At 38.7% G+C, this 144,179-nt stretch overlaps 2 protein-coding genes across 2 annotated transcripts; one reads left to right on the top strand and one right to left on the bottom strand.

Moving 5' to 3' along the window:
- The first annotated feature begins 41,995 nt into the window (after positions 1–41,995).
- Positions 41,996–54,742, top strand: LOC149198416 (DEAD-box ATP-dependent RNA helicase 20-like). The gene is made up of 12 exons (XM_089403693.1): positions 41,996–42,050; positions 42,151–42,224; positions 46,372–46,549; positions 46,731–46,873; positions 47,914–48,006; positions 48,168–48,253; positions 48,373–48,563; positions 52,079–52,103; positions 52,218–52,242; positions 52,611–52,682; positions 52,888–52,962; positions 54,710–54,742. Exons 1-12 carry the CDS (start codon positions 41,996–41,998, stop codon positions 54,740–54,742), a joined length of 1,050 nt encoding a protein of 349 aa, XP_089259819.1.
- Positions 54,743–76,516: 21,774 nt separating this feature from the next.
- Positions 76,517–77,877, bottom strand: LOC149198417 (cysteine-rich receptor-like protein kinase 10). Its single transcript, XM_089403694.1, has 6 exons — positions 77,679–77,877; positions 77,410–77,577; positions 77,187–77,326; positions 76,883–77,093; positions 76,637–76,806; positions 76,517–76,540 (listed from the first exon to the last, which is right to left on the bottom strand). Exons 1-6 carry the CDS (start codon positions 77,875–77,877, stop codon positions 76,517–76,519), a joined length of 912 nt encoding a protein of 303 aa, XP_089259820.1.
- Positions 77,878–144,179: the final 66,302 nt, after the last annotated feature.

The following is a 144,179-nucleotide window of genomic DNA, read 5'->3' on the forward strand; positions in this document are numbered from 1 at the left end:
TTGACAATGTATGGACCCTTCCATAATGTCTCAAGCTTTCCTAGCCCTAAAGCTTCTTGGTCAACATTGTAGCTGAGGACCAATTGCCCCTTGGTAAATGAATGTGGGGTGACATTGTTGTCGAAAGAGGCTTTACTCCTCTTTTTTTGTGCTTCGTTATGCTGGAGAGACTCTCCCTAACTTTCATCAACATGTTCTAGCTGCACCAACCATTTCTCTAAACGTGTGGTGTCAGTGAGAAGTTCAATGGCTGAGTGTAAGGTAGCAATCTTGCACTCGATGGGGAGAATAGCTTCAAACACATATACTAATTGAAAGGGTATGAATCCCTTAAATTCTTTTACCATTGTGCAATATACCCATAAGGCTAAAAGCACCAAGTGGTGCCAATTGGTTTTGTCGTTATTCACCATATGCTACAACATTGTTTTGAGAACTTTATTGACAACTTCTACCTAATCGTTGGACCAAGGGTAGTATGGGGAAGCAAACTCTTGAGAGAAACCAAGGTGTTGGGATAGCTCCTAAAACATTTTGTTCTCAAAATGTTTCCCACAATTGGAGACCAACTCCTTGTGAACACCAAAACATGTTATGACATGGTTAAAGAAAAAATGTGTAGCGGTTTTTGTGGTGTTATTATATATGGGCATGGCCTCTGCGACCATAATGTACTTATTGTTGACGGTGACCATAATTTACTTATGTTTGATGATGACCATAATGTACTTATGGTTTCCTAAAGATGCGGGATTGCAGGTCATGAAGTCAATGCCCCAATTACCTTTTCTTCCTGTGGCTTCCAACTTATTTCTTATGTCCTTCTGCACATGTACATATATGGGGCATCCAAAGATATGAATATGGACAACATCAGGATTGACACTTGTGAACACTTTTTTGGGGGTCCTTTTGTCCAATGCTTGATGAGGTACCCTGCTTTGAACATATACGACAACATTTATTGCTTCTCCCTAAAGGAACTTCAACAATTTTTTATCATGGAGCATAGCATGACTGGCTTCTACAATAGACTTATTCTTTCTTTCAGCTACTCCATTTTGTTCAGGTGTATAGAGCAGAAGCATTTCTTTCTTGTACGATGGATTCACTATGGGAGTAATACCATACCACGTGCATTCATAATGGGGGATATATATTGAGGGAAAGATGGCATAATATATTGAGCATGTAATAGGGGGTTGATCCATAAACTACCATGGATATTCCACTGAACAATTTGTCACAACAGATCTGACAATATTATATTAAAAATAGGAGACTCTACACTATTACAGTTTTATTTAATTTATAGATCTGTAAAATTAATTGTAATTAGTGCATGCATGTAAAAGTAAATCTAGAAAAAAAATAGAGAACAAAAAATTAAGCTCACACACACATAATATACAAGATATGCCCTCTAGGAAACTATTTCGAGAGAAATCTCAGCTGGAAGGTGAGGTCGCTTCACTCTCTTTCTTTGTATGGAAATATGGATGTAGATGCAAAGATGTAATGTATGTGGCCCGTGGGCTGCTATAGCGCATAGATCCTCTATGTGTGCTCTACCTCCTATCTCTCTTGGCTATATTTACTCAACTATGGATAAAATGCTCTCAAAAGAATGGAATGCCTCTACCTCCTAGTGGTCGGGTTATAACACAGTCTGATAGCCTACTAGTGGTTAATTTTGACTACATAAACTCTTAAATAGAGTTACAAAATACTCTTCTAGAGTTTTTTGCATCACAAACATGTGGCTAGACCATTTTCCATGAATAATGGGGCTAACATGGCATCCTCCTAAACTATAGGTGTGAAAACAAGAAGGTCAACTTATGAGTGGCATAACTTTTGCATATGGACTCTAGTTGACACAATTCTTGCGTCGTTGGAAATATCTCTACATGTATAATAGCATGAAAAGGTGCTACGCTTCAAAGACAAATTCTTAGCCCCACAAATGTCGTTTGATGCCTCAAAACACTCCCGGAAGGTTTAAGACTTCGTTTTGCCAAACTGGGTCTCGCCAGTAAAAACAATCCTGTGAACTGATTCCTCCACTTTTCCCACTCCAAAAGTATCAAGATGGATGAAACATAACATATTTATCCAATTTAGATTAGGGGTAAATGGTTTTTATATGTTGTGTATAAAAAATAGAGCTCAGAGTTAATGAAAAATACAAAAGGCTATAAAAATATTGATGAAAAAATGGATATCTACAATATCAAGTAAAAGTAAGAGTTTTTTAAATTGGGAAGGTGTATTGGATTCATATTAGTAGGGGGTTAAATGAAGTGATTATTAGATGTATTTTCCAATATGTGGTCAAATTAAGGGTATTTTTTAGTATGCCATGAATGCATGTGCTATGTTAGAGGCTCAATGAGTGAAGCTCCCATGCTTTCATGATACCTTCCTTCTTGTAAAAATCAATGAACTCATTCGAAATGTACTCTCCACCATTGTTAGATATGAATATCTTGATTTTCTTCCATGTTTGATTTTCAACCAAACTTTGAACTCTTTGAACATTTTGAAGGACTCATCCTTGTGCTTCAAATAATATATCCATGTCCTTATTGAGAAGTCAACAATGAAAGTGATGTGGTAGAGATGGTAACCAGTAGAATGTATGGGCATCGAACCACATAAGTCGAAATGAATGAGATGAAGGATCTCATTTGTCTTGTTCTCACTAGAGGGGAATGATCCCCTTGTCTTCTTTCCACTAGCACAACCTGGACATACTCCACCATGTTGAGCTTGAACATCACGAATACCAAAGACCAATTTCTTCAATTTCAGAAGAGCATCATAATGAATATGGGTCAATCTTCGGTGACATAACTCGCTTAGATAATTAGTATGATATACCAATGCTAGAAGAGGTCTTCTAGTAACTCCGTTGGGCCCTTCAAATCTCAATCCCAATTAAAATATATTTTTCAGATTTGATCCAACATGCCAAGTAAGAACATTTCCCTTGGTGAAGGAAACCCTCATCCCTTTGTCTTCCAAAGCATATATTGATAGCAAATTCTTCTTCAATCCTCGTGCATACATCACATCATGGAGAAAAATAGATTTCCTCAAAATCTAAATGAAATTTGACAGACACAAATCCTTTCACAGGATGAGGGGAGTTGTCTTCAAGAATAATTTTCAAATTTGACTCCCTCTCTACCAAATTAGAGAGAACTTCTTTATACCTAGAAGTTCCCCCACTATCAACCAACCAACTATCCCATGGATTCGAAGGAGAGGAGCTATTAAGGGAAAAAGTAAGAATATATTTAGAAGTAAGAATATATTTAGATTGGTTTTCAGCATTACTTTCATACTTTGAGTATCTTGACTTCTTTTGAGGATAATGATATTTTCCATGATCACTTGGAGCATCTCTTCTTCATCCTTGGTTTTCATCCTCTATTTTTAGTTTGTCTCCTTAGTTTTTTTCCCTTTCTAGTTTTTAATGATTATTACTATTTTCTTACTTATTTATTTGTTTTAATACTAAAAACTTTCAATTTCTTTCTTTTTCTATTTATTCCCTCATTTTTTTTATTATCTTTGGTTAATTTTACCCTGATAATTTTTCTATTAATTTATTTCTATTATATTTTATTTATAACATTATTTTTACTAATATTTATTACTAGCCCTGTATTTATATTTAACTTCAATATTAAAGGCTAATAATATCATTTTTATTTATTTTTTACGTCTTATTTGTGTAACAACTTTTTTATTAATAACATTTTATAGTGCTAGTATAATTAGACTTTTATATAAATATATAAATAATATTAATTATAATAATTATATTTTAATGTATAATAAATTATTATTTATTTAGTCCTAATTTTATTTTACCTCTTATTTCCTTATATTTATTAAAATTGAATTATTACAATTTTATATATTATATATTATTATTGAATTTTTTATTATATTTATTTAGTCATAGTTTTATTTGATCTCTAATTTTTATATTTAATAATATTGAATCATTATAATTATTTTAATTACTATTATTATTAAATTTGTTATTAAGTTTATTTTGATTTTATTAGCTAATTTTATTTTTTTTATTTATGTATTTTTAAGTTATGGATTTCTTCTTTTTTAATACTCTTATTGGATTATATTTTCTTCATCTAAACCGTAGTTATGATGTACTACCTTGGTTGGTTCAAAACTACTCGACAATTTATACATTTATGTGATGGATCCTGGAAAATACCTAAATATTCCTACTCAATTAAGTCTCCATTTAGATACAAATAATATTTTTAAATTACAAATATATTTTTGAAATATTTAATTTATTATAGTATTATTAAAAATTTTAATATATTTAGGATTTCAAGACTAAATTAATAATTTTCCTCAACTAATTTTTGCTCATGAAAAGAACATCCATACTCTTCAGATTTTCGGGGATTCCTAACTTACTATGAATTGGATTAATGGTTGATATAAATGTCATAAGCTAAGGATTCAACCACTAGTAAATGATATAATTCGCCTAAAATATTCTTTAATCTCTTTCTCTACCTTTTATATTTATAGGGTGTTGGAAGATGTAATTCATCCCTGTCTTAGCTGTGACTTCCTATGTAAAGGAGTATGTTCCTATTCTATAGGAGTGGCTATATATATATATATATATATATATGTCTCTAGTTTGGTGTGTGGCTGAGATATTTTCTCAACCAACTAATTATGTGTCCAAGATAATTTCCCTATCTTGAGACACCACTTCTTATATATATGTGATATCATAATTGACCAATAGATATAATTTACATTATCAAATTTTATCTTAGTATTTGGGCCTAGGCTTTGGGCCCTAATGGACCGAGGGAAATAAGAGATTATATTTTATTGTTTTAGTGTCCATCAAATATTTGTCTATGACAATCCATCCCTTTGCCATAAAGGACCTGCATTCAAAGTAGGAAGGTTTGTTGGTGGAGATATCGTCGGTCGTTGTGATTGCAGTGACAATTAGAAATTGTAAAGAGGTAGTGGTAAATGTCAGACTGGAGATTATTTCCTGTCAAAGTGATGAGGGCTTGTTGAACAACCCATATTTGAAGGTGTGGCATGGAGAGAGGTGGATTTTGCACGAATCCAATACCTGAAACCCGTGCTCCTGCAGTTGAGTTGCGGATCCTGGTAGATTGTTGGCAGATCGCTGCAGTGTTTAGTTGGCGGATCTTGGTAGACTATTCCAGTGGTGAGTTGGTGGATCATGAGCAAGCGAGCTGGATCACTGATGTCTGAGTGGAACATTGTTATCACTTGAAGCCATTGGTATGGTTGTAGAGCCTGAAGGCCAAGATCGTTGGTGTGTGGATCTACGTAGTGAAGCGTGGATCTGATCTCTCAAGTAGAATGCTTTCTGGTTTGAAGGTAGAAGAGCAGAAAACATTGTGGTATTTTGAGGCTGAGATCACTCTGTTGGTTTTACTGTGAAATCCAGGCCTGATGGGAAGAGGTGTTGGAATTTCTGATCATTCCAAACAAAACTGAAAAACAAAACAATACTCTGTTTTTACACAGCGGAAATAAAAATCGTTTGCGAAATGCGGTGTTTCAGCAACACAGTTTTGTTAGTTGCTTTTTGCAGTGTTTCAGCATCGATGTTTTAGCAATGTTGAAACTGGTGTTTCAGCAACGCTGAAACTGGTGTTTTAGCAACGCTAAAACTGGTGTTTCAGCAACACTCTGTTTTGACGCCGAGAAACTATTTTCTGCTTACGGTGTATCAGCAACACAAAAAAAAAAACTTGTATTCATTAACAATAAACCAACTGTTACAAAAATGTCTTCCTCACATAGAGGGATTTTCACAAGAGATTATGCTGAAGAGCATCTTCCTCTTGACAGAGGGATTACAACAGGAATGCTTCAGTTCCACAAACCAATTTTTCACTATCTCAGAAAATTCCAGTTTCAGCACTGCTATGCGTTACAGAAAAGACTCTCTATCATTCTTCTAGCATCTGAAATAACTGTTGTTCATTACATTTATATGTTAAAACATATTTGACTTTAAACAATAAGATAATAAAAATATCTTCTAAAGCTTATCTGTGTATTGAATGCAGCAAGCGGTGATGCCTTTTGAAGAAATGAAGTCGGCTATTGCAGGGGAATTTAATGCTGAAAATTTAATGCACATTAATGTGGAAAATATCAAGCACGACTTTGAGGCATCCAACAGTCTGGAATATCTATAGCAAATCAGATTTCTGTCCAGTTGTTTATGTTGCAGTTGGAATTAAATTCCAACAGTCCCCCTTAATTTCAACTGCTGGGTTTTTCTGCATACCCAGGCATTTCCTGAAATGATCAAAACTTTTCTTTCCCAATGGTTTTGTCCAGATGTCAACTAACTGATCCTCTGTTCTGTAGTGCTGCAAAACAATCTCACTATTGTTAACCAATTCACGTATGAAGTGAAATTTTGTGTCTATGTTCTTTGTCCTTTTATGAAAAACAGAGTTTTTAGACAATGCTATTGCTGAGCTATTGTCACAGTAAATGGTTGTGCCCTTTTCTTGTTCATGACACAAATCTCTGAGAACTCTTCTCAGCCACATTGCTTGGCATGTTGCTGTTGTTGCTGCCACATACTCTGCCTCTGCTGTTGACAAAGACACAACTGGTTGCTTCTTGGAAGCCCATGAGATGGCTCCCGATCCCATATGAAACACATATCCCGATGTGCTTTTCCTATCATCAACACTTCTAGCCCAATCACTATCAGTGTAACCTGTCAACATGAAACTTTTAGAAGAGGAGTATAAAATACCAAACCCCTTCGTTCCATTCACATACCTTAGAATCCTCTTGGCTGCCTGCCAATGAGTCTCTTTTGGTCTTTCCATAAATATGGAGATTAAACTCACAACGTGAATAATGTCTGCCCTAGTTACAGTCAAGTACATAAGGCTGCCAACTATGCTCTTGTACAATTTTGGATCAAAATCCTTGTTGTTGTCTTCTTTTGTCAATTTCAACCCCATTATAGTTGGAGTCACAGTTGCCTTGTTGTTCTGCATGTTAAATCTCTTCAACACTGCTTCTACATATTTAACTTGAGAAATGAAAACACCATTTTCACTTTGGTCTACTTCAATTCCAAGAAAATATCTTAAGAAGCCCAAGTCAGCCATTTCAAATTCACTTTTCATGACTGCTTTAAAATCAGCAATGAGAGAAGCATCATTGCTAGTAAAAATCAAAAATCTAGATATAAAAAAACAATAAGAATCTTACCGTCATTCTCCTTTATGTAGAGTGTGGGTTCACCATCACACTTATCAAACCCATTCTCAATCAGATAAGCATCTATTCTGCTGTACCATGCTCTTGGAGCTTGCTTGAGCCCATAAAGAGCCTTCTTTAGTTTGCAGACTTTATGCTCTTGGCCTTCAACTTCATAGCCTGGAGGTTGTTCAACATAAACCTCTTCTTTTAACACTCCATTTAGGAATGCAGATTTAACATCCATTTGATAAATCTTCCATTTGTGTTGTGCCATAATAGACAACACTGTTCTGACTGTTTCCATCCTTGCTACTGGTGCAAAGGTTTCATCATAGTCTTTGCCTTGTTGCTGCTTGTAGCCTTTCACAACAAGTCTTGCTTTGTGCCTGTCAATCTTGCCTTCAACATTGCTTTTGGTCTTATAGACCCACTTAACTCCAATGACATCTTTGCCTTCAGGGAGGTCCACTAACTCCCATGTTTTACTCTTCTCAATTGCACCAATTTCTTCATTCATTGCTTCAATCCATTTATCTTCATTTACAGCATCTTCAAAATGAACTGGGTCATCAACATGACAATACAAAGCGAATAATGAATTCAGACTGATATTGTTACTTACCTCTCCTTGTTCATAAATCTCATTCAAATTTTTGAATCTTGGTCTTCTTGGTGTGCTTGGAGTTCCATCCAAACTTGACGGTATTTCTGATCCCTGTGGTGTGCTTGGAGAAGCACTTCCTTGACTTCTCAAGGCTGTTCGAATTCCAGCTTGTGGTGTGGTTTTTTGTACTTGTTGTGGTGGAGGAGGAGCCACCAAGGAAGGATTGTTTTCTGCTGTCCCTTCTTGTTCTTCTTCGTGAGACATAATTGTCTTCACATTCACTGCCCTTCTCTAAGCTTCCATCCCAAGCTTCATCTTCAATGAACTGCACATCTCTACTTACTATTAATTTCTTGGTGGATGGATTATAGAGTTTGTATGCTTTTGACTCATCACAATAGCCAATAAAGACACACTTCTCCCCCTTACTGTCAAGCTTCTTCCTTAGCTGATCCGGTACATGTGCATATGCTACACAACCGAATACTCTCATGTGAGTGACAGTTTGCTTTTGACCACTCCATGCTTCTTCTGGTATTTTGTTCATGACAACTTTAGTTGGGCATCTATTCAAGATGTAAACTGCGCAAGTAACAGCTTCTGCCCAATACTCATGCGGTAAGTGTTTTGCCTTCAGCATACTTCTGACCATGTCAAGAATGGTCTTATTCTTCTTTTCGGCAACACCGTTTTGCTGAGGTGTATACCTCGCGGTGAACTGCTTTTGTATGCCATTATCTCTGCAAAAATGCAGAAAGTCTTTGGAGATGTACTGTCCTCCTCTATCTGTTCTGAGCACTTTGATATAATTCCCACACTGCTTCTCAACAAGAGTTTTGAAGTGGCGGAATTTCTCAAACACTTCACTCTTATGTTTCAGCATATACACCCATGTCTTTCTGGTGTAATCATCGATGAAAGTTAAAACATATTTATTTCCAGCAAATGATGGTATTTGCATCAGTCCACATACATCAGAGTGAACAATTTCCAAGGGTGTTTTTTCCCTTATACTCTTTCCTGCTGGAAAGCTTTCTTTGTGTTGATTGCCCAAGATGCAGCCTTCACAAAGGCTGTCCGGTTTCTCGATCAATGGCAATCCCTTTACCATTCCCTTTCTGTGCAACAGATTCAAGCCTCCAAAATTGAGATGTCCAAATCTCAAGTGCCACAACCAATTCTCATCTTTCACTTGTTCCTGAAAGACTTCTTGTGTTACAGCTACAATAGTTCTTCCTTCCTTCAAATCTGCCCTGAGTTTGAGAGGAAACATTCTATTGCTAGTCATCTGCACCTGTGCAATGATCTTCTTACTTGGAGGTATGTCTCTGATTGTACACATATCATCTTTGAAGAACACATTGTAACCTTTGTTAATGAGCTGTCCAATGCTCAAAAGATTACATTTCAGACCAAGTACATAGTATACCTCTGGCACAATCATCTGTTCTCCATTTCTTGCTTGGATACTGACTCTGCCCTTAGTCTTGATAGATATCTTACTATCAGTTCCTGTTGTTACCTCAGATTTCACATTTTCATCCAGATTGGCAAACATTGCAATATTTTCAGTCATGTGATTACTACAACCTGAGTCTAAGAACCAAAAATCTTCTTGTTTGTCTTGTGCAATGTTACATGTTAACAACACAATCTTTGGATTCTTATCTTCTTCATTTGCAAAATTAGCATTCTGCCTACTATTCATGTCATTTTGTTTTTTCCTACATTCATTGGCGTAGTGCCCATATTTCTTACAATAATGACATTGGACTTGGGATTTGTCATACCTTTGTCCATGAGCTTGCTGTTTGCTTGAACCTTCATCTTGGTTCTGATTGCAGCTCCTTCCACTTGTGCTTGCAAGATTATTTCTGCCTTTGTTTTGGCTTCTTCCACGACCTCTATTATTTTCTCTACCTCGACCTTTTCCTTGGCCAAAAGACATCTGAGTCTTGAATGCTTGCTCAAAAGAGGAATATGTTCCTCTACTCAGTCTGCGTTCATGAGACATAAGAGAAGTACTCAGTTCATCTACTATGAACTGTGAGAGATCCTTTGTTTCTTCGATTGCTACCACAATAGATTCAAACCTTGAGGGTAAAATTCTCAAGATCTTCTCTACAATCCTTCTTTCTTCAAGAATCTCACCATAAGATCTTATCTGGGTTATCAACCCAATAACCTGAGTGAAGAATGAATCTATTGTATCAGATTCCTTCATGCTGAGTGTTTCAAAGTCTCTCCTCAACATCTGCAACTTTGCAGTCTTCACCTTCTCCATGCCTTGATAGGAAGTTTTGAGAATATCCCATGCCTCCTTGGATTTTGTTGTTGTTGCAATCCGTGGAAAAGCACTTTCATGTACTAATTGGAAAAGAAAAAAGAGGGCTTTGGCATCCTTCTTCCTGTCACTCTTCAACTAGTCTCTTTCTGCTACTGTCAAAGCAGCCAATGCTGTTGCATCTGCAGGTTCAGCATAGCCAGTTTCAACCAGCTCCCATATTCCTTGAGAAGCAAACAATGCTTTCATTGTTATGGACCAATAACTGTGATTTTTCCCATTAAACTGTGGTAGTTGGGAATTTGTCAAACCTGTTCCAGCATCTGCCATCTTAACCTGTATAAATAAAGAAGAGATATTGACTGTATAAATAAAAACAAGCAAAAAATTTCTCTACTAGAGAAAATATGCTCAATGAGCTTCTTACAGCTCCTACAGTGAAAAAACAAACTCAGTTTTTGACTCACTGAGTGCCTAGACTAGCTCTGATACCATGTTGGAATTTCTGATCATTTCAAACAAAACTGAAAAACAAAACAATACTCTGTTTTTACACAGCGGAAATAAAAATCGTTTACGGAATACGGTGTTTCAGCAACGCGGTTTCATCAGTTGTTGTTTGCAGTGTTTCAGCATCGGTGTTTCAGCAACACTCTGTTTTGACGCCAAGAAACTATTTTCTGCTTACAGTGTATCAGCAACACACAAAAAAAACTTGTATTCATTAACAATAAACCAACTGTTAGAAAAATGTCTTCCTCACATAGAGGGATTTTCACAAGAGATTATGCTGAAGGGCATCTTCCTCTTGACAGAGGGATTACAACAAGAACGCTTCAATTCCACAAACCAATTTTTCACTATCCCAGAAAATTACAGTTTCAGCACTGTTGTGCGTTACAGAAAAGACTCTCTATCATTCTTCTAACATCTGAAAGAACTGTTGTTCATTACATTTATATGTTAAAACATATTTGACTTTAAACAATAAGATAATGAAAATATCTTCTAAAGCTTATCTACGTATTGAATGCAACAAGCGGTGATGCCTTTTGAAGAAATGAAGTCGGCTGTTGCAGGGGAATTTAATGCTGAAAATTTAATGCACATTAATGTGGAAAATATCAAGCACGACTGTGAGGCATCCAATAGTCTGGAATATCTATAGCAAATCAGATTTTTGTCCAGCTATTTATGTTGCAGTTAGAATTAAATTCCAACAAGAGGCATACATGGATACCTCCGATGCTAAGCTTATCGCCGATCAGGAAGTCTGGGCTACCTCTAATGTTAGGTTTCAGTTCGGGAAGAATGATGGATATGCCATAACATTTGAAGAGATTATAAATACTCAAGGGAAGCGATGGGAAACTCAGTTAAGAGATCGATCTGTGGGATGAGGCAAAGCCCATTTACAGAAGCTTGTGAAGAGTGAGATTTCATTTTCAAGGAGCCTTTTTTTTTCCCAAATTGGAGGAGAACTAGAGAAACATGGTGTTTGTGGTATAGCAGTTTTTTTTTCGGTTTACAATTGTACAGGTTCATATTGTGTATCATCCCCGATGATAATGTCCTCGAATTGTTTGAATCCATGAGGATTAAGGTGCCATGACTGCAAGAGCGTGGCAGATTTCTTGCAGGAAGTCACTTAGGAAAAAAAGATTAGCAAGAATATTGAGCTGTTGTGTAGAGGTGTTGTAGAGCCACAGATTCAAGAGTGTGAAAGAGTGCAGTTTGGAGTTGTGAGCTTCGAAGTTCCATTTTTTTCTCTGCCAATTGAGTCGATTTCTATTGTTCTATTGACCTACATTGCATCCATGTGGATGTGTTAAGATTACTAGTGCAACGAGAGTGGATTGGTGTAGCATTTTTATTTTTGCAACCTGCATATTGGAATCGTTTGACAACGATTGCTGAGGAGTAATTTGCAGTGATTGTGTAAAGTTTTGAAGCTTGTGCTGAAAGCCGAATCCTAGATCTTAGTGGTTGTAGATGCCACACGAGAGGCCAGGAGAGCTCTAATTTGGGTTCTTGCGAATGCTTTGCTTAAACTTGATAGGATAATTTTGTTACATGTTGCGCCACTACCTCCATATTCTTTGAAAGAGAAGGAACAAATTTTTTTTTTGAAAGCGATTTGCGCACATAGAAGACTCGATATGAAGATATACAGAAGTCCACTAAGAAGGAACACAGAGTCCACATTGGTCAAGATAAAAAAAACCAACTTTTTCCACAATGTCACATACTAGTGTATGTGTTCCTGAATTTTTTTTGTTTTCGAAAGTGAAACATGTTGAGCTTCATCAATTCAACATGTAAATGCAATTGGTTAGAATTGATCACTCTAGCAATGGCTAATTGAAGATAAAAATATTCAAGATGAAAGCACTAAGTAAGATTCTAGAAAATGTTGGTTGATGCAATAATAAATGGACAAACAAAGTAAAGGATTTTATGTTGAGATAAACAAGACTCAATACTAAGTTATATTATGAGTCACACATCTTAAGTGTAAGCAAGTTTAGGATGTTTTCTAGTGGTATTTGTAAAGTATGTACCTGCTAACTCCAAGAATTGGAGTATGTAATGTAAGCCTCGTAAGGCATGTGTACCCCCATAAAGTTCGTGGTAATCTTAAAACCACTTTGTATTTGTAGTGTTGGTTTTAACCATGTGCGAGAGTGAAGTGGATAGGGATTCATGTAGGCATGGCTTAGGGTCAAACGACAAAACCCTTGGCATGGTTGAGGATGAGCCGAGAAGACCATAGGCCTGGTTAAGTTGGGTCTGTGGTGTGCCTTGGTGGAAGAGTTAAACCTTCGTGGCTATGTTGAGCTTTCGTAGTTGAATTAAGTGCCTTGGTGGCAGAGTTGAGTCTTCATGGCTAAGTTGAGCCTTGGTGACTGTGTTGAGCCTTGATGGTTGATAACCCTTTTTAGCATGGTTAAGTGTAATCTGATAAAACCCAGAGCATGGTTATGGGTAATCCAATAAAACCCATGATGATTATCGAGGGGGATTCGCAAGTACAGGTACATGTATGCAGTTATAATGGTTCACAGAACCATGTATGCGAAGGGTATCATAGTAAACTGGCGGTTGCAACAGTTGGCACCCATGCATTTTGGTGGATGGTTGCTCCTTTATATGGACTTCAACATATTCTTTTGTTATCTTTGTCCACAACTAGACTTTGTAGATTGAGGTCAAGGGGAGTTTTGGAAAATGTAATTCCTACTTGTCTTAGTTGTGGCTTTTCATGTAGAGGAGTATGTTCCTATTCTATAGGATTGGTTATATCTATATGTCTCTAGTTTGGTGTGTGGTTGAGATATTCTCTCAACCAACTCATTGTGTGTCCAAGATAGTTTCCCTATCTTGAGACACCACTTCTTGTATATATGTCATATCATAATTGATCAATGGATATAATTTGCATTATCAAACTTTATCTTAGGGAGAATAACGACACAACAAACACCCTCTTTAAAAAGGGTATCCCTATGACTCATGGAACGTGGTTTATCATTTAATTTCAAAATAGCCAAACGTATGAGTTTTCTCATTGCCCTTTCATTGAAGAAGACAACTCATCGTATCCTTTTCTTTTTTGGATTTCCATCATAAGCTTATCTACATTGAACTGTTCACACAATTTTTCTTTTTTGGCTTTCTATCATGAGCTCATCTATATTGAACTTTTCACACAATTTTCTATTTACAATCCTTTTGACAGTTCTGAGAATGTGGTCCAATGGTTAGATGGCGACGTTTGGTCCCCACAGGTCTTTCGGTCCAATCTTAGGCTTGGACTAGGAACTAAGAGATTGTTCAATTGAAAAAAGAAAAAGCCTCTTAACAATTCTTCTCTTAGCAAACACATTTTATGATATTTTTATATAATAGGCCATTATATGGCAACACTTATCAATAAATTTCTTCATCCTCTGAATACATGTTTTACATGTATAAACAAAATGTAATTTTATTTCTTCTCATAACAAATTAAATCTTTTTATAAAGAATTTTTTTTCTAAATATTTTGTTTAAAAATCTACATTTCTAAGAATTATAATAAAGTATGTTGACATAATCCTACTATTTGAATTTTAAATATTAACTATTTTATATTTTTAAATTTACATTTTTTTTTTTCACATTTATCTAATACAATTATAAACTTACTATATAAATAGTTAAATAACAAATAACATCATGTAAAAAATAATATAAACTAGCCTATATTAAATACATATTTTAATATAATTGTGTAATCTTTACAAATTAATTAAAAACATATTAATCCATGATAATTTATTTGCAAATTGATGGTTATCTAAATAAAAATAATAATTTAAAATTTTAAGAGTATTTACTTAGTAATATAAAAAATAAATTATAACAACACTATGCAAAGTAATAATTCAATACTTTCGTAATACCAAATGATAGGACAAGGGGTATTGGAATCAGTTGTATTTGAACTCATTGGTGTTCTGCCAACTCTGAATTCAAATCTACATTTAGCCGTAGAATTATGTGCCAAAAGCCATGATTCAGTTCAAGTTTGCATTATTTTGAAGTTTAAAATTAACTGTCAGAACAACAAAGTAAATATCCCTTTGTCTCTGAGGGCACTTAATGTCACAACATTGAAATAGCTCCACAATATTTCGTCGTGTGTGTAATCTCCACGCCTGCATAACCATAACGGATTGTCATTTTGATATTTGATATGTTGCTTATTCGTGTCATCCACGTTAAAAGTAATTTAATTACATTTATTTAATGGTAAATTTGAGAAATATTTCTAAATTTGATAATTAATTTTTCAAATTTTTTATAAATTATAAATTTTCAAAAAAATTCCTAAAAGAAAGAATTTCAAAATAAACTATTATCTAAATAAATTATTATTCATTCATAACAAATACTACCCATTTCTATCCATCAAGAACATGGAAATCAAGAGATAAGAAAATCATAACAAAATATATAGCAATATTGAAACCTCTAAATTAAGAAAATTGATAATTCATATCAACCTCTAAAGCCTTAAACTCATACTTTGTTGAAAGGTTATAGGCAAACTAAATAAAATGAGAAAAGTATAAGAATATTTCATCCATATTTGCTCACTCGAAAATAAAATGAGAAAAGTATGAGAATATTTCATCCATATAGCAGCAACTCCATTTCAATAGATAATTAAGCCAATAGGTTTTGGTCTATATTGGAATACCTCGTGGGTATTTGTTTTTATTAAACCATGTTGAAGAGCGATGAAAAGATATATATTCAGTGTAAGAAAAGTAGATGGATAATTAAGCCTATAGGTTTTGGTCTATATTAGAATAGCTCGTGGATATTTGTTTTTATTAAGCTATGTTGAATAGCGATGAAAAGAAATATATTCAGTGTAAAAAAAGTGGAACGGAAAATTTGAATGGTGTTTTTGTTACGTTTTTAAACCTTTTTAATTATTATAATAAAAACTATATTATTTTTATTTGATAATTTATAATAAAATTACTTTTGATGAACTCGGCTCTGATATGTAAGTTGTCAAGATTCAAGTTAAATTTGTTAGCTTTTTAAAAATTTGATAAAATTTAATAAAAACTAGACGGCATAGAAATTGAATCTAAAATGTGATTGATATGTGCTTGCTTGTTTATATGAACCACTGGTTGTGTTAATATGGATTTCTTCATTTTGAAATAAAATGTGAATAGTATAAGAGTATCTTGCTGGAAAGGCAGATGAGACAAAACATGAATTTATTCAAAACACGAGTTGCTGCTCTTATATTGATCACACAAAACATGATTCTTACAATGAACCCGGTGAAGGGTATTTAAACTTTTCCAACTAGCGACTTGTCTAAAATATTTTGACATGCAACTATGCACTAAAAGTCATCTATCACTTAACTCGACTTGACTCAACACTCAAACACTCAATCACTCAGTTAACCAACTCTCTATTTTTAACTAACTCCACATGCGGGAGTAATTACAATTTCTAACACTCCCCCTTAATTACGACCATATGATTCAACATAGCTCAAACATGACTCAACTATGCCAGCTAGGCTTACAATATAAATTGACTCAATTATCACTCAAACGTGCATGTTGGTCTTTGTCTCAGTGAGGCTTACAATGACTCAAGACTTTCACAATTTTGCATTTTCTTTTTCTCTTCTTCCAAATTTTAAATCCTCGAAATTGCTTCATTCTCTGTTGAACTTTCTTGTTGTAGGCTTTATTCACTTGTTGTTGCTGCAAATTTTCTTTGACTTGTTTTGAATTTGTGCTTAAACACAATTTGATCTTGTCTACTACATCTACCTCTTCAAATATCCGTTCAACCATGGACTGTTGTCATAACATTGAATCTTCAAAAATGGTTTCACTACATTCTTCTTTGTCTTTCATATCATTCTTTTCACTTTCATCATCAGGCACTACTGTTTTTTTTCCTGTAATCTACATACTCAAGATCAATATTCACCATTTCATTCAATTCTTTTATTCCAGCTATTGCTTTAAGACTCACATCAATTTGTTTCTGAATTCATTCTTCAATGAGCGTCAAATCTGCATCAAATTTATTAACAATCTTGCTTTCAACTTCTTTTCCCATGCTATTCTTAGCACCTGCATATTCAAAAACAATGTTAAAAACATCTTTAATATGACTTTCTTCAGTGAGAGATTTTTTCTCTACATCTGTCTTCTTTTCAACTGCATGGAGTTTGTCTTTCACTATTATTTTGTTAGTGGATATTTTCATCAAAAACTCTTCAATCACTTTATTTTGTTCTTGATCATCAACTACTGCTAGATGACATACTGCTTCATGAGCAGTTCCAACTGCTTCATATCTTGCTGCTACAGTGGCAGCTTCAACCTTCAATGTTTCATCAAACATTGTGCTTACCATATTTCCACAATCAATCTCTGTTTCAAAAAAGAAACCACACATATCATCAACATAATGTTCATCTACACTATGGTGGGATATCTGAGCATGCATGTGCTCATTGTCAATTTCATTGACAATTTCAACTTCACCAAATCCATCAGCTGTGATTGGATTCACCAATTCACATCTCACTTTGCAGTCATCATCCACATGTGTCTCATCACAGTGGGATTCACCATCATCTGCATCATCCACATTACAGTGGAGTCCTTGAGCATTTATATGCTCTTTCTCTACTTCACATATAGAGGCTATTGCTTCTCTCTCTGCAATCTTTGTTGCATCTTCTTCATCCATATGCATGCTTGCATAATGGATTTCAATTTTATGGTTTTGACAACCATCATCCACTTTTGAGTGGGGTTCTCCAAACTCTGTTTTCCTCTCAGATTTTGCTCATATACTCTCAAATCTGCGGCTGACTTCTTTGCTTGTGACATAACCTATTGTCGTATGTCACTCCCCTTTACGCCAAATTCTTCTTCCAAGAACTTTCATGCTTCCTTGGAAGTTGTAGTCTTTGCTACCTTGCATAAACACTTCTCATCCAATGCTTGTTTTATAAAATTCAATGCCAAAACATCGCATACTTCATCATATGGGTTATTAGAATCATACTCAACTCTTTAGCTCGAAGAAAAGTTAACATCTTGATAACCCAACGATCAAAATATTTCCCTGTAAACAACAGAGGTGGTAGCAGATCAAATCTACACCAATCACCCTCGATTTCTTCTTTGTCTTCTACTAGGCTTCTCAATTCCTCGATTGCGGCCTGAACCTCTCTAACCATGGCAATGATTTTTTCCTCTTCATTTTGATTGTGACCCATGACTGTTGTCATCCCTTTTCTTATAGTTGTTATGCTGATTGCATGAGGTTGTCTTCCATATTGTCCCAAAAAAAATATAATTTTAAATATGCACCTCCGTAAAACACAAACTTCACCGAAAACATGATCATACTTAATAAAAACCAAATAATTCACAACTACTTTTGCAAATACTTTTTTTTCACTAAAACCACCTTCCCTTTTTATAAAAAACTTATTTCAAAACCTCACTCTCCAAAACACCTTTTTCCTTTTTTGAATTATAATAATACTTTAAAACTCTTCAAATGTTTTAGCATAACCTTTTGAATGGATTTATTTTTTCAAACCAAAATTATCTACTAAAAACCTTTGGATCCACACGTTGAGCTTTTAAAATAAACTTTCGAATATCATGTCAAACTTTTATGAAAAAATACTTTCATAAAGCTTCCTTTTAAATATTACCTTTTTAAAAACCTTCTCGAATATCTCTTTAATACCGTGTACATTTGATGTTTAAAACCTTTACAAACCATTTTAAAACGTTCTTTTGACTTGGTAACGCTGCCTACTTTCCACGGTAATGGAGAGCCCTGGTTAGACTTCTTACTAGCGGAATGCCTTGACTATGCAAGTTCTTGACTCTTTTTGGGCCCACACGCCTTTCGACAGGGAGTTCAGCTTATTCCCTGGCGGCTAAAAAGAGTTACAACCGACACGGTATGCTGGTTTTCACTCACAGTTGTATTAAGAACGAGCTACAGCTCGACTGCGAAACTTTCTCCGGGTGGATTTGCAGGCTACTCACAGACCGTAACTTTCTCTCACAGATGTCTTAAAAACGAGCTTCAGCTCCGAGAGGATTTGCAGGGTACTCACAGACCGCAAATCCAGCGGTTGCTCACGGCCGTGGCTATGACGCCTAAAATCTTTTGACACTCTTCACAGGGTGGGACTCTGCAGACTGCGGCTACAGTGGATGCTCTTTCTTGATCATATTGCAACTCAATTTGTCACTCTGATATATTCTTGATCATATTGCAACTCAATTGGTCGCTCTGATATCAATTTCTTGCAACTCAATTGGTCATTCAGATATCAATTTCTTGAAAAAGCCGAGGAGACAAAGCATGAATTTACACAAAACATGAACTGCGGCTCTATGACACAAAACATGATTCTTACAATGAACCTAGTGAAGGGTATTTAAACTTTTCCAATTAACGATTTGCCTTATGCAACCACATGCAACCACACACTAAAAATCATCTATCACTTAACTCGACTTGACTTGACTCAACACTTAACCACTCAATTAACTAACTCTCTATTTTTAACTAACTCCACACACCAGACTAATTACAATTTTTAATATATCTCACCCAAGCTAGAAACAACTGCTTTTCCAGTGATAGATTAAAATTAGCATTCTTTCTTCCTGTAATAAGTTCCGATTAAAATTGGCATTCTTTCTTCCTGTAATAATTTCTGGAAGGAGAACGCCAAAGCTATAAACATCAACTTTTACCCGATAATTGACCATGCATAGCATACTCTCGGGCCATATACCCACTACATATCGAAACTACAATGTCAAAGATTAAATAGTGGTGGTAAAATTTTAAGAATGAAGTAAGCATAAAGTCAAAGCTATTTGCAACGAAAATATTGTATTTTGTAGTCTGGAAAATTAGAACATAACGAAGAAGTAAATCTGCACAAGCAAAATTTTCATAATGTAAAATTTGCAGTACTTTCAATCCTCTTGAAGTGGACAAGACAAAATTAAAACATGTACATCCAATAGCTTTTGAGAGTGTAAGAATGATAACTTTGTTGAAATCTCACTGAGTTCCAGCGACTTTTGTGCTGACGTGAGTCAGATTTTCAAGAAAGAGTCTTGCTAAAAATGAATAAACTCGAATGAATGAGTCTCTAGCTAAGTAAATGCGTGTAGAAGAGTTGGTTGATGGAGTCAATTACGACTATCGTGGGAAGGAGACAGAGAGAGATCACTGTGTGATTCGGATTTAAACAGGAACGCAACAAATTACAGAGATAACCATAAATACAGATATGTAGCGGAAATAATACTTCATTTCATTATTGTAAAATACTGAAATATGCTTACAAGCAGAAATGTAAATAAATTAGCTAAGACGGTGGTACGTTATCTATGAGAAGAAATGTGGTGGCTACATGCCTCTGAACTGTGTTACAATGAGGCTTGAAGGCCTATTTATTATTGAAAAACAATGGAAAACACTAAACATCCAAAAACCTAACCCTAGATGATGTAATGCCAAACTGTGGGCCCTGTTTGGGTAAATTCACTACTACACCAAGGACACTTTTGAGACATTTTTTTAGACAAAAGAAATCTTTTGTCTCAAAAACTCATTTTTCATTTTAGTTATTTTACATTAAAAATGAATATGAATTGATTTGTCTTAAATATAAACTTTAAGACAAAAATAGGTTGAGACAAAAATATTTTAAGACAAAACTTTATATTTAAGACAAAAATAATTTAAGACAAAAATATTTTAAGACAAAAGTAGTTTGAGACAAAAATATTTTAAGACAAAACTTTATATTTAAGACAAAAATATTTTAAGACAAAACTTTATATTTAAGACAAAAATAATTTAACACGAAAATATTTTGAGACAAAACTTTCTATTTAAGACAAAAGTAGTTTGAGACAAAAATTTAAAGACAAAATTTTATATTTAAGACAAAAATAGTTTAAGACAAAATTATTTTAAGACAAAAACAATTTCAGACAAATTTATTTTAAGACAAAACTTTATATTTAATACAATGACCACTTTAGATCAAACCTATGTTTAATACGATATTTCACTTCGAATGAAAATGGAGGGCAGCGTTGAGTTTCAGGGTGATCTGCGCGCGCGTTCTGAACTGGAGCTCCCACGCCCCTGCTTCCTCGGCCCCTGCGGCCCTCCGCAGGCCCCCTGCCTGGCAGCCCCTGCTACTGGGCTCTCAATCCTTCCCGGCATCCCTGTAATCGGGCTCTGCCTCCCTCCTCCGGCCAGTGCTGCTACTGGCATAGCGTCCGCATCTGGGTTTTTTGATCACAGAGGAGCGTAGCCACCGCCATGAGTGCACCTGGGGGTGGGGAGCCTTCTCCCACCCCACCAATCTCTTCAGAAGAAGCATTCAGAAGATTTCTCTTGCAGAAAGGGAAGAAATGTTTGATTCCAGAAGTCCCGAAATTCATCAAAAAACTAGAGGAAATTCCTGAGATCGTCCTGCCAGAAGACCAACCGATAAAAATCGCTCTAGCCCTGGCTGACAAAGGGTTGGTAGGACAATTTATGGGATGCCGGCCCTCTACAAAAACAACATATGACTGGATCCAATGCAACTGGAGGCCCCAGCTAGAAAACAATGTGATCTGCTATGCTGTCGGAAGAGGGTATTTCATTTTCCAGTTCACCTCCAAAGAAGATCGAGATTTGATTTTCAGAAATGGCCCGTATTTTATGGGAAATCAGGGTCTGTATCTTAATAAGTGGACCCCCGACTTCAATCCCTCAATCGATACCCCTAAAGAGGTCCTAATCTGGGTCCGGCTTCCCAATCTTCCGATCCATTGCTGGAGCTATCACACCTTATAGAAGAATGGAAATGGCTTAGGCCATTTCATTGACAAAGCAGATAACAAGGGCCAATATACCTGCATAAGAATCTCTGTGGAAGTCGATCTGGAAGTTGGACTGCTCGAAGCGGTAAAACGTACAGTCGGAGAATGGCATCACTATTAAAAATTGGATTATGAGCAACTGCCTTTCAAATGCAGAACCTGTCACAAACATGGACACTTCCAATGAAATTGCCCAAAAGCTCCAATCGGGGACAAAGTGGACGAAGAAGGATGGAAAGAAATCAGAAAGGGCAAGGCAGTCCCAAAACCAACTGAGAAGAAAAATTCAGGGCCATTGGTGAAGCCCTAGCCTAAACCAAAAGCCAAAGAAGTTCCAAAAGAGGGTTCTTCTTCTGGAATAAAGACAGATGCCATTGGAACCCAAGAGGAACCAGAAGACTCATCGAAGAAAGTGAAAGAAGGAGAGGCAAAGTCAACTCTTCCTCCATCAGAGGATGAACAAGGGGAAAAGAATAAAATGAGGAGCGCATCAGTCTGGGCTCCGATTTTGAGGGAGATTCAGAAGATGGAGTCTCAGATTCAGACAGCTTGCAAGTCACTCCTATCAAGTCGGCGAGGGGTCGAAAGTCCAAGAGGAAATAGAGAGAGGAACAAACTTATCTGGATGTTTTCCAAGGCTCTCAGAAAACTCTCAAAGGAATGATGAATACCAAATCTAGGCGCAAGCATGGTCAGGCTCGAAAAGGAGCCACAACCTTCCAAGCCAGTAAATAATGAAATACGTCTCCTGGAATTGCAAAGGGTTAGGCAGCAGGTTGAAAGAAGAAGCTCTGAAAGACATTGTAAGGATGTACTTGCCTGAAATCCTTCTCATCCAGGAGACAAAACTGAAGGACCTTCTACTCCTCCAAGCAAGCAAAGCATTCTGGCATAAAGGCCAAGGGAGGGCAGTCAGCGCCAGAGGCGCCTCTGGAGGGATTGAATCCTTTTGGGATAGCTCCAAATATGATCTGATTCACGAAGAATGTTGCCCCCATTGGCTACTCACTAAGCTCCTCCATAAAGAATCTAGCCACCAAGTATGTTCAATTTTTATGCTCTGGTCTTACCATCTGAGAAAAAAAAATTTTGGGACTCGCTCTAGTCCTATCTTTTCTTGCACAACCCAGAAAATATTATTATTGCAGGTGATCTGAATGTTATGCTCGCTGCAGAAGAGAAAAAGGGGGGTTCGTTGGTCAGGGACCCAGCTAGAGAATGGGTTGAAGACCTCATTTTAGATTGGGAATTGGAGGATATCAAGCCCACATCTGGGAAATTCACCTGGTCAAACAAAAGGATAGATCCCGGCCACATTGCTGCTCGTCTGGATAGATTTCTAGTCCAATCCTCCTTTACTTGTGGTCTAATGGCCACCTCTAAAATTCTGCTGAACTACACCTCTGACCATAAACCCATTCTACTTGAGCTATCCTTGGATGGAAATCTTGGCCTCATTCCCTTTAGATTCAATTCTCTATGGATTCATCAAGAAGGATTCCAGGAGGTGGTCTCTGAGGCATGGAACCAGCAAGTTCAATGATCCCCTTTCTTTATGTGGGAAGAAAAAATGAGGAGACTTAAAAGGGAGCTCAAGGAGTGGGATGAAAGCTTGAAGACACCCACCGCCAAAATAAAGGAGATGCATGACAGTTTAGCAGGCCATCAATTAGCAATGGAGAATTCTAATGTAACTCAAATCCTTCTTCAAAAAGAAGTAGAGCTGCAAAAAAATCTCCATAGATCAAGTAGGGATGAAGAAGAGTTTTGGAGACAGAAGTCCAGAAATCTTTGGTTACAGGCCAGAGACAAAAATACAAGCTACTTCCATAAGCAAGCTGAAGCATGCAAGCACCTCAAAACAGGAAATGAAATTCACTATCAAAACACTGTGGTTAAAGATTCTGAAGGCATCTCACACCCTTCTTTAGTCAGGTTGGGCCTTCCCAGCCATACCCAATGGCCTTAACGCAAGTCTTCCTGCCCTTCAATCCCATTTGCATAGTATAGCCCCTGGCAAAAAGAATTATCTTGATGGGTTCCGTTGGGACCCATCTGGATCCTCTTACACCATCCAAGCTGCTCAACATTACATTTACAACATCAGCGACCCCATGCCAAGTTGGACTCACTAGAAATTGGTTCGGAAATCCGAGGCAATTCCAAAAATTAAGTTTTTTCTCTGGACCCTCCTCAAAGGTAAAGTCCTTACGGCAGAAAATTTGCAAAAGAAGGGAATAAATGGTCCCTCTCGCTGTCCTAACTGCTTAGCTGCTGAAGAATCAATGCATCATCTCTTTATTGAATGCCCTTTTGCCATCAACTGTTGGAGGAACTTATCTCATAACAATCAAATCCCATGGAACACCCAAAACACCATAGGAGAAATTCTTTACAAATGGAAAAAAAACTACCCCTAGAAGCACAGGAAAAATAACACAGTGAAGAGAGTCTGGGATATTCTTCCCCACAATATGCTATGGAATATTTGGCTGGCACGAAATAGGAAGGTTTTTAAGGACAAGGATTCGACTATTAGAATTCTTTGCACCAAGGCAAGGAGTCTTTCCCTCGAGATTATCTCAGTTAAGAATCTGAGAAATAAAAATGTCAGGGAACTCAGCATAGAAGAACACATTTTCATTGGACACCTGTTAGACAAAAACACCAGCAATCAGATGGGCAACACTGCTAGCAACAAAAACAACAATGTTTCCCCTAACTGGAAGATCAGGCTAAAAGAGGAAGAATTTGCAGTTTGGCTTAAAAACAGCAATAGGCATTATCTCTATTTCGATGGGCCCTCAAAGTCGAATCCCGGGGTAGCAGGGGTGGGAGGAGTTATATTTAATGCTAATGGGGATAACATCCTGTCTTACGAGTGGGGTCTTGTCCACACTTCCAATAACAGAGCAGAAGCCCTAACCCTTTACCAAGGCCTTATCTAACTTGGGAAGCTTGGTATAGACATAGTCACGATATTGGGAGACTCGGCGATAGTCGTCAGTGCATTGGTTCAGAACAGGGATCTTCTCAATGCTCTCCTTCAGCAGATTATCAGACGGTGCCAAATCTTAGGATGCACCATAAAAGACATGCGCTATTATCATATTTTGCACTCGCTCAATAAAATTGCTGACAGTCAAGCCAACAAAGCTTGTGCCAGGCCATTGGGCTGCCTTGTCTGCAATGGCGTGGAATCATTCCAGTATTTACCATGATGAAGAGACCTCCTGGATCCGATCAATACCTCAACACATCCGATATGATAGTTTGGTCAAAAATCGTCCTCATTCCGCCTGTGACTAAGATCTGCATAGGGATCTGGCAGTTTATTGGAATCATCATTCCCTCACCTCTCGTCAGTGGACCGACCGTCCTTCTACCTCCTGGCCATCCCCCCTCTGTGCTTCCGAATTGCTCCCCTGATTCTCCTTATCCCTTTTCGGTTCTCCCCCATGCTCAGCAATCTCCCTCTCGAATTCTATTTATGCCCCTTTTCTCATCCCTATCCGCATCCTTTCAGTTCCCTGCTCTGCTCTTCCAATTTCACGTACCGCTTGCTTTCCTGTGAGCTCTCTGCAACCCCTCCTTCCTTTGTTTCAGGCATCTTGCCTCTGTCCAGCCTGGGATCAGATAACAATCCTGCCACCCATCATCATAGTCCTCAAATCAGAAATCCCTGACACTTGGAACTGGTTCAAGATCCTCAGGATCCATGTCCAAGACTCTATCTACTCGATGATCCGCCTTCTTTCAGAAAATACATTCCCCTCTTTTGCAATCATGAAACCCATCGGCTTATCTCATTTCATGACTCTTGTTCCGCACTCGTTGTCACCCTCCTGTGACTCCTCCTCCCTATTTAATCCTCTGCACCTCCCATCTTATTTATTTGCACTCCTCTCTTCCCCCACTCATTCTGTTCTCAGGTCTTCCAAAGCTTTCCTCCCATTGGTGTTTTCTTCTACCAATATAAAGGAACAACAGAAAAAGAACAACAAAAAAAAACAGAACAGTAGAAAAGGAACAACAGAAAATACAGCAGAAAAGGAACAGTAGAAAAAATGGAACAACAAAAAAGAAAAACGCAACTCCAACAAGGTCGTCAAGCTTGAAGCAAGTCGACGCCGACGACAAACTTGAAGAGTCCACTGCTCGGCACATCAGCCACAGTACTATAGATTGATGATATGTAAATTTTGTTATTTATTACTGCAGTTTGTTAGGATTTACCTTTGGTCTTTGATTTTTAGAAGCCCAAAAAGCAGGATTAAGGAGGAATTTTGTTTAGGCTGTAAGTCATTCTTCCCTAGCTCTTCTTGGCACCTCAGCATGTATTTTAGGAGCTCAATCTCCCTCTTTTTTTCACATTTATAATAGCAACTAGATTTGTCAAAAAAAAAAATATTATGAAGGCATAAAGGAGCAGCGCACTCCTTCTTCAAAGATCTTTACTCTGCCCCGAAAGACCCTCCTATCGATTCTCAAGCCTATCCGATTGATCTTATTCCTCACTGTGTTCAAGATTCTGACAATATTATGCTGACTGCTCCAATCAGTATGAATGAGATTAAAGAAGCTTTGGATTGCATGGATCTGGATAAAGCCCCGGGCCCTGATGGGTTCACTGCAAGGTTCTACCTGACTTGCTGGCCTACAATTAAAAAAGACCTTCTGAGAATGATCCGTAAATCTCAGACCTGCACCAAGATTGGAGGCAGTACCAACTTGACCTTCCTTGCCTTGATTCCAAAAGACAAAGGCGCCATCGATTTCAACAGATTCAGGCCATTCTCTTTGTGTAATACAAGTTATAAGCTGATTACAAAAATAATAGCCAACCGTATTAAGAAAATTATGCCAGTCATCATCCCTGAAAACCAAGGAGGATTAATAAAAGGGAGAAAGATTCTTGACAATATTGTGCTGGTTCAAGAAGAAATTCATTCAAGCTGTAATCGAAAAGAGAAAGGCATGGTGATTAAGCTAGATTTGACAAATGCCTTTGACAGGGTGAGACATGATTTCCTGTTTTCTGTGATGGAGAAATTTGGCTTCTCAAAAGTTCTCATAACTTGGGTGAAAGCCTGCATTGCCTCCCCTTGGATAGCGCCTCTGGTTAATGGTCGTTCAACGGAATTTTTCCAGGCCTCGAGGGGGCTAAGACAAGGTTTCCCTTTGTCCCCGCTTCTTTATGCCATTCAAGCTTCGGTGCTCAGCTTCCAGCTAGACTACTGTCAACAGATCCAAACTCTGCCAAGCCTGAGAATGGCTCACAATGTTAAAGACATAAATCATGCCCAGTTTGTTGATGATACATTATTTCTTGGAGGAGCTAGCATAAATTCTGCTAGAACCTTCAAGAAGGAGCTGGACATTTATAGGGAGGTTTCGGGCAGCAAGATTAACTATCTAAAAAGCACGATCTATGGCTGGAATTGCTCGATCAAAGATTTGACAGACATAGCAAGGCTATTAGAAATGGAAAGAACCCTGACCTAGGAGTCATTTAAGTATCTTGGGATCCAAATCTTCAAATCAAATCCTGAGGTAGCTCACTGGATGCCCCTGCTAGACAAGCTAAAACTCAGAATACAAGCTTGGGGAGCCTCATGGTTGAATAACGTTGGTAAGGTAATCCTTATGAAATATGTTCTCATAAGTCTCCCAGTTTATCATAACTCCATTCTACTAGCCCCTAAAACCTTTATTAGTAAAGTGGATGGTCTCATGAGAATATTTCTATGGGAGGGAGGGAAAAATAATGAAAGAAGGCTCCATTTAGTTAATTGGGACACTATTAAGAAGCCATTCTTGGAAGGAGGTTTCCAAATGCAGGATCTGGTCGCGCAAAATCTTGCTCTGGGCTCCAAGCTCCCTTGGAACATTGTTTCTGGGAATCCTAGTTGGAGCAAGATAGTTTTGTGGAAAAAATATTTTGATGGGCAGCGTTTGAGGTGCTTAGACCAGCCTCCTAGAATTTCCAAAGCATCACTAGTTTTCAAGCTCTATCTCACATCTTTGAAACTTTTTAGTCATAATCTTTATTGGATCCCAGGTAATGGGAAAAAAATAAAAATTTGGGAAGATTCGATTCTTGGAGATCAGCCCTTAAATCAGATGGTAGAATTGGAAAATATCAGAGCTTGGCCTCAGGCCAACAATCTGGAAACCCTTTGGAACATCTCCAATTGGACAAATGATGCAGAAAGTCTATGGGATGGCTAGAATTTGGGGGAGGTCCCTGATTGGCTGGATGGTGAAGCCAATTTATTGTTGGATTTGCTCCAAGGAAAATCTCCCTTAAAGGCCTCTTCTAAGGACAAAATAGGGTGGGGTTCTCTTTCAGGCTCTTACTCAGTAGCAAAAGGTTACAAAAGTATGATGGCTATCCCTAAAATTGACTTCTTCTGCTGGACTCTGGCGCATAAAAGTATCCTCACTAGAGATAACCCAAGGAAGCATGGAATGGAAGGTCCCTCCAGGTGCTCTCTTTGTGCATCGGATGAAGAAACGGCTAACCACCTATTCTTATTGTGCCCCTTTGCTCAAGAAGTTTGGAAGGGTGTCCTGATGTTAGGACCTGACAAAATAGAGCTTCCAAGAAATATTCAGGACATGCTAAGAAACCGGGCCAAGTTATCCCCATTTTGTCTCTCCAAAAAAAGCCTTCTCAAGACTGGCTGGATGTGGATCCCCAAATTCACATGCTGGAAACTATGGTTGGAGAGGAACAACAGAATATTTAGGGAGGAGAGTTGTAACCCAGTCAGAATTATCACTAAGATCAAAGCTCTGTTGGGGGAGGCCTTAGAAACCAAACCCACCATAAGAAATGGCATGATTCTGGACAATGAGGAAGATCAATGGTTAAAAGAGCTTGTTCCAAATCATCAGAATAGATCCATTCCTCCTGCTAAAGCCCCTTCTCATTGGGAAATTCATCTGGAAGAACAGGAATTCATCAAATGGAGATCTGCTTTGGATGATCACTGCCTATTCTTCGATGGGGCTTCTAAAGGTAACCCAGGAAAGGTGGGTGGCCGGGGAGTTATCTTAAGCCTAGGTGGCTCAACTGAGCTGCTTGGGGTCTGGGGCATGAAACAAACAACAGAGCAGAGGCTCTTGCTCTGTGGCAGGGTCTAAATATGGCTATGAAGAGGAATCTCCTCTCCATCTCAGTCTATGGAGACTCCAAACTAATTATACAGGCTATGAACTCTCAAAAGATCCCTTCTCAGGTGCAGTTAGCCCCCATCCTCAAAAAAATCAGACTACTGTTTCCCAAGTTCCACAAAATCTCCTTCTATCATGTTCTGAGGAAGTTAAACTCACAAGCGGACTTGGCAGCCAACCTAGGCTCTCTCAGGAGCAGGAGATATCTGTTAGTAAATGATTTTGAGCTGGCTGCTGTTAGGAAATGTGGACTCATCCACAAGGGAAAATTCAAAACACAACCGTGGCATTTTCGATCTCTATTCGTCGTTGGAACTCACTGCTACGTCTGGGTAGGTGTTGGGGAGTTCACAAGGGCCTCTTCAAGGCCAATTTACCACTCTTGGCATTCTTGAACACTATATAACACTCCGCCAGACATTTCAAAAAGAAAACACAGTGATTCTTGGGATGATTCGGCACTCCGGCACGTTGGATCTCCTCTCTGCAAGCTAGGAAGTAGAGCTACATCATGGAAAGAAAAAGTAGTGGAATTTCAAGGCACCATTCTAAAACCAAATCAAGTTCTTTTTCAAGCCTCTATCTGCATTCACAATGTAACTCATTCAGCGGACTATTCAAAAGCAAAATCTTCTTTCCCCGCCAACTATAACAAGGAAATACAGGGTTTCAATGTTAAAGTCCTCGGCAGCTGATTTGTTGAATTTTAAATAAAAACTAACCGTTTATGTCAAAAAAAATGAAATGGAGAGCGGAGCGCTTAGGGCTTGACGTTGCTCTGCAACTGGCAGACCTTCACAGACTGCGTCGTTCTGCTATTAACCTTTAGCCATAAGGTAGTTATAACACAATAAGGAATAGCTATCGCGCAATGGAATACCCTCAAGGGGAGGACATGATGCCTCCCCCCGCTGATATGGAAAACGGCCTGTGACAGACTGAAAATGTCAGGATGGACCATCCAGAAGATATAGAAATAGAGAATGAAAATACGCCAATGAATAACAACACAAATGAAGAACCATGAGTGACGTCAAACACCTGCAAGCTGGTAGCAGCTTACAGACCCAAAATCGAGCTCCCAAGTCAGCACATCAACACTTAGATCTAGTTTATGAGGGATCATACTTTGATAGGAAAGTTCATAGGCCTTTGGCCAACAGAGAAAGCTTTGCACGGCTAGATCGCAGCCAAATGGAAGCCAAAAGGGTACATAACACTGCAGTTAGGGCCTAAGGGCTTCCTTACTGCCATTTTCAATTGTTTGGAGGACCGAAACAGGGTATTGGATGGAGGACCATATTTATTCAACGTAGCAGGGTTATACCTAAGAGGATGGATCGAGCGCTTTAACTTGGACAAAGAAGATCTGAGCTGGGCCTTGGTGTGGTTGTGCCTTTATTCTCTCCCTCTGGAGTATTGGGACGAAGACTCTTTGCGAGACATTGGGAATGGTTTAGGCGAATTCATCAAAGTGGCAGAGGAGACAAAGCTAAAGCGATACACCTCCTATGTGTGGATCTGTGTATACATGCACCTCAGGAAAGCTCTCCCGGACGTGGTAAGCCTCTACCATGATGATTATGAATGGTTACAAACAACAGATTACGAGCATGTACATTCCACTATCGAAAATGCCGCGCCCTGGGCCATTTATTCCGAGACTCTCCCTCCAATATGAAATCCACGACCACCCCTTCAATGGACAAATTCGACCCGGATGGGTTCACAAAAGTTCCCAATTGCAAAAAGACCCATAAAAATCCCTCTACCTCAGTCAAAAAACCTGTCACCAGCACCTCCTTCCCTTCAACAAGCAACAGCTTTGAAATCCTGCTCCAACCGAAGGTTCATATTTTAGATAATCAGAAAAAACCTAAAGCCATTCCTAAGACTTCTGCCCATTCTGCTCCATTAAGCTCAAAGAAATCCCTCACTTCTAAGCAACCCACAGACACCAAAACGCCCTCTCCTAGTAACATGTAGAAAAGGATTGCTCAGGGTATGGAGGTAGATAGCACTCAGATGCAGCTCACGATTGTAGATGATACAGAGGCAGAGCAGGAAATAGTACAGCACATGGAAGAGGAACCGAAGAGCTTTGACATCGGAGATCTAGATATACTGGGACTTGAACAGGCTTGTAAGAAAAAGGAATATGACAAAATTCCTGAGTGACAGCTAGAGAACTTAGAAGTAATTCTCTCAAGAGCACAGAAGCAAAGATCATTAGGCATCCAAACTGGTAGTCAGTGGGATGGAAGAAATATCTTCAAAGACAACAAGAAACGAAGACGGAAAATCGATCTTCAGAGAACCGTCCGCATAGGGGAGATGCTGGTGGAATCTGGAAGATACTCCAAGCTCACCAAATACTATAATCCCCTTCCCAATCATGAATCATGAAGCTCATCTCATGGAACATTAGAGGGCTCAACAACCCGAGGAAGGGACGATTAATAAATAACATGCTACAACAGGAAAAGCCTCAAATTCTCTTCTTGCAGGAGACCAAGTGTAATTCGACAACGTTGGATTGGATCAGATCTTTGCCAAACTGTGGCTAGGAAGCAAAGAAGTGGCGGTGGAAGCCATGGGAGCCTTAGGAGGGCTAGCCATCGTTTGGGATGATAGAGCTATAACACTTACCAACATACATGCCATTAAGCACTTTATTCAGGCCAAGTTTCATTTAACAGGGACAAATGTTCATGGACACTTAACTAATGTCTACTTCCCCCAGGAGGCAACAAACAAAGAAGACACACTGGACACCCTAACTCAGATCAACTCAGAAAGATCCCACCCACTTTGGATCACAGGAGGGGACTTCAACATGATTACAAGATTGGAGTAAAAAAGAGGAGGATGGATCAAGCTGGACTGTGAAAGCACGCACTTCAAAAACTACATTCGTAACAACAGGCTTATAGATATGGAATTCAACAATGGCGTTTATACTTGGAACAACAAGCGTGCAAATGCCCACCAAATTGCATCTCGATTAGACATATTCTTGATCTCTGATAATGTAATACATCTTGGCGTGGATCTTTTGGCCTCTATATTGCCATTCTCTGGCTCGGACCATTGGCCTATTAGGCTTCACTCGCAAAGACTGGGAGACAATGTTCACAGGCCCTTTTGCTTTGAAGCCTTTTGGCTGAATCACCCCGATTTTCATAACCTGATAACAGATACATGGAGAAATTTCACAGCACCAGAAGGTGCAAAAATGTACAAGCTCCAATGCCAACCTTTTGATCACGCGCGAGATTTTGAACCGGAGCTCCCGCGCCCCTGCAACCTCGCCTCCTACGGCCCTCCGCAGGCCTCCCGCCTGGCAGCCCCTGCTGTTGGGCCTCCAGTCTTCCTCCTTAGCAACCCCGCAGTCAAGCTCTACCCTCCTCCTTCGGCCAGTGCTGCGACTGGCTCCCTTCTGGCCTTTCCATGGCTGGGATCGACCCCTCCTAGATGCAAGACAATGAAGACTAGGCTGAGATCTTCGCCTCTCTCATTTCTGAAAATGCTACCATCCGAAACAAACCCACAGCTTCAAAGTTCGTCAAGAAACTGGCTAACATCCCATAAATCTCCCTTCCCCCTAGTCTCCCAAGGAAGGTAGCGAACTCTCTAGCAGAGAGAGGTCTGGTTGGACAATTTACTGACCTGTGGCCCTCTCCCAGAGCTGTACAAAAATGGGTGGAGCACAACTGGAACGCGAACATCCAAGGAAAAATCTCAATAATATTCTGTGGAAGGGGTTACTAGACATTCCTCTTTGAAACCAAAGAAGACCGGAATCTCATCTTTAGAAATGGTCCCTACTTCATGGATTCGAAAGGTCTCTATCTGAACAGATGGTCCCCTGACTTCGACCTAGAAATGGATATACCTAATGCAGTCCCGGTTTGGGTTCGCTTGCCCCATTTCCCTCTTCATTGCTGGGGATATGAATTGATCAAAGCCATTGGGAACGCTGTCGGAAAATACATCGACAGATGCGAAACAAAGGACAACATGCACGCATGTGCAAGGATTTGTGTTGAAGTCGACTTAGGAAAGGGCCTTCCGGAAGCAATCAAGATCAAAGTGGACCAATGGACCCATATTCAGCAGCTAGACTACAAACAAATCCCGTTCAAATATAAGGTATGCCATGAATATGGTCATTTTGCTAATAGGTGTAGTAAACTAAAAGAAAATGAAATGAAGACACATGGGAACAAGTCAAAAAAAGGAAAGAAAACCCCAAACAGTTTGGCCCAAAACCAAAGCCTCCCCCAGAAATCCAAGCTGCATCCTTCTCCTCCCCTCCCATCTTGACTCAGCCATTACCCTCTACATCAAACCCCTTTGAATCTTTGGAGGAAGAAGACCCCTCATCCCCCCACTCTCCTCTTGATCCCCAGGAGCCCCCTCTCCTTGAAAGCCAATGCCATGACACTATCGAATCCTCATTGCCTCTTACTATTTCCACTCAGCCTCTTCTTGGTCCTCCCCTCAACAGAATCACCAAAAGCTCATCTAAAGATCATGGGGGTTCTATTGAACCCTCCAAGAAACCTGGCCTTGGCAGGAAATCTACTAAGCAGCACAGGGATGAGAACGTGCAAAAGGACATAGCAATGGGAACGCAGACACCCATAGAAACTTATATCCTGGGGCGGCATGACAAAAAAGCAATCAACAAGGACCAAGGGGGGCAAGCACCTCCCCGCATACCACATATCCAATGATGAAAATATTATCTTGGATCATCAGGGGACTTGGGCACCCCTCTAAGGTAGCAGCCCTAAGGGATCTTATCATTTTTGAGAAGCCAGGAATTATTATGTTACAAGAAACAAAACAAAACCACAAGGAAATGAATAAAGTCATTGAGCAGCAAAGACAGTATAGAGGAAGCATTAGTGAGGCAAGAGGAGCCTCAGGATGAATAGCAACAATTTGGAATCAAGGCATATGGAACTGTATTTCGGAAACAATAAATCAACACTGGATCAAAACAACCCTAGAAAATAAAGCAAATTATCAAGCCATTATCATCTACAACATCTATGTGCCGAATCACTGCAGAAATAAGGATAGTTGTTGGCATGATCTAAAAGACAGTCTAGACGCAGAAGAGAACACTAACATTATTCTAGGAGGTGACTTTAATTTAATCCTCCACGCCAATGAGAAAAGGGGAGGCAGTTTTGTGCCTGATCCATATAGAATATAGTTGGAAAATATCATGCAGGAGCATGATCTTATGGATGTCCCTCCAAAAAACTGTAGATACACCTGGAACAACCACAGGATGGGTGTTGGTAACATCATGGAGCGGTTGGACAGAATTCTCATCAATATTACACTTCTCGCTTCTTTCTCCGTCGGATATGCTAGCATTCTAACATGCTATGCCTCCGACCACTTCCCAATAACTCTAACGCTGGAAAATCATAGGCCACTTGGGCCCATTCCATTCAGATATAGTTCTCTTTGGAATGATATACCAATAGTTGCAGGAATTGTTTACAGCTCTTGGATCCAACACGTGGAAGGCTCTCCTGGTTTCATTTGGGAAACAAAACTATGGAAAACAAAACAAGCCATCAAAGAATGGCTAAAACAAAGTATCAACAACCAGAGAAGGTAAAAAAAGAAATTAAGAACAATCTAGACAGTATCCAAAGAGCAATAGAGGATAATGGCCTTTCCCAACAGAACAAACAACAAGGAAATGAACTCTACTTATAGCTATAACGAGTTAACAGAGAAGAGGAAACAAAATGGAGGCTCAAGTTGAGACAATGATGGTTACAAGGGGGTGACAAGAACCAAGGAAAATTTTAAGGATGGAAAATTTTCTTGAAGTTTAAAAAATTGGCGAATCTCACTAATCCTTAATATGCAAATTATAAATGTTTATTGATATATTTGTAAAATTAATCAAATTTATAATTATTTTATATATAGTCTCTATATAATGTTGGCGATTTCTAAGGTAAAATAATTTTATATTCTAAAATTTGGGCGAATCGTCTTTTATAAAATTGGAAATTGGCGAATCTTTTTTGTGGAAAAATCATGGAAAATTAGCCCACTGGGCGAACATTAGCCCCTAAAATTTTCCATGACAAGAACTCAGTTTTTTTTCACAAGAAAATGACAGCCAGAAAGATAAGGAATACTGTTAGCTCCATCAGAACCACCATTTCAACGGAAAATGAGCTTCTTTAAGTTCCCGGCTAGGTGGTCTCCTTTATAATGTTGAGGCAGAGAATTTTGAGCCTTCAATAGGTACACAGACACAACTCACAACTATCGTGTGTACTCTCCATCTCTCAAGATGACAATGGTCACAAGAGATGTGAAGTTTGATGAGGAGAAGGAAATGAGGCATTCTCTTGAGAGGGAGCTTCAATTGCAGCCTGATCAGGAGCTTTTGGCTCCAAAGGAAGAACCTCAGGAAGTTGTGGAGTAGCCACAAGCAAAGGAGCAAAGAGTAGAGACATCCAGAGAAGGAAGGAAGCAGACCAGGGAAGCTAACAAATTATTGCAGGATTCTCGAGAGAATGTGGGAGCACCCACATCACAGTGCAATCAAAGGAGGTCATAGGATCAGTACACTCGGTACATGGCTTTGATGAGTGAGCTAGTTGAGACATAAACATATTCATTCGAGGAAGCAGTGCAATAACCAATATGGGTTGATGCTATGGTAAAGGAATATGATTCCATTGTCAGAAACTTTGTTTTGGAATTGGTCCAAAGACCAACAAACACATCAGTGGTTGGTTCGAGATGGATTTATAAGATAAAGCATGCAGAAGACAGGGGCATAGAGAAACACAAGGCCTGATTTGTGGCCAAGGGGTTCTCTCGGGTGGAGGGAATTGACTATGACGAGGCCTTTGCTCCAGTATCAAGGTACTCATCCATCAAGTCAATTCTAGCACTGTTAGCATAGATGAGGTGGAAGATCCACCAAATTGATGTGAAGATAACATTCCTCAATGGATTTATTGAGGAGGAGGTGTATATTGAGCAATCGAAGGGGTTTGAGACCTTCAACAAAGAGTCACATGTGTGTAGAATCAAGCGAGCGTTGTATGGACTCAAACAAGCACCCCGTGCTTGGTATACTATGATCGATAAATATCTCACTAGTTTGGGCTTCACCAAAACTGAAGCAGATGCAAACCTTTATCAAATTGTGGTAGAAGGTAAATTATTGATTATTGTGCTATATGTCAATGAATTGATCCTTATTGGTGATGAGCAGCTCATCAAATCTTGAAAGGAGGACCTTGCAAGAGAGTTCAAGATGAAGGACATGGGCCTCATGCAGTACTTCCTTGGGTTGGAAGTATGGAAAGGAGATGGGGAACTGTTTGTCTCTCAGGGCAAGTTGCTTTTCCTTAGATAAATCTCTGTGTATGTGTGTTGAATCTTGATGCGTGTTGATGATATGAGCTCTCAATCGTGAATTTACTTCTACAGATCAGTAGAGTAGCTTCTAGTCTTGTGATTTAGAAAATTTCACGAGCAGTTAGAATTTTCACATTAATTTCTACAATCCGCACTTTTAAAAATAGGTACAATAAAGCTTTGAGTCCAGGGTTTAGGGAAGTCTTGCTTGATTGTTAAATAAAAAAGGAAATGCAAAGCAATTTTCAAGATTTTTGTTTGGTAGCTTTTGATGTTCTTAAATTTTCCCTTTACAAGTTTTTTAACCTCAAACTGTATGTTTTCTAAAGAAAAAAAACTTATTTCTTTATAGAAAAGCTTTGAATATTCCTCAGATTAAGGGAAGTGAGAATTGAATTCTTTAGCAATGGGGGCCAAAAGAGATTTAAGGTACCAATCCATATAGACACAGTCTTAGAATTCAGGAGCTTTACATATGCTCCTCCTTCTATGTCATTCTTGAACATGATCAGATAGGCCAGTGGAAAAAGTTTGACGAAAAGAAGTGAAAATCTTGGTACTAGTGTCATAACAGAAAGGTAACTTGAAATAGGCTATAAAATCTTTGGCAAGAGTCGCAAAAGTGGAATGAGTGGATCTGGTTTGATCGACATACCACTTAGCAGTAGCTCCAGTAAGAGTGCAGTAGAAAAGGTGAAGACAAATGGAGTCTTATATGATATAATTGGATGAACACCACATATGGAATGAGTGAACATGATTTGTGGGATCTTCTCTAGGATTACTTTCAAAATTGGGGATGTCGGAAGGAATCTTGGTAGGCATAACTGGCCAATTTGGGTCATGAAGAAGGGGGTTGTTGATGAGCTGGCTGAATTAGGGAGACTCAAACTAGCCATAAAAGGAGGCAATGGAGTAGGAGTGCCCATATTAGTGAAGGTTATGCTCATGGGGTTACCCTAGTTAGTACTTGGTTTACCACCTTGGTTTCCCACACCCGCATTGGTGCTTGACATGGTGATGGTACAACATTGAGAAGATGTGGAATGAAAGGAAGAATTGGAAGAATCAGTAGAACGAGAGTCAAAATGAGGACTTAATAGAGGACTCAGAAGATGTACTTTAACTTGACGAGGAGGAGTAATATGTCCTAATAGAAACTGAGGGTGAAGGCCTCAAATTCTCTGTGACAAATTCCTAGGGGGCACAATGATGTCAAGAAAATGATGACCTTAAGGACTAAACAGTGATGATAGGAGAAAAAGAGCAAAAAATAGCAAGAAAACACCTAGTGCAGTGGTGCCAAGTGTAAACCAACTATATTAATGATGCTACTCTAGTACAAGCAAGCACGTCCTATCAAAGAAAAACACCTCTAGCCTATAGGTGGTCTAAATCGTCAAACAATCCTAAATTTATTGCTTCATATGGCCTTCCAAAGAACTTTTTACTTGATGGATTATGATACCCACAAGCAGAGCTGTCTAGAGAAAGGTAAGGTAGAGAACCAACTGGTTCCCACAACTAGTCCTATAGGGATTTTTCATAAGATTGGTCACTATGGGTACCTTCATCCCATAGAGGTGGTCGAGTCTTGAGCTTCTTGGTGATCATCCATCGCATGGGATTCCCTGCCAATGGTTGGGTATCCCTAAGGAGAATCGCTTACACAATGACCTAGCCTAACCCCCTTTGAATTGGTTTTTTGATGCACTTCGACTTTGGGCTGTGGGAATGTGAAGGATTTTAAGCTCCCTAATATTTCAATCTCAATGTAAGTAATCGATGGGTGTTATTGGAAGCCTATCCCACTGATCCTACACCTAAACTACATAGATTCTTTGGCCCTAGTGCCCAAGTGGGCTTAATATATGTATGTTAAATTATTAAGGTGTGGTGTTTCAAGTCTTGTCTTGGCAGTGTTAACCAATATCATGCTTGTTTAGCACCTGAGTGTGTGAAAATGATGTGTCAAGTGGATGAGTTAACTAAGAATGTTTTATGATGCCATGTGTTGTTAAAAATAAAGTGTTGAAAGACTGTAAATAATGATGAAAAGGACAGGAAAATAAACATCCAATCAAGTACACAAAACCCCACCCAAAAAGGCTGTCAAGAAGCTAAGGAAGAGAAGTAAAACAAGCTACTCAAAGACACATAAAATGCCTAAAAGACCTAATGTTAATGTTATCGAGATCTAGAGGCACTAATCTTTTGTAAATGGTGTAGACACACAAAACAAATCAGAGGTGACAAATGTTGCAAAGGATAGGTATGAAGCTCCAAAACCTAGGATGTTGAAGGGGATCTTAAGGGGGAAAGGAAAAACCCAAACTCTAAAGGGATAAAAGGTGAAATAAACCTATCCACAAGTCATGTAAAGTAATGGATTAGACTCTGAAAATTAGTGGTTGAAAATGATGAAACCATAGACTCCTCATGTAGCCAATATATTCCTAAAATGGTGGAGGTGTACTCCCCTAGGGGGATTTTTCCTTCCTCAAAGAGAAAAACTAAGGGAATCTAGGCCTACAGGATACTGAAATAGAGATAAGAAACCTTCCCAGTACACACACAACACTCTCAACAAGTCTGAAAAAATTTTGAAAAATTCCTGGAAAAAATCCAAAAGGCACATACTAACCTGGAAATAATGGAAAACATAGATAATGGGCCAAAAAGTGTGCTCTGGAATGTAGATATCGGGCTGAAAAGTGTGTTTTTCTCCTGGGAGTCTCGGTCAATAGATCTTGCATTGATTTTGTTGTCTTCTACTCGGATGGTACCTATGACATATGGAAAGAAGCAGAAAATCATCAGAATTTGAAAATTTGACAAAAAAAGAAAGAAAACTATAACTAGAAATTGAGAGGCTATAAATAGTTGTAGAAAACCTTGAAATTTACTCAAACTTCAGTCATGTAGGAACTAAATTATTAGACCAACAGAGTTTCCATTTTTTAGTATGAAATTTCTTAGAAGGTGTACCAAAAACATATCACTTAAGCCACCAGTGGTAAGTGACCCTAAAAAACATTTTTGGTTTCTTATGTTTCATACCAACAATAATAAAACAAGAGAAACGTACAATAGTAGTAATTCAAAAATATTTATACTAGCCAAATCTTCAATAGGTTGTCCATTGGTATATTAGATCATGCACTGCCTATGTCATTGTAAACCAACCATCAAGAAGTAGGGGTTGTACACTCCTTTAAATAGCCTAGGAAAGCCTTAGGATTTAGTCACTATGGATTAAATGTTATATTTTCCCTCCACCAAGCATGGTAATGTTTGTGTGTTTTTGGACATCGGTCGATTCTCTAAGATGGCCATTTTGGCACCATGCAAGAAGAGTATCAAAGTTGAAGCCTTTTTTGGGCCTTATACCACCATTTTTCAACCTTGTGACACCCAAAAACCTTTATGACTACTATTTTTTTCATTTAAATTATTAAAAAAGATTCATATTAATATCTAACATCTGTATTAGTTGTTGTTGATGACCAATATGGGATTAAAAGACATATCTTTGGCACTTTTTATGCACCAATTCTTTATATACCTTTGAGGTAAGTGATTTAAACTTATATATATATATATATATATATATATAGTGATAGGTTAGTATATTTTAGGTCTATGTGGTGTGATTTTGCAGATAAAGAGCTCAGACTTTCCATAATGATCTTTGAAACTATTGGCGTTTTGAATCCAAAAGAGGCTCCATCTCTGGGACAATGGTTCAAAGAAAGAGGAGGCGAGTAAAATGTATAAGTATAAAAAGTAGGAGAGGAAATGGTTGGTAGATCTGTATATAGTGATAGGTTTCTCACTTGCATAGTGCATTATTAACTTGAAATCATGTCAACATCATGCCATAGGGTTGATCCCTTCAAGTTGCATAATTTCCTTGTCTTATTTGTTGTGAGATGTAATTTGTTTTGTAGTGCCAACCCTTAATGGGTTACTTTAGTTAGAACTATTTTTTACTTATCTTTCAGCCCATCAATATCTATCGAATCATTCTTGATATGTTACATTATTATCTTCTTATTGATTTCATCCCATGTCACTTGTAATTTCCAATTAATGAACTCCTTCAAGAATTAAATTATACTCTTGTTATGATGATGATTATGATTAACATCCATTAAGATCATAATTTATCTGCGTGACCTTAGAAAGAAAAGAGATAACCTAGATAATTTTAGAATATTATTTCTTGTTCAAAATGCATTAGGAAAAGCATTCCAAGATTGCCATAGTTTTGATGAATTAGGAGCTTAGAAGGTTAGTGTTGTAACAAATATTTTGAAGTCGAGTTCTAATTTGGGTGTAGTCATGGCACTCTAGGAAAAAGTTCCTTTCATCTTCAACCCTCTTAGTGTCACAAAGATGATAAATTCTAGCATCACACTATATTTTGAGAAAGTGACTTTCATCTTCAACCTTCTTAGTGTCACAAAGATGATAAATTCTAGCATCACAAGTGCCTTTCATCTTCAAACCTCTTAGTGTCACATAGATAATAAATTATAGCATCACACTATATTTTTAGAAAGTTACTTTCATCTTCAACACTCTTAGTGTGACAAATATAATAAATTCTAGCATCACATATATTTTGGGAATAGTTCAATGCCCAACTTCATTGTGGAGATTATAAAAGCTCATAAATGTTTTATAAATGTTGATTTTCTTGTTTGTACTAGTTAGAATTGAGAATTAACCACCTTCTTAAATATTATCTTAACTTTTATTTTCCAACTCTTTATTGCACCATAAAAATTTAAAATTAAAATATAACAATATTTTTAATGTCATCTATATAATAACATATTTCTATATTCTCCAATTATTTAACACAATATCCACTTAATTTGGTAGCAATCAACTTTACAAACACTATAATTCTGTAAGAAACCTTGACATCACTCTCCAACATCTGAGTTTTTTTCTTTCTTTGGTCTAACTAATAATAATGCATCGACTAATGTACTAAAAATCAATATTTCTACTCCATATGTGTCCTTTTTCTTCAACATACCATTATAAATCATACTTGTATTATTTTCATGAAACTCAACTCACCTACTTAATCCATATATTACATACCTCAATATTATTATAATTATTTTCACCAACTTGACTCGTGATTTAATCTACTAGTTGTATACTTGGCCATTTAATGCCGTATGACAAGGTCTGCACACCATTGTACACATGGAGGGCGATGAACTTAATTTGTTTACGGTTTCATGTGAGGTGGCAACCTACTTGCTTCCTCTGGCACTCCCTATACTTGATAGTTGTGCAATGGATAGCACAGACCCAATAATCCACCTACTCGTCACCCAATCCCATGTGAGGACGTATGTGATGGCACGAATCTTCATGGTTACGGTTTCAAGGGTAAATCAATGGTTGTGTATCCTTGGCTCCATACCAACAACTCTAATGTATTAGGGTAAACCTTATCCTATTCCTGACCTCCTAAGTTCTCTTTTCTGTCCATTTTCCTCGCCCTCTTCCAATTTTGACAGAGCTATTGTTCCTTCACATTTCCAAACGCACATTGATAAACCCGTCCCTTTCCAGGGTCTGATTTGAGGTTAATTTCACCATTTCAAAATTGTTTTCCTACTCCATTGCTCGGGCATAGCCTTGGTTCCGTGGTGTTTGATAGTCATGAGTTCATTACCATTTCCCACCACTTACAAGAGAACTCTAAGCGACGACATGGGGACAATGAAGAGTTGGTGTTCGGCGATGCGTTCACTTGACCTGGTTTCATGTAATTTTTTTGAAATTATCTTTTTTACTCAATTTTCCCCTAAAATCTCGTATCTTTCATTCTCAGGATTAAATTTTGGTTAGTTTTATTTCTTGTACAGGTGTTGTAGTGACCCAGGGCATTATTTTTCCCAACGACTCCACTACGCTTAAGATTTCCACTTCCAACACCCAGGTTAGTTTATTGGATAAGCTTCTCCTGGTTTAAGATTGTTTTAGTCTATTTCCCTTATTTTCTTTGAATCTAACGAGTGAATTCTTTCCTTGAATCCAGGTGGGTCGTCAGCAACAGACCTCAGCAAGTTTATCCAGGTAAGGGTTTTGGGATTTATTATTTGCATTCCATAGTCTAGTTTGTTGGAAATTTCTTACTTGAATGAGTCCACAGTTAATTGATACATGTTTGTTTGGTCCTCACATGTATGCTTTACACTGGAGTTTGGACCAGAAGATATCTGTCACAACTGGCTTGCTCTGCACTAATTGTCGCTTGTATGCTTCCAGGTTGGTTCCTTACTGGTTTCGACCTCCTCCACTCCATGGAGTTTGATTCTTGACATTACAATTTCTCCATTATTGTTCTGCTAAGTTTTTCCCTATATGGAAGGCCTTACAATATGGTGATCATGAGGGTTGTTATCACTATGAATGTATAAATTTTCTAAGGAATACCTTAGGGTACCCTCCAATGTTTGATTCGAATACTTATCTTTTCTATCTAGTCTAAGTTGGACTTCGTTTGGGGGTATCAACCTAAGCAAGATGAGATAATTGTTATGTTCATGCTTATTTAACTGTGCACATGGTTTATAAGAATCTATTTGGACATGTCATAGAGTTTTGTGTTTTGTAAAGCCAAGTTGTAGGCTCACGATTTAGCAGCCATATGTTAACTAACAAATTCTTAAGTTATCCCCTATTATGGGTCTATTGGTATTCATATGTATTGCAGAGGTCTATTCTTAAAATGTTTTATGGTTCTATTATTGAAACCTTGAATGGTTATCTTGATGTATCTAGTTCTATACATGAGTGTTTATCAAAGTATATATGTATACATACATTTTTAGTTAATCATATTGACACTTTGTTGTACTACTCAAGCGGATTTTTTTGGTTTAGTATTTTGCATTTATACCTATTTTGTATACCCTTTATGGAGCAGTTCTTGTAGACCTCCTTAATGATTGACCTTCGTTTAATATTTGAAGTCTACTAAAATGTTTGCTTCAGCATAGTATATATGATCTTATCCTAGAAATCAGTTGTCATTCATTAAATTTTCTATAGTTAATCTACGTGGTCTGAAGGCATGAAAAGTATTAGCACAACGTAAATGCACAATTCCATCTTCTATCTTCTTGCAAGATTGTATGCCATACGTCTATTGATTTACTTAACTTTACTGTAAAATTTCCACTGTTTGCATGCATTTAACTCTATAAATTAAATTCGTGAAGGCAAAGTCTTCACCTTTGTTAATTTCGAACTGGTATGCCAATTTGTTAATTTACCCTCTTAATTCATGGCAAATTGTACTATATTATTTCACTGGATTAAAATATCCAAATGAATTGCATAAGTCATGTCATGCATTTGATTTAAGACGTGCACAAGTAAATACACCTACTATTTTTCATGCACCGGATTGTGAGTGTTCAATGGAAATACGTAGATGCTTCATGAATTTAGTTCTAAACATGCAAGAATAACTACATGCACTACCTAATGCACATAATTAAAAAGCATTCAATATAATGCACAATTTTTTTGTTCCTCGATTTCGATTAATATGATATGCATTGAATCTCTCATGCAAATCACCACAACGTGCATGCATTAATTTAAGATATTCCCCACAATGTGCATGCATTAATTTAATATATTACCTCTGTGTGCAAGGTTTCTGTCCCATAAATCTCAACATGCTGCGACATGTATATTATTTGTCCCTTAATTTCACTGTCGAAGCAGGATTTTGAGAACCTGGCACCCTTTAAGAAGAATTTCTACGAGGAGGTAGAGGACATCGCCTCTATGACTGAAGACGAGGTCAGGGAATATCTCAAGAGACGTGAAATTACAGTCGATGGTTGGGACATTCCCAAGCCCGTCAAAAGTTTTTGTGACGCAGGTTTTACAGGTATTATTAATATTTGTCTCTTCATCATAATTCATTTTCCAGCCATTCCCCCACCACCAAAAAAGGAATGCCTGGGTGCAAAACTAACACCCATTGCCCAAAGAAATGATTTTATGTCTAACAATTTTTTAAGAATTCCCCAAATATTTTGTCTAACAACGTTTTAAGACAGAATAGAGATAGGGTTTAGAGTTTTGAGGAATTTGTGACTTCGGTAATTATGCACATTCTCTCCCTTATCCCTTTTATCTTTTTTACTTGACATTATAAGATTACATTCTCTTATATCTAACTTTTTTTTAATTTAAATTTTTAAATATTACCACTCAATGTTTTAGGATATTTGAGAGTGGTTCGAACCTCATTGGACTTTAAGATATTTGACAGTGGTTCCAACCTCATTGGACTTGAAGAAAGTAGAATTTCATATCAATTTAGTGCCCTTAACAGTTTTCAAGATTGTGGGTTTTCAGTATTGGGTGTTTTCATTGGATTGCTCAATGATGAATTTGCATGAGATCTATTGTTATTGTTATTGTTAGGGTTTTATCATTATTGTTAATTTTTTTTATATTTTTAGAAATGAGACCCTATGCTAGGAACTTCTATGTCCCAGTCCCCTCAAATTTCCTTGAGAATGGTTCGACATGCCCCTCCATATGTGTCTCTCTGCTCCTGCACTCCCATACCAAAAACTTGGTGGAAAATTGGTTCCCAACACATTTCCTTGGGGATATGTTGTTGAAGCTATGGAAGGTTGCCTCCCGTAACTTTAATCTAACAATACATTTAGCCTCTAATTTTAGAGGTTTTGCAAGAACTTAGTATTTTTGGGACCTGGACTCCTTGAAGCGATTTTGATTATAAGCTTCATCCGCACTTCATCCCTGAATTTTTCTACTGTGACTCAGTATTGGCTTCTATTGTGCACCTTTTTCTTTGTGATGGGATTAAATTGTTCAAACTTCCTTGCACGTGGATTTTTTGTGTGTGAAGTTTTCTTGTTTGACTGTTTCTGAGATTAATTTTTTACATCACGGCATCCAACTACTCTCTTGCTCTCCTGTCCAAGAGGAGAAAGTTTCAACCATCCTTGTTAGCTAAGCGTTTGTGCTAGAAGGTTAAATTATTCTTCTACTTTGCTCCAGTTTTCTCTCTAAATAATAGGCAATGATAAAATGGTAATCTAGATTAATTCTACCATGAATTCTAAGTAGGGATTTTCCTTAGCACAAGTGACAAATTAGAGGACGTGTAACATTCCTTGGCTGTGTGTCTGTCTTTGCTGAATTTAAATTGCAGCACATCACTACTTTCCTTCTAATTCCCACGTTCCTGAATTGCTATGAGGGATTGCTATTGAAGATTGACATGATAAAAAGGGTAGTTGTAGTGCTTCTATGCTTTGACCTTGTATTCTCTGGCGAGACTCTGTTGCCCATCCCTAAGGAGGGACTGTTTTGCAAAATCTGTAGATACTTTATTGTATGATATTAATGTGCCAATTTCATATTCTTTGTAATATTTTTTTAAGATCCTTTCTCACTATGATTTTTTTCATATTTCAAAGCATTTTAAGGATGTATTTATGATATGAACCAAGGGAATATAAGGGGTTAAATGTATATGATATGATTCCAAAGGGTAGTATTTATGGGGTTAAATGCCTATGTTATGTGTAAATAATTATGTAATATGGTTGGCTTAATAAGTAATGGGCCATATGTGCACTGTTTAAATAGGTATATAAAGAAATCATATAATCATTATTGAAGGCATGTGATTTGAATGTATACATGTATTTGGTATTTGGAGGAGTTTCTCTTATTGTTATCATAGTTAAAAGTACCCCTCACATGTTAACATGTCTGTGTATTGATGATTGATGATTCCTTGAATGCTATGTTGAATTGTACATGAATGCAGGATAATTTAGAAATTTGTCTTTTGGCCTTCTTGAATTGGACTTGGTTGCCCTATATTTTATGATTTCTATCCAACCTAAAAATTTGAATTGTGTAAAATAAGATCATTGAGCAATAGTCAAAGTTCAGGCCTTTCGATATCTATTTTGGGTGTCAGATTTTATTGATTATCAAAATTGTGGTTTTAAGACATTTCTGGAATGTAAGAAAAATTATGCTAATTTTTGAATTGCGGGTATTTTTTTTTGTCAAAGTATGTTCTTGAAGAGGTTGTAAAGGCAGGCTTTATGGAGCCAACACCTATTCAAGCTCAAGGATGGCCTATGGCTTTGAAAGGGCGGGATTTAATTGGTATTGCTGAGACAGGCTCTGGGAAGACACTGGCATATCTTTTACCTGCTATTGTTCATGTTAATGCTCAACCTTATTTAGGTTTGTTATTGCGTCTTTTAGCTTTAAACTTTCTAGAGCCTTATCTCCTCCTTGGCCCTTTTACTGTGATGTAATTTTTTTTTTTAAGTATGATCTCTTGATGGGAGGGAAATGTCTTTTTCCTCCATACCTACCATACATGGCTACATATTAAATGTTGTCGCTTGTTGTCATATATCAGCTCCAGGAGATGGGCCTATTGTCTTGGTGTTAGCACCTACACGTGAGCTTGCTGTCCAGATCCAGCAAGAGGCAACTAAATTTGGGGCATCATCAAAAATCAAGAATACGTGTATGTATGGAGGTGCTCCCAAAGGTCCACAAGTATGAGATCTTTCGAAAGGTAGGTTACTTTGTAGCATCACTCTAAGCCTTTTATGTATTCGCAGATCTCGATCGTTTATGTTTTATTGTTTCATTGCCTTCACTGTTTATATGTTCTCAAACCTTTGGATGTCACTCTGAATTGCTAATTTTATTCTTCCCTTGTTTGGATTTAGGGGTTGAGATTGTCATTGCAACTCTGGGTCGGTTAATTGATATGTTGGAGTCACAAAATACAAACTTGTGAAGAGTGACATATCTTGTGTTAGATGAAGCTAATCGTATGCTAGACATGGGTTTTGAACCACAGATAAAAAAAAATGTGTTTCTCAAGTATGTATCATTGCCATTTAATATATACTATAGGCTTAGTTACACAGGATAAATTGCACACTCGTAAACTTTTCAATATGACCTGTTTTGTGGCTTTAATATTGATTTCCATTACTTATTGACTTAGATATCAAAGCTGTTTTCATTAGTAGTTAAGAATGCATTATAAAAGACCATAAAAAGATGATTTTTTTTTGTTGGGTTATATTTTGTTTCTTTCGTTGTTATTATTATTAATTTTTTTTTCTCTGGTGTTCTCAATTTTGTCCTTTCCTGGCTAAGGAAGAAGGTTGGTATTGAAACCTGAACTGTGGGTTTTGAATATTTGTTTTGGGAGCAGCAATGTCTCATTTTGATTTTGATTATTCACAGTAGAATTCATTAATACAAGTAGTGTCTAGAAATGTAAGTTCACGTCCATGGTTTCGAGACAATTGTAACTTTGAACAGCACACACACGCACGTGTATGTATGGACTTTATATCGGTGCCTTAATGAAAAGGACCTTGTTGGTGATGGCAGTGAATTATTAGTTACTTAGAACTTTTCCCTGGGGTATGGACCAAATTTTGCGGATCTTTCTGTAATCCATGTTTATCTGCTAGAAAATGTTTAATTAACCTATCTTCCTGCACTATTTCTCCCCTTTGACATCAGAGCTATTTGGTGTCTATTGTAACCAATTTTGAATCTTCCCTGGTATGCAGATTCGGCCAGATCGGCAGACATTATACTGGAGTGCAACTTGGCCAAAGGAAGTCGAGCTTCTTGCTAGGCAATCTCTCCATAATCCATACAAGGTTCTTTCTTTTCTACAAGTCTGCATGTAATAAAACTAAGCTCTGCTTTTCTTGGGTGGCAAGTGATGGTCTCTGTTATGTTTGCAACTTTATTATTATTGGAGTCTATTGGAGGTTTTCCAATTTCTGCTAAAGTTGTATGAATTTTTATGTCTTTCTAGGTAATAATTGGCTCACAAGAACTCAAGGAAAACCATGCTATTGAGCAAATTGTGGAGATTGTTTCTGAACATGAGAAGTATACAAGGTGCAGTTTATAGTATATACTGACTATTGTTTTGCTTTTTAGCTGTGCAAATGCACCCATGAATTAAGACATTTCTCTTTCAAGTTAATACATCTCTTAGAGGAGATCATGGATGGTAGCCGCTTGCTTATCTTTTTGGAAACTAAAAAAGGCTGTGACCAAGTTACTAGGAAACTTCGTATGGATGGATGGCCAGCACTATCAATTCATGGAGATAAAAGCCAAGCTGAGAGAGACTGGGTCTTATCAGAATTTAAGGCTGGAAAGAGCCCTATTATGACTGCTACCGATGTTGCTGCACAAGGCTTGGGTATGTAGAAATTGATGTATTAAAGAATCGAAAGTTCACTTTTTGTACACCAGAATGTTTACAAGGTTGTTTTTTATTACCTATTCACGGTTCATCTCTTTATTTTTTAGAATAGAGGAGGTTGATTATAGGATCAGCTATGTAGATTCCAAACTTCTTGCCTTTAGCTCCAGGAGCTGAATTGACATGTTATTGGGGATTAGAACTGAAATTATTTGATATTTTCAGTGGGCTGATCGTTACAAGTTGGGTGGAGGGGTGCAGAAATAATGCATTGATTGAAATTTAGGGGGTTGATTTTTTCAAGTTGGGGATTCTAGGCTGCTAGTGGTTATTCCGAAGCATGGATTGTAGCTTGGCAGCGGCTGAATACAACTCCTATGTTTGATGGCAGGGAACCTCGTTGTCGCCGCCATTGCTCTGGTCCAAATTTATGGAGCTAGCTTTCTATTGCAACCTGATTGGCTTTTGCAGCATGTGACCTATCTCCCGTATGTGGCAAATTTTGCTGTAGTCTACTTTCATATGGCAAGCCTTTCCTGGACTGTGTAATAGGAATTACATTATTGAAGCATGGTTTCTTATTTCATGGTTATTGTTCTATGCTTTTGTCTTGCATATGGACATTTCATTAGGGCCATACCTATATCACCCAATTGGATCTACTTGGGAAACATAGAAAGCCAATACTATTAAATCAGGCCTGTAGTCTGAGAGTTCATTTATGCATCAAGTATATTCTTATGTTGGGTGCAGGGATAGAATATACTACATCTATTGCCAAATATAACATTTTTCTTCTTAGTAATAGAGAGAGATGACCTATTTTCCATCTGGTGATTGTTATTGGTGCTTCTTTTAAGTACAATATGGAGATGCTTGCAATCCTCTCTTATTCTGTATATGCATGTATCAACCATTCACATTGATTATTTTTGGGCATCAATTATATCCATGTAATTCTTTTCTTCCTCCTGGCATAATGTTTTGGGTATGAACTGTAATTGACAATCTTGTACAAATAAGATCGAGTTCTTGAATTTCATTAATTAGTCATGTGTACTTGTACAACTAAGATGATATGGTTAGGCCCTCTTATTATATTTTGATTACAAGTCCAGTTTGACCTTTTGACACATTCTTTGTTCCATCAGACAATATCGATTTTATGTATTGTTTTAAAATTTCATATCATTAATCATCTCATTTTTTTTCCACCTGTCAGGCCGTCAAATGATAGAGCATACAAAGAGGCTAGTTGAAGAAAGGTTCACAATAGTTGGTGGTTACCAATACAATGCTGAGGTAGGCTATTATTTAGCAACTAAAGGCATTTGTAACCTTTGAACTGGATCAGTAATGACAGGAAGTACACTTGTTGTATTGGTGATAGTCCAAGTTCTTGAAATCATAATGGGTGATCTGATCCTAACCAAGATTTCTACTGTAAAGCTTGATATTATATTTTTATATTTTAATCTAGGTTGTATATGGAGATACGGATTTAGTTATGATACAGTTTGGTGTACCAAATATAGAAGAGGCCATGATGCTAGGGAGGGAAGCCTCATTATATTAGTGGTACATTTACAAAGGTACAATGTCAAGAATTTTAAATATTCATGAAGCCTCTAGAGTTGTTAATGATGTTTTTGTAGGGATGAATGTTTTAATATCACCTTTCTTTTTAAAACTAATCTTCTTTTGACATTCCACTTTCATGAGATCTTTGTAAATATGCACAAGACAAGATGATCAGTTATGTTTTTCTGTGGCTTATCTGCATCTGTTTGGTGCATCTTTGGCATCTAATCAATGCGTTATTTAACATATGCTTTATGCAGCCTATTAAACTAGAATTTGAAAAAATATACTACCCATACTTGTTGATCAACAAGAAAAGATATGTTGGGTTGTTGTGGACAAAGCTAGATGCTTATGACAAAATGGATACTAAAGGTGACAAACCTGATCTTTTTGTTTCAAAGACAGACCTTATTGTTTGTGAAGGCTCAAAATGCTCTTAGAAAAATAATTTATTTGATGCCTTCTTAATTATTAAATATTCCTGATCTTTTAAATATTCCATATCAACAGGCATTGGAATAGTGCGAAGGGACAATTGCCTACTGGTGAAGAACTTGGTTACAAAGTGCCTTCACAAAATACTCATTGATCGTGACATACCTGGTGCAGTGCAGTATGTCGAGAACACTATTTCTGACTTGTTAATGAATAGAATGGATTTGTCACTTTTGGTGATAACTAAGGTGAGAACAATGAATCCTTCTGCATGTTTATGACCAAATTTATTTGACCATTTGTTACTTTTGAAATGGATAAAATATGATAGGGGAAAGAGGAGATTTACATTGCAAGCAAGTCACTTATTACATATTCCTGGTTTCAAGTGTTAGAAATATATACTATATACCTACTTCGGGACATTTCACATGATTTTACAACTTTTAACTTTACTTAAATTCTCATAAAATCGTGAATATTTCAAATAGCTCTTTAACTTATTTGCATCCATTTAGATTATTATTCTTTTGATATACATGTAATCACATATGGCTTTGGAAAATGAACCTAATTTACATTGTATGCCATTTTCTTTGTTTTATATATATGAATTTGAGATCTTCGTTTTTATAGATTTGGAAGGCTGTCAAGGAGGTCATGACTGCTTAGATACAGAAGGTGTGTTTCGAGTAAGCCTGGGCTGCTTTGTATCCAATTTTAAAATTTATATGCCTTACAAGTTTTTTGGCATTTAAACACGTTGGATACCGGATTCTAATTTCCTGTCATGAGCTTTTTAAGTTTGAAGTGGCATCATGTATTTCACATAAGGTAAATCCGGATCAGTATCAAGGTCTGAATTTTGATGCAGAACTAACCACCCATTGGTTACAAACCAGATTATTTCTGGGGGCTTTAACATGCAAGTGGCCTTGGCAATTTTCAAATGCATAACCATGGCAACATAACTTACATAAAATCATATCTGCATATCAATGCCATTTGACTATAAGTGGCACATGCGTCTCGGACACTTCGTGCGATGTCAAGCACGTTATTTTCCCCAATAGTATTGGACCATAGAAATAGGCCTCCGGAGTCTGAACTGTTTACCTTAACATCACCTCAGATATTTTATTTCGCTATGTTTCTTACAACAGTTGGAACTACGAAGTTGAATGAATGTCGTGACTCGTGGCATTTAGGATGGTGGCCCTTGAAGAGCCTTATGTGGATTGCTCTGATGGTGATCCCCTTTTTTATTCCATCTGCTTTTATTCAATTCTATGGTGAGTTTACTTAAAATGATTCTCAGCGATCTATTTCAATACCAAATCTGGTTCAAATTACCAATTTTTACTCTGTTTTTGCTTAAATTAGATAGGTTTCATGACTTTGTGGAAAATTGCAATTAGACATCAAAATTGTCCAAACATGGACTTCATAAAATGACATATCATAAACTAACGTCTTTGTAACTATTGATGCAGGTGAAGTTGCTAGATTTGGTGCCAGGTATGCTTCTCTTCTTTCACGTTTTTTGGATACAATGAGCCTTTTAAGTACACAAACAATCTTCTTGGATAAATTAACTTCTGGAGAATCAATTTTACATTTGTTGATTTGTAGAAAACAGTTGATGACAAATCCAGGGGTGGGCGTTGGTGATATTTTCACACAATGTTTCACTAGTTTAGTGATATCTAACAGATCCCCCATACAAAAATCACCTACGTCATCAAAATGTCTCCCTACATTCTATACTTGGAAGGGATTCAGTCAATATTTGCTGCTAGCAATGGGAGGAAGAAGTGTCAAGGGAGGCTCTTATACAATTGAAGAGAATCAAAACATGACAATATATAATATATCTGCATTTTTAATCTCATCCTGAGAAAAATTGATCACTGTTTAGCTGCGGCAGAAACAGATGTTTGTAGGTCATATCCTTTATCAAGGCTATCAGCATATTCTTAAGGGCATTGTTGTTTGCCTATGCTAATAATCTCTTTGTTGAGTCAGGGTCTGACAAAGACTGGAGATGACTATGCAGTCAAGGCAGCACACGTGGAACTCGATGAGCACATGCGGAAGGTAAATACTAGAAATAACTTCTTAAAACAAGTATAATGAATGGTGCAATGCCTTCTGGTTCCATTTCAATCCTATCTCTCTATTTTTATTACTGGAGTGCATCTAAATACTCTTGTAATATTTTGCTTTTTATTGACAATGAGTCCATTGTTGGATTTTTTAAATTGATGTCATGTTTTAAAGCCAAGTTGCCCATGGTTTACAGAGGGATGTTGCAACTGCTCCAACTGTGGGTGATCATGTTTCATATGTCATCATAAAGGCTGCGAAAGGTGCCAAGGTAATAATTAACCCCTTATGTGCTTAGCATAAGTCTCGATATTGCACTAAAAAATGGTTATTTTAATTATTTTGTTATGTTTTATTTGGAGGCATAATTTACAGAGGGATTATGGATATAATGACTAATGTGTTTACTTGGGCTCAAGCATATGAGAAATTTGAGGATCCAATTTACGTACTGGAGAATAACATCCTTATTGATCCACAATATTATCTGGAGAATCAACTGGGCAAGGTGAAAGACCAAAGCATCGTCACTTGCAGTTTATGCTCTTTTTGAAAATTTCACCAGTGTTTCAAATATATCTTGATAGATAGTAATTCTTTCCAGCTAAGTGTTTTTTATTAGTGCCTGTTTTTGCTCTATAGCCACTATTGAGAATATTTGAGCCCATTTTGAAGAATACAAGCAAGGAGCTTCTTCATGGTAGTCACACACGAGCAGTTTCCATATCAACTCCTTCAAATAGTGGAATTATGAAATTTGCCAAGAAACAACTCAGTTGTATTGGTTGTAAAACACCTATCAGGTATTTAGCTAATACAATTAGAGGGTGTCCTGCATGTGGTTTCCTTGCTTATAGTAGTGCACAATTGAGAGTAACTATTATTTTAGTTTGGCGTTTTAGAAAGCTACCAGGGTTTATCTTTTTGATGTGGAAAAATCTATGAGGTTGCATGATTCCATGTCTGCTCTCCTTGTAAGAAACTGTCTATCTTTCTTATAATAAGAATGTCTAGTTAGGTTTCTTCATACTGAAATTCATGATGTTACCTAATTTCATGTTGCCATTGCAACAAAGAAGATCAGACACTTTGTTCACATTGCAAAGGAAGAGAAGCAGAATTGTATCAGAAAACAGTTGCAAATGGTAAGCTGGTATTCTAATACCATTACTCTTTATTTGGAGAATTTAAAGTAGGCCTTGTTGTTATAGACATTTTTGTGCCTTATAGCTTTGAGCATGAAATGTCCATAATCCAAGGGATCCAAAGTCCCTAAAAGTGTTGTTCCTACTCCTGAAGGAACAAGGTCAACCAATGACAGCTTCTCCCAGAAGTTCTCCACCAAAAACCACTCAGAACTAGTCAAATCAGGATCAATTCAGATGCTCTACTAGCTGCCTACATTGCAATGCACCCCAGTACACTAGCTAGGTGCATTTCAACGCACCTGAATGCACTACCAGGGTGCGCTGAGCGAGAAATGCCAAATGGCAGTGTCATTCCGCGAGGTGTACAGACACTGGAAGCTTCCAGAATCTTCTTCAATGACACTTGCCTCAATGAATTCGACCAGTGATGAGTAAGAGGCTCTCAGCCTCCAAGTGGAAGCAAGAACTGATAGAGAGAACCCACAAGTCAAAACATAAGCTGACTCATCCTCTCTGCTTACATCTATACATGGATCCCTCATCCCAGAGATCCAGAGGCTGGAATTTTGTACTTTGCAGAGAATTGTTGTTGGTTTGAGATTGAGATTAGTGCATTGGGTGATTTATGCTTTGTTGGAGGAGAGGAAGGGATTCCTTTGCTGGGAGGTAGATGCTAGATCGGGACTCACTTGGTTGTATCTCCTCTTGGACTTTCTTATTATATCAATAAAACTATTTGAGTTTCTCCTACATGCTGTGTATCAATGATGTTTTGTTATATTTGCATGTTTAGTTTAAATCTGATCCTAAACTAGTTATGAATGTAAATCTATGTCTTTTGTGTAGTTTCTCTCTTCTGTGATCTTGCAGGAACTTGGTGAAACTGGACCAGTGAGGGAGTAGGCAGTGGGAAGCGAACAAAGGAGAGAGCGATTGGATCAACAAACTAGCGAAAGACACAGGTTAGTTACATCCTTCCTCTTTGTTTACATTTCATAAAGAAGAATACGAAAATAGTTTTCCTTGTTTGTTGCTAAGGCACTGTCACACCTTAGAGTGGGATAGGGGCATTCTGAATGGATACTTTTCCCAACAACAAATTGGTGACTTCGCTGGGGAACGTATCTAGTTAGTTTATTTGTGTTTCCATTGTTGTTCATCTCATAAACTCAGGAGTGTCGAATCGAACTGCATTTGCCATTTACAAATGCAAAGTAGAGATCTGCTACTCTAGTCCATTCACTGGCCCTGTTTATGATCTGAACAGCTGATCCATAAATGCTCTAACAGCCCTTTGTGATAGCTCTTAGTCCTCCTTTAAATCATCCCTCTAATTGTACCTTATTGATAGCTTTTATCCGGCCAAAAACCGTAGATTAAACTGCAAATCGTGACCCAGAACCCAGAGACAATTCTCGTTTCTGCTTCAGCGCAGGCTCTGTGAAGAGGTTCTGCATTTCAACGCAGGTCCCAAGAGGGCTACCTGCGCTGCAATTCAGTTTCTCTGTGCAACAGGTGCGCTGATCAGCCTTTGCCCTGTGCAACTGTGGTTCTTTGCTTCATTTTGCTCAGTTTTGTCTCTGATTTTTGCAGCCTATTATCAGTGTGTGTACCTATCTGAGAACCCCTTTTATTTGCCTTAATTCCGCCTCAGTTGTATAAAAGAAATTGTATTTGTTTTTGTGTATTTGTTACATCATTTGCAGTTTCCCTTTACAAAAGTAAACTAGTCATACTGTCGCCCTTAGATCTAGACCTGTCGTAAGTGTCGTTTTGATCTTAGGAGTAAGTTTGTTTGCTGTTGACAGTTGATTACGCTTTTACTTTTGTCTTTTGGCTTGAATTTATGAATTTCTAGTGTCGAAACAAGTGTTTACTTCAAAATCATAAAGTTTCGTAATCGTCTTTTTGATTTCGAAAGAAGCTTGTTTGTGTTTTTCACTTGAAATCGAATTCAAATTTGTACAACAGCTTTATTTTTAGGCATCAATATTAAGAAAGTGAAAACAAATACATGCATATGTGCATTTGCATTTTGAAAATTTGTATGGATTGATTTAGGAAAAGTGCATTTACAGTGTGCTCTATGCTCTTTGAGAAAAGATTGTGTCTTTCTTTTCCCCTTGTAGCTAGGATTTTCATTGTTGAAAAGAGATAAAAGCTTGCTTATCATCTTTAGACTGCATTTAGGAATTGTATCTACATCTCGTGGTGATCCAAAAAGGCAAACTTATAAGAAAGATCAACCTAAAATAAATTGAATGAACTTAACAACGCTTTGTAACTTAACGCACAACATAGAGGTCTAGGCTAGAGACGTGTTCCGGCGTCGTAAAACCTGGTAACTGTTGCCTCACTGATGGTTGGGTGATTCCTCCTGAGAGACAATAAGTGCCAGTACGGATTGTGCTCCCACGTACCGTCGAGTATATATTGGGAGACCCCTATAGGCATAAAACCTTTATCCATAGGAAACCGTGTCGGCCGCCCTACTGATCGCAATGCACTGAACACAGCATTCGGGAAGATCGACCGCCCGTACCCTAAAAAGTATTCTGCGGTTTTGCGATTGGTTTGGCACACCCTCTACCTAGAACTCTAGAGCAGTCCCTTTCGTTCCTTTTCAGACTCCTTAACGGAAAAGGTCCATCTGAGCACTTGTCACTTCAGGCTCATTAAAAATCGAAGGATACTAGAGTCATCTTTTGCTTTTTCTCGACTCTTTAAAATTGAAAAAGTAAGTTGTGTCCAAGCATCGTTAAAATTTATTTTAAACGGAATAATCACCCCCTTTTTCCTGCGTTGATCTTTAGGTTGAGAAAATGGAGCCTACCAACCAAGGAATTCCCCTTGGTGGAAATCCTAGTCCCTTCTCCTCTTGGGGAGATGTTGGTGCACCCCATATGGCCACATTGTCGCTTCCAGGACTGACAATTGGCTTGTCGGTCTGGCTCTTCTCAACCAATGTCGTTCAGAACACCACTATTCCTGAACAGTCGAATCAGCAGTTAGACGATTCCAGAACTTCCCACCAACCTTCTACTTCATCTAATTCTTCCTCTCTTCCTTCCTCTTCGTCTGACGGGACTGGTAAAGATAAAAACCAGGTTCCTAAGGAGAAGAAGGAAAAGAAGAAGAAAGAGAAAAAGAAGAAGGAGCCAAAGGCAAATAAGGGAAAACAAGTGTCGTCTAATGAAAATCCACACACAGCACTGACCAGGCCTAAATCACCATGTGTCATCTGCAAGGGAGACCACTTTCACAGAGATTGTCCTTGCATCCCTCGGATACTAAGGGACTGGTCTCCCCGTTTGCACAATCCGGTGTCGTCAACCTCTGATGGCCATGTTGAAAGTACACCGTCAACTAGCAAAAGTGAAGTTCCAGGACAAAAAGGGAGAGCTAGACCTCCCTGTAGATTGTGCGAAGGCGACCATGCCCTCCACCGTTGTCCCTTCTTAGACGAGGCTAAAAGAGTCTTAGAAGATCGTCCGGTTTCACCGTCACGACTTCCTCCTGGATATAAAAAACTCTTGCCGAGTCCTTCATTAGTTGAGAATCTAGCTGGCCCGCTCAAGTGGTCAGCTGAAGCGTCTATCATTGAGGATAAACCAACTGAATCCATACCAGACGAAAGTCAAAAGGTCGAGGCGGCAGTTGACCCGGTCTTTCCTTCAGAGGTTTTATCTTCGAATGATACAGTCACTGAAGAGGATAAGGATGACACCATCCAAATTCTCTTCATCAACACAGACTCCGACGAACACGGGGGCAATCCACCCATTCCTTTATCGCAGGAAGGAAGTTCGTCAGAGTGATACTCGGCCGTCTACTCGGTCCCACCACCAAGTAACCTAGTTGTATCCTTCGACTGGAACCAACTAGGCAAACCCCGTTTGCCAGCAAGCATACCGTTCCGAATTATCGTTCAACTATACAGAATGGTCATAGCTGGCACCATCATTGATGAGGGGGCGTCTGTGAGTATACTTTCCTCTATTGCTTGGAAAGCGCTTGGTTCGCCATCGCTTTTGCCTGAAATGAGAAATCTGACAGGCTTTGATAAAGGAACCAGTCGACCTTTAGGGATCCTCCCCAATGTGCCCATAACATTGAAAGGGAAGACCGTTCAAATGAACGTGATGGTCGTTCAAGGACCCTTGGATTATAACCTACTCCTTGGACGAGACTATATATATTGCATGGGAGCCATCGTCTCCTCACTCTTTAGAGTAATGTGTTTTCCGCATGAAGGAAGAGTGGTCAAGCTCGTGGACCAGCTTTCATTTCCCGGATCACGCATCGCAAATAGTCATATACCATCCCTAAATGGTCTCTTCACGCAAGAAATGTCTCAACCCACGGTCCGTCCTCCCGATGAGCGTGAGTAATTCGGAGGGATATGACTGGAACCCAGGGGGCATGCATCCTGGTCTACTTTGGCAGGAAAACTTTGGGTATAGAGTAGGTTTCCGCGGGAGAATATGACTAGTCCGTACCCCGTCCGTGATTGGAAGAGGGATTGTTATAGAATAAGATTCTTTTGTCAAAGTTATGTGTTTGGCGCTCATTGTCACTCACCTTTGTTTATCTCGGTAGACATCGCCGAAGAAGTGTTTTGTTTGCTGCGCAAATGAGACAATCTTTGGTAACCTGAAAGAGGTAGGCCTCTCCCGGTTAAACAAATGTTTTTCCTGCAAATTGAGGGGTAACTTTGAAACTCTATTTTATACCTGGGGGCATGCAAAACTTTTGGAATGCAAGCAAGGGGCGGCTATTTATTTTTTAAATTTTTAGGTCCTCCCTTTAAACCTGTAGGTCTAACCCTTTAAACTTGTAGGATTAGTCGTTTCCGAACTTGCATAAAGAAAGGATTGCGGGGCAAAGCTTTGTAAGGCACAAGATCCATAAAAAATGGAATCTTACATGAGACATTCTTCTCATATGACTGGATTAATCGAGCAGTTTTAGCACATAGTTCATGCTCATTAAAAAATAAACATAAGATCGAGCAGTTTTAGCACATAGTTCATGCTCGTTAAAAAATAAACATAAGATCGAGCAGTTTTAGCACATAGTTCATGCTCGTTAAAAAATAAACATAAGATCGAGCAAGTGTTTCAACCCGCGTTTAAGCTCGTTAAAAAATGAACTATCCTCCGGTAAATAACCATCGTGAATGTAATATTATCAGCCATTAAAGCCTTGGTCGTGTTTGAACCGTCACCTCCACTTTTCCATTGGCCGATCATTCACCTCCATTTGATTGTTTACCCATTTTGAGGAACAGCTACGAAGAGTGATTTCACTAGCCATCCTTGTGACACTGCCATGATTGGAGAATTCCAACCCTTACCTGGAATCAGCTGCTACCCGTCTTATCACTCGTTCCTCAAAAGACGAGTCTTCTTTAAGCTCTTTTCATCTAACTCGTAAAATATGAAAAGATTGCCGAGTTTTGGCCTTCCAGCTCGTTAAAGCGACCGGAAGTGCTATCCCTCCTCTAGATTTTAATCTTTTTGGACCTGAGGGATTATTGCACAAAAAGATCGAGTGCTTGCTTTGTTCGGCTCGTTAAAACTATCGAAAATTCATCCCTTCTGTATTGTTTTATACTTTTTCGGACTTAAGGGATTAGATGACGAAAAAGGACTTCCGGAGTTATCTTTACGTACCTTTTCAGACTCTCTAAAAATGAAAAGGACCGAGTTATCTTTGTCATTAGACTCGTTAAAAAGATTAATAGTGACAAACTTGTCTTTAGACGAGAACGAGTTTCACTATTGCTAGGCTCATTAAAACATAGCGATGGGTTTGCTCGAAGGGAAAATTATAGAACAAGCATATGTTATCCTCCTCAAGCTTGACAAAAATAAAGAGGTACTGGTCAGCAATGACTGGGGAAAAATTGGGAAGAAACTCAAAGAACTTTTATTGGTAGCAAGTCGCTCTTGAACATGACACTTCTGCTCTGTGCCTGAGTCGGGTTGGGTTGTTTCATTCACCGGTCACATCACCATGGTCTCGCCATACCATCCATCTTTGGGGTAAATGCTACCAATCCATCATATAAGTGTCGCCGATATGTTCAAGAGAAGTCATCCAAAGAAGTCAACCGTGTCCCATCCACTACCATACATTATACTTCATTCTTTCATGACCGCCACCCTGAACCATATATCATCAGATCGTTTTCACCTCCATCAAAATCATTTGCTCCGTTCTGTGTCACTGATGTGGGATACATTAAGGCCCTCCTTTGACGGATCGCTTCTTGTCGACATCAGCTCATTATCCAAGAAGTTGATCTAGGAACACCCCTTCAGTACTTTGAAGCTTGCATGCCTCAATGGCAAGTTTCTCACTTCCGGCGACAGGTATACATCAATGACCTTTGACCGAAAGATTTTGCGTGGTGTTCGACGCCAAGTCCTTTATTCACACCATGTGAATTGTACTGCAGTGCCTTGAGGGTCATTATCATTATCGGTGATTCCTCTCGCGCTTGTTAACAGTTTACATCATTGACTGGTAATCAAGCGATGTCTTTCCATGTTCGACTTCAAAACATTTCTCACATGGATCGACTTGTACTTAGAGTGAAGATTGAATGAGATTGAAGACCCCGGATCTAGTTTCATCCATCCGGGCTGCGATATATATTCAGGAAAAATAGAGACATTGACATGTACAACATTGCAGCACAGACAATCATCCTTCCAAAAGGATGATGATTTCAGCAGGATCATCAGTCTACCATCAAACGATTGTCTGTCCTATGTACAGAAAAATGAATTTATAAAGCTGAGCATGGGAATGCCCGCCTCAGCTAGATCATGAAAACAGTATGAAAAATAATGTATTGTATTGTATCTTACTACAGGTCTCCTCCCAGCATTGGAGGAACTTCGGATCCTCCTAATAAAGCATTTCACCCGATAAACGGCCTCATACTTTAGGGGGCAACTGTTATAGACATTTTTGTGCCTTACAGCTTTGAGCATGAAATGTCCATAATCCAAGGGATCCAAAGTCCCTAAAAGTGTTGTTCCTACCCCTGAAGGAACAAGGTCAACCAATGACAGCTTCTCCCAGAAGTTCTCCACCAAAAACCACTCAGAACTAGTCAAATCAGGATCAATTCAGATGCTCTACTAGTTGCCTGCGTTGCAATGCACCCCAGTACACTAGCTAGGTGCGTTGCAACGCACCTAAATGCACTACCAGGGTGCGCTCAGTGAGAAATGCCAAATGGTAGTGTCATTCCGCGAGGTGTACAGACACTGGAAGCTTCCAGAATCTTCCTCAATGACACTTGCCTCAATGAATTCGACCAATGATGAGTAAGAGGCTCTCAGCCTCCAAGTGGAAGCAAGAACTGACAGAGAGAACCCACAAGTCAAAACATAAGCTGACTCATCCTCTCTGCTTACATCTATATATGGATCCCTCATCCCAGAGATCCAGAGGCTAGAATTTTGTACTTTGCAGAGAATTATTGTTGGTTTGAGATTGAGGTTAGTGCATTGGGTGATTTATGCTTTGTTGGAGGAGAGGAAGGGATTCCTTTGCTGGGAGGTAGATGCTAGATCGGGACTCACTTGGTTGTATCTCCTCTTGGACTTTCTTATTATATCAATAAAACTATTTGAGTTTCTCCTACATGCTGTGTATCAATGATGTTTTGTTATATTTGCATGTTTAGTTTAAATCTGATCCTAAACTAGTTATGAATGTAAATATATGTCATTTGTGTAGTTTCTCTCTTCTGTGATCTTGCAGGAACTTGGTGAAACTGGACCAGTGAGGGAGAAGGCAGCGGGAAGCGAACAAAGGAGATAGCGATTGGATCAACAAAATAACGAAAGACACAGGTTAGTTACATCCTTCCTCTTTGTTTACATTTCATAAAGAAGAATACAAAAATAGTTTTCCTTGTTTGTTGCTAAGGCACTGTCACACCTTAGAGTGGAATAGGGGCATTCTGAATGGATACTTTTCCCAACAACACTTGTGTCTATTGTTCTCACCTAGATTTTCTATCATATGACACTAATATTTGATCAATGTTAGTGAGGGAATTAGAAATGCTCTTTGGTAAACTATGGACACAATGTCAGCGGTGCCGAGGCTCTCTGCACCAAGATGTTCTTTGCACAAGGTTTTTGAATGCTATATTTCAAGTATTACATTTTCATAACATGATTTAAATTTACATTATGGATGTATTTTGTAACATTTGTGTGATCATGTATTTGTTTTTAATTAATAGGATTTTTTTATTTTTTTTTACAATTACTATCTCTTTTATACTTACATTGATGTCCTATCCTTATTGTAGTCGTGACTGCCCAATATTTTATTGTAGGAAGAAAGCTCAAAAAGACCTAACTGAAGCAGAGGTGCAACTAGAGCGTTGGCAGTTTTGAGGATGCTGCCTGTGTAGCTTGTAATTTTTTGTATTATCGAATATTTTTGTTTTCCTGAATTTTCTCTGGTGTATGTCTCTCTGATTTAATGGACTAGGGAATTTATTTGGTCCCTGAATCAGGATGAGCATGGTTTATTTATTGTACAGTAATTGTCAAGTCCTTGTTATTTAATGTTAACCAGTTCAATATATCTTTTCTCCTTGCAAATGAGATGGAGAAAAAGTCAAAATGGATACATCCCAAGGCACACCCTATAAATGCAATGTGCACGCATATCCCAAATTTTAGGAGAGCACACACTATAAAACATAGATCTGCAGGCTTACATATGTATATCCAGACATGCATATAGTTGAATGGATGGATGGATGGATAGGTAGATAGAGATGGATACACAGATAGATTGGCAGGAGCAAATCTGAGACAATAGTTTGAGAAGATTTGTTTTTTTTTTAAATAAATTTTGGCAGGAGCAAATCTGAGACAATAGTTTGAGCAGATTTATTTTTTTTTAAATAATTTTTTTTATTGTCTCTAGAGACACAATAGTTTGAATTATGGACATTTATTTTTTTTAAATAATTTTTTATATTGTCTCTAGAGAGACAATAGTTTGAATTATGGACATTTATTTTTTTTAAATAATTTTTTTTATTGTCTCTAAAGAGACAATAGTTTGAATTATGGACATTTATTTTTTTTTAAATAATTTTTTATATTGTCTCTAGAGAGACAAATCAAATTGTCTTTATAGAGACAATAATAATATGTGTTCTATATTGTCTTTATAGAGACAAATTTTTGAGACATTATATTTTGAGACACCCGCTTAGAGACAATATTTAAGACAATACAAAAGTTTCATTTTGTCTTAAGTTAAGACAATTGACTCAAATATTGTCTTAAATATTGTCTTAAAACCCCCCTACATGTAGTAGTGATTGGTACATCAACTTCCCTGGGTTGTAACTTTGGCATATGATCTCCATTTGACGCGTACAATAGCTCATTAGAAAGACCTATCTGAGCACTACAATTTTTGGAATAGAAACATCAGTCCATGGACCCATGTTGCTCCCATATTTCCCAAAAAACATTGTTTATGGCCTCAAAATGGCTCCGGATGTTCAAGACCCAAAAAACTGCGAAAAATAGTCAATTGTGCTACAATTAAGAAAAATGAAAAACTAAAAGAGATAGTTGTGGGGGTCCAAGTGGGATAGGTGGGTGGCCACCAGCATCCACCTGGATCATTCCTCCCCCCATAGGAAGCAATGGTCCCCATTGCGTTGAATTCCTCCATCTGCTGAACTTGGTCCTTGGTGAGTTGTTCTGCGATCTCAGATGTGTCCTCTAATGGTGGGAAGCATGGTCGAGGGCGGTACACATTGAGCACTTGGTGTAGGCGAAGGAATAAGGGAATGTTGTGCTCCAAAGCATTGTTTCCCACAGCATTGGTAATGGTGTAAGGACCATGTCGGAGTGGTCTGAGCTTCTGATGGGTTCTGGTAAGGTGTTATTTCTGTCGATGCAACCAAACTTTGTTGCCCCCTGAAACTTGTGTGGTACCCCTGTGGGTGAGGAGAAGTTGTTCCTATGTTATTTAATGAACGTATCCCTCTGCTGCTACTGTTGCATGGAGGAACCCTTCGCGGGGGTCATGTATGTGGTGATAATCTTCCCCTTACTTTGGGAGTGAACCAGACATAAAATGAATTTCTTAGTCTAGGAGATGAGCTTGCTGCCTTTCTTAGAAGAGATCAAAGAGGTGGTGGTAGGTGGGGCTACCTCAGGTATCCTGCATAATAATTACCCAAAGTGATAATAAGAGCGTAAGGCCTGGACACATATACAACATTTCGCCTCCATAAGTATGGTTGGCCTAATAGTACATCACAAACATCAAGAGGTGGAACATCACACGATACCTCATATGTGAAGGGTTTGATGCTGTAGGGAAGGCGACACTGGTGGCAAACTCGGAGATCTCATCCTTGTTGAAGCCACCCGATATTATACGGCTATGGGTGTGTTGTAGTCAGTAGGCTCAACCGCTTCACGACCTCTGATGAAATGAGTTTCTTTTGGCTCCCACTGTCCACAATGAATTGTAGCGGCAAACTCTTCACCCACATCTATGAGTGGAAAAGACACTCCCCCTCCATTGGATCTTTAGTCTCATTCTTTTGGATCTTGGTGGTGGCTACAATGGCACTGGGCTCCACGTCAATGATCTGCTTCCCTTTGCCATTCCCCTTGTCGGTTTCTGACTCAGGGTTAGAACATGCATCTGATTCTAAAGCCTTCAATTCGGCCACCAGCGACTGCTTGGTCCGACACTCACTTGTGTTGTGAGTGGGGCTCTTATGGAACTCACACCACTTTCCTTTGTCCTTCTTCGACTTCATGTTGTTTTTCTTTTCTTGCGGCTTCGACGAGTTGTCTTGGGTCACCCTACCTTGGCTTTGTCCTTTCGTCTTCGGATTTGCATATCCAAAGTCTTGCTTCTTTTGTTTACACTTCTGCTCAATCTTGACAGCGTAACGGTACGTTGTGCTGAGTGAGGAGATGTTCAGGAACTCCATCTCTTCCTGGATGTATCTGTGTAGGCAGTCACGGTACTGGAGTACCATATGTAGCTCAGAGTCCTTGATACCCAACTATGTGTGAAGGGTATGAAAAATGTTTGTGAACTCCGGAACATCTTGGTCCTTTCCCGGCCACAGCGTGGTCCACTTTATGTATTTGTCCTCATAGCTTTTGATAGGGTAGTACTACTCCTTGATGGCATCCCGAAAAGAATTCCAAGTGGGTGATGGCATCCCGAAAAGAATTCCAAGTGTGAGTCGTACTTTCATCCTTCTGCTCGCAATAGGTTTCCCACCAGTCTTGAACGTGGGGGGTTGCTTTGAGAAGAGCGAAAATAATTTTTTCCCGACTGGAAAAATCATGACCAGAAAAATATCCTTCTAGCAGATTTAACCATTTATCTACGAAATCTACGTCTATTTGATCCTCGAAGATGGGGATTTCAAAATTAATTTGTACCTTAAAGGGTGTGGCGTTTCCAGAGTAGTTGTTGGAAGTCAATACGTCGCCTCTGGGTAGCTGCTGAAGGATCTGGGAAAAGTTGTCGATCATCACACTCCTTTGTCGCTCGAGGGCTTCTTCAAGGAATATTTTGATAGGATCTCCTACCCCCTCGTCTTTCTTTTCATCGACCATGGGAGGTCATCGAGATTTGCGAGGTTGGTCTTGCAAAGGTTCGACCAGTTCAAGCCCTAACTCCCTATATCGTGACCTCGTTGGGGACATGCAAAGAAAGATAGAGAAAGAGCTGACCCTCTGATACCACTGATTCAGATTTAAACAGGAATGCAAAAAATTACAGAGATAACCATAAATACAGATATGCAGTGGAAATAATACTTCATTTCATTACTGTAAAATACTGAAATATGCTGACAAACAGAAATGGAAATAAACTAGCTAAGGCGATGGTAGGTTACCTATGAGAAGAGATGTGGTGGCTACAAGCCTCTGAACTATGTTACAATGAGGCTCGAAGGCCTATTTATTGTTGAAAAACAATGGAAAACACTAAACATCCAAAAACCTAACCCTAGATGATGAAATGCCAAACTGTGGGCCTCGTTTGGGTAAATTGGTACATCAACTTCCTGGGGTTGTAACTTTGGCATACGATCTCCATTTGGCGCGTACAATAGCTCATTAGAAAGACCTATCTGAGCACTACAACTTTGGTAATAGAAACATTAGTCCATGGACCCATGTTGCTCCCAGATTTCACAAAAAATGTCGTTTAGGGCCTCAAAACGGCTCCGGAAGTTCAAGACTCGAAAAACTGCTAAGAATAGTAAATTCTGCTAAAGTTAAGGAAACTAAAAAACTGAAAGAGACAGTTGTGGAGGTCCAAGTGGGATAGGTGGGTGGCCACCAACATCCACCTGGATCACTGGGTCAAGGCAGAATGGATCACGATTGTGCATGATGAAATAATGGAGTTTGGCATGAGCTGAGACAATCCATCCCTGATATTTGTTGCATGCTACAAGGATTTGAACAAATATCAAAACCTCGAGGACAAGAGATTTGTTCACATAAAGGAAAATGCCTTATTGTAGTGTGCAAGTTGACTGAAGATTCATGTCTCAACATGCGAACACTCAAGATCCCATTCTCATCTTTTAATGTGGTGGAAGAATTCAAGTAAGAGATGGAACAACAAGATGGAGAATCCATGTAGGAGTACACTCTCGGGCACTATGGATGGCAGCAGAGGCAACATTGACCAGTGTGCAATAGAGGAACAAAACTCAAGATTTCCATTGAGAAAATGGGGGTAAGCATCATTGTTGCTAGTGAGTTGTGTGGAGAGCTCAGTGGGTGTGAGTGCACTGTTGTGTCAATTCGAGTGAGCCTATGCTGCAGAGAAGAGGCTAAGAGTTCCTATGCAGATAAAAGAGACCCGGATGGAGCCTATATTATTGTGCGAAAGGATAAAAGTGCCAAAGCATAAGAAAAAGGTTGAGAGTTGAGTGTACGCTGCTCAATGTAGAGGAATGCGTTTAGTAGGATGCTATAGAGTGAGCAGAGAATGATAGAGTTTTGTGTGGGTTGTGTGTTAGTAAATGCTATTGAGTAGAACAACGAGTTGTTGTAGAGTGAGTAGAGGAAAGAGTGCAGTGTGGGATGAGTACACGAAAGACTGCTGAGGAGAACAAAGCTAATATGAGGTATAGTAGTTGCCTTCTACAGAGAATATTAGTTCCTTATTGAGTGCGGGTTGGAAGTTGGTGCTTCCATCTCTAGTTGGCTTGTGAATAAATCTACTCTATTTGTAAATGTTTGTCCTAATTAAAAATCGATATAATTATTATGTATAAACAAAATATAAATTCAATATTGGTTTTACTGAAAGTTAGGTGGAATTAGTTAAATGGAACAATGCAAAGTGGAAGTCTGTTTGCTAGAAAATGTGAAATAATTAAAGCAAAATAGTTAAGTTAAGGTTGGTGGTTTCTAGATTTTGAATATAATATGTTATAGTAAAATAGTTAATTTAACATTAGTGGACTCTACATTTTGAATATAATAATTTAATTTTAAAATAATACATAATATTTTTTATTTTTTAATAAAAGCACTCATTTTTTATGGGGCTCATATGTACTCTCGAGTCCATGATGTTAGAGATGTGTAAAGTTAATGTAAAAAATTTGACTTGGTAAAAATAACAATAAAATATGGTAGAGATGTGTAACATTAATGTCACTTATTATAACGCGAACCTTTTTGCTAGGTGAAAATAAAATAAAAATAATCCTATAAAAATTAATAATAAAAAAAAATGACCTATCTTGTTGACCATGGGATTAAGAACCCATGGTATTTCTTCTTACATTCACTGGCATAATGCCCATATTTTTTACAGTAATAACATTGGACATTGGATTTTTCATACCTTTGTCCTTGAGCATGATGTTGTCCACATTGTTGGCTGCTGCCTTGGCCTTGGTTCTGATTTGGATTGTTGCCTCTTCCTTGAGCATTTGCTGGACTGTTCCTTCCACCTCTATTTTGGCTTCTGCCTCTTCCTCTCTTGCTTCCTCTGCCTTGACCTCTTCCTCCTCCTCTCTTGCTTCCTCTGCCTTGACCTCTTCCTCTTCCAAAGGACATCTGGGTCTTGAAGGCTTGCTCTAGAGATGAGTTTTCATTTCTACTCAACCTCTGCTCATATGTTATCAGTGATACATGAAGTTCATCAATTGAAAAGTTTGAGAGATCCTTTGTCTCTTCTATGGTGGTGACAATCACATGGAACCTTGAGGGTAGGACTCTCAATATTTTCTCCACAATCCTCTTTTCTTGAAGAGTCTCTCTATGAGTCCTTACCTGTGTGACTAGACCAATTACATGTGTGAAGAATGAGTCAATATTGTCTGACTCCTTCATGCACAGGTTCTCAAAATCTCTCCTCAGCAATTGTAGTTTTGTTGTCTTCACTTTCTCCATGCCTTGATACGCTGTATTGAGGGTTTTCCATGCTTCTTTGGATGTCTTAGTTGCTGCTATCCTTGGAAACACACTCTGGTCCACTACTTGATACAAAAATACAAGGGCTTTTGAATCCTTATTCCTATTTCTCTTCAACGGATCCTTCTCTGCCTGAGTTAACCTATTAAACTCATTTTCATCTGCTGGTTCTTCAAAACCATCCTCAACTAATTCCCATAAATCTTGTGAGGCAAATAAAGCTCTCATGGTTATTGACCAGTAGTCATAGTTTTTCCCATTAAATTGTGGGAGCTGGGTATTAAACATACCCATACTAGTGCTTGTGCTAGCCATTCCTTGCATTCTACGCTATGCTTCTAAATCCTTGACTGTGTATTTAAAACACTGATTGTTTCTTCAGCAGTAACACAAAGAAAACTTTGAGGAATACCTGGATTCTTTTGCCCGAGACTTCACTCTGCTGGAGAAGTTGTTGCAGCAAAAAAACTCCTTCCTTCAGCTTCTTTGACACCTTCAAAGAGAATGGATCTGCTCTGATTTTTCTGTTAAAATCCCAAAAACAAAATAAACTGAACACAGAGACAATGCTCTGTTTTTCTCCAGGATCTTTAACACAGCTGTGTGTAAATTTTGTTTACATTTATTGCTGTAAAAGCCTTTTGCATATAATGCTGTAAAAACAATTTTTACATATGCTGCTCCAAAAAAACATTATGTGCTTGCTCATTACAAAAAAACTTCAGCACACAAAATATTACATGCTATGTTCTAATCTTTCCTTCGTCTTCGCATTGTTGTGCGCACCACACATACAAAGTCAACCTCTCTTTTTCTACGCACCTGTGGGATCCTGACATACTATATCAAAAATTGGACTTTTCCTAGGCTGATATGTTTTTCCGTTTTTTTCACACAAGTCAACTCATAACATAAAAAAACATAATACATACAATACATATGCGACCAAAAAAAATTACATACTTTTTCTTACCCATACCTCCCTAAGAAATAAAAACATTAAAATTAAAACTTACACCTAACATCTATGACTAGCATTACTTTTCCGTTTTTTTCACACAAGTCAACTCATAACATAAAAAAACATAATATATATAATACATATGCAATAAAAAAATTTACATACTTTTTCTTACCCATACCTCCCTAAGAAATAAAAACATTAAAATTAAAACTTACACCTAATATCTATGACTAGCATTACCTTTTCATTAAATATTTTTTGAAATGCTGGTCAAACAAAACGTTTACTCCATGTAATATTTATTTGATGCAGGCCTATACGCAGCTTGGGTTAATCGACGACGGACAACCTCCCTTACGATCAGACGGTTCGGAATGATATCGAATGCCCCTTACTCGTTGAACGTTATGTTCCGATGGAATGGTGGTTTTGAAAACGTACAGTTGACACCAATCCAAAATTGATTGCATCGAATGAGTTTGTACAAATACTGTTAGAAAACTAATAAACTTAAACAGCGATTCTGCATGTGGAAAGAACTGAAAAGAATCACTGAAACTTAATGCCCAGGGATACGAATTACCTCCAGCCATTGGTGAAACTCTTGATGCAATTTCCTTCTGAAACACCACGCTCCAGCTGCGCATGCAAAAAGGAAAGAAGACAACTAATCTGAAGGCACTTCCAAGCTCTGCTATCTCATCTAGATGGTGTAGAACTGAAGGGGATTGAGATATGAGCTTGGGGACCAAACAGATGAATATATAGCTAAGCTTCCATCAAGCTTCTAAAAGCTATGTGTTAGAAAAACCACAAATCAAGGTAGAGATCAGATCAAAGTGATGGACCACTTTAGTAGCTCCCAATTATAAATTTAGTAATTGCAGTTGATTTTCTTAACTTAAGGAAACTACTGCAGTTGGTTTCCATAAGTTAAGAAAAGCCGCAATTCCATAAATCAAGGCAGCTTTTGTGCAAAATTAATGGAGCTTAACATTCTCCCACTTGGTCCATACTTCCAAAATTAATGTCTCAACTTAAAAACCATTGATAATCTGTATTAAGTAATAGATACATGAATCATGGCGATAAGTCCTCTAATGACGAGTATTATCTTCCATGTATTACTATGCATTTATTCTTATTAAAATTTATGTGGCAACAATTTCTTAATGAATAAACCTTATGTTTATTCTTGGTCCTTCTTAAATGAATTTTCTCAAATCAACTTAAGGTGCACATAAATATGAGAAAAAACATCACAATAATTAAGAATTTCATTAACATTGTCCATACAATGAAAAACTGCATAATGGAACCAAGTCCCATATTCAATACATGATCCTTGAAATTAAACGGTGGCATGCCCTTAGTCAAAGGATCAGTGACCATTAACTCAGTGATGACGTGCTCAATGACCACTTTATTTTCTTTAACACGTTCCCTTATTGCTAAATACTTAATGTCGATGTGTTTATTTCGACTCCCACTTTTTTAGCCATAAAACCAGCAGCTGAATTATCACAATATATTCTCAATGGCTTAGATATAGAATCCATAATTCTAAGCCCAGAAATGAAATTCTTAAGCCATACACCATGTAAAGTAGCCTCAAAACAGGAGACGAACTCGGCTTCCATAGTGGAAGTGGCAATCAAGGTCTGCTTGGCAAATGTATCCTGATGTTGATTTGCGTGAATCAACACATTCAGCAAAGTCAGAATCTGAGTAGCCAGTTACTTCCAAGTTGTCCGTCCGTATATACATAAGCATGTAGTCTTTGGTCCCTTGAAGGTACCTCATTACTTTCTTTGCAGCTCTCCAGTGGTCTAAACCTGGATCACCCTGATATCGTCCCAACATTCCCACAACAAATGCAATGTCAGGTCTTGTGCAGACTTGAGCATACATTAGGCTTCCGACAGCAGAAGCATATGGAATGTTCTTCATTTTTTCCCTTTCAAAGTCGTTCTTCGAGCACTGGTTCAAATTGAACCTATCACCCTTCACAATGGGAGCTACACTTGGTGAACAATCCTTCATCCGAAATCTCTCTAAAATTTTATTAATATAGGTTTCCTGGAATAGACCCAAGATGCTTCGAAATCTGTCTCTATGGATCTTAATGCCAATGACATAAGATGCCTCACCCATATCCTTCATATCAAAATTTTTAGAGAGGAATTGTTTCACCTCATGTAGCAAACCCTTATCATTGGTTGCTAGCAAAAGGTCATCCACATATAAAACAAGAAAACAAATTTTACTCCCACTAACCTTCAGGTATATACATTGATCCATAATGTTTTCTACAAAACCAAAAGAAGAAATTACATTATGGAATTTCAAATACCATTGGCGGGATGCTTGTTTTAAACCATATAATGACTTCTTGAGCTTGCAAACCAATTGCTCACCATGACTAGAGGGGAATCAATGAAGATGTGTTATTAATGAAGAAGTGTTATCAATCATTAATGAAGAAGTGTTAATAACCATCATCTTTTAGTGCCAGTGTGAACATGCATTGAATCATATGTGACATTGTTTTGTAAATTAATGCAGTAAAGACCATTAGACAAAATACCATTCCCAACATAATCAGATTTATAGAATAGACTGAAAGATTTTTCTGAAAAGTTTAAGGAATATCCAAAAGGTACAAGCCTTGAAATTGAAATCAAGTTTCTAGAAAAACTTGGAACATAAAAGGTCTTTTCTAACTCTAAAACAAAACCACTACTTAAAGCTAAATAACATGTTCCTATAGCTTCCACATACGAGCCCATCTTGTTTCCTGATAAGATGCTTTGCTCACTTCCCACTGGCTTCCTTAGGTTCTGCAAACCCTTTGTCTACAAGCCATTTCTGATATTTGGCGCATTCCTTCTTCATGTGTCCCTTCTTCTTACAAAAAAAACACTTGGAAACCTTCTTGATATCGGCTTAGGGAGGTGCTTTACCTTTCCCTTTCCGATTGGCTTGAGATTTTCCCTTTCCACGCGTTGTCAGCATTGCACTCTCTCCCAGTTCCATCACCAGTCTCTCTTCCTCTTGAACACACATGGTCATGAGTTCATTAATTGACCATTTATCCTTATGTGTGTTGTATGAGATTTTGAAAGGTCCATATTGGTGCGGAAGGGTGTTCAAGATGTAGTGCACTAGGAAGGACTCCAATATTTCAACCTCGAGTTTCTTCAATTGAGCCACAGTGTCCCTTATCTGCATGATGTGCTCGTGCACACCTTTCACACTGGTGAGCCTTAGGGATGAGAACTTCATGATTAGGGTGCTTGCTAGTGCCTTGTCTGAAGAGACGAATTTTTCATCAATGGCCTTCAACAAGTCTCGGACCTTGTCATGTTGATCAACGGAACCTCGAATACCAGCTGAAATTTTAGTCTTAATGAACATCATGCTTAGACGATTGCATCGCTCCCATCGTTCATAAATCGCGACGTCCGCTGCAATGCTGGTATTAGTGAGTGCCGATGGTTCATCTTTCCTAATAGCATAATCTATGTCCATCCACCCTAAATGAAGGAGAATCCTCTCCTTCCAAATCTTGTAGTTATCTCCCTTAAGTTCGGGAATGTCACAATGAATTTCAGAGAAATTTGCAGGTTGTACTACTGCATCAAAATAAAGAATCACATGCTTATGTTAAAATTGAGGCTTAATAAACTTTCATGTTTTACCAATGTAAATCATGCTAAAAAGAATTGAATCAAATGACATAAAAATTGCTTGTGGGCTAAATTTTTAATTCAAACAGATTCAATAAAACTTTATGAACTTTCATGTTTTACCAATGTAAAACATGCTAAAAAGAATTGAATCAAATGACATGAAAATTGCCTGTGGGCTAAATTTTCAATTCAAACAGATTCAATAAAACTTTATGATAAAACTTATTAATTCATAACTCATGTGGGTAGGTTATGAAATTTTATCCTAATTAATTACATAAATATAATAAAGATTCCTGTGGGATAAAATTTATTATATTCAGTGTAATTAATTACAATTTAATGTCTAAATAAACTTTATGTGATCTTATCAAACAAAATATATAATTTTATTTAATTAAAGATGCTGTGGCTATTCTCTAATTAATTAAAATTATATGGATCACTAGACATTATTTTGCTGTATAAACAAAACTTAACCAGAGAGAAAAATAATGTTTACTGAAAGGAGTAAGTCAAAATGACATTTTAATAAACTCCATATAACTGTAATATTTTTCCAGCAAAATCAAATTTACATTCCTTAGTCTAACTGTCCCATAATTTATTTAAGACTAATTCTTAAATTAATTACAAAATGGGCTCTAAACAATTTGGAAATAAAACTGCAAATTTGAAATATTCAAAACAAAAGACTAAACTCTTATATAGGCTAAAATTGGGGTTAATTTTAACCGTCGGAGTTTGAACATGTGACAAGTGATGAATCGAAGGTTCTGAACCATATCATAGCCATATCGCAACGACCTTATTAATATCGTAACCATATATTATACGATAAACAAACTTTAATGCCAATCATTAAATATATGATATATATAATGCGTTACAAAATGCAAGAGGAACATCGGTCGGAGGATTCGACCCGTCGACCTCCTTTCACCATATATGGCAATGCTAATACATCATACGACGAGCTTTATTGCGGCTGCTAGATTCTCAGGAACGGCGACATAGCCGTCAATAAAACGCTGGAGATCTTCCCCATCACAGCCTTAGCCTCTCCCTTTAGAAAATTCTAATGGGCAATTCAGAGAATCCTGTTTCTAAAATGAAGAAACTAGTACTTAAGTTAATGAACCAGAGACCGAAAAACACAAACCCTCAAGTTCATTTGAGTAGCCCGCCTCGAAACTCCTCAAAAACACACAGGCCAACAACCAAACACTTTAAACCAGAAAGGACGAAAATATAAATTCTGGCCTATAGATATGCATGCAAACAACTAAAAATCAAGACAAGCCAAAATTACTCACAAACATAGGGAAAATGAAATTAACCCATTATGTTATCAAATTTCATATAGCTATGTATGATGCTACGTATGCCATCAAAGTCCAAATGATGCTACAGCCGAATATTCAAGACCAATTATTGTGGATTTGGGGAAACTCGGAGTTTGCCCCTTTTCCTTATTATCAAATATTAAAGATTTTATGTGATGATATATTACTTTAAGATTCATACAAATTTCATCACATAATCGTTTATATTTTATTTTAACTGACTAGGCTTGAAACCGGCATCTTATCGGGCATTTACATTTTGCGGATTAAGTGCTTCAATTCTTTGCTTCAAAACTGCTCCGTTTACACAAAAGGATGGCATCCAGTCCATTTATAAACATAAATCAGAACATCCAAGGAAAGAGTGCGATGTATTATTGATAAGCACTATTCTGCGTTAAAGTGCATTCACTCGAAAGATTGAGTTTCGGTCATTTTATAAGAATAAAATAGAACCTAAGTATTGTTCTTCTTTAGAAAGCATTTGCACAAAAAAAAAGAATGCAAAATTGCAGGCAGGTGAGCTGCTAAGATTATTTAACATTAACTGTTTCCCTAAAGCTACAAACAGAACAGAAAAGTTTATAAATCAAGAAAACTCCCAGCCAGTACTGACACTTTATTTGCTTTAATCGAAGCAATCCTACTGGTCCCGCAGCCTCAAGGACAAGATTCAGTTATGAAATATAAATACAGAATCAGATGCTCTGTTTTATGCTTGTAAATGGAGTTTGCAGGATTTTCAAAAAAAATAAAACAAGGGAGTAGTTTTTGCGATCAGTTATAGTGTTTTCAAACCGAGATGGATATGAAACCGAGATGCCAAGTTCTAGACTGACAATACACAGAGATGTGAAGAACGATTTGCAATAGTTCACCAAAGATTCACAATCAACTGTCGACCATGGAAGAGCTTAAGAAAATAGCGCAGTGGTTATAAACGAAACTGCAGAGCAACAATGGAGAAAGCATCGAAGCAGCAAAAACAACACCAACGATTCGAATAAATGAAAATCGAATCCACACCAAGGCAGAGGTAAATAAACGCTCTGATACCAACTGTTAGAAAACTAATAAACTTAAACAGTGATTCTGCATGGGGAAAGAACTGAAAAGAATCACTGAAACTTAATGCCTAGGGATACGAATTACCTCCAGCCATTGGTGAAACTCTTGATGCAATTTCCTTCTGAAACACCACGCTCCAGCTGCGCATGCAAAAAGGAAAGAAGACAACTAATCTGAAGGCACTTCCAAGCTCTGTTATCTCAGCTAGATGGTGTAGAACTGAAGGGGATTGAGATATGAGCTTGGGGACCAAACAGATGAATATATAGCTAAGCTTCCATCAAGCTTCTAAAAGCTATGTGTTAGAAAAACCACAAATCAAGGTAGAGATCAGATCAAAGTGATGGACCACTTTAGTAGCTCCCAATTATAAATTTAGTAATTGCAGTTGATTTTCTTAACTTAAGGAAACTACTGCAGTTGGTTTCCATAAGTTAAGAAAAGCCGCAATTCCATAAATCAAGGCAGCTTTTGTGCAAAATTAATGGAGCTTAACAAATATTGCTTGAGCAAAAGCGGTCCAATAAGCTCACGCCGGTTTTGGCATGCAGTAAATGCAGCACCGCAACTTGAAATTAATATTTCAACAATAATTAAAAAGATTTTTGAAGTTTTTTATTTTTAATATGTTAATATCACTTTCGATTTAAATTTAGATTTAATGGTGTTTTCTTATACATAATCTAATGAATAATATAAAAAGTTTTTCTGTTCCAATACATTGACATTACTATATTGAGATATATATTGAAAAAGGTAATATTATATTTGATATTGAAATACATATTAAAAAAAAATTATAATATATTGAAAAATATATAGGTGTAAATAAAATGGATTTGTTCATTTGCAAATAAAATAGGAAGAGTACAAGAGTATCTCACTCATGCTAGAAGCAACTGCATTTCCGGTGACAGATTAAAATTGGCGTTCTTTCTTCCTGTAATAAGTTACAGATAATTGACCATGCACATGGCATATTCTGGTGCTATATACCCGCTACATATCGCAATTACAATGTCAAAGATTAAATAGTGGTGGTAAAATTGTAAGAATGAAATAACCATAAAGTCAAAACTATTTGCAAAGAAAATCTTGTTTTCGTGGATTCTGGAAAATTAGAACATAACGAAGCAGTAAATCTGCACAAGTAAAATTTTCATAATGTAAATTTTACAATACTTTCAATCCTCCTAAAGTCGACAACACAGAAGTAAAACATGTAAGAATGATCTGACGTGAGTCAGATCTTCAGGAAAGAGTCTTGCTAAGCCGAAATCTGCAATCTTGGGATTCAGATTTTCGTCCAACAAAATATTGCTTGCTTTTATATCCCGATGGATAATCCGCAGTTGAGAATCCTCGTGCAAATAGAGAAGCCAATCAAGCTGGTTGCGTTTGTTTGTATCTGTGTCCATGGATGCAGTACACTAATCAATTATCATGACAGAATTATATATCAAAATAAAATGCGAATAACTTACCGAATAGGATTTTATCGAGACTCTTATTTGGTAAGTACTCATAAACAAGCAACCGTTCCGAGCCCTCTGCGCAACAGCCTAGTAGGTTCACAAGATTTCTGTGTTGAATTTTGCCCACAAGTTTAACTTCATTTAGAAATTCTTCCTTTCCTTGCAGAGACTTTAAGGACAACTTTTTCACAACTATTTCTTTTCCATCTTCAGCAGTTCCCTGAAAAATTCAGCCAAAATGTCTAAGGTGCGGTGAGAGCAACCGGAGAGTACTATTCTATAAACTAGGAGAAGCTTTCTTATTCATTGTTACCTTGTATACCACCCCAAATCCACCTTCCCCAAACTTATTATTATCATGAAAATTGTCCGTAGCAGCTATCAATTCTTCCATGGTAAACGCAATTTGCCGATCCTCATCGATTGCTGTGTCTTCCTCGACTTGCCCATGACCTATACAATGAAAATACACAGCATCGTCATGACCTATGCCGCATCTAAAGACGGATCTAATCATAAGCAATTCATGCAAATACCTTCGGAAGGATTTAGAAATATGACAGACATCAATCTCAATACCAACTCGCATACCAATAACAACAGAAGCAAGCCGCCAGCAACACCTAAAATTATGGGTAACATCAATCTCCTCCCTATTGTTAACACGCATACCAATAACAACAGAAGCAAGCCGCCAGCAACACCTAAAATTATGGGTAATTTCAACATACCAATAACAACAGAAGCAAGCCGCCAGCAACACCTAAAATTATGGGTAATTTGTTTGAAGACTTGTTCTGCGTACTACTACTAACTGGCGCTTCCGCAGGCGGTGGTGACGAAGTCGAGTTAAAGAAACTATAGATTTCATAGCGAACTCTGCAGCTTCCCGTTAAAGACTGAGCTCCTTGACTTCCACTATAAGTTGCAAAAATATAAGCTTTTTGTCCCGACAGACATGATGAGCAGCTATCAATAGATATATCTCTAGTGCACTGGACCATAGCGTAAATCTCCCGAAACAAAGAGTCTCTGGTTGTTCCAAATCAAAGAGTTATCATCTCTTCTCAAGGAGAAAAGGAGGTAATCAAAATAACACTAAATGCCATTGCAGATATGTTGTCATTTCCACATAGGACAACTATCCAAATGTTGGACAAAGAGTCACTAGAAGAGTAGTGGAAAGCTCTTTCTCTATAGATAAAAGAAAAGATGATCAATGCAAATGTTAAAGGAGTAGTTTCCCCTTCTAGGCATCCTCCCTACCCCGTCATGTCATTTGATTCTACAAAGATATCATTTTCTATAAATACCCAAGTCCTTTGTCTTAGTACCGATGTTCATATAACTGAGATGATCCTAGGTTTCTTAGTCACCTTTTCTCACCTAGTGTGGGAGGCTGAATTTTTTTTGAAATTTGTTTATGTGTTAGTACAGGGGTTTGCGCAGGATAGATTGGCGCATGAGTCAAGTATCCAATGTGCAGTAGTAGGACTGGTGCAGAAGAGAGATACATGGAATAGAGGCACCACGCGAGGAGGATGGAAACATCCATTAGGCAAGGATATGTGCAAATAATTTTTGTAGTTAGGATTTTGGGGATGATGTGTAAAGGAGAGGAAGGTTGTAGTGGTAGAGGAAGTTGGAGATATTTGCAGAATGAAGGAACTCGGGAAGAGAAGCAGGTTGAGGACGACCGAGAAGTTATGAAGGATCAATAAGAGGACTTGCGCAAGATAGTTCGTGGGTTAGCCAAAGGAGAAGGAAGAGTTGTTGAGATCGTGATTTTCTATTACAGTGTTTATAATTCTATAGGGTAGTCATTTGTTTGCTTGTAGCTATTTTCCAACCTATGTTCAGAGAAAGCAGTTTGTGGTACAGTTAAGGGTATTTTTTTTCTTACAATGTAATAATTGTTGTACTGTGTCATGAGTAAATATTGACAGTTGGTGAACCAAGTTTTTAATGACTTCCATGCACATTGCGTCTGTTTTTATCATGTTAAAGTAATGGAAAGAACAGTGGATTTCCCCATGTGCATTGGTGTATAAATATATTATGTTCTTGAATATTGTTGTCTATTCATTGATTGTATAATGATATAGTGTAGAATCAATATTTCTTAATATTTTGTATGACTTCGATAATAAATATCATTAGTATAGCTTTATCACATTAATCTTATGTTTATCAAATGATGGGTTGCATTGATGTTGTTAAAAGTTTTTTGAGGGAATCAAAATTTCTTGATTGTAATACTATTGTGGGTAATGAATAGTGCGTTAACTAGCTGGTCTAAGAACTTGTGAAGTCTCACATGACGCATAGTTACAAAATGGTTGTTAAGTGTTTGTTTGATAGGTGTCTGGAACCTTGTGTTGTAATATTAAGTCCTATGCCGTCGAGTGACAATAATCTCATATGACTCATGAAACTTGGCTCCAACAGTCCCCCATAACATCTCAAGTGAGGCTTCATACACTTTGTGGGTGAAGTCGAAAGGGCCAATGTTGAGCAAGTTTGTTAGCTGAAAAATGCAATTTGGGTTCTATTGTAATTTCACACGCCAACAAATGGTTCCATTATCGGGACCATGGTCAGTGTACGATGGGAATAGTTTGCAAAAAATATGTGGAAACCATGGAATCCCACCAAGGCGGAAGTTATTCAATGGCTTAAGAACAAGGAGCATGAATTTGCAGCAAAAAAAATTTGAGGTAGGAGACTAAGCACAGAGAAAATCTTGAAGAAACATGTATTTACTGAAATTCATGAGGTTTTATTTGGCAAATTCCCAAATATTTTGATAGAGTGGGTTTAGCGGTTGAAGGACAATAATCCAAAGTATTTCCACGATGAGCCAAGATTAGTGGACTCCAGAGGATGTGTGTTAGTTGCAAGTGATAAGTAACAAGATCTCACATGTTGTCAATTTATGGTTTGAGAGTGTACTGGAAGGTTATATTATGGAATTCACAGTGGAAGTGACAATATCCTATAGTGTAGTGCAAAGGAAATTCCTAAAGGGTCCACAAGGTAGATTCATACTTTCACTACCATTATCCATTAAAATGCTATTGTGTGACCATAGAGTTCTACCCTTCAAGTCAAACAACATGAGCGGTTCAACTAATCGCGCACCAAGGGGAAAGTGGAGGAGAACTAGGGCGTAATCAGAGTCAAGAGGAGATAAAAGAATAAAAAAAAGAATATGGTGGAGATTAAAGGTAGGTACGAGATTACAGATGTGAATGTGAAGAGGTGAGATGAAGATAGAATATATGGAGGGTGGCACATTGAGGAGTGGATGGAGGTTTTGACGAAGTAACATGGGACGAGGTTAGTTAGTTTTGATGCCCACTGTAAGGAGGATCCTAAGAAGTGGGGCGAGAAAAGACCACTAGAGGATAAGGAGTAATGCAAGTGATCAAATCTATGAAGGAACATAATTCGGTACCCCATGCAGAAAAGTGGAGGAGGAAGAGAAGTTATGTCCATGCAACATGGATTTTTCAAACCCTGGATTGTAGAACCATACCATGCCTAGTGTCGAACCCATTAGCCCACCCTCATATAGAAATATAGAGGCGAGTACTCAACATGCTGTAACGAATAGTGTAAAGGTAATCATAGTAAAGAGGGTGGAGGTACTAGTAGTTGTACAGTTAGTCAAACAGTAGGTGGAGTGTCACAGAGTGCTCAAGTTTAGTCTAATGCATGGAGAAGTGCACAATTTTCTAGTGGCATTGTAGGTGTGAATAGAAGTACTTCATAAGGGAGTATTGTGCAAAGTACGATGACAAGTGTAGAATTGAGAATGCCTATGTTTCATGGTGTTAGGAATGACGATCTAGAGAAAAACGTATTTGTTTTTGGGGTTGTTTGGATGTAAAAATAGTAACTAGATGAGGCAATAAAGATTACACAGTTAGAGGCTTCCTTTAGGGACCACACATTGACATGGTACATAAAGTACAAGAGTGCGACTCTAACTAGACATGCCAAGATGCTAAATGAAATTTAAGCAACCATTAATCAGAGAATTTCAGAAGTCTAAATATGATTCCCAATGCATTACTAAGTAGAGGGAGATTAAGCATGGTTCAAGCGAGTTGGTATGGGATTTAGACCAGAGCTTTATGATCTTGAAGGATAGGCTGACGTTTGAGATTTTTATGTGTAACATAAATAATGGTTCATTGCTAGTTTAATTTTTAATATTAGGATACCATTAACACAATAAAGAATCAATTCACAGTTGAAGACATTAGAATTTGTGCTGAAAATGGACACTTCTCGAGTAGGGAGCAGAGAAAATTGTGGTATGGCACAGGTGCAGTCTCAGTTGGTGGCATTGACTCTTCAGTTATAGGGTCTAACTAAGGGGAAAGAGAAGTGAGAGGAAGTGTGGTGTACTATGTGCAGGAAAAATGTCACCACATAAATGACTGCAAGTTGCTGACATACTATATGGGAACTGATGTAGCTAATCCTCTTGCGCAAGGTAAAGGGATGTGGTGTGAAGTTTGACGAGTATGGGGTCACACCCCATAGAATTGTTCGATGATGCAGAAGTATGAGGTGAATGCATGAACTTTATTTTGTGACTTCTGCAAATCGGTGCCGCATGATATCCAACATTTTCACACATTAGAATTGTTGCACAAATGTACATTTGATTCATTTAGGGTATAGGGACCCAAAGGAAGTTAAGATACAATGAGAGGCTTTAACCATCCAAGATATAATTAGATTGGAAAATATAATTAGCCTCGACAAGGATAGGGAATGACAACTAGAGGTCTAAGAGGACTAATGAGAGGAAGAGAAGGATTTGGAAGAGGTCGGGGACCTCTTGCATGTTATAATTATGGACAATAAGGACACCTTGCACGAGCTTTTCCTAATCCATGTTGTACATGTACATATTGTAGGGCATAAGAATACACAACTAAGCATTTCCCATAACTGATTTCCAAATGGTAATAGAAGATGGTGCCAAATGTATAAATGATAGTAGTTAATCCTCGTAGGACCCAACAATGAGTTGGTGCAGTAACTCGAAGAGGTGTTAGGATAATACTCGATGTTGTGAAACCTGGGACCCCGCAGTTGCAGTGAGTTAGAAGGGCACCTTAACCTCCTCCAAATTTTGATTCCTCCCAAGAGAATGCAATGTACAAATAATCTCGAAGGGAAATGGTCATTTCAGAATGGAAAGAGGAGACCCACTTTGAGAGATGGTGATGCTAGTTTTCTATGATGGCAGCACCTCTAGAAAATCTATGACAAAGGCGGATCCAATTTAGAAGTTATTACAAAGTTTCCTTGAGCTAGTGAAAACTGAATAGGCATTGGAGAACATATGCATGATGGAGCAGTGTACTAAGAAAACTGAAGTAGCTACCGCACGAGCATCGCCATACATAGTAAATTAGGTAGCATGAAGGAAAAGGACAAGCAAATAATTTAGGTTTGGTGCAAAAGTGGGATACTATGAAATGAATAATATCATATTGGACTTACAGTCTGATGTGAATATTATGCCAAAAATTACTTGGGAAATGATGGGGAAGCCAAGGTTTGACATGGTCTCCTATTCATCTAAGACTCGCCAATCAACATCATATCTTCCCAATTGGTAGGTTTACCCGTGTATCAATATATATTGATGGGGCTACAAGTACTGCTAACTTTGAAGTTATAGATACCATTCATGACACCAATCCATACCCTTTTCTGTTAGGAATTGATTGGGATTTTGATAATCAAGTAATTATTAACCTGTAAAAGAGAGACATTATTTTCGAAATAGGGGATATTCAAGTTATAACATATTTGGATCCTTCGGGAAGGAGACTGGTACATTAAGCTAGTTAAAGGAGAGTTGAGCCAATAACTGGACAATATTTACAATGTGATAGCACCTTGGGAGGATTATGTGAACCCTACCATGGATGGGATGTTGATATAGCATAGTGTGGGGTCTTTCACTTCTAACTCACACGAATTGTTGGAAAACTAGTAAAATAGACTACATAAGACAAGTACTCCAAGATGCAGACACCTTCACAGAGTGGTGCATTGGATCGGTACCAAGGTGCTCAACTCAACGTTGCATTGCGTGCTATCCCAGCTAGGTTCTGGGTTGTGCACAAGAGTGAGATCGCATGATGGAAACAATGCAGAAAATTATTGTGCATAAAATTTGGGACCAATTTGGGGTGCCTGGGTAGAAATAATCATGCATGGAATGCCCAAGGCCACATTTGAATAAGTGTCTTGCAACATGGACTAGAGGATGGGTGACGCAACAAGAGTGGGTACATAGATTTGTACATACACTAGATATTGTTCCCATGAGCTAGTACATTGAGTTGGAAGTGCACAATAGGAAAAAGGAATGAAATGAGATGTTGGAAAACTTTAAAGCTACCTTTATTTTTTAGGAAGAAGAAACAACACTCGATAAGGCTTTGAAGGTACTGCAATAGAGGATTTTTACCAATCGGTAGCCAATAGTGATAAATGATATACCACTACGTCCTATGCACAAGTATTTGTAGCAAATACAAGAGATCATGGAATTTTATAATGTAGAAAAGATAGGAGAAGATGATGATGATCTTATAAATTTATAGATTCCATAAATTGAAGGGGAGAATCCAGTGAGTGGACCAGAATTGCAATCAACTAAGCATGTGCAACCTATTAAAACTAAGAAGGCGAATATAGGGATAGAGTAAAATCCTAAAATGAAGTTATAGGGGACTATTGGGATGATGAAATGGTAGAGAAGCTTGCATACCTACTACACAACTACCAATACTTGTTCCCCAACACATTTGAAGAAATGGATGGAATTGTTGGAGAATTGGGCGAGATAAAGATTCCATTACAAACTGAGGCTAAGCTTGTAAAGAAATGACCTTATCGGTTGAATCTAGCATATAAATAAATGGTCAAGTGGTAATTGGACAAGATGTTACAAGTAGGGGTCATTAAAACTGTAGAAGAATCTAAGTGGATAACCTTGATGGTCGTCCAGAATAAGAAGACAAGAAAGATCAAAATTTGAGTAGACCTTTGTAAGCTAAATGATGCATGTGTGCATAATCCCTTCCCTACTCCTTTCAATGACTATAATGAAGAATGAGGGTGGATACGAAGCCTACTCATTTACTGATGGATTCTATAGTTACCACCAAGGGAATATTACGAAGGAATATCAAAATAAGAGCACTTTCATGATAGAATGGGCTTGCTTCCAATACAGAGTCATGCCATTCATGTTTAAGAATGCATCAACCATCTTCTCACGCACAATGGTTATGGCATTTAAGGAATTTATTCATAAATTTTCAGAGGTGTATCTAGATGACTAAACTGTGCTCAACCTATTGAAGATGCATATTTAGGATTCGTGGCTATTGTTGGACATGTGCAGATAGTTGTAGATCTCATTAAACATAAAGAAATGTATATTTTGTTCACCTTTTGGTATCTTGTTGGGGCACGTAGTCTATAAGCCAAGTTTCTTTGTGGACCTAGCCAAGCTCACAATAATAGTGGATCTACCACCACCCACATCAGCTAGACAGTTGCGGTCTTCCTTGGGACATATACGACATTATTGAAAGTTCATCTAAGGATACACTCTGATTACTTCCCCTATCAAGAAGTTGTTTAAGAAAGGGACCATTTTTTAATGGAATGATAAGTGTCAACAAGATTTCGATACCTTGAAGGAGAAATTGACGCCTGCACCAATTTTGGTATTACCGGATTGGCACAAGGAGTTCCACGTGCATGTTGATGCTTCATTTATTGAATTGGTTGTGATTTTAGCACAAATTGAGGATGGAGAGATTGATCATCCCATTTATTTTTCCAACAGGAATTTATCTATAATCGAGCAAAACAACACCAAGACAAAGAGAGAAGGACTGGCAATGGTGTATGCACTTCAAAAGTTTAAGCATTCCTTTCTAGGAAATAAGTTCAAATAATAAGTTCAACAATCCCATGTGAGGGAGGAGGATTTGCAAGTGGCTATTCTATTTCCAGGAATATGATTTTCTGGTGGTCTAGCCTAGAAAACTAATTGAAGGACTTGACCATTTGTCTTGCCTTACCATGGGTGAGGATGCACAAAAATTGGACGACAATCTACTAGATTCATAGATTTTTGTTGTGAATATGGTGGATGACTATTCAAAAGAGATTGAGAAATTCTTGAGTACACAGATGGCACCAGAATAGCATACTATTTCACTGAAGAAACAATTAGTAGTAAAAGTGATCGACTACCAGCTAATTGCAGGTTCGTGGAACAAGTTAGGTGCAAATGGAATTTTGTGCAAGTGAGTATTGGAGCATGAACAAATTATGATTTTTAGTGAAGCACACACAATCATTGTTGGAGTACATCATGCAGGATAGGCTATGGCTCAAAAGATATTGCACGCAAGATTATAGTGGCCTACTCTACATATCGATGCCAAGGAGTTTTTGAGAACTTATGACGTATGTCGATGAGTGGGGAAGCCTTCCGAAAGATACAATATGACTTTGGCTCCAAGATCACTCTACAAAAATTGGAAAAATGGAAAATTGATTTTGTGGGCCCAGTCAACCCACCCACAAGGATAACTAGCATGTTATACATAATCACTGCCACTAATTAATATCTGTCTAGATGGGTCAAATATTGCAACATAGAGACAATTGTGTGTTTCTTATTTAATAATATGGTTACCATATTTTGATGTCCAGGGATTCTAATGAGTTATCAAGGCACACAATTTTTGAAAAATACTATTGCAACACTAACTAAAGAGTTATAGATCTATCATCAAAAGAGCATAGCATACCATCTGCAAGTTAATGGTACAGTGGAGGCTTTTAATAAAATATTGGACACAACTCTTACCAAGGTATGTAATGTGTAGCACGATGACTAGAATTTGAGGATATCAACAGTTTTGTGGGCCTATAAGACCACATGCAAGAAGTTAACTAGAAAAACACCTTTTCAATTAGGGTATGGGTAGGAGGCAATAATGCCAATGGAGTTTTTGGTGTCAATATTGCACATTGTAGTAGCCATGCAACTATCAAAGTTTGACGCAATGAAGTAGAGGTTACAAGAGTTACAACAGCTGGAGTAAGATCGCATAGTAGCCAACTTTCACCAAGAAGTGTAGACAACCAGAGAGAAGGCATGACATGACAAAAGAATTAAGAAAAAATCATTTCAACTTGGAGATTTGGTACTATTGTATGACAACAAGTTTTTACCGAACCCAGGAAAATTTTAGATGCTTTCGACAGGGCTATACATTATCCAACACATAAAAAATGTGGGAGTGCTACAATTGAAAATTTTGGATGGTACTTTCTGAGAGGGTGTTGTTAATGGGAGCTGGTTGAAGTTGTACAAGGATAATTGAGCTCTTTTGCATCATACATGAGAAGAAAAAGAATTCTACCTATTGTACATAAATAGTGTGTTGATTATGGTTGATAGTAGATTTGTGTTGTTTCTATTTTAGAGTTAATAAATAGTGTTTTTTCTCTATTTTTGATAGTAGAAGTTATTATATGGTTTTAAGATAAGTTACACTAAGTGAAAATATAGAACATTGTGCATCAGAGGGATTTTTGTGCACTAGTAGTGGTAGAATACATAGTGCATAGTGTTGAGGCTATACTAATCAGAGAAATTCTATGTGCAGAAATGACATGACTGTATGACAATGTCAGATAAGTAATCTTATTAATCAATGACACTATGATCAGTAGAATTACTCCAGTCATCGAATCAAGCCAGTATTTAGACAATGGAAGATGATATGAAGTGAACCATGTGCTAAGGAAGAAGAATAATCGCACTTAGCAAGGTAATAACTATTGAAAGGAAAGAAAGTAACCTATGACATCCTAAATCAGATTAGTGGCAATAGGAATGTGTTGGGTCCTTTGGTTTTTGAAGATATTTTTGGAAATAAGTTTCCAGAGAAGTCGCAGAGAAGAAAATGGATAGACCTTCCAGAAGAAGGCCACCTGAAAATAGAAAACGACAGATAATTAGTGTATACTGGGACTCACACAGCTGAAAGAAAAGGAAAAACATGCTCAATTTTGAAAGGATCAAGAAGGATAAGGACAAAAGCACCATATTTTGTCAAAGTGGACTGGATCAAGATCAAGGAACTTGTGTAACAACCAAATCAAGTTAGTGAGTCTATAAAAGAAGCCACATATGGGAAAATCGAGAAGTTAGAGCTAGAAGCTGAGATAGTATTTCGATCTACTCAGTGTCTACGTGTTGAGTGTCTATAACTTGCAAAATGTTATGAGTCTTCCTTCTATGAATTGTAATGTTATGTTGTAATGTATTTGATTTTAAGATATGAGAACGCACAAGTTTGTGTGGATCTCTGTTGTAATGACTTCCTGAATAATAAAGAAAGTGTTGTAGGAACGATTTGTGTTATATGTCTTGATGAATGTGTGACCCCTTTAAAACTTTAATTACATTTGCACAGTTATCTATCTATTAATTCTTGTATGGTTGGATTGTAACTAGATTTGATTGTGATCGATGATATTGTTTCTGATCTTAATAAATAATGTGATGATAGTTTTGGTTTCACACCAATCATCTCAATCTCTCTTATCTTTGTCTATTCTGGCATGCCTCGAGTGAGATACTCCTTTTCTATGAAGGGATTGAAAATGCCAACATTAAGCTAGACTACGAAGGTACTTCATTGGCAATCTTAGGCCAAATTGTAGCACCAAATGTTCCAATTTTTTTTCCAACAAATGGTTTCGTTATCGGGGCCCTAAAATTACAAGAGGGATTTATATCATGGTATCTAGAATTCTTAGTAGAGGTATTCAAGATTCATGGCATGAGAAGATTTGTCATTTTATTCTATAATAGGGTCAATTGAGACATAAGATTCTAGATGGGTAAAAGAAGAAGTTTTGTATGTTGATTCTACTTGTGGCCAATACGTAATATTTTTCTTCAAGTTCCCTAAAGTATTATAGAATTGGTTGAGGCGATTGCAAGTTAAATAAGGATTTTGAAGTTTCCTTAGGCTCCATAGAGACTAATCTCCATCTAATTTGTTTGAACTTCACTAATTAGATACAGATCTAACAAGGGCTATTGATTTTTGGGTAAATGCATCATTAGAAGGAAGGCTATATTATTGAATTTGCAGCTGAAAAGCATCAACCCTTTTCTAGAGTGGAAGTAGTACTTAAGTTTTGGTTGTGAGGAAGGTTTTTGAAAGAGATCCCACTTTGGATCAAAGTCTTGATGGTTGAAGAAAATCTGCTACTATTCCAAGAAGATCATATGGTTTCTTCAAACCCTTAGTGTCGAGGGTTGGATCTAGGGGGAGGAATGTTATGCTATTGTGGAAAATGAGGGGTTGTTGCAATGGATCAATAAGAGTTGCGTAAGGCATGATATTTTTTATCATTGTAGAGGTAAAGGATAGATGACGAGTGGAAAGAAATGAATTTGCAGGAAATTAGGGGTAGAAGAAGGGAATTACAGAGGATAGGAGAAGCAGTGACAAGTTAAACGTCACGAAGGAATAACATGCGTAGTCCAGAGTTGCAAGGAAAATGAGAGAATGAGGGATCTCCTTTTAGCGAAATAAGGGACGTCAGTAGATGGGTCATGGGGAGTTCAAATGGTAAAGATAGACCCTACTCAGAGTTAGGAGGATTTCATATGCTTGAGCCAACTATACAACTGATTACAACGCCTGGCGAGCATACTCTATTAGATAATGATATGCATTTTGTGATGAGGTGATTATTATTTGAAGACCACTTGGTTCTTACTAGTGGCAGTTGCAACATAGTGGTACAACTCCTCCTCTCCCTAACCTTCCCCTTGTATTGTATCAAAATACTGATTATTTCTTTTCTAAGTTGAGGAAGACTCTAAGATTTCAGCAAGTACATCTTAGATATAGTACCAGTTGTTCTAGTGGAGGAAGTAGTTTTAGTAGTGGTTTTTAAATAAGCTTTTTATATGCCATTTTGTCACACATGTTCAATGGACCTGAAAATAGGATAAATAAACATCCTAAACACTTTATCATTATCCCTTTGAAAATCCCTAAGCATATCCTCTCCAAAAATTATAAGCTTATGGGACAATCAACCTAAAAAACATGTTTTTGTCCCAGCCCAACCTACCCTTTGGTCCACCTGCACTGGCCGCATGTTGCATAACTTAGCAGCTGCACTGATCTGTGTAGGCTTCTCTACTTTACAAGTGCACTGATTCTAGAAATTCGGGAAGAAAAAAATCTTTTTGTTGACGGTGTTGGACTCGCCAACATTTAGGGGGTATCCCCGATGTTATATCCCAATTAGACCTCACACCATTTGGTGTAGGAGTCTCATTCAGTATAAAGGATTGGTTGTTGAATCCTTAAATATTTTCCTTGACTTTAACTATCACCAAGAGAGAGGGATGAAATCATGTCTTCGAAAAGCAGGAAGATGTAGTCCCCGTCTACAGGGTCTAGGGCAATGCCCTAGGGAAATTGTTTTTGGACCATATATTAGGGGGGTGGACCTACCTATTGTTTTGTGCGTGGTTTTTGCACATGCTTTTAGGTATGATGGATTTCTGCCCATGGTATTTTGTAGATCCAGTCAAGAGAACTATGGTTATGTTCTAATCCAAGGTTAATGGATTGGGGTTTATGGATGCTTTGGCATGTATATATAGTATTGTAACATCGAAAGAAATATAATGAAAAATAAATCTGGTAGTCCCAATTTTGGGATCGAGGGGAAAATCTTTGTGTATATATGTTTTATGTTTTATGCTCTCTCCATTGTTTATTTTCTGTTTTTTAGAATTCATATACAGGTAGTTTTATACAAGGTTAAAACCTACATTTGTTATCAGAGTTTATTTGGCTTCAAGGGGATGCCTTTGTTACTGAGGAGTTTTTCTCGGGCCTATGGTAGACCTTATTCAGTGGGAAATCTGCGGGATCGATTCTTGTGGTGAAAGAAGATGGCGAGTAGTGGAAAGATAGAGTTCGAGAAATTTAGTGGTCAAAGTTTTGAGTTGTGGAAACTCAAGATGGAGGATCTGCTGTGGATAAATATGAGTGGATCGTGGTACATTTGGGTACTAAACCAATGACAATGTTAGCTAAATATTGGGCAAAATACGGTTGTGTATCTCAGATTAAGTATTGTTGAATGTATCATGGGAACTTCGGCGAAGGATTTGTGGGAAAAGTTAGGGACTGTGTACCAATCTAAGTCTCTGGTGAATAAAATCTTCCTATGGAAAAATTTGTATAACCTAATGATGAAGGATTGAGACTCGGTGATAGAGCATCTGAACGCCTTTAATATTGTGGTAACCCAGTTGTTATATTTTGATATAAAAATTTCAGATGAAGATAAGTGCATCAATTTGTTGTGTTCGCTACTAGATTCATGGGATAGTCTGGTTGTTGCAATAGATAGTGTTGACACCTAATCCTTGTGATTGGTGAATTTATGTAAATAAATAAATTAGAAATATGAACAGTCATCAGGAGATGAATTGAACTATCTCTCCCTCATGTATATAACAAAGACCTACCTAATGGAATAGGACACACGAATCATTTTTGCCTTATGGGGTTACTGCCTGGCCTGACATGGTATCAGAGCCAGCTCCTTTTTTTAGCTTTTGTGTCCTTTGTAACTCCCTATTCTGCTCCTCTGCTCTCCATTCAAAGGCGCTGTCCATATTTCCATTTTCCCTGTCTAATGTCTGTCTCAATTGCTATTTGTGTAGCCTGAACATTTGACTGCCTGAATGACCTGCTCCATGCAGTGACCTGATCCACCCAGTGCATGTATGTTTGTCTATAATTCACTGTCCATAAAAGTTGGTATCAGTGGTCTAACACGTTCCTTGCAACCTCCCCCTTTCCACTTCCCTTCACTTCTTTTCTCCGCAAGCCTTGCCAGGCTGCCCTGTTGTTCATTGGATTCCTCTCTTTCTTCTTTTCATTTCCTGAGGTTTTGCTTCGCAGGAGGAATTTGGGATCTCAGTCTTTGGCAGCTCTGTTTTACTGATTAAGCTGCCAAATCTCGTTTGGGTGGTTAACCTCATATATATGTTCTGCAAATTTTGGACCTGCAGACAATTTTATTTTGGGTCACCAAGTTCATTTGGGTTGGCTGGAATCTGCCATAGGTGGATTTCTGGCACTATTTTTTTTTCACTCTTCGGCTCAAAATATATTGTTTATGCTACTGAAAATATCTTCCCCACTAGGCATCTTGCACATGATGCATGGTCAAGGATGGGTGCCTTGCAAAGGATGGATGCTGATATATTTGAACATGATGCCGCTCTGTACTATGGAAGAGTTGAACGCTGGATGCTGATATATTTGAACATTGTCACATATATGCTGTTTTGGTAGCTGTCACATATACGCTGTTTTGAATGCTGTGAGTGTGGAGTATCTCAATCAAAAATCCCGCCGACAGTTGTTGATGTTGCATTGACTATGCAATGCATTGGTTTCTATGGTGAGTACCATGCAAATTGACTATGCACTATCCAATTTTATGAGGACCAAATAGTGTTTTAAATTGTGAAAAAAAAATCCCTTTTATGAAGACCAAATGGCGTTTTTAAATGGTGGATTTATATGAGGTTTAAAGCAAAACACTTATATGGGTCACATGGTAATTGAGTTTTTTATATAAAGGGGACGTATGGCATATACATATATAATGGTGGATTTATATGAGGTTTAAAGAAAAACACTTATATGGGTCACATGGTATTGGCGTCCATATTGGTATATAAGGAAGAGATTTGAGATCTTTTGAGAATGCTATTTTGAGTACAATTTTACTGTATATTGGAAGAAGTATTTTTCTATCAGCAGAAGTAATTTTTTTTATAGAATGCATTCAATCATATCCATGGTGGGAATAGTTCTCACTGGCAAGGAGAACTATCCTGAATGGTCCCGGATGATAAAACACACCCTCATTTTCAATGAGTTGTGGAAAGGAGTGTGTGTCAGAGATGGAGACAATGAACCAGTACAGCCTACCTCAAACAAAGAGCTCGTCATTTGGGAAAACAAGAACAGCAAAGCTTATGCATTAATCACAGCATTTGTAAATGAAGAAGTGAGTCACCATATTTCGTCATATTCAACTGCCTTTGAAGCCTTACAAAAGGTGAAAGAACTCTATGACTCACATTCTACACTTGAAGTTGTTCAACTCATGATTAAACTCTTCACTCTTGAACTGCAAAATAATGATCGTCTTTCTCTTGCATCTGAAGTAAAGTCTATAATGCATGATATCAAATCCACTAAGGTTGAATTGGATATTCCTCTTATTGCTTTTCTCAAGGCACTTTATCCTACTTACTCCAATTATCTTGAGTCATCGCAAGCAAATGGAAATCTCAAATATATAACCTTTGACTCTCTTGTGAAAAAGTTTGTTGAAAGAGAGAAAGCTTTTGGAAAGAAGACAGCCCCTGAATCTTCTGAAGAGGTTGTGTGCCTTGCTCATAAAAAAAAGAATCCTGCTCAAGATTCCACAAGAGGAAGAGGAAGATATTTCAGAGGCAGGGGGGGCAAACATTCTCAAGGAGAAAAGGCAGATTTGCATTGCATACGCTGCAAAAGAAATGGATCACATGATGCCTCTACATGCAAGCTACCATGGGACAAAATTGAGTAGAAACGAAACCAACAGAAAGGTAAAACTGATGATATAGACAAAGGTAAATCTTTTTTAATTTTTTGGAAAAACCTGTGAACAGTTTTAAATCCGCTCACTATGTTGTGGCACAATGTAACATTGGAGTAAATGAATATTTATTTAATGCTTCACTTGCTTCTTGGAAAAATGATTGGTTGCTTGATTCAGGAGAAACCTGCCACATGACTCATAGAAAAGATTTTTTTGAAGATTTCACTGACAATGTTGATGGAGCAGTATACTTTGCAGATCAATCAAAAATCAAGCCATCAGGGCTTGGCACAGTCAAGCTTAAACTGCCTGGTCTTCCAGACTTTCTTCTGCATCATGTTCTATATCTCCCACAGCTCAAGAGAAACTTGTTGTCCTTGGTCCACATCCGCCAGCAAGGTCACTCCATTCATATGTTTGATGGCAAGCTTGAGGTAAGAAAAGCATCTGATCACTCACTTGTCATGAGGGGAATAAAAGAATAAAGGCCTCTCAAGCTGCAAGGAACCTCTTCTCATGCACAACATTTCTCATACAATTCTCATCATGAAGAAGGTACACTTCCATCAAGTTTATTATGGCATGCTAGATTTGGACATTTGAACTATGACAGTCTCCACTTGTTGAAGAAAAATGGTGTTGTTGGTTTGCCTACAATTCCTAGAAAACTTAAGCAATGTGTTGCTTGCATTCTAGGAAAGCATAGCAAACAGTCTTTTCATAATTCACATTCAAGAGCACATAAAAAACTTGAACTCATTCATTCAGATTTATGTGGTCCAATGCCTGTTCCTTCTGCAAATGGAAATAAATATATCATGACATTTATTGATGACTACACCAGAATGTGTTGGGTTTATTTATTGAAGAACAAATCTGATGCTTTTCAAACATTCAAGAATTTTCATAAATGGATTGAAAATGATGCACAATCTCATATTGGGTCTATTCACATTGATAATGGAAAAGAATACACCTCAAATGAATTTAAAAACTATCTTCACCAACATAGGATCAAACGTCAAACAACTGTGCCTTATAATCCCCAACGGAATGGTGTAGCTGAAAGAATGAATAGGACAATATTAAATATGGTACGATCCATGCTCTTCTTCAAGAATGTAAAGATAATTTTTTGGGCTGATGTTGTTCTATGTGCTGCATATATAAAGAATAGATGTCCATCTAATGCTATTAGAAACAAGACTCCTTATGAAATGTGGTATGGACATGTTCCTTCGGTAAAGCATCTTAGGGTCTTTGATTCCACCTTTTATGCCTTGATACCAAAGGTACATAGAAACAAACTTGGTGCTAGAAGTCGCAAGTGTATCTTCCTGGGGTATTCAAACACCTCCAAAGCATACCGTCTCTATGATGAAGTAAATAAAAAGTTTGTTGTATCTAGAGATGTAATTTTTCTTGAATCATCCAAAGCTGACAATGTTGTTGAGTGGCAACTTGATCACTTGGTTAGATTCACAAAAGCAAAATAATTTCAAGAATTTGATAATCAGATTCCACATCTTGAAGGGAGGATTCCTATACTAGATCAACATGTGGAATCTTCTTCTGAAGAACACTCTCCCCCGTATGAAACTCCAAAAATGGATGATGCTTTAAGTGATGTAATTGATAGAATTGGGAGACTCAATCTTGATTCAGTCCCAACTCAATCAACGGAGTAGCCTGGACCATCTGAGAAAGGTCCCCCAAAGTGGCTGACAAAGACACTTGAAAGTGTTCATCTTGATGAAGTTGGAAAGATAGGAACCAAAAATTCAAACCGGAAAAATGGAGGTGATGTAGATGACTCTAATTCACCTGTTGATATGGATGTTTCTTATGATTGTGAATTGAAATTGTCTACAGATTTTGAACCAACTTCCTTCAAAGAAGCTACTTCTCATGATGAATGGAAAGCAGCGATGCAAAAGGAGTATGATCCCCTCATAAAGAACAACACTTGGAAGCTGGTTGATCGTCCATTAGGAACCAAACCAATTGGCTGCAAGTGGGTCTATAAGAACAAGTATAAAGTTGATGGCTCACTTGACAAGCACAAATATAGGCTTGTGGCAAAAGGTTTTGCACAAAAGGAAGGGGTCGATTATGAGGAGACTTTTTCCCCCATAGCAAAATGGGCTACCATCTGGACACTCTTTGCACTAGCAGCTCAGAATGGTTGGAAAGTCCATCAAATGGATGTAAAAACAGATTTCTTGAATGGAGATCTAAAAGAGAATGTTTTTATGTCCTAGCCTGAAGGATTTGCTGTGAAAGGACATGAGCATAAAGTATGCAAACTTGTGAAGTCCTTGCATGGCCTCAAACAAGCACCGCGAGCCTGGTATGAAAAACTAACTGAGCATCTTCTGAAACTCAATTTCAAACATTTTGATCTTGATGATGCAACTTTATTTGTCAAGAAAGTTGGAAAAATAGTTTTATATCTTGTGGTATATGTAGATGATCTTTTGATGACAGGGAACAATGAAAGCTACATTGCATCCATAAAGAAGGAATTGGGGAAAAGTTTTGAAATGACTAATTTGGCCTATGTTCATTACTATCTTGGCATTGAAGTAACACAACATCCAAAGTCCATATTTCTTTCTCAAAAGAAATACATTGGAGATCTATTGAATAGGTTTGGCATGACAAAGTGCAATCCTCTTACTACTCCAAAGGAAGCTCACATCTATTCAAGGAAAATAATTTGAGGATGCAACAAAGTATAGACAGCTTGTAGGAAGTCTCAACTACCTAACTACTACCAGACTAGACATTTCGTTTGCTGTTGGAATCCTCTCTAGTTTTATGCAAAAGCCTTGTGAGGGACATTGGTCTGGTGTAGAAAGAGTTCTAAGGTACTTGAAGGGAACTCAAGACTTTGGAATCAAGTATACACAAGTGGACGACTTCAGCTTCATTGGATACTCTGATTCAGACTTCGATGGAGACAAAGAAATTGGGGTATCAACTTCAGGATATGTTATGAGTCTTGGATCAGGAGCTGTCTCCTGGAGATCACGCAAACAATCAGTTCTAGCAGATTCCACAATAGAAGCAGAATACATGGCAGCAGCTGAAGCAACAAAAGAAATTGTGTGGCTCAGGAAAATTCTTGAAGATTTGTAGGTAAAACAAGTACAATCAACTCCACTCATGATTGAAAATACCTCTGCAATAAACTTGGCCAAGAATCCAAAATTCCATGATCGAATGAAACACATCAATACTAAATATCATCTGTTTCGACATCATGTTGAGGCCAAAACAATCCATCTCTGTCATTGTTCCACAAATGAGCAAATTGCAAACATATTCACCAAAGCACTTGGAAGAGAAAAGCTTGAACAATTCAGAATGATGCGTGGACTCACCAACATCCCTTCAAATTAAGGGGGGGAATGTTGACACCTAATAATTGTGATTGGGTGAATTTATGAAAATAAATAAATTAGAAATATGAACAATCATCGGGAGATGAACTGAACAGTCTCTCCCTCATGTATATAACAAAGACCTACCTAATGGAATAGGACACACAAATCATTTTTGCCTTATGGAGTTATTGCCTGGTCTAACAGATAGCAATGTGATTGCCTTGCAGTTTGATGAAATAGACTCATCCTTGTTGTCGGAGGAGATGAGATGGAAAAATACGAAGGGTCAGAATGGTGATGCCTTGTCTATATGAGGACAGTCTCAGAACAGAAACAAACTAAATCCTTGAGTGGGAGATCTAAATCTCCAGTAAAACCTGTAAAGGTGTGCTGGAAATGCCGAAAGGAAGGGCACTTAAAAAAGGACTATAGATCTAAAACTCCCAAGAAAGGAAAGGGATATGATGATGCTCCTTCTATAGAGGCAAAATCTGCCTCATATGAAGGTGGGGATGTGTACTTGGCTTCTACTTCAAGTATAGATGTAGATCATGAGGCATGGTTGATTGAATGAGGTGCATCCTATCACTTCACTCCCCACATCGAGTGGTTCTATGAGTATGATAAATATGATGGTGGTGATGTATTCTTAGGGGATGGTAGGAAGGCTAGAATCGTCGGTCGTAGAAAAGTAAAGTTGAAGTTGCAAGGTGGAAGTATTATAACACTTTCAGGTGTTCTACATATTCCTACATTGGCTAGAAATTTGATTTCTATAAGCAAGTTGGATGATGCAGGTGTAAAAATAATGTTCGAGAAAGATGCCTGCAAGATGGTTCAGGGAGAACTGGTATTGATGTGAGGAGTTTAGATTGGAACTATGTACAAGCTTCAAGGTAGCACAATTATTCATGGGTGCAATATTTCTATGGTTCTTGAAAGTGGAGCAAAAAATCTAGTGGTCTTTGGAGAAAATACCATGCTATGGCATCAAAGGCTTGGAAATAGTGGAGAGAAGGGCCTTCAAATAATTCATGGTAATGGTATGGTAGAAGGTATGTCTTATTTTTGTATAGATTTTGATTTTTGTGAAAAATGTGTATATGGGAAGCATAATCGAGTGAGTTTCCTCTCTGCTACTAAGAGGTTGAAACAAATATTAGAGCTTGTGCAGAATGATGTGTTTGGACCTACGTCGTTTCCATCACCTGGTAATTATGTGTATTACGTACCATTTATAGATGACTTCTCAAGGAATAAATGAATATATTTCCTCAAGAAGAAATCTGAAGTCTTTAACAGGTTTAAAGAATTTAAGGCTCTGGTAGAAAACCAAACAGATAAAATGATAATGGTGTTGAGGGCAGATAACAATGGAGAGTTTTGCAAGAAGGAATTTCAAGAGTTCTATAAGAAGTGTGGTATAGCACAATAGAACACTACTCCATACACACTAAAATGGAGTTGCAGAAAGAATGAACAGGATGTTGATGGAAAAGGCAAGAATCATGCTCAGTGGTGCCGTCATAGGACAAGAATTTTGGGCAGAGGCGGTGGAGAGTGCATGTTACCTAGTCAACATATCACCTTCATCAGCATTGGAGAATAAGAATCGACAAGAGGTATGGACTGGTAAGAGACACTCTCTTTCACATTTGAGGGTATTTGGATGTGATGCATATGTACATGTTCCAAAGGAGAAAAGAACCAAGTTGGATAGTAAATCTGAAAGGTGCATCTTTATTAGGTATAAGGATGGTTTAAAATTTTATAGTCTTTGGAACCTAGATACAAGGAAGGTTGTGTACATCCACGATGTTTTGTTTAGATAGGTGAAAGATGTTATTAAACATGAAGTTATACCGAAGGCACCTTAGAAGATAGAGTTTCAGCTAAAGGAGGAGGAATCAAACTCTACAACAGAAGAGGAATCAAAAGATGAAAAGCCACAAACTCCAGCTATGAGAAGATCAGCTCAAGAAAGAAGGCATCTAGAAAGGTATAGTCCAGCTACTTTCTATTCAAATTTTTCTTTATCTATTACTGATGATGCTCCCAAAACTGTCAGGGAAGTAGTAGATTCAGAGGATGGAAAACTCTGGAAAGAGGCCATGGTTGATGAAATGGAATCTTTGCACAAAAATGAGGCTTCAGATCTGGTGGAGTTGTCCGCTGGAAGGAAACCCATTGGTAGAAAATGGGTGTTTAAGAAGAAGATGAATGCAGAAGACAAGGTGGAAAAATACAAAGCTCGGTTGGTAGCAAAAGGTTATTCCAAGGTGCCAGGAATTGATTTTGGTGATATTTTTTCTCCTACTGCCAAGGTAGCTTCTATTAGATTACTTTTATCTTTTCTGCTATTTTGATTTTGAGGTAGAACAAATGGATGTGAAGACAACATTTCTTCCCGGGGATTTGGCAGAAGAGATCTACATGAACCAACCTGAAGGCTTTGTGGTGAAGGGTAAGAAAGGACTAGTAGGCACGTTAAAATAGTCTTTGTATGTGTTAAAATGGTCACCAAGAATGTGTTAGTAGAAATTTGATACATATATATAGGGTCTTGGCTTCACCAGAAGCAAAGAAAATTAGTGTGTGTATTTTAAATTAATTGGTGATCGTGTTATTTATTTGGTCTTGTATGTGGATGATATGTTGTTGATTGGAAATAACAAAGAAATTATCCAGGAATTGAACACCCAATTGTCCTCCAAATTTGACATTAAGGATATTGGTATTCCAAACTATATTTTGGGCATGGAAATTAAATGAGATCAGGCAAAGAGGAAGCTCTGGTTAAACCAGAGGAAGCATGTCGATACAATATTCCAGAGGTTTAATATGCAGGATAGTAAATCGGTCAAGGTTCCTATTCCCGTCGGTGTAAAGTTATTTATTGAATACTGTCCCAAGACACAAGAAGAGGAAGAGGACATGTCCTATGTTCCATACACAAGTGTAGTTGGTAGTCTTATGTATGCAATGGTATGTACTAGACTGGACATTGCACATGCAGTGGGAGTATTGAGTATGTTTATGTCAAAACCAGGGAAGGATCATTGGACAACAGTGAAGTGGGTTTTCAGGTATTTGCGTGGCACTAGTGATTATGGTTTATGCTACGAAGGAAGACCATGATTCGATAGAGTTTTGGACATCCATGGATTTTTTGATGCAAACTGGGCTGGATATCTGGATCAAAGAAGATCTACAAGTGGGTATGTATTTAACCTATTTGGAGGTGCAGTTAGTTGGATGACCAAGAGATAATCTGCAGTGGCACTTTCAGCTACAGAGGCAGAATACATGGCAAGTTCCACTCATGCAAGAAAGGAACCAATTTGGTTGTAGATATTGTGTTCAAGTATGGGGTTGGTACAATGAGTTATAATGATAGACTATGATAGCCAAAGTGAAATTTTCTTGGTAAATAACCTTGCTTATCATTCGAAGACAAAGAAAATTGATGTTCAATATCACTTTGTGAGGGATATGGTTAAGGAAAAAAAGGTGTTGCTGATAAAGGTGGACACTTTGAAGAATGCTTCAGATGCATTGACAAAGTTTGTGAGCACTGAGAAGTTTTCCTAGTGCAGAGAAAAAATGGGTGTTGTAGGGTTAGACCAATAACTAAGCTCTCTTGTGGCCCCTTGTGGAAATAAAACAACAAATGGGAGAATGTTGGTTGTGTGTTATATTATTTCCACGAATAGCCCCATGCATGGGGGGACGACAACGCTAAATGTTCGTTGCGTTGGGCGCAACAAGGGGGTGGAAACCTCCCCTATCAGGGGGTTTGAGGGGACGTTATCCCCCTCTATGAGGTCCAGGGAAGCACCCCAAGGAAAATTATTTTGGACCTTATATTAGGTGGGTGTACCTAGCTATGGTTTTGTGTGTGATTTTTGCACATGGTTTTGGGTATGCTGGTTTTCTTCCATGGTATTCTATAGATCCAGTCAAGGGAACTATTGTTATGTTCTATTCCAAGGTTTATGGATGCTTCGACATGTATATATATGCATTCTAAAATTGAAAGGAATATAATGCAAAATCAATCTAGTAGTCCCAGTTTTGAGATCCAGAGGAAAAACTCTGTGTATATTTGTTTTATGTTTTATGCTCTCGCCATTGTTTATTTTCTATTTTTTAGAATTTGTATGCAGGTAATTTTTGTACGGGGTTAAAACCTACAGGTTGCTCAGCTGGGAATTTTTTCTGAAAATTTCTTAGTGTGAGATCAATGAGGTCGATGACAAACTTTGAATCTGATCACACACTTAGAATATTTTGATGAGATGAAACATAGATCATCCAAACACATGAGAGAAGCATTTCCCTTTGTGCGATAGCTTTATGAAAAGTTATGACAAGTATGAGACTTAAGATAAACTTTGGGATGACCATGAAGACACTTCTGTGACAATGCTCGGAACTTTGTGAATGAGTATGACAGATGTTTACATAGTTAGGAAAATTCATATACATACAGACAGACCCTTAAAACCATCATAATAAGCTTGTAAACATTGGGCGACAACCAAACATGCCAAAAGATGATAGTTTACTCATAATGAAAAAGGGAAGAAAATACTTCAAGAAAGCTCATGAAATAAGCTTCGATGTTTGCGACAACAATGTACAAGACCAAGGAATGCTCCCAAATTGAGTGTAAGCTAAAATTTTATAGGGTGTTGTAGTAGCTACAACACTTGGTGACTCACTGGTTGAATTCCAACTTCTCTATCTCGGTTAACTTATTCTCTGTAGGGCTTCAGTTCTTTAGGGAGTATTGATTCATCTTACAGATTATTTTGATATTCCCACATACCCCACAAATAGACATGGTCCCCATTATGCCTTCTCGGTTGAACACAACATAAGATTCAACGATATCACAATGTTTCGATTTGGGAAGGGTAGTGCAGCTCATGAGCTTAAGATTTCCATAATATAATTTTTCATCTCTGGTGTTGCTCCACTACCAATAGGCCTAGACAGTACCCTAACGAAGTCACGTAGGAACACAAACATTTCTCCGCTACCAGTGAGCATGGACGAGAACCCGACGGAGTTGCTTGCTTCACCTTTACTTATTTATTTTAAAGAGGACTGTGAATTATAACTTATTTATTTTGGGGCGAAAGAGGGATCCTGACTTATTGAGAGCAGGATGGGTTATTCCTTTAGAGAATCATATAAAGACATCTGATTTAGGTTTTCTGTTTATATTTTTCCCCTTCTTTGCTTCTACTAGTTGGATAAGCATGAAGACACTGAAACATAAACACTAAGTGTAGGCATGAGGTTTTCAGAAGACATTGGTTCATGGTTGGACAAAAAATCTCCTTACAGATGGATTTATTTTCCTTAAGAACTTCATCGGACAAAATATATAACCAACACAAGGAAGATGGATAGAAGGTTAGCCAACTTTTGAAGTGTCACAAGACTCTTTAGAGTTTGGCCACACACATACTTAGAAGCCACAACACGTACATGCAAAACACTTATTCACATGACGAAAACAAAATGAAACTCAAGCAAACAAGAAAGAAAAGACCATGTACATAGTGTAGGGAACAACCCCAAATCTTCATTGGAAGTAATGTTTTAAGTCTTGGACATTGACAAGGAGAGATTCAATCTTACCGTCAAGTGATTGAAGACAATAAGTGTGCTAGCCAAGACTTTCGTGCACTCTGAATGGATGAATCCATAGGGACTGAAACTTAGTGTGTTTTCCTTTGTCCTCATGGGATTTATCCCACTTGAAGAATAAGTCATCCACACTGAAGTTATTCTTCCATGTAAACTTCTTATCCAACCATCTTTTGATATGACTTTGTTGAAGTGAATTTTTTTCTTTTTCTTTCAACCTTTCTTCTTGTAGCTTGCGAAGGGTGTCCATCCTATGCTGCACTAACAGAAACGACTTGCCTTTGGATTATTGTGAGAGTTGGAGGGTAGGCAAGTAGATGTTGGGTGAGAGGATGTATTATTTTCATATACTACGAAGTAACAGGAGGTGTTTAGTGAAGGCTTCGGTGACTCGGTCAACCCTTAAGGAAATTACCAAAGTGAAGTGCCATTTTTGCTGCTTAGAGAAATGGTCTTTTTGATAATGTGGTTTAGGTTCTTTTTCATGGATTCAGGAATACCATTCCCTTGAGGATAATAATTGGTTGAATGTTTCAATATAATACCATTTTCTAATGTAAAATTGTAGAGTATTAATGACGATAAGTATGTTGCATTGATGAAAATAAGTGAAGTAGGACTACCAAACCTGGAAATCATGTTTTGTTGCAGAAAGATAATAACTTTTGGATCACTCACCTATTTGAGCGAAACTACTTCTGTCCACCGCGTGAAGTAATCTGTGGTAGTAAGGATGTAGCAGTGCTGCTTTGATGAATGCAAAAATATTTCTCCAATAATATCCAAGCCCCACTATTGAAAGTGTTCTTCCACTGCAATGGGCTGCAATGGGGCAGCTAACTTCTTATTTCTGCTAGCACACATATGAAAGGCTGGACACTTGCAGGAATAAGCATGAGAAACTCTTAATAATGTAGGCCAATAAAAGTCAACCCACATGACCTTATGTGCTATTGTGTTGCCCACAAAGTAACCCCCGGCTAGTCCATCATGGAGATCACACAATACCTTTTCTAAATCATGTGCTTTCAAACACCTAAGCAGTACTCCATTGTGGTGCTTCCTGAAAAGCACCCCATGCACCAATAGATAGGATAATTCCTTAATTATAAGTTCCCTCTTATGACATGGGGAAAGGTAGGAGGGCACGGTGTCATCCTGAATGTATTGGCGCACATCAACATATCAAGAGTTTATTCTCATAGTGGGGAAGGCGCACTCAACATTGTACATCTCAATTTCTTTCTCCCATCTTGAAAGGCCTTCTTCTTCTTTTGCGTTCATTACTTCTACCGCTAGTTGACAAATACCATGGCCCTTGATTGTGTGAACTGGATTGATCTCTAGATCATATTCTTGCAACCCAATCATCCAGTTTGCTCTCCTTTCACCCATCTCTTATTGAGCAAGAAATGATTTGAATGTCCGGTGTAGAACAAAGATAATGCAATGATTATTCAATAGATAGGGTTGAAACTTCTTTACCGCCTTCTATACCACATAATCTTGTTTATCGATGACGGGCTAGTTAATTTCCAGTCTTTGCAGACTGGCGCTCATGAAAGAGATAGGTCACTCATTTTTCAGATCATCCTTTTGGGTGAGTATAACGGTGAGAGAAGTGTCAAAAGAAAAGGTGTAGAGAAAAAAATATTTGTTGAAGTTTGGGCTGTAAAATGTAAGTGCTTCTATGAGAGCCTATTTAATATGGGAAAACACATCCTTTTCCCTTTTATCCCATTTGTGAATTTCATCCTTCCTCACCATTTCCTATATTAACTTAACAATTTGGGTGTAATTAGAGATCAACTTGCGAAGGAAAATGATTTTCCCCAAGAAGGACTACATAGCCTTTTTGTTCACTGGGAAGGGAATCCGTGTGATTTCTTTGACCCTGTCTGGGTCTATCTTAATCCCACACTTGGCAATAATGTGGCTCAAGAGATTACCCTCAGAAATTGCGAAGATACTTTTCTTGGGATTTAAGGATATCACGTACTTGCAACATCAACCAAAAGTTTTCTTTAAGTGGCGTATGTGGTCTAACCTCTATTTAGAAAATATTATTACATCGTCAAGATAGACCACTATGCTCCATCCAATTAGTCCGCGGAAATTGATTTCCATTGCACATTCAAATGTTACATAAGCATTGATTAATCCAAACAACATTCACCTGAATGTGAACGTGTCCCACTTCATGTGACAACTGGTCTTAAGTCTGTCAAGATCCAAAACCAAAACTTGGTGGTATCCTGAATAAATTTCTAACAAAGAAAACATTTTTGAACCTGATACTATTTGCAGTGTTTATTCCATGGATGACATGGGGTAGTTTTCCTTGTCTGAGGCATAATTGATATTTCAGAAATGGACACGTGAGTGGATTTCCCCATACTTCTTTTTCACTGGGACCAAATTTGACACACAAGTTGAGTGTTGCACTGTTATAGGTCTATTTGGGCACATCACTCCCGACATTCAGATCAATACTATTAGGGCTCATCAAACCCTAATTCAGTTGTTACATGCCCTAGAGAATTCAACTCATTGAATGATTCTTTCTATGAAAGTTTCCTAGCCTGAAGCCTTCCTAAAATGCCTCCTTGGGACACCGGCGTAGCCCAAGCCTTGGGACAGTGCCCTGCAAAGCAGGTAGGCCCACTATGGCTTGCATTGTAGTGCACTTAGGACCTCTTTAGCCTGTGTTGGGTGAGATTGAGCAAAATTTGCATAGGGTTCTAGGAATATTCCTTCATTCTAGATGATTCTAGAAGGTTCACATCTCTGATCTCCTCCTATGAGCTCGAAATTGGATAGGCTAAGGATCCATTAACCTCCTATCCTCTCATCCCTTGCTCCATGGAAACTAACTCTAAGTTTGGAAGGCCATTCAATACCCTCATTTATGACAAAACCACCTCCATTTCCTATAAATTGAAACTCATCATAGTGATCAAGGGGCTAGAATCTGAAGTTTGTAAGGAAATTCTGTTGGTTTGAGAATTGAGTTCATGTTAAGCAATGTTATGTTGCTAGATTATTGTTCTTTTGATGTGGCGAGGGTTGGACTGAAGTTGGAGGAGTGGCACAGGATCAAACTGTATTGGGTGATACTCTTCCTTCTACATTAATAAAGAGTTTATTCCTTTTCTCATATGATTGTTCATATCTGTGATGATTATGTGTTTCAATGTCTTCAATTCCATTGTTTTATAGTAGATAGATCATGTATGATATGATCGTTTCTTGTTTTTTTTTCTCTTGATACAGGTACCAATTGAGCAAGTTTAGTTCAAGTGGGAGTGACAGGAGCGATTCAAAAGAGATCTAGGAAGTGAAAGACTACGAGTAAGTTCCTCCATCTCATCTATATTATATAAGAAAAGGTTAAACTACTTTCTTTTTGTTGTTCTAGGTGTAGTCACCCACCTAGGGAAAATGTTTTTATCCATAGATGAAAATTCCATATAACATGCACTCTGTATATGATCTAGGCATCCAACAATTTCCTTAACTCTTTCTAAATAAGAGGATCTGGCTGTACTTTTCTCATTTCTTTTTTGTAAATGGATTGGCCCCTTCTTTTATTGTTATCACATGTTGCATGATTTGCATGTCATCTGTTTTAAGCTCATCGTATGTCCTTGCAAACGCATCTTGATACTGCTTGAATATGCGGATAAAGGCTTTCCACTCTTGTGGTGTACAACAAGTACCAAGATTGACATACTTTAGATCATTTTTTCCCCAAGTTAATCTTCTCGTGCGACAATGTGGAACTGTGGGTTTTAACATCAACAGGTCCCTGAAAGGGATTCTGTAGGTCATCAACTTTTCCAATGATACCACACCCTTTGGGATGATATTTCCTTTATTTTCACTAGTTGTATCCTGCAATGCCTTTTCATGCCCGCCTTCATCGATCACTACATCTTTGAACACATCAACGTTCGCCATGAAGCACAATATCTACTATTCATCATTAAAATTATGTAAATTAATGATATTATGAGGGACGAATGGCTTATAATTTCAACAGAAAAATTGTCCCTCAATGGTGACAACTTAGCAACAACATTTTATAATGCATTCACAACTGTGTTACACATTCTTGGAATAGAAATGATATTAAAAGATTGGAAGTGTGAAATCAGATGCCATACCTCTTGTTTATAACATCTAAGATGAGGTGACACACAATGTATGGTATTGCATACCTATCACACCACAATTTGTGAGTCACATTCTGCTTTCAATATGGAAACATTGAGGTCAATGGCTCTTTGCAAGCCCAAGATGGGTGCTTCATATTCTGCAGTGTTGTTTGTGCACTCAAATTCCAAGCAGTTAGATATCACATGCTTTCTCTATAGTGGATCTATTAATATGCAGCTAGCTCCAGAGCCCTCCTGTGTTTTGGAACCATCGAAGTACAAAGTCCACATATCATATGTATAGGGACTGAGAACTACACTAGTACTATTATTACTACTACTAACTATACAAAGGTCATTTTCACCAGTTGGACTAGGAAGGAGCTCCAAATGTGTATCTGGTGGTACTGGGGATGGTTATGCAAGATAACACCCCAATTTGGTTTCCAAGAAGCAATTTTTGGAGATTAGTTCTGTGAAATCCACTAGTTCATTCTGTCCATTCAAGGGAGTGACAATATGTTTCATGTATCTTCTTGAATTCACTCGAATTTGATTATTTTTTCCCTTATATGGAAGCCATAAATGTGACGAGTTGATAGAAAAGTACCCTTGTAGCTTTCTGGACCAATCTCTACTCAACAACACTCCATATGCTTCTGGAATGTCCACAGTTATGATGTTGATACATTGGTGGACTCATCCATCGGATGATAAACAAATGATTGCATCTCTGAGTTCACCAATTGCATGGGCATGAGTTATGTCCAGCTGAATAATCTGTGCATCGGTTTTGTCCCATTTTTCATTAATTTTCTTGGTGAAATATAATTGAATTATGTTCATCGATGCACTGGAATCGACCAAGTAATTGTGTGCATTGAAATTAAAGATTTCGAAAGTTAACAGAAAGGGGGCCAGAGTGTATTTTCATCCATTGTTAAAGCATTAAGTAAATATTTGAGGGAACCAAAAGACAAACAAGATCCCTTGTCATAAGAGGCATCGTTACTTGCAGAGCACTACCCAAGTGCTTGTAAGAGATTGTCTCACTGCCTCATGATATTTGTTAACTCAAACATTGAAATGTTCACAAGAACCTTCTTCATGTCACCAACTATGTGTATTCCACAATGAGAAGAATGGTCAAAGTGTTTGGGAGTGTGACTTGGTTTCTGACTTCCAAAGTGATGGTTTTTTCCTTACTACTTGTGGAAGTACTTTTCAATTTACATTTAAAGATAGAGACCTCTTCAATTGATGGTTTGGTCTTCCCCTTCGACCTCGTCTTCCCCATCAAGCATGGAATACCATTTCACACTTTTTTCTATGTGTCGTAGCTATAATACCAAAATTGATGCCAAATCCTGAAAACTTGGGACATGATTAATGGTTGGAGTGTGGAAACATCATTAACTCATTTACACTTTCGAATTACATTTCTCATTCACAGAATCTCCAACAAGTTTCTAACATTTTTTTATATTATTTTCTTCTAAATTACAAAAACTAAGTAGATATATTCATAGATAATTGTATATCTAATTCCTCTTCTATCATTACTAAAATTTGAATTTGAATCACTTGGAATTTTCCCAAAAAGGAATCGAGGCTCCCTATTTTTTCCAAAAAGTCTTAGCTTTCTTTATATTTTTTCTCCCTACATATCTAGTCTGTTTTACTAAACTTAATAAAAAAAATACTTCCATATATATCCAAAAAAGTGGATAATATTTCTTATTTTTTCGAAAATCATTCCTATCTAAATTTTGTGATCTTTGAACTAAAACAAAACTAATGTACTAATAAAACAAAGGAATCTAATTCCTTCCATATTTCATTTGTTTTTTTCCAATTTGAAGAGTAAGATGCTCTTGCATCATCAAGGTATTTGGGTCTTTGGTGGTTCTTATCACGTCTTCAACTTCAATTCCTTTCCCTTTCCTTCTGGGGGGTTTATGGCTTAATTCTATTGGTATGCTGCTCTTTGGTTCAGTCTTCTCTAACACTCTATAACCTATAGTTGCCTATTTATTTGGAGTTCATGTAGGGCGATGTTTCTATGAGTCAATTATATATTGATGTGTTATTTCCTTGGGGTTGTTTCAGGGGACTCTATTATCTCTATTGTCGCTAGTTTGTAGTTGGTGGGGGCCTAGTTGGTTTTTTCTCTCTTTGGGGGAGTTTGTTGAGGCTGTGGTCTTGTGTATGGTATCATTTTTATTTGACCTCAGTGCCTCATTAGAGCATGCACAACCATAGAGAGGATAATGGGTGTGGCCAACAAGGTTAGTTGCATGTTTAGACCCATGCCAGGAAACGATTGTCATTTATCACTCATTGAAGTCTCCTAGCATTTAGGAGGAGACTCATCAATTGGAGACCTATGTCATTAATGATCGCTAGGCCTATTTAGATTCAAAGATAATGGAGGAGGTTTCCAATTAGCTCCCTCACCTTGGTCATACCAGGGGAAGAAGGAACCAATACTTACATTCCCTCACCTTCCACTGGAAGATGAAGACTTTGTTAAGTAGATTTATGAAGGAGAAACATGAAAATAGGAACGATATCGTTACTCCCCTGAACAAAATCCAAAGGGTGAAACATTATTGGCAGTCTTGTCTAGAGAGAATGGATGCTCTCTTGGGTTACTTGAGCAACCACCTCCAATGTGAGCTTAAGCCATTTGCGTTAGTTGTTACAAGTGCAAGGAATGATGCTCCTATGACATCTTCATATTCTCGATTCTATTTTTTTTTTGTTATTTTGTTTTATCTTGTAGCCTCGTTTTGATATGGTACGAATGTGATCATGGTAGCTTCTTTATGTTGATGCTATATTTCTCTTTTTACTTGCCAATAGATCAAGTTTCCTTTATTGTGGATTGAGGTTGGTTTATTTTTGAACAATGGACTTTTAGCGATGTATCTTGAATTTTGAAGGTAATACAAAAATTAACTCCCAAAAATATTAATAAAGTTTTTTGGAATGTTAGTGTGTGAGATTAGTGAATATGTCCAACATAGGCACTCCACCCATCATTGAGGAAAACAACTAAATCTTTTAGATAATAATGAGTGGAATTTCCACCTTAAACATGTAACATTTTCACTCATCTTCCACAATAAAATTCCAAAAAACTATTGAATATGTTGTAGTACATTAAAAACATACGCACCATATTTATTAGAAAGAAGAGTAAAAGAATAAATAGCCTTTTAAAACTAGCGACAAAAAGAGAGATATATACAATATTAATAACAAACATTTTCATAATTGTAAAAGGATTAATATATTTTAACTCACTTAAATTTAAGGTAGTAGTAGCATCCCTCCAAGAATCAAATCCCATATTTAATATAATAGAGATTTGTAATTAACTCATAGATATTTGTTTAGCTTAATATCATTTTATTCAAATTTCTGATTTTTTATTTTTTATTTTCTTTTAAAAATTTATAAATTCTTATATTATAGTCAAATTGAAAAACTCTAATGAGAATGGAGCGGCAAAGAAAATCAAATATAATACAATCTAGCAAAATTGTTGCACAATTTTAAATAAAAAACAAAATAAAATTGTCATCAATATTCAAGGATCCAGTATCAAGTGAAAACATATAACACAATTTAAATTAAAAAACAAAATCAAATCAAATCAAATATAATACAATCTAATATCAAGTAAAAACATGTAACATTGTTTAAATTAACAAACAAAATAGATTTTTCATCAATATTCAAGGAATTACATCATACTTCATGGAAACTAATGAACAAAACCTAATAACAGAGATTGGTAAAGACATAAGTAATTCTCACCTAATGACTCCTTATCATATAATAATAATTCACTGATAGGCGTATAGATATCAACTTTGGGTGCAAAGAGGTTTATTGACTTTTTTATTTCCTTAATAATCGACCGGCAGATTTTATGGGGAGCGAATCATGGCCCAAATGTCCACAAATCCGTCGGTTGTGAAGGGATCACCCAGTTTCATATGCATGAATGCTTCCTTGGCGAATAAGCTTCCAGTGTATACAGTAGCAAGGATTCCCTTAATATCATTTCCATTTGCGTTAAAAATATTCATTAACTTAATGCATTAAAACATCGAATCGATTAAAAATCTTAATGCGTTGAAAGTTTTTTTTTGCCTCGTTCTTTTAAATTGATTAAAATAAAGGAAAAAATAAATAGGATTTTTATTTTTTTATCTTTTAAGAAGGATATTAATTCAAGATAGATAATTTGATAAATCAGTTATATATGTTTTAAAAGATGTTAATTAAGTTTAGTTTTGTAATTTATTATTTATCAAATGTAATTACGGAATATATGTTTATGAGAGATTTTTCAGCGTAAATCACATGATATATCATTTGTCGACGCATTTCGAACCAACCAGTGTGGTTCATCATCAGGACAAATTGAAGAATCAGATAAGATTGCGAGGATTCTCAAGATGCATAGTATCTTTGTGACCTTTAGGTCCCTTAACACCATTCGTATGTCCCTCAGATCTGTGGAGGATTCTATCGACCCTAAAGATATGAAAGGGGTATATATTATCCTTTGTTCCTGTGGAACCCCTTATATTGGTGAGACTGGTCGCTCCATTAATCAAAGGATTAGTGAGCACACAGCTGACCTTAAGCGTAGGAGATCAAAGTCTTCCGCTTTAGCTGAGCATGCGGAAAAAACCAATCATCATGATTTTATTGAGGAGGCTAGTGTTATTGCTAGAGTTTCGCAGTTCCATCATTAGAAATTTAGAGAAGCTCTTGAGATTGAAAAGAGACCGAATAATCTCAGTAGAGAGGATGGATGGAAAATCAATAGGTGTTGAGTCCCAGCACTCTCTTCCTAGTCGCTTTCTTCCTTTCCGCCCCCTGCCCCCCTCCTCCCCTCCTGCCCTTGTTTTTTAACTCATCTAATTATTTGTACTGTTAGATAATTATAATAATAAGTTAATTCAACATATACAATTATTTTATCTGATTTTTAAAATATTTTTATTCTTCCACCCCTTAGCTTATTTTAATATTTTTTACTATTAGTACCTTTTATAACTAACTATTATATATATATATATATACCTAAAGGATTAAACTACCTTATAAAAATTAAATTAATATATATATATATATATATATATCACTTTCTTCGTTTTTTGACAATTACATATTCAATTAACTTAATATTATTTTATTCTAATATTTATATTTTTTTATGTATTTATTAAATAGTTAATACCTTTTAACTAACTATTAACTTAACACCAATTAAAATTAAAATTACTATATATATATATATATAAAGGTAAAGTCACTTAATATAACTAATTTCCATTTAATTTATTAAATAACTTATTTTTATGACCCTGGTCCAAACTCAAAATTAGTTGTTGGTGAAGTTAGCCATTGGAGGCTCTGCTCAAACTATTTAATATGCAAAGCTAGATCTGATTCTTCAACCTGTCCTGACGATGAAGCACACTAGTTGGTTCGAAACGCGTCGACAAATGATATATCATGTGATTTACGCCGAAAAATCTCTCGTAAACTTGATATGGATCATAGAAGCATCAATTCAACAATTGAATCCCTACACGGAAAATATGTTATTTATCAAATATAATTTTTAAATTTTAAATTTAATATATTGTAAAATCTTGATTATTTTTTTTCATTTGATATAAATAATAAATTTAAATATTGTGTATATTTTCAAATAATTACAAGATAATTATTATTTAATTTCGTTAGACTAGGCAGTAACTCCTCAAAACAATTTTCATATATTTCTTCAGGTTGGTCTTTATTATATACATGAGGGAGAGACTGTTCACTTCATCTCCCAATGACTATTCATATTTCTTATTATTTTTTTATATCAGTTACATTTATTCACCCAATCCTGATGATCAGGTGTCAACATTCCCCCCCTTAATTTGAAGGGATGTTGGTGAGTCCAAGCATCATTTTGAATCGTTCAAGCTTTTCTCTTCCAAGCGCTTTGGTGAAGAGGTCCACAATTTGCTCATTAGTGGAACAATGGTGGAGATGGATTGTCTTGGCCTCAACATGATGTCAAATCAGATGATATTTAGTATTGATGTGCTTTGTTCGATCATGGAACTTTGGGTTCTTGGTCAACTTTATTGTTGAAGTATTGTTAATCATGAGTGGAGCAAATTGCTCTTGTTTTACCTGCAAATATTCAAGAATTTTCTTGAGCCACACAATTTCTTTTTTTTGCCTCAGCCCCTGCCACATATTCTGCTTCTATTGTGGAATCTGCTGGAACTGATTGTTTGCGAGATCTCCATGGGACAGCTCCTGATCCAAGACTCATAGCATAACCTGAAGTAGATACCCCAGTTTATTTGTCTCCAACGAAGTCTGAATTAGAGTATCCAATCAAGCTGAAGTCATCCACCTGTGTATATTTGATTCCAAATTCTTGAGTTCCCTTCAAGTACCTTAGAACTCTTTTTATAGCAGACCAATGTCCCTCGCAAGGATTTTTCATAAACCTGGAGAGGATTCCAACAAAAAAAAAAATGTTTGGTATGGTAGTAGTTAGGTAGTTGAGACTTCCTACAAGTTGTCTATACTTTGTTGCATCCTCAAATTCTTTTCCTTCAATGGATGTGAGCTTTAAGTTTTGTTCCTTTGGAGTAGTAAGAGGATTGCATTCCGACATGCCAAACCTATTCAATAGATCTCCAATGTACTTCTTTTGAGATAGGAATATGGACTTTGGATGTTGAGTTACTTCAATACCAAGATAGTAATGAACATAGCCCAAATCAGTCATTTCGAAACCTTTCCTCAATTCCTTCTTTATGGATGCAATGTAGCTTTCATTGCTCCCTGTCATCAAAAGATCATCTACATATGCCACAAGATATACAACTGTTTTGCCAACTTTCTTGACAAATAAAGGTGCATCATCAAGATCATAATGTTTGAAATTGGGTTTCAGAAGATGCTCAGTTAGTTTTTCATACCAGGCTTGCGATGCTTGTTTGAGGCCATACAAGGATTTCACAAGTTTTCATACTTTATGTTCATGTCCTTTCATAGAAAATCCTTCCGGTTGAGACATAAAAACATTCTCTTTTAGATCTCCATTCAAGAAAGCAGTTTTACATCCATTTGATGGACTTTCCAACCGTTCTGAGCTGCTGGGGCAAAGAGTGTCTAGATGGTAGTCCATTTTGCTGTGGGGGAAAGAGTCTCCTCATAATCAACCCCTTCCTTCTGTGCAAAACCTTTTGCCACAAGCCTGGCTTTGTGCTTGTCAAGTGAGCCATCAACTTTGGTTCATAATGGAGGATCAACCAGGTTCCAAGTGCCATTCTTTATGAGGGCATCATACTCCTTTTGCATCGCTTCTTTCCATTCATCATGAGAAGCAGCTTCTTTGAAGGAAGTTGGTTCAAAATCTGTAGACAAATTCAATTCACAATCATAAGAAACATCCATATCAACAGGTGAATTAGAGTCATCTACATCACCTCCATTTTGCCGGTTTGAATTTCTAGTTCCTCTTTCCAACCTCATTAGGATGAACACTTTCAAGCGTCTTTATCAGCCACTTTGGAGGACCTTTCTCAAATGGTCCAAGCTGCTCCATTGATTGAGTTGGGACTGAATCAAGATTGAGTCTCCCAATTCTATCAATCACATCACTTAAAGCATCATCCGTTGTTGGAGTTTCATGTGGGGGGGGAGAGTTCTTCAGAAGAAGATTCCACATGTTTATCTAGTATAGGAATCTTCCCTTCAAGATGTGGAATCTGATTATCAAATTCTTGAAATTATTTTTCATTTGCAAATCTATCCAAGTGATCAAGTTGCCGCTCAACAACATTGTCAGTTTTGGATGATTCAAGAAAAATTACATCTCTAGATACAACAAACTTTTTATTGACTTCATCATAGAGACAGTTGCTTTGGAGGTGTTTGAATACCCCAGGAAGATACACTTACGACTTCTTGCACCAAGTTTGTTTCTATGTACCTTTAGTATCAAGGCATAGCACATAGAACCAAAGACCCTGAGATGCTTTACCGAAGGAACGTGCCCATACCACATTTCATATGGAGTCTTGTTTCTAATAGCATTAGATGGACATCTATTCTTTATATATGCAGCACATAGAACAGCATCAACCCAAAACATTATTTTTATATTTTTGAAGAAGAGCATGGAGCGTACCATATTTAAGATTGTCCTATGCATTCTTTCAGCTACACCATTTTGTTGGGGATTATAAGGCACAGTTGTTTGATGTTTGATCCCATGTTGGCGAAGATAGTTTTCAAATTCATTTGATGTGTATTCTTTTCCATTACCAGTGCGAATAGACCCAATATGAGATTGTGCATCATTTTCAATCCATTTATGAAAGTTCTTGAATGTTTGAAGAGCATCAGATTTGTTCTTCAGTAAATAAACCCAACACATTCTGGTGTAGTCATCAATAAATGTCAACATATATGTATTTCCATTTGTAGAAGGAACAGGCATTAGACCACATAAATCTAAATGAATGAGCTCAATTTTTCTATGTGCTCCTGAATGTGAATCATGAAAAGACTATTTTATATGCTTTCCTAGAATGCAAGCATCACATTGCTTAAATTTCCTAGGAATTGTAGGCAAACCAGCAACACCATTTTTCTTCAACAAGAGGAGGTTGTCATAGTTCAAATATCCAAATCTAGCATGCCATAATAAACTTGATGGAAGTGTACCTTCTTCATAATGAGAATTGTATGAGAAATGTTGTGCACGAGTAGAGGTACCTTGCAGCTTGAGAAGCCTTTCTTCTTCTATTCCCCTCATGACAAGTGAGTGGTCAGATGATTTTCTCAACTCATGCTTGCCATCAAACATATGAATGGAGTGACCTTGTTGGCGGATTTGGAGCAAGGACAACAAGTTTCTATTCAGTGGTGGGAGATATAGAACATGATGCAGAAGAAAGTCTGGAAGACCAGGCAATTTAAGCCTGATTGTGCCAAGCCCTGATGGCTTGATTTTTTATTGGTCTGCAAACTATACTGCTCCATCAACATAGTCAATAAATTCTTCAAAAAAATCTGAGTCATGTGGCAAGTTGCTCCTGAATCAAGCAACCAATCATTTTCCAAGAAGCAAGTGAAGCGTTAAATAAGTCTTCATTTACTCCGATATTACATTGTGCCACAACATAATGAGCGGATTCAGGTGCTTTACCTTCTTCTGTGTCATTAGTTTTACCTTTTTGTTGGTTTCCTTGTTTCTCAATTTTCTCCCATGGTAACTTGCATGTAGAGGCATCATGTGATCCATTTCTTTTGTAGTGTATGCAGTGTAAGTCTGCCTTTTCTCCTTGAGAGTGTCTGCCCCCCCACCTCTGAACTATCTTCCTCTTCCTCTTCGACCACCTCTTCCTTTGGAAGAATCTTGAGCAGGATTCTTTTCTTTATGAGCAAGGCACACAACCTTTTCAGAAGATTCAGGGGCTGTCTTCTTTCCAAAAGCTTTTGTTACACAGTAATTTGTCACTGTCTTCCTATCAGTCTCCCTACTGTGTCATGAATTCAAAATAATCATGCTCATGCTCTCTAATCTTGCCAAATGACCCACTTTGCCAAAGTTTTTCCATCATCGCGACTGTTATTAAAATAACCGCGCTGATTGGCGCCTCATAGTGCAACGAATGCGCTGCCAGCGCGGAAGCACACGAGTTTTCCGCGCTGGTCGAATTCCATGAGCTAGCGCATCCTATGTTTGTATTGAGTCGCACTGACATAACCTTCTCTATTATTAAGATGCAATGTCAGCGCTCCAGTGCAGTTATACACCCACGCTGATCCAGTTTGGGCAAGTTTTTTCTAACAGCCAGCCTTCCAGATGACTCCAGATCTGGTTGTTGGCCTTGTAAATGTTGCCCTCCCTTCTATGGCATGTCTGTTCATCATTTGAGCCACCTTCCTTGGAGATAAGCTCATCCTCCCACCTTTCATGGAGACTCCTTCTCCTATTTAAACCTCTACCATGGCCATGAGCAGCTAGTTTTGGATAGTGTGGAGTTGATAGTGCTTAGAGTGCTGCTGCTAGTAGGTAGTTGGTGTGACAAGTGTGGGATTGCTAAATAGCTTAAGGAAGGTTGTGAAGTGTTGCTTGTGTGAGAGAGAGTTCTTGTCTTGGGAGATCTACCTCTAAGGGTGAATGCTTAAGAGACTTGCTGGCTAGACCCTCTTGAGAAAGATTCGACGTCAGAACTTTGGTTGTACTCTTCTTTGTTATTGATTAATAATAGATGACTACTATTATGGTTCCACTCTCATTTGTCTTTGTAATGGTTAATGTGAGTTATGTCCTTTCTGACTGATGTATAATTGCTTTTATTAGATTTCATGCTTGTGTTTGTGTTTCTCTTCGTGTGTGCAGGTATCTATTCACGGGGATCATGGAAGATCTTGACCGGCCAAAGTGAAGGAGCGAGAGCAGGCATCTCTTCATCAAACAACAGCGTTGGAATCCAAGTAGGTGTTCATTGCCTACCTTTTATTTGCAATTAGGAACTTGCATAGTAGCATTGACTGGTTGTTGCTAGACCCATTCTGGGCTAGTAGGGATCGCCTCTATCCGTAGAGGGGATTTACCTCTCCAACAATTTGGCGACTCCGCTGGGGAGCTGGCCTTTGTCTGTTTTTGTTCATTCTTGTTTTGAGTTTGATTGTTACTCTCTTTTCAAAGATCAGGGATTAGTTCTCTGCTTTTAGGCTTCCTGGTTCAATCTGGGAGGTGCCTTGATTGTTTAAAAAGGTATTGCCTTGGTTTGGGAGCTTTTGGCTTGCTTGTGCCTGTTTTTTAGCCTCAACGCGGTTTATATCAAAACAGTCGTGCTGACATCGCATAGCTGTTTCTTTGACTTCGTGGTCATCGCGCTTGTACATTTAACAGTCGCGACGATTCTGAAAAATGAACCAGCGCGGCTAAGCCGTGTACTTCCGCGCTGACAGCGCTTTGTTGCTACGCGTGGTTTCTGGTCAGCGCTTTGTTGCTGTGGGTCACCCGCGCTGATCCTGTAGAATTGAATTTTTTTCAATTTTGCCTCCTGAGCCTGTTGGTTTGACTATCCCCTGCTCTTTCCACCTGGTTTATGACTTAATTTCTATTGTCTGAATATTGAAGCACTTGCTTGCGAAGTCTTGTTGGGCGGATCTTGTTTTTGTGTCCTGTGACCTGGTGTTATCATCCCGTTTTCGTTGGATTGGCTTTGTTTTGTCACTCGTTCACAAAGATTCGTTACTACTTGCCTTTGCTTTTGCGAAAACCTTCCTCTTTGCTTGCTTTCCTTGGTTGTTTAGGTGATTGTCATTGAACCAGTCCTCGGATTGTTTCGTTTACTTTTCACTACCCAGGCACGGATTACAGTTGTCTAGGGTCAACCGGTTCTTTTCACACTTGTTGTGTTTTTCATTGAGTGATTTTATTTCTCTTTACTCGGTGTTGTTGTCTCTCAAAATTCATTATTAAGTGCATTGTGCCATTGGAAAAGGAATCGAACTAATATCTTTTGCATTCAATAGTTAATGGGAAAAAGAGCATTTCATTGATTTTTGTTCTCAAAAGGAAAGTTTCATTTCTTTGCCATTAGCTGCATTAGATTGTTTGATTGATTGAGTTCATTTTGTTTGATTGAAAATTCTTAACCCTCTCATAGTTAGAATTCATCGAACGAAATGGTATTCTTTGGCATGTAGTTTGCATCTAGGTAATTGTGAGAGATCACATGATAAGGCCTGAAACCAAAACTTAATTCAAGATCAACCATAAAAGAAACTGAATAAACCTAAAAACACATTGAAACTTAACGCAAACATCTAGAGGTCTAGGCTAGAGACATGTTCCAGCGTCTTTAAACATAGTCACTATTGTTTCACATTACGGTTGGGTGATTCCTCCTTCTGTGACTCGATAGTGGTCTAACACGGATTGTGCTCCCACGTACCGTCGCGTATATAGGGAGACCCCACTAGGATTTTATCCTTGATCCATAGGAAGCCGAGTCTGCCGCCTTGCGAACCGTAACGCACCGAACACAGCATTCGGGAAGATTGACTGCAGTACGGAATGTCCTTGGTTCTCATACGATTGCCGAGGTGTATAAGAAGTTTTACGGATCGTTTGGTAAACCCTTTGCCTAGAGTCTCCAGAGCAGTCACTTTTGATCCTTTTCGGACTCCCTAAAAGAAAAGGTGCCAGTGAGCGTCTTGTCACTTCGTGCTCATTAAACATTCGAAGGAGACTAGAGTCATCTTTTCGTCCTTTTCTCGACTCTTGAAACATGAAAAGGTCAAGTTTAGTTCCTGTGTCTTAAAAATTTATTCGGCCACGTTAACATCACCTGGTTAGATCTTGTGTGCGTTAGTTTGAGTAGGGTCCTTTATCGTTAGATTCCTTTAGGTCTTGTGTGGGGTTTGTCATCCTGGCTGACCCGTCAACTCCCGTTCCAAGTGATCAAGGCTCTCCATGTTCCGCTGCTCCTGAGGTATCAGTTGTAAGTGATACTCTTCCTGTTATCCCGAGTATCTAGCCTCTCAACTCTCATGCCCCGGGCGACGAAGATTACGAAGAAGATTGGAACCCTATCTGGGAGCCTGACGAGGACGATATTCCTGTTACCCCTCCTGGTGTTTCGTCTCCAATGTCTACCTCCCACATGGATGAGACATCTCCCAGCGCAAGTGAGACACCTGTGGTGTCGAATATTGACACTCCCATCCCAGCTACTTCTCCACTCCCCCCACGTTATCAGTCGTTGAGGGATAGAGTAGCTGCCAGGACTCCCGCTACGACTATGTGGGATCCTCATGTCATTCCCACCACGGAACCTTTTGTTTCACAACCCCATACTACACCTGTTACCTCAGTTCCCACGAATCCAACTGTTTGTGTAGCACACTCGACTCCGGTCGTTAGTGCCGTGACAGCGTCTTCATCTACGAACACTGGTGCTGGTCCCCCTCACGGTCAAGTGAGTAGTGGCCAGCCGGAACTCTCGCCTAGAGTCATCGACCCTGCACAAAGTGCTCCATCCTCTTCTGGTCCTGTTCCAGGAGGGGGGCCATATGATGCCTATGGGCAAGCTTTTCAGGATCCGAACGCGCAAGGTCCACTCTTTTATTACGATTCTACTGGTCAATACCTCCAGTTCTCTCAAACCTTGCCTCTTCAACCTTTCGTTGAAGTTTCGGTACCGTTATCCATTGCTTGGGACTCTAGTACTCATTCTTTTCATGGGGGCCAAGCAATCCCTACGCAGCTTCAAGGACCGCCAAATCAAGGCCAGCCACCTTATGTGCAAGCCCCCCAAGGGCAGCCACTTTATGGCCAGTCTTACCCAGGACAATCTAGGGGCCCACAAGGACAACCCTATCAGGGACAACCTTCGGCCACTGGTGGTCCATCGTTTACCTATCAGAGTCAACCTTCTGGTTATCCAGGGAAACCTGGTACCCAGCAAGGTTACCCGTCTGGACAGCCAGGACAGCCTTACATCCAACAAGGCCAACCTGGTCTCCAGCAGGGTTGTTGTGGGGAAAAATACCTATGCAGGATGATCCTATCCACCTAAGGTGTGACAGTGCCTTAGCAACAAACAGAGACAGCTATTCTAGTATTCTTCCTTTATGAATTAAGAATGAAGAGAGATAGATGGACTAACCAGTGTCTTCTGTTTGTCCCTCGATCCATTTCCTCTCCTCTTTGGGTGTTCACAGCTACTTGCCTTCTCGCTCGCCCAGCTTCAACAGGTCTCTGCAAGATCACAAGAGAAGAACACTACACAAAGACATAGATTCATAATCATAACTAGTTCAGGATTAGAAGTAAACTAAATATACTAATGCAATCATACATCAAAGATACATCAGTATATAGGAGAAACCAAGATAGCTTTATTGATGAATAACAAGGTTCAGGAAGAGATACAACCCAGAGGGCTCCAATCCAGCATCTGCTTCCTAGCAGAATGGAATTCCTATCTTCACCTCCCTTCAAAGCATTAAGCACCCAATGATTCCAGTCTCAAACCAACAGCAATTCTTTGCAATAACAAAATTCCAGCCTCTAGATCTCATGGAGGAGAGATCCATATATAGATGTTTGGAGAGAGGATGAGTAAGCTTGAGATCTGACTAGTGTCCTCTCTCTCTATCAGTTCTTGATTCCACTTGGAGGTTCTTGCTTCCACTTGGAGATTTGGAACCTCTTACTCATCATAGTCGAATTCCCTGAGACAAGTGTCATTTTGGAAGCATCCTGGGGTTTTGACACCTTGAGAAATGAGCTTGCCACATGTCCACTCTCGCTCAGCGCAGGTAGCCAGTGTTGGCTTTGACATTCAGCGCAGGTAGCCAATGGAGCCATTGACATTCAGCGCAGACAGCCAGTGGAGCCATTGACATGATCCTGAATTGACATGATCCTGAATTGACTTGTTTTTGAGCAGTTTCTGGTGGAGAACTTCTGTGAATTGCTGTGGTTTGTTAGCCTTGTTCCTCTAGGGGTAGGAACAACATGTTTAGGGACTTTGGATCCCTTAGATTATGGACATTTCATGCTCAATGCTGTAAGGCACAAAAATGTCTATAACAGTTGCCCCCTAAAGTATGAGGCCGTTTATCGAGTGAAATTCTTTATCCATGAGGGTCCGAGGTTCATCCAATCCTGGGAGGAGACCTGTAATAAGATACAATACAATACATTATTTTTCATACTGCTTTCATGATCTAGCTGAGGCGGGCATTCCCATGCTCAGCTTTATAAATTCATTTTTCTGTACATAGAACAGACAATCGTCTGATGGTAGACTGATAATTTTGATGAAATTATCATCCTTTGAGTAGGATGATCATCTGCTACAATGATGTACATGTCAAATGTCTTTATCTTTCCTGAATATATATCGCAGCCCGGATGGATGAAACTAGATCCGGGGTCTTCAAACTCGTTCGATCTTCACTCTAAGTACAAGTTGATCCATGTGAGAATTGTTCTGAAGTCGAACATGGAAAGACATCGCTTGATTACCGGTCAATGAGGTAAACCGTTAACAAGCGTGAGAGGAGTCACCGATAATGATAATGACCCTCAAGGTACTGCAGTACAATTCACGTGGTGTGAATAAAGGACTTGGCGTCGAACACCACGCAAAATCTTCTGGTCGAAGGTCATTGATGTATACCTGTCGCCGGAAGTGAGAAACTTGCCATTGAGGCATGCAAGCTTCAAAGTACTGAAGGGGTTGTTCCTAGATCAACTTCTTGGATAATGAGCTGATGTCGACAAGAAGTGATCCGTCAAAGGAGGGCCTTAATGAATCCCACATCAGTGACACGGAACGGAGCTAATGATTTTGATGGAGGTGAAAACGATCTGTGACATATGATTCAGGGTGGCGGTCATGAAAGGATGAAGGATAATGTATGGCAGTGGATGGGACACGGTTGACTTTTCTGAACGACTTCTCTTGAACATATGGTGACACTGATGCGATGGATCGGTAGCATTACCCCAAATATGGATGGTATGGCGAGACCATGGTGATGTGACCGGTGAATGAAACAACCCAACCCGATTGTGGTACGGAGGAAAAGTGTCATGTTCAAGAGCGACTTGCTACCATCAAAGTTTTCTTTAGTTTCTCCCAATTTTTCCCCAGTCATTGCTGACCAGTACCTCTTTATTTTTGTCAAGCTTGAGGAGGATAACATATGCTTGTTCTATAACCTGCCCTTCGGGAAAGCCCATCGCTATGTTTTAACGAGCCTAGCAATAGTGAAACACGTTCTCGTCTAAAGACAAGTTTGTCGCTATTTAGTGATTTTAATGAGTCTAACGACAAAGATAACTTGGTCCTTTTCATTTTTAGAGAGTCTGAAAAGGTACATAAAGTTAACTCCAAAATTCCTTTTTTGTCATCTAATCCCTTTAGTCCGAAAAAAGTATAAAACAATACAGAAGGGATGATTTTTCGATAGTTTTAACGAGCCGAACAAACAAGCGCTCGATCTTTTTGTGCAATAATCCCTCAGGTCCAAAAAGATTAAAATCTAGAGGAGGGATAGCACTTCCTGTCCCTTTAACGAGCTGGAAGGCCAAGGACTTGGCAACCTTTTCATATTTTACGAGTCAGTTGAAAAGAGCTTAAAGAAGACTCGTCTTTTGAGGAACGAGTGATAAACAGGGTTAGCAGCTGATTCCAGGTACAGGTTGGAATTTTCCAATCACGGCAGTGTCACAAGGATGGCTAGGTGAAATCACTCTTCGCAGCTGTTCCTCAAAATGGGTAAACAATCATATGGAGGTGAACGATCGGCCAAATGAAAAGTGGAGGTGACGGTGCAAACACGACCAAGGCTTTAATGGCTGATAAGGTTACATTCACAGTGGTTATTTACTAGGTAGAGGTTCATTTTTTATTTTAAAATGAGCTTAAACGCTGGTGGAAACACTTGCTCATTGCTTATGTTTATTTTTTAACGAGCATGAAGTCCGCGTTAAAATTGCTCGGATCTTGCATTTATTTTTTAACGAGCATGAACTTTGTGCTAAAACTGCTCGATTATACCAGTCATATGATAAGAGTGTCTCATTGAAGATGCTATTTTTTAGGGAGCTTAGATCTTACGTAAGCTTTGCTCCGGATCCTTTCATTATGCAAGTTCGGAAACGACTAATCCTACGAGTTTAAAGGGTTAGACCTACAGGTTTAAAGGGAGGACCTAAAAATTTAAAAAATAAATAGCCGCCCCTTGCTTGCACTCCAAAAGGTTTGCATGCCCCCAGGCATAAAGTACGATTTCAAGGTTACCTCTACTTCACTTCCGCCAAAACATTTGTTTCAACGAGAGAGGCTTACCTCTTTCAGGTTACCCAAAGATTGTCTCGTTCGTGGGCACGAATAAAACACTTCTTCGGCAATGTCTACCGAAATAGACAAAGGTGAGCGACGTAGCCCGCCAACTCACATAAATTTGACAAAAGAATCTTATTCTATAACAACCCTCTTCCTAGACAGACGGGGTACGGACTAGTCATATTCTCCCGCGGAAACCTACTCTATACCTAAAGTTTCCCTGCCGAAGCAGACCAGGACGCATGCCCCCTGGGTTCCAGTCATATCCTCCTGGATTACTCGCGCTCATCAGGAGGACGGACCGTGGGTTGAGACACTTCTTGCGTGAATGGACCATTTAGGGATGGTACATGACTATTTGCGATGTGTGATCCAGGAAACGAAAGTTGGTCCACGAGCTTGACCATTCTTCCTTCATGCGGAAAACACATTACTCTAAAGAGTGAGGAGACGAGGGCTCCCATGCAATACATATAGTCTCGTCCAAGGAGTAGGTTATAATCCAAGGGTCCTTGAACGACCATCACGTTCATTTGAACAGTCTTCCCTTTCAATGTGATAGGCACATTGGGGAGGATCCCTAAAGGTCGACTGGTTCCTTTATCAAAGCCCGATAGATTTCTCATTTCAGGCAAAAGCGCAAGCGAACCAAGCACTTTCCAAGCAATAGAGGAAAGGATACTCACAGATGCCCCCTCATCAATGATAGTGCCAACCATTACCATTCTGTATATTTGAACGATAATTCTGAATGGTATACTGGCTGGCAACCGGGGTCTGCCTAGTTGGTTCCAGTCGAACGAGACAACTAGGTTGCTTGGTGGTGGGACCTAATAGACGACCGGATATCGCTCTGACGAACTTCCCTCCTACGATAAAGGAATGGGGGCATTGCCCCCTTGTTCATCAGAGTCAGTGTTGATGAAGAGAATTTGGACGGTGTCGTCTTTATTCTCCTCTGTGATAGTATCATTCGAAGATAGAGACTCTGAAGGCAAAACCGGGTCAACTGCCGCCTCAACCTTTTGACTTTCGTCAGGTATGGATTCAGATGGTTCATTTTCAATGATAGGCACTTCGGCTGACCACCTGAGCAGGCCAGCCGAGTTCTCAACTAGCGAAGGACTTGGCAGGAGTCTTTGATATCTAGGAGGAAGTTGCGCTCGTAAAATCGGGCGATCTTCCAGAACTCTTTTTGCCTCGTCTAAGAAGGGACAACGGTGGATGGCATGGTCGCCTTCACACAGTTTGCAAAGAAATATAGCTTTCCCTCTTTGTCCTGTGGCTTCACTTCCACTAGTTGATGGTGAGCAGTCAACATGGCTATCAGAGGTCGACGCTACCGAATTGTGCAAACGGGGAGACCAGTCCCTTAGTATCCGAGGGATGCAGGGACAATCTCTGTGGAAGTGGTCTCCCTTGCATATGACACATGGCGATTTAGGCCTAGTGAGTGCTGTGTGTGGATTTTTGTCAGACGACACTTGTTTTCCCCCAGTCGCTTTTGGCTCCTTCTTCTTCTTCTCTTTCTTCTTCTTTTCCTTATTCTCCTTAGGAACTCGGTTTTTTGCTTTACCAGTTCCGTCAAGCGAAGAGGAAGGAGGAGAGGAAGAATTATATGAAGTCGAAGGCTGGTGGGCAACTCTGGTCTGGTCTAACTGTTGACTCGACTGTTCAGGAATCGTGGTGTTATGAACGACATTGGTTGAAAAGAGCCAGACCGGCAGGCCAATTGTCAATCCTGGAAGTGACAAAGTGGCCATGTGGGGCGCACCAACATCTCCCCAAGAGGAGAAGGGACTAGGATTTCCACCAAGGGGAATTCCTTGGTTGGTGTGCTCCATTTTTTCAACCTAAAGATCAACGCGGGAATAAAGGGTGATTGTTCCGTTTAAAATAAATTGTTAACGATGCTTTAGACACAACTTGCTTTTTCACTTTTAAAGAGTCGAGAAAAAGCTAAAGATGACTCTAGTCTCCTTCGATGTTTTAACGAGCCCAAAGTGACAAATGCTCGGATGGACTTTTTCTGTTATAGAGTCTGAAAAAGGCCAAAAGAAACTGCTCTGCAGTTCTAGGCAGAGGGTGTGCCAAACTTTTCGCAAAACTGCAGAATATGTTTTAGGGTACGGGCGGTCGATCTTCCTGAATGCTGTGTTCAGTGCATTGCGATCAGTAGGGCAGCCGACACAGCTTCCTAAGGATAAAGGTTATATTCCTATAGGGGTCTCCCAATATATACGCGACGGTACGTGGGAGCACAATCCGTACTGGCGCTATCGTCTCTCAGGAGGAATCACCCACCTTCAACGAGATCGACAGTCACCAGGCTTTACGACGCCGGAACACGTCTCTAGCCTAGACCTCTATGTTGTGCGTTATGTTGCAAAGCGTTGTTAAGTTCATTCAGTTTATTTTAAGTTGATCTTTTTAGAAGTTTGCCTTTATGGATCACCACGAGATGTATGATACAATTCCTAAATGCAGTCTAAAGATGATAAGCAAGCTTTATATCTTTTCAACTTTGAAAATCCTAGCTACTTAGGGAAAAGAAAGACACCATCTTTTCTCAAAGAGCAATCAGCACACTCTAATGCACTTTTCCTAAATCAAGCATCCAAACTATCAAAATGCAAATGCACAATGCAGGTGTTTGTTTTCTGCTTTCTTAGTATTGATGCCTACAAAGAAAGCTTTTTGTACAACTTTGAATTTGCTTTTAAATGAGAAATACAAACAAGTTTACTTTTTCGAAATCAGAAAGGGTAGAAGAGAATACAACACTTTACGACTTTCGAAATGAACACTTGTTTCGACACTTAAAAGAGACAAACTCAAACCAATAAGCAAAAGCAAATGTATAATCAACTGTAAACAGCCAATGAACTCTCTCCTAAGATCACAATCAATAGATCTGAATCAAGGGCTACAGGATGATTATTTCACTCATGCAAAGGAAAACTGTAAATGATGCCACAAACACATAAAAACACTCACAGTCTTTTTGTACAAAAGGAGGCGGAATTTAAGTAGAGAAAAGGAGTTATCAGACTGGTACCTATGCTGGTTATAGGCTGCAAAAATCAGAGATCAAAACAGGGCAACAGAGAGCAGAGAACCCCAGCTGCACAAGGCAAAACTGGATCAGCGCAACCTCAACACTGGGGTTTTGACATTCAGCGCAGGTGGCCTTTACGGGACCTGCGTTGAAATGCAGAATCCCTTCACAGGGTTCGCGCTGAATGAGAAATGAGAGTTTCTCACTGGGTTCTGGGTCACAGATTGCTAATTAATCAACAGTTTTAGGCCAAATAAAAGCAACAAGAAAGGTACAATCAAAGGGATGCTTTGAGGGGGTACTAAGATCTATCACAAAGGATCATCAAATCATTTGTGAGTCCATTGTTCAGATCATAGACAAATCCAGTGATTGGATCAAGGCAGCAACAGTCTACTTTGCATCTGAGAAGAGCAGAAGCAGTTCGATTGTTGCTGTTGAGTCTATGAAGCAAACAATGATAGAGACACAAATAAAATGACTAAAACAAATCTCCCCAGTAGAGTCGCCAATTTGTTGTGGGGAAAAATGCCTATGCAGGACGATCCTATCCACCTAAGGTGTGACAGTGCCTTAGCAACAAACAGAGACAGCTATTCTAGTATTCTTCCTTTATGAATTAAGAATGAAGAGAGATAGATGGACTAACCGGTGTCTTCCGTTTGTCCCTCGATCCAGTTCCTCTCCTCTTTGGGTGTTCACAGCTACTTGCCTTCTCGCTCGCCCAGCTTCAACAGGTCTCTGCAAGATCACAAGAGAAGAACACTACACAAAGACATAGATTCATAATCATAACTAGTTCAAGATTAGAAGTAAACTAAATATACTAATGCAATCATACATCAAAGATACATCAGTATATAAGAGAAACCAAGATAGCTTTATTGATGAATAACAAGGTTCAGGAAGAGATACAAACCAGAGGGCTCCAATTCAGCATCTCCTTCCCAGCAGAATGGAATTCCTATCTTCACCTCCCTTCAAAGCATTAAGCACCCAATGATTCCAGTCTCAAACCAACAACCATTCTTTGCAATAACAAAATTCCAGCCTCTAGATCTCATGGAGGAGAGATCCATATATAGATGTTTGGAGAGAGGATGAGTCAGCTTGAGATCTTACTAGTGTCCTCTCTCTCTGTCAGTTCTTGATTCCACTTGGAGGTTCTTGCTTCCACTTGGATATTTGGAACCTCTTACTCATCATAGTCGAATTCCCTGAGACAAGTGTCATTTTGGAAGCTTCTTGGGGTTTTGACACCTTGAGAAATGAGCTTGCCACATGTCCACTCTCGCTCAGCGTAGGTAGCCAGTGTTGGGTTTGACATTCAGCGCAGGTAGCCAGTGGAGCCATTGACATTCAGCGCAGACAGCCAATGGAGCCATTGACATGATCCTGAATTGACTTGTTTTTGAGCAGTTTCTGGTGGAGAACTTCTGTGAATTGTTGTGGTTTGTTAGCCTTGTTTTTCTAGGGGTAGGAACAACATGTTTAGGGACTTTGGATCCCTTAGATTATGGACATTTCATGCTCAATGCTGTAAGGCACAAAAATTTCTATAACAAGGGTTATCCCTCTGGACAAGCTGGGCAAACTTATATTCCTCAAGGTCAACCAGCAGTCCAACAGGGGTATCCTTCTGGGCAAGGGGGGCAACCCTACGTATAGCAGGGCCAACCCACTGCTCAGTCTAGTCATCCTTCTGGGCAAGGGGGGAAACCCTACGTACAGCAGGGCTAACCCACTGCTCAATCTATGCATCCTTCCGGGCAAATGGGCCAGCTTTCTACGCAGCAAGGCCAACCCACTGTCCATCCTAATCATCCTTCTGGACAGGCTGGCCAACCTCAAGGTCAACCGGCCGTCCAGCCTGCTCGACCATCTGTTCCGCAAGGACAACCCTTGGTTGCTCAAGGACAACCTGGCACCCAGCAAGTACATCCTTCTAGGAAAACAGGTCTATCCCAATCCCAACTGGGCCAACCTTCCGGCCAGATGGTCCAAGCCCAAACTGTTCAAGGACATTATTCTGGGCCCCAAACTCAAATGGGTTATCAAATGCAAGGCGGGCCACGGCCCCAACCTTCTTACCAAGCGCAGCCTTCTTATCAGGCTCAGTATGGAGCTCAGCAAATATATGGCTACCAGCAGCCCCAGGGGCAAACTCAGTTTACCCCTTATCAAAATTATCAACAGATGCAGGTCACTCCTTACCAGAATTATCAGTATGCTGCACCTGCAGGTCAAGTTGCTAATCCATGGGGTGTTGGGGGGTAGACCTAGGGTCAATTGTCTACATATGGACAAAATCCATATGGACAGAACCCCTACGGGCAAAGTCCCTAATCTGGACAGAGTCCATGGGGGCAACCACCACCTGGTTGGAACCCTGGTACTGCCTCTCTTCCACGGCCACAAATGTCCTTTAACCCTCAGTTGCCTTTCTTAGCGACGTTGGAACTTCCAGATGTGTCCAAGTTAACGAATGATCCCATTCTTCATAATTCGTATTGGCCACCAGTTCCGACTAAAATACCCGGTGATTGTCCAAAATTTGATGGCAAAGCTGGTGAAGATCCTCAAGCCCATGTCATGACCTATCACCTCTGGTGTTCATCGAACTCATGGCTTGATGACTCTATCCAGCTCCGCCTCTTTCAAAGAACTCTCACCGGCTCAGCCGCTAAGTGGTATATTGAGCTAAATCGCGACACGTTTCAAGATTTCAACTCGCTGGCTATGGCATTCCTAACTCATTTTCAGTTACCCATTCGGTATGAGACAGGGACATATCTCCTCACGTCTCTCAAGCAGGACATGGCTATGCATATATCTGATCATATACATGAATGGAGAAGGTGTCGTCGCTTGATCAAATTCTGGATTCCTGATCAACTCCTGACCGATTGGTTCACGACTTCCTTTGTCCCTGCAATTGCGCGAGACATCGCCATGGGAGCTTGTGTAACTGAAGAGCAAGCTATCGCGCGTGCTTAGTACCTTGACTTAGTATACTCTCAGTCGGGTAGTTTATATGATTATTTGCCAGATGCCCCGAGGCCTGGATAGTCCAAGGCTCCGTTGAAACCATCTGTTGATGGAGTCATTGGCTCTGTAAACCCGTCATCAAAGAAATCGGCCGCGAACCCTGGGAAGAAAAAACAGAACGCTTCTAATGGAAATGCTTCTCAGGGCCAACCTAATTCTGGGAGTACCTCCGAGGTAAACGCCATTCAGTCCATCGCGGCGGATAAATCCTCAAAACGGAAAAAGAAAGGGAAAGCTAAGGATAAATCCGGACAGCCTAAGCAGGATCCCCCTAAGCCTCCATCTGAGGAAGGAGCTAAACGAAAACCTAAGTATCCTTGTCTCATCTGTGATGAGGATCACTACACTAAGGACTGCCCAAGGCGGTCCGAAGTTAGTCGATTATTAAAAGGTGCTCTTGGTCCTCCTGCCGTGCTTAAAGAGCCTTTCCCTTCCTAGCAGACTCAAATGGTGGCAGACCCATCTCAACCCTCTTCCTCGTTCGGTTCTCAAGTGTTCATGGCTGGAACGATTCCCATCCATGTTTCTACTCGAGCAAAGGAATATCTGTCTCATGCCGGGAAAGAGCTGGAGGTCCCCTCCAGCACTCCTTCGTCTAGTTCTGGTCCTCTCCACATCGAAAGGCCCAACACTGAGACGATCCCCCGACCCCCTCCAAAAGGTGTACTCCGGAAGTCGTCTTACAACCCTAATGCTCGTGCTGCCCAGCATTATAGCATCGTTGAGGACCTAGCCCAGGTTCCGTCTGCTATGTCCGCTCTAGAAGTCCTCCAGAGCTGCCCCTCCCAGAGGAAGTCCTTGCTATCAGCTATTGGTGGCATCGACCCGGCTGATTCAGATTTGATTTCTTTTGATCTCGAGGGTTTTACACAGAGACTGCCTCACCAAGTCGCTTTCCTTATACAGGTCATCATCAATGGCAAAACAATTCATCGTACAGTCATTGATGAAGGTGCCTCAACTTGCATCATGTCTGTTGCTTGCTGGAAGGCTATTGGGTCTCCTACTTTGAGCCAGTCTCCTATGACGTTAGAAGCCTTCGATGGAAGAGAGTCCCGTCCTTACGGTATCCTCCAACGCTTGCCCATCTCTTTGGAAGAAAAGACGGTAGAAGTAGAGGTTGAAGTTGTTGACGCTAATCTTACATACAACCTCCTCCTCGGACGTAGCTGGACATATGCCATGCAAGCCGTGGCTTCTTCCCTATTCCGTGTCATTCGTTTCCCTCACTAGGGGAAGATTGTCACGGTGGACCAGCTCTCCTTCTTCGCCTCTTCTTCTGAAGGTAATGTGCCATTTGTGGAGCATACCTCTAAGTCACTCGAGAGCGTGGGTGCCGGACTTTTCAAAGATCCCGCTTTAATGGGAGTCTTTCCCCTCCCACCTCCAAATCTCACCCCTATTAACATGATCTCTGTACGTTTTGATCTGTGGGTTCTTCCTCCCGCTAATCAGGAAGACTCTTGGGGTGATATGATGCCGTTGAGTCCTGTCGAGCTCAACTACATCGAAATCGTCGCTGCATCGGCTCCCCCTGCTGAACCTGCTCTTCCGAGCAGTGTTCCCAATTCATATGTTCATTTCCCTTGGCTAGGAGATGAGGCTACTTCGGATCCATTGAAGGAAATATTTCCTTCCGACGAACCCATCATAGAGACCATGTCTCTCGAAGAGCTCCCTTGGTCAGATCATCACCACCGCTCTTCGTTTCTCCCTCCCCATCTGGAAATGATCGCATGTCTCGAGCGGTTTGCTTCATGTATCCCATCCCCGCCCCTTCAAACACCTATTCAGCTTTACCAAGTGTCTTCTGAGGGCAATATGGGAAACATCACGCAAACCCAACCCATCGACATCTCTGTGAAACCAGGGATTGTTGAATACATTTACATAGGAGTCACTTGTACTCCAGAGGAGGTTCAACTCTACACTGCTCTATTTCGCGAATTCCGTGATGTCTTCGCATGGTCCTATGAGGAAATGCCCGGCATCGACCCCAGTATCGTGGTGCACGAAATACCGACGTACCCAGGGGCTAAGCCTGTCCGTCAGCGCCTACGCCCTGTGCACCCCCGAAAGGCCGCAGCCATCAAGGCCGAAGTCGAAAAGCTTCTCAAAGCCGGATTCATTTACCCCATTCCACTTACGGATTGGGTTTCTAATATAGTCCCTGTGAATAAAAAGCAGGGTACTATCCGAGTCTGTGTTGATTACCGTGATATCAATCGTGCCTGTCCGAAGGATAACTTCCCTACACCCTTCATCGATCAGCTTATTGATGAGTGTGTGGGAAGCGAAATTTACTCATTTATGGACGGTTTCTCTGGCTATAACCAGATCAACATTGCACCCGCGGATCAACATAAGATGGCTTTTATTTGTCCTTGGGGCACTTTTGCCTATAAGAAGCTCCCTTTCGGTCTCAAGAATGTCGGCGCCACGTTCCAACGTGCAATGTCTTATGCCTTTCATGATATTCGTCACATTGTACAGCCGTACCTGGATGACCTCCCAGCTCATTCAGTCAAGCGTCAGGACCATCCCTCTCATCTTCGCGAAATTTTTCTCCGCTGTCGACACTACCGTATTAGGCTCAACCCTCATAAGTGTGTCTTCTGCGTGGAATCAGGCCGACTACTCGGGTTCATCGTCTCCCGAGAAGGCATCCGTCTGGATCCCCTCAAAGTCGAGGCCATCCTGAATCTTCCTCCCCCTGCTTCTTTGCAGCAGTTGCAGAGCTTGCAGGGAAAAGCGAATTTTCTTAGACGATTCATTCCGAATTATGCTGAGGTGGCTAAGGGTTTCACACGGTTATTGAAGCGAGACACACCCTTTCGTTGGGATGCTATCGCTCAGGAGTCTTTCGAGCGACTCAAGGACCTCCTTGTCTCGGCTCCACTCTTAAGACCTCCGAACTACCACCGTGATTATACTCTCTATCTAGCTACCGCTGACACCACCATCGGCATGGTTCTGGTGCAGGATGATTATGACGGCAATGAGCACGTTATCTATTACCTTAGCCGCAACCTCTTGGATACGGAAACTAGTTATGCTTATGTCGAGTAGTTGGCATTGGCTGCTGTCTGCGCCATCCAACGTTTCCGGCACTATATCCTGTTGCACACCACACAGGGAAAATTTTAAGAACCCACCCTAAATTTATAAATATAATAAATGGGCGAATCTCCATGGTATATAGGAAAAATGAAAGGCGATTTTATCAATAATATAATATGTATATATAATTTTTTGGCGAATCTCTCACCAGGCATGGCGAATATTTTACTCAATTATAAAATCTTGTAAGATCTTGGCGAGTCTTTCACTAAATAATAAAACTTTGTAAAGTCCTAGTGAATCTTAGCATAGGCTACATGCCGGTTTAATTCCCCCATTTAAATAGGCTACAATCCAGGTGAATACCATGGGTCAATACCATGTGCCATTTTGGTGAATACCATGGGTCAATACCATGTGCCATTTTTATTTTTATTAATTCTAATATTAGGGTTAATAATGGTTTTTTGCATGGTATTAATAACAATCTAGTCCATGGTATTTGTCCCATAGTATTTTGGCCATAGGTTTCACCTAAATATAACCCATTTTTTGAGTGTTCATAAATATAAGGTGACTTATGGAGTAAATATAAAAAAATGTTTTATTTGTTTACCATACCTCTCGTTTATTTATATTTTTATTAATTTACCATACCTCTTTTACAAATATGGTATTTGGCCCATAGGATTCACTTAAATAAAACCTCTTTCTTGAGCCTTCATAAATAGAACGAGGGTTATGGACTAAATATAAAAAGAGGTTTTATTTATTTACGATATGTCTAGTTTATTTATATTTTTATTTATTTACCATACCTTTTGAGTAAGTATAAAAATACGTTTTATTTATTTACCATACCTCCACTTTACTTATATTTTTATTTGTTTACACCTTACATGTATATAAGGTGACTTATGGAGTAAATATAAAAAATGTTTTATTTATTTACCATACCTCTCATTTATTTATATTTTTATTAATTTACCATACCTCTTTTATAAATATGGTATTTGGCCCATAGGATTCACTTAAATAAAACCTATTCTTGAAAATGGGCGAATGGAAGGTTGTAAGTCCTAATTTCAAGGGCTAAATTTACCTTTTTTACCCTCTCCCTTAAAATAAGGTGGGCTATTTGAGGTGATTTGTAAAAATGTACTATGATACAAAATATTCGCCGACTAAAAATTTAAAACCCCTTAATTTCGCCAAAGGGCGAACATTCGCCCCTAAAATTATCCTTGGCACCACAACCGTGATTTCTGACTGCAACCCCATGACAGACATCTTGTCGCATCAGCTGTTGGGGGGCAAATACTCGAAGTGGATTGTAATCCTCCAAGAGTTTGACTTGGAATTTACTGCTGCCAAGTCTAACAAGTCTCTGGTCTTTGCTGAATTGCTATGTTCCTTGCCATCTCCTTCTGCACCATCTCGTTTGGAAGAGCATATCCTGGATGAAACGTTGTTTCTAATCAGTACCCTCGACCCTTGGTATGGGGACATCATAGTATATTTGCAGACGTCCTCCTTCCGTCCCAATGTATCGAAAGATGCTCGACGAAGGATTCGTCATCAATCCCAACCCTATCGCATTATTGGCGATACCCTGTACCGCTTCGGCGCTGATTCCGTTCTCCGCCGATGTTTGACTCTCGAGGAGGCTGAGCGGGTGTTGAATGACTGCCACTCCAGTGCTTGTGGCGGCCACATGTCCGGATATGCCACCGCCCAGAAAATCCTCCGTGCTGGTTATTTCTAGCCTTCTATCTTCAAGGATTGCATCCTTGCCATCCGTGCATGTCATGAATGCTAGATCTACCACCGAAAAATGCGTGTACCTCCTGCCCCACTGCACCCTGTTGTTACCGTAGGTCCTTTTGCCAAATGGGGCATCGATTATACATCCTGTAACCCTCGTTCGTCTGGGGGGCATGGGTATATCATCGTTGCCGTGGATTATTTCACCAAATGGGCCGAAGCGATGCCTACACTGAATGAAGACAGTCACACAGCGGCACAGTTTTTGTTTAATCATGTCATTACTCGGTTTGGAGTCCCTTAGGCTATCGTCACGGATCACGGAAAACATTTTCTCAATCACATGATGACGGAACTAATGACCCAACTAGGCTTGCGTCAAGATAGTTCAACGCCGTACTACCCTAAATCCAATGGCCAAGTTGAAGCCATGAACAAAGTTTTGATCACAATGCTCCAACGTACCGTTGGTACACACAAGTCTAATTGGCATCTGATGTTTTTCCCTGCCTTGTGGGCCTACCGGACCTCCGTGAAGGACGCCACCGGTTTCACCCCTTTTCAGCTAGTTTATGGACTGGAGGCCACCCTTCCTGTTGAATGTGAGATTCCTTCACTAAAGTTAGCTGTCGAGTTGCTTCCCAACACCACTCCGGTGGAGGAACGGCTTCTTTATTTAGAACGGCTAGATGAGACCCGTCGCTTAGCTTCTCTAGCTATTGAAGTGCAGAAGAAGAGAGTTAAGGCTCACTTCAACAATACCATTCAACCTTGTTCCTTCGTTGAGGGAGATCTAGTGCTGCTCTACAATCAAGCTAAGGATAAGCTAGGGGCAGGCAAACTCGAATCCATGTGGCTAGGCCCCTATATCGTGAAGAGAGTTTTGCAAAAGGGCGCATATGAGCTGATTGACTACGAAGGAAATCCTCTCGATAAGCCCCGTAACGGGCTTTATTTGAAAAAATACTATGCATGATTTCGTGCACCTAGTTTGTACATACGTGTGTTTTTAGCAAGTGTGTTATGTGTGCATGATTTCACGTTTTGCTTTGGTGTGAAGGCGTGTTTGCCTCTTATTGTGTTTTCTGCTTCTTGTGCAGATGTCTAGTGCACCTTATGTTGGTTTCGCTGATGGCGCCTGCCGTAGCACTTGCAATTTGTCTTCTGCGGCATGGGCGATCTATGATCCTCACGGAGAGTTGCTAGACCTTCAAGGTGTGTGCTTGGGTCGTACCACTAACAATGTTGCCGAATACAGTGCTGTAATTGAGTTACTAGCCGAAGCAGTTGATCTCGGCATTCGTGCATTGGTGGTGAACCTGGACTCTCAACTTGTCGTCCATCAACTCAACGGGCGATATTCCGTCAGAGACCAACGCATTCTAAGGTTGTATCTACGTGTAAGATTGTTAGAAAGGAATTTTGATTACATCACATATCAACACATTCCGAGACGATTAAACACATTAACTGATGCATTGGCAAACCATGTATTAGACAGACATTTGCGTAACAGATAAACATCATACAAGAAGACATAGAAAGCATAATAAGACCATAGAATAAGCATATGTATATAAATAAATCTTTTTCCAAGCATAGTTTGCATGTGTGTTGTCATGTGTGCTTTTAAGCTTGCATAAAAATTAAAATATGTGGGTCGTGTGTTATGCAACTGATACATTAGATTACATTTGTATTAGGCATTTGCATAGCATATAAAAACATCATCACATGTGAAAGATCCATCCAAAATCAGTATATATATATATATATATATATATATATATATATATATATATATATATATACATATATATATATATATATATATATACATATATATATATATATATATATATATATATATATATATATATATCACGTGGCGCACCAAGGCGCTCAAAAAAATAAGTGTATATGTCTAGATAAGGCCAGTGTCCTCAGTACATATGAGACATATGTCTCTCAAAAAACATCAGTGGAAATAAGCCTAGATGACTACTATGGTGGGTTATGCTCTCTGTAGCATACAGCTGCCCGTGCCACCCGCCTCAAAAGACGGTGCATCCTAGGTTCCACCCCCACTGTGTGGATCTGAGATGCTATGGGGACCTCCTCTATCAACTGGTAATCTGGAACCCCTGCCAGTATGCCCTCGAGGTTATGTGTCACAGTCTCCATCGTATCGACTCCTGGGGGAGCCAGGGCCAGGGCTCCAGTGCCTTGTGCCTCTCTTCGTGCCTCTGGGGCTAGACCAAGGGGTCTCGTGGGTCCCACATCTGCATATCATAGCATTCATCGTAAAGACATGTACATGAAAAATTTTAAAACATTACAAAAAATAAAAAATTAAACAAAGATCAAGTTGCTTACCTCCATCGTCCCAATGCTCTCCCGTAGGCAGTGGCATGTCTGGATCACCACGGAAGTCTATGCCAGCATATGGCCAGTCCTCTACAAAAACAACCTATCGATCCAGCCACTCTTGAAAATATACACCCCATGCCACTGGGCGGCCGCCACCTCCTCGCGGCATGACATGGCCCCATCGACTAGCCCTCGTCTCCCGGGGACCTCTGGGTGGATCCACGACCATGTCCTGAAGCTGTAAAGCCGGTACCCACTCCAGCATGAGCGGGAGTAAGAGCGACCCATAACCGAACTGCTTCGACTCACCACGTCGACAGTTGCTCAGTTGTCTCTTCATGCTGGTTGTTACTGCTGCTGCCCAGTTGAATATGGTGGGCTGTAAACACTCAAGAGCTAATAGTAGATGGGTCTTCGAGGCCTCGTGATTGGCCAAGCAGCCCGCTGCCCGGGTCACCATGAAGAGTATGGTTCGAAGGACGATGTCATCCACCGTCGGAATACCTACCTTTCCACTCCGCGTTTTACGTGCCCGCGGGCACACTCGAGCCATCAGCATATCGAGGGTTTCACCACTGGGTCGTTGCCCCTCCAGAATGGGCATCTCACCTCGGCGTGATAACCCGGTCAAAAAATAGATATCCGTGTAATCGAACTCGATATCACGGCCTCGAATCGTAAACTTTCCATCAACAGGATTCCAGGCTCTGATTAGGAGCTCGAGGAGATCGGGTTGTGCTCGCAGGCGCGGAGTGAGGAAAAATTTGAGTAACCCGCATGCCCGCATTGCATTACGGCACCCAGCATCGGCATAAGCCGCTATATCCTTGTTATCATGAGCTCTCTCTTGCCAAACAAATGCCATTTTGTCCTGCATGACCACAAAAAACCACTAGAGCCCTGACCGTTGAAGTTTATACGTCCAAATTGCTAAAAATATAATTTCACGGCGTCAGCGTGACTGTTTTTAAAACAGTCGCGGTGATAATGGCACTCTTTGTTTTTTTCCTTGGGTCAGCGCGGAAGCACACGTGTTTTCCGCGCTGATCCGGGGGTGGTGTGTGTAAAAATTATTCGATCAGCGCGGACCTGATGAGGAAATCCGCGCTGACCGAGAGCGCATTGAAGCTCAAAAAATTTGCCCAAACTACCACTTCCCACCATGGAAATGCTGCTAAAAGGACTCAAAATGAAGCGCAGGGGAAGGAGAACCTACCTGGAACAAATTGCAGGATGGATGGTGTCCGCACGGGATGGAATTCGCTCCGTCAACCTTGCAACTCCACAACGTTCTCCATGGCTCAAAATGGTAACAATGGTAAAAAATTTCTTTTACCCCCCTATTTATGGTAAAAAAATTAAAATTGACTATGGTTTTTCATAAATGTGGGTTTTTGTCATGTTTTTACCATGTATTTAGTGCCAATGTCGTTGTACTATGCTCTTATGCATGTTTTACTATGTTTTTAACATGTCGAACAAATTTACGCATGCGGTGTTCTTGTACAGATTCTCGTAACCGGCAGGGTCAGGACGGTCCTATACACATTTGGTCCCCAAAATTTCGTCTTTAAGCTCTTTTTCGACGTAAAGCAAGAAAAGATGGCCGAGCTCCCTTTCGGCTCGTTAAAAGGAACGAGAGGCGGTCGCTTTTAAAGCTCTTTTTTCGACCGTTTAAATTAAAAAGATTGCCGGGTGTTTGTCGTTTCGCACTCGTTATTGGCTCCAAAATGACGTTCTTCTGACCGCTTTTCTACTTTTTCGGGTCAAAGTCACTACTTGCGAAAAGTACTCCTCGATCTTACTGGTCGGGCGGTTCTTTCGAGCATTGTTTTATACTTTTTCGGGCTCGAGAGACACAACTTTACGAAAAAGGACCCCCCTTGGAGTTTTCTTTTTTGCTGTCTTTTTAGACTCTCTAAACAGGAAAAGATGCTGAGTTCTTCCTTTGTCAGACTCGTTAAAAATTAATGACATCGGACACCGTCGCAATGACGCTTTCCAAGAATATGCTATCCCCGTCAAGCTTGTCATCCAAAAATAATCGGGGTACCTGCCAGAAATGGTGGGGAAAATGGAATTGTAATAATTGTCGTGTCAGCAGTATGTCGCTCTTGAACATGGCACTAGTCTGCATTCGTGTCTGGGTGGGGATTTCTCATCTTGTTTTACACTAGCCTCCGTGGGTTTGGGTTATCCTATTTGGCCTCTCATCTGCTCATTACCTTTTCACCATGACCTCTGCTCATTTGATGTCATATACTGCCAAATCCGTTGTCGTGCCGCCGATATGTTCAAGAGAAGTTGACCTCTGCAAACTTACAACCTCCCTCTGATGTCTCACACAAAATATTTTATCCTTCTCTATCTCGTGTCGATGATGTGGGAAACATTATGGCCCACCTTCGATCAAGGTTACTTCCTGTCGACTTCAGCTCATTATCCAGGAACGTGACTTAGAGACTCCCTTCAGGTGACTTAGAGCCTGCATGCCTCAATGGCAGGTTCTTCATGTTCGATGCGAGGTTTTCATCATTGACCTCCGATCGAATGATTCTGCGGGTGTTCGACACCAGCTCATTGATTCACACGTCGCGGATTGTACCTATAAGTACCTTGAGGACCATTGTCATTATTGGTGGTACCTCTCGCGTCTGTTAACAGTTTTCATTATTGGCTGGTAATCAGATGATGTTCATGCATGTTCGACTTTAGCTCATGTATTCACATGCTTGAACTTGTACTTTGTTTGGGTCGGGATGGAGCGTAAGACCTTGGTTTTTCTCTGTTGCAAACCAGGTTGCGATTTTGTGGATTATTATTACATGACTCATTGATGGATGGCTGCGCCCATACCTGAGTCTTTTGGGATGGCTGCGACCATGCCTTCTTATCATCATGGTCTCTTCAGCTGGGTGGCTGCGTCCATACCATAGACCTTTTCCCTATGTCTTTTGGATGGCTGTGCCCATGCCTAGACTACATGTAATCGAGATATCAGTTGTACATACGTGCAGGTTCTTCCTAGTGGTGTTCCAGTTCAGTGAGTTTTGTAAAGCATTTCACCCCTCCCACTCTCTCGGGCTTCATGCATTAGGGGGCATCTGTTACACAGTAATTTGTCACTGTCTTCCTGTCAGTCTCCCTAATGTGTCATGAATTCAAAATAATCATGCTCATGCTCTCTAATCTGGCCAAATGACCCACTTTGCCAAAGTTTTTTCCATCATCGCGACTGTTATTAAAATAACCGCGCTGACTGGCGCCTCATAGTGCAACGAATGCGCTGCCAGCGCGGAAGCACACAGGTTTTCCGCACTGGTCCAATTCCATGAGCCAGCGCATCCTCTGTTTGTATTGAGTTGTACTGACATATCCTTCTCTGTTATTAAGATGTGATGTCAGTGCTCTAGTGCAGTTATACACCCGTGTTGATCCAGTTTGGGCGAGTTTGTTCTAACAGCCAGCCTTCCAGATGACTCCAGACCTGGTTGTTGGCCTTGTAAATGTTGCCCTCCCTTCTATGGCATGTATGTTCATCATTTGAGCCACCTTCCTTGGAGATAAGCTCATCCTCCCACCTTTCATGGAGACTCCTTCTCCTATTTAAACCTCTACCATGGCCATGAGCAGCTAGTTTTGGATAGTGTGGAGTTGATAGTGCTTAGAGTGCTGCTGCTAGTAGGTAGTTGGTGTGACAAGTGTGGGATTGCTAAATAGCTTAAGGAAGGTTGTGAAGTGTTGCTTGTGTGAGAGAGAGTTCTTGTCTTGGGAGATCTACCTCTAAGGGTGAATGCTTAAGAGACTTGCTGGCTGGACCCTCTTGAGAAGGATTCGACGTCAGAACTTTGGTTGTACTCTTCTCTATTATTGATTAATAATAGATGACTACTATTATGGTTCCACTCTCATTTGTCTTTGTAATGGTTAATGTGAGTTATGTCCTTTCTGACTGATGTATAATTGCTTTTATTAGATTGCACACTTGTGTTTGTGTTTCTCTTCGTGTGTGCAGGTATCTATTCACGGGGATCGTGGAAGATCGTGACCGGCCAAAGCGAAGGAGCGAGAGCAGGCATCTCTTCATCAAACAACAGTGTTGGAATCCAAGTAGGTGTTCATTGCCTACCTTTTATTTGCAATTAGGAACTTGCATAGTAGCATTGACTGGTTGTTGCTAGACCCATTCTGGGCTAGTAGGGATCGCCTCTATCCATAGAGGGGATTTACCTCTCCAAAAACTTTCTCTCTTTTACCAATTTTTTTCACAAGAGAGTCAAAGGTAATATCTTTGAGATTTCCATTTGCTTGCAGTGACTCAAGATAATTGGAGTACGTAGGATAAAGTGCCTTGAGAAAAGCGATAAGAGGAATATCCAATTCGACGTTAGTGGCTTTGATATCATGCATTATAGATTTTACTTCAAATGCAAGAGCAAGATGATCATTATTTTGCAATCCAAGAATGAAGAGTTTAATCTTGAGTTGAACAACTTCCAGTGCAGAATGTGAGTCATAGAGTTCTTTCATCTTTTTTAAGCCTTCGAAAGTAGTTGAAAATGGTGAAATATGGCGACTCTCCTCTTCACTTACAGATGTTTTAATTAATGCATAAGCTTTTCTGTTCTTATTTTCCCAAATGGCGAGTTCTTTGTCTGAGGTAGGTTGTTCTGGCTCTTTGACTCCATCTCCAATACACACACCTTTCCACAAATCATTGAAAATGAGGGTGTGTTTTATCATGCGGGACCACTCAGGATAGTTCTCTTTGCTAGTAAGAACTATTCCCACAATAGATATTATTGAATGCATACTGTAAAAAAAACTTTTGCTGGAAAAAAAATCTGTGTACTGTTTAAAAAAAATACTTCTGCTGGCAAAATGTTCTTTTGATGTAAAAAAATCATAGGTCAAGTTCTTGTGCACACGATCATCAAAATATAAATAATATTTTATATCCCAACCAACACATTAATCTAATTTTTACAAGAGCTCAACCCATATGGTTATTGCAGCACCATTCGACATTCTCCAAAAAACACACACAACCAGTGAGGCGGTGTGGGAAAATAGTATGGCTACTGGTGGAGAGGCAGTGCACATGTATTAAAATGATGTATTAAAAAGAGTGTATTAAAACCATCCAAAAGCCACAAACCACAATTGCAAACACTTATTCAAATACCTCCTGTGCATTTATGTATATTAAACACTGCCTTTTGGAGAAAACCTTTAAATATATATCAGTGTTATATATATCAAAATAGTGGCTTTAAATATATATCAGTGTTATATATACCAAAGATACTGTGGCACCAGCATGTCAAAAATGGAGGAACCGCACCAAAACGGTATGGGATGGCTTCCACCATGCTTTCGTTGCGCAAGACCATGAGCACCTCTGCACCTTCAATCACAATGCCTCCTGCTCCAAGGCAGTAAGGTCTACGCAGTAAAATCTGTGTATTGTAACCCCTGCCATACGTTGGCCCATTACGGTTTTCTGTGGGAATATTACCACAGTTCAACGCAGCTCCAATCAAAGGTCAAATATAAGAAAGCGTTAAAATAAAATGCTTGTGAAAATAAATATGGATGGGGAAGAAGTAATTTTAGAGGAGGACATCTATTCGTATCAAGCTCCGAGGACTGATGTAGATAGGGTAGTTGCCACCATATTCAACACCTCTATCGAGTCCCTGCCATCCATCCTTGTGTTGAAATCAGAGAAGAAGCATGAGGGTAGTACCAAAGGTTTTGCGGCTCACCATAAACTTGGACTGCTAGTTGCGGTTACGTTTTTCTACATCAAAAATGAAAATGAAGAGCACCAGCGTTCAGCATTCACACACCAGGGCTCTTGACAGAGGGCGCAGATTTGAAAAACGTATATGACACTTCCTGGAGCAGGCTTCAGGCAACCAGGCAGAATATAGGTAGGAAACTGACACTAGGAGTTACACAAAAACTAATTTCGGGAGCTCGCTCTGATACCATGTCAAACCAGGCAATAACTCCTCAAAACAATTTTCATATATTTCTTTAGGTTGGTCTTTATTATATACATGAGGGAGAGACTGTTCACCTGATGATTGGGTGTCAACAAATTTATTCCATTCAAGTGTTGAATTAAATTTATATTTTAAGATAATTATAAATAAAATATTTTATAATACTTGAAATATAAAGTATATCTTTTTAATAAAATGTTAATGACAATTTCTCCAAAAAATCAACTTCAAGAATAAAAAATTAATTTCACTTGCTTTTTTATGAAAAGAAATATGAATAGATAAAATATTAATGGAGAACATGTATGTTTTATAGCCGAAATACTACATCAATCTATTTCTTTTTCTAAGTTTGGTTATAAGATATTAAAAAATCTCATTACATTATAGCACATATTAATAAATAATTTTGAGATATATTATGCATTTTAAATAACTTCAAGGTAATAATGAAAAATCATAAAACTTATTTGCAACATTATAATTAATCATTGTATAGACAATAATTATCAAAACATATTAATTAAGTTAAATCAAGGGCCTCAATATAACATCCACAGATTCATTAATAATTTATGTCGCATTAATAAACTTAATTGAGTTTAATATTATTCTCTTGGTTTCATAATCACTTGGGGTTTTAGCATTAATCCCTTCAGTTTATAATATCAATCCCTTGAGTTTATTATTCCCTTGGGTTTATAATATCAATCATGGTCAATCATAGTCAACCATGGCTAACCATGGTCAATTGTCGCATTGTGACAAAATTTGTCTCCATGTGAAAATCATGGACAATCATGGTCAAGCATGGTTAGCCATGGTTGATCATGGTCAACCATGTTTTATAAAATCAATCCCTTGGGATTACTATTCCCTTACGTTTATAATAAAATCATGGTCAACCATAATTAATCATAGCCAACCATGGTCTAATGTCGCATTGTGACAAGGAATATCTCAATATAAAAATCAACCATGGTCAACCATGTTTATTTTAGTGTTTATAATATTTATGTTAGGGTTTATATACCTTGGGTTTATAATATTAGTCCCTTCGGGTTTTGGCGTTAATCCATTAGGTTTATTATTCTCTTTGGTTTATAATATCAATCACTTGGGTTTATTCTTCTCTTAGGTTTCTAGTATCAATCATGGTCAATTATCATTAATCATAGCCAACTATGGTCAACCATCATCAAATGTCGCATTGTGACAAGGATTGTGTCAATATGAAAACCAACCATTGTCAACCATGCTTATTTTGGTGTTTATAATATTTATCTTAGGGTTTATATACCTTGGGTTTATAATATTAGTCCCGTTGAGTTTAATATTATTCATTTGGTTTCATAATATCTTGGGGTTTTAGTATTAATCCCTTGGGTTTATTATTCCCTTCAGTTTATAATATCAATCCCTTAGGTTTTATATTATCTTGGTTTTATAATATCAATCATGGTCAATAATATTCAACCATGGTTAACCATGATCAACCATGATCAACCATAGTCAAATGTCACATTGTGACAAAAATTGTCTCCATGTGAAAATCATGGACAATCATGGGCAATCATGGTCAACCATGTTTTATAGAATCCAACGTGATCAACCATGGTCAATAATGGTCAATCATGATTGAATGTCGCATTTGTGACAAATATTGTCTCGATATGAAAAACATCCATGGTCAACCATGGTCCAACGTTGCATTGTGACAAAGATTATCTCAATATGAAAAACATCCATGGTCAACTATGGTCCGTCGTCGCATTGTGATAAGGATTTTCTTAATATGAAAATCAACCATGGCCAACCATGTTTAGTCCCCTAGTTTATATTTTTCAAGGGACAGAACTATGGTTGACCATGATCAAACATGGTCAATCATGGCCAACCATGGTCAAATGTTGCATTGTGACAAAAATTATTTCCATGTGAAAATCATGGAAAATCATGGTCAGCCATGGTCAACCATGTTTTCTAGAATCAAACATGGTCAACCATGGTCAATCATGGTCAAACGTCGCATTGTGACAAAGATTGTCTCGATATGAAAAGCATC

The sequence above is a fragment of the Pinus tabuliformis genome, chromosome 2_1 (genome assembly GCF_031772625.1).
Source record: "Pinus tabuliformis cultivar Carrire ecotype Pingquan chromosome 2_1, CPIR1, whole genome shotgun sequence".
Lineage (NCBI taxonomy): Eukaryota > Viridiplantae > Streptophyta > Pinopsida > Pinales > Pinaceae > Pinus > Pinus tabuliformis.

What these genes read in the sequence shown, in the direction of transcription:
- LOC149198416 (XM_089403693.1), top strand. Translation starts at nt 41,996, where the DNA reads ATGGGGACAATGAAGAGTTGGTGTTCGGCGATGCGTTCACTTGACCTG. An exon ending in GTGCTCCCAAAGGTCCACAA is followed by an intron (nt 46,874 to 47,913) that starts GTATGAGATCTT and finishes CCTGGTATGCAG; the next exon opens with ATTCGGCCAGATCGGCAGAC. An exon ending in AGGCTGCGAAAGGTGCCAAG is followed by an intron (nt 52,963 to 54,709) that starts GTAATAATTAAC and finishes GTGATCTTGCAG; the next exon opens with GAACTTGGTGAAACTGGACC.
- LOC149198417 (XM_089403694.1), bottom strand. Translation starts at nt 77,877, where the DNA reads ATGGTCCAGTGCACTAGAGATATATCTATTGATAGCTGCTCATCATGT. An exon ending in ATTTCTAAATCCTTCCGAAG is followed by an intron (nt 77,327 to 77,409) that starts GTATTTGCATGA and finishes TTCATTGTATAG; the next exon opens with GTCATGGGCAAGTCGAGGAA. An exon ending in GATTTGGGGTGGTATACAAG is followed by an intron (nt 77,094 to 77,186) that starts GTAACAATGAAT and finishes TGAATTTTTCAG; the next exon opens with GGAACTGCTGAAGATGGAAA.